Consider the following 121,896-nt stretch of genomic DNA (forward strand, 5'->3'; position numbering starts at 1 on the left):
TATCTATCTATATTCCTTTTGGTTCTGTCTCTCTGGAGAACCTTAACTAATAGTCTCATGTGTATTTTTCTTTTCTTTTTTTTTTTTGAGACAGAGTTTTGCTCTGTCACCAGGCGCCAGGCTGGAGTGCAGTGGCATGATCTTGGCTGACTGCAACCTCCGCCTCCCTATTTCAAGCAATTCTCCTGCCTCAGCCTCCCCAGTAGCTGGGACCACAGGTGCAAGCCACCACACCCAGCTAATTTTTCTATTTTTTAGTAGAGATGAGGTTTCACCATGGTCTCGATCTCTTGACCTTGTGATCCGCCCACCTTGGCCTCCCAAAGTGCTGGGATTACAGGCGTGAGCCACTGTGCCCAGCCTCACATGTATGTTTAATAAAACCAACTTTCTAGAAACATTGCATTTGTGAAAGAAGTTGTCTAGGGTTAGTGAAACTTGTCTTAGTATGATGTGGCTTGTGGTGGGCAGTCACATAGTTAGAGAATTAGAGGATGCCCTTTATAAATCTGCTACCCAAAAAGTAGGAAGTATGTTTTTTGCTTTCTTTTTCATGTTTAAAAAAGTTGATATACCCTCTGGGAGGCCGAGGCCAGTGGATTGCCTGGGCTCAGGAGTGGGAGACCAGCCTGGGCAACATGGTGAAATCCCATCTCTACTAAAAATACAAAAAATTAGACAGGCATGGTGGTGCACACCTGTAATCCCAGCACTTTGGGAGGCCAAGGCAGGTGGATCACCTGAGGTCAGGAGTTTGAGACCAGCCTGGGCAGCATGATGGAACCCCATCTCTACTAAAAATACAAAAAATTAGCCAGGTGTGGTGGTGTGTGCCTGTAATCCCAACTACTCAGGAGGCTGAGGCACAAGAATCACTTGAACCTGGGAGGTAGAGGTGGCAGTAAGCCGAGATCATGCTACTGCACCCCAGCCTGGGCAACACAGTGAGACCGTCTCCAAAAAAAAAAAAAAAAATTGGTATATAATGATTGTACATAGCTATGGGGTACATGTGATATTTTGATACATACATACACTGTGTAATGATCAAATCAGGATAACTAAGGTACCCATCTATGCATCACCTTAAATATTTGTCATTGCTTTGAGCTGGGAACAGCACAAAGTTATTTTGAAATCTATACTAAATTATTATTGTTAGTCACTATACTGTGCTATTTTATTTTTATTTTTATTTTTATTTTTGAGATGGAGTTTCACTCTTGTCACCCAGACTGGAGTGCAAATCTTGGCTCACGGCAACCTCCGCCTCCCAGGTTCAAGCAATTCTCCTGCCTCAGTGTCCTGAGTAGCAGGATTACAGGCACCTGCCACACTTGGCTAATTGTTGGATTTTTAGTATAGACAGGGTTTCACTATTTTGGCCAGGCTTATCTCAAACTCCTGACCTCAGATAATCCATCCACTTCAGCTTCCCAAAATGCTGGGATTACAGGCTTGAGCCATCAAGCTGTGCTATGTTAATCTTAGCTTTGCCTCTTAGCTGGCGGCCTGTACGCCTCCACCTTCTCCTCTTGATGTTCTTTTCTCTGTCGAATCCTTCTGGACCACCCTCTTCCTCCACCTCAAAGTGCTTGATGTTGCTCCTACTGCTGCTCAGCCTAACCCCTTCTCTCCAGTCTCCCAATATTGGCAGATATTCTGAAGTGAGGTATTTCTTTCCCCACATGGGGAAAGCTATTTCTTCTCAGTTCCTCACATGCTTCTAGTGATGACAGTTCTTTATTCAGCTTCCTCTCTATTAGGGCTTTTCTCTCCCTAGGAATTTGGCTCGGGTTTCTGAGGGCTGGACAGGAAGGCAATCTGAGTGCTGCATTATTGTCATGTCTCCATGTGCAAGCCTGGACCCAGAAAGTCTGAAGTCCTGCCTGCCTCAGCTGATCCTGCACCCCACCATCTGTTAGCCATTGTCCCTAATCACCTAGCTTCCCCTGACAAGCCTCTCACCCCACCCTGCCATCTTAACTGTTCTTATGATAATGTGAATACCTCTCACCGCACCCTACCATCTTAACTAGTCTTCCACCTTACCCCACCCGCCATTGTAACTGAACTTGTGATAATGTACACTCCTTGCCCCTACCCCCCACTACTGTTACTGATCTTACTCTGCAACACCCCTGCCCCCCAAAAAGAAAAGAAAAATTACCCCAACCTATAAAACCAATTCCTATCCTTACCCCCTTTGCCTGTCCTTTCTCGGATTCGGCCCGCTTGCACCCAAGCGAGAAATAGAATGGCCTTGTCGCCCACACAAAGCCTGTTAGGAATATCTCTTTATTAAACGTGTTTAATATTTGGTACTATTGGACTCAAATAACAATGATCACTTTGCATTCAGAACTGTCCTCCCTCTCAGATCTCAGCCTCTGTCCACAGACCAAGTCTGGCTCTCCATCCTCTCCTCTAGGGCTGAATATTTTCCCTATCAGGCACGCTGCCTGCACAGGAATGAGGGGTGAGTTTTGCTCCCCAGTGGCTTCAGGGCTAGAGCTAGGGTTCCCCAGTGGCTTCCTTAGAGGCTAGCTGACAACATCTCTCACTGTCCCTCCCCTGGTCATTGGCCCTCTAAAAGTTGTGCTCTGGTGAGGCTATCTACAGGCTACCATGACATATTTAGATTTATCTCAGTTCTCAACTTCTCAGCTTGAGTTAATGTTCTGGGGCTCTCACTCCATTTATTTGGAAATTACTGAACTTGATTATTTTTGTGTTAACATTAATTTTTAAAATTTCATATCATTAAATCTCCATTGAGTTTATTTTTCAAATTCATTTGTGTACCAAATCACAATTTAATCAGGAAACTTGTCTGACACCCTTGTGAAAACATGATTAATTTCCTCAGAACCTTGCCTGACAAAATAAATGTTTTCTGCTCTGATTTTATAATCTCTGATCTTCTGGTGTCCTTTATGGTGAAAAGGCAGTCACAAAGTTAGCAAAGGGAAAACAAGTTATTTTGTAATTGTATCTTTGTATGCACAATTTTAATTTTTCTTAAGAAATCTTTTAAACTTTTATGTACTATGATAAAATATAGGATTATGACAAAAATTTAGAACATATGGTAAAAACTATGTTAACAGAGCAAGTCATAAAAAGAGTTTAGAAAAAAATGCAAACCTGATGTGAAAAAATTTATTTAGTTTTATTTATTTATTATTTTTAATTTTTTTTTTAATGTAGATGGAGTCTCACTCTGTCGCCCAGGCTAGAGTACAGTGGTGCAATCTTGGCTCACTGCAACCTCTGCCTCTGGAGTTCAAGCGATTCTTGTACCTCAGCCTCCCGAGTAGCTGGGATTACAGGTATATGCCACCATGCCCAGCTAATTTTTTTATTTTATCAGTAGAGATGAGGTTTCAGCATGTTGGCCAGGCTGGTCTTGAACTCCTGACCTCAAGTGATCTGCCTATCTAGGCCTCCTTAAATGTTGGGATTATTAGCATGAGCTACCATGCTCTGCCAAATTTATTTAGTTTTAATTCCATCCTTCTATCCATCCATCCATGCAGTCATTCAGCTTCCACCTTACATCAGATGCTGTGCTAGGTATCAAGGATATGAAAATGATTCAGGTGTGTTGTGTGCCACAGAAGTATATATCATCTAAAGGGGGACAGAGAGGTGTCGAGAGGTGTTGTAGAAACACTGTTTGTGCCCCACATCACATTCCTTTGGCAACCTTTGACTTGGGCCGCAGCTGCAGTAGACGGGAATGGTGCACAGTGATGGCTTCCCTGAAGTTACTTGACCGCTCTGTGTGTGTGTGTGTAATTTACATTCCAGGGTTGGGGACTCTGAACCAATGAGGACAAGTGTTGGTGAATAAATGCCCCTGGTTTCCCAAGCTTCAAAGGCCAATTCTAAGAAATACTGTACATGGTTCCTTAGCAGACCCCCTGGGACTGAGCCTCACTCACCCACAGTTGTAACCCACTTAAAATTCTGCTTTTATTATCTTTCTCTTGTTACCTCTCTCATTCTCCACTCTCTTTCACTCTGGCTTCCTGAGAACATCATACAAATAAATGATTTGTACCCAAATCTCTTGTCACTTACACCCAAGTTCCTGCTTTTGGGCAGAACCCACTTCTAGGATTACTAGCACAAGAAAAAAAAAGTTGTTTCTTTTTTTTTTTTTGAGACAGGGTCTCATCACCCAGGCTGGAGTACAGTAGAGTAAACACATCTCACTGCAACCTCCACCTCTAGGGCACAAGCAATCCTCCCACCTCAGCCTCACAAGTAGCTGGGAATACAGGCCCAAACCAACATGCCCAGCTAATTTTTGAATTTTTTTTTTTATAGCAATGGGGTTTTACCATGTTGCCCAGGCTGGAAAATAATTGCTATAGATGATAAAGATATAAGCAGAGTTCTCTGATAACTAATTTTTGGGGTAAGACTTGCCAGGAAAGACCATAGGCCAATCACAGGAGCCAAAGAAAGGGAGAAATTTGAAATCGATCATTGAAAAATAAGATTCTCCAACTGATTTAACTATAGCTTAAGATGAGATATATATAGCCATGGGATGATATAGAGGAGGCTAATTTGCATACCTCCTGTTATTCGGATTGGTTATATCTGCCTGAGGCCTTCTAGGCCTTCTAGAAGAGTCAGTGACAAGTTGGAATTAATGTCCAGTCCTAGGACTAAGCAGTTTTTAGTACAAAAAATAGGAACAGGTCTATGCTTTCACTTCTGAAAACAGTTCTTAATCAGGGAGGATGCTTTTAAGTGGGAGAATGTCAAGGTGCCCAGGCTTAGCTTAGTGATAATGGTTATGATCAGGGATGAAAGAACAGTTTGCTTGTGACACAGCATGCTGGCTTTTTACTGTCTTCTAATGAAGCTTCCAAGGAAACTTGTACCAAATTACACAAGAGAAGGACTGAAAATTTAAAGGGAACATCAAAAGGAAAAGTTATGATTCATCAAAGCATTGTAAAAAACTAAAATAATAAAATAATAAAGGCCTCCCTATGGAAGACCAATTTCCTAGCAGAGCCCAATGCCTTGGCTGAGACCCCTGGAGAATATGAGGTTTGAGCAGGTCCAATGGAGGGAACCATGTCTGCTCTCAGGTCCAGATCCTAAAACCATGCCAAGTGGCAGGCAAAACCATCAAGGTTCCTGAAGCCACAAATGGAGGAAAACCAACTGTGAAACCCCAGGTACTGATCAGATAAAGGGAGATGATGCAGTGGAGGTGGGTGAGAGAACTGAAGATTATGAATATAATTATCCACATCTCTGTCACTGCTTCTCCCTAGTCATCTTATAGTTGCACATTGGGGAAACATGAGTTACAGTGATATGCTTAGTAAGCAAACAAAATTATGTCACTTCTCTAAAAACCAACAAAAACATGGAATTCTCTACTTCGGCAGAATAATAAAAGCCTACTATAGAATACAAAGACAAACAATATAAAACCGCAAATATGAGGCCTCTATTTTGCATAATAATTCTTTTTTTTTTTTTTTTTTTTTTGAGACCAAGTCTCGCTCTGTCACCAGGTGCCAGACTGGAGTGCAGCGGCGTGATCTCGGCTCACTGCAACCTCCGCCTCCCGGGTTCAAGCAATTCTCCTGCCTCAGCCTCCCGAGTAGCTGGGATTACAGGTGCGTGCCACTATGCCCAGCTAATTTTTGTATTTTTTAGTAGAGATGGGGTTTCACCATGTTGGCCAGGATGGTCTCGAGCTCTTGACCTCGTGAACCGCCTGCCTCAGCCTCCCAAAGTGCTGGGATTACAGGCATGAGCCACTGCGCCCGGCCGCTGCATAATAATTCTTAACCCTCATATTTACTTTACTTTTCCAAGTTCCCATTGTTCATATTTGTAAAATGAAGATAATGATACTTTACCTCCCAAAATTATGTTTTGTAAGAAAATACCTCTTTCATCTCCAGCATTTCGATGCCTGACATATGCCAGGTGTTCGAGAAATTTCAGCTGTCTGTACTCTCTCCTCATATAAGGCAGGGAAGATGATAGCCTTGTAAATAAACCTGAATTTTTTTTTTTTAATTCTCAGCTTTGAATTACAAAGGGAGGACCAGGAAGTAACATTTCTTTCCTTAAAGGCCTCATAATCATATTTGGGGTTATTTCTTTGGGGAGATCAGAAAGTAGGTTAGATTACCATAATTATTTTCTCTCTTGCAAGAGTCCCTTGAAGGTTTATGGCTAATAGGCAATTTAAAAATTGTAAACTGTCTTTACTTTCATGAGGACTTTTGTGAAGTTGCATAGACATTAGGTAATAGCAAGTATGATTATAAAATTTAAGGTTCATGAACAAAATACGTTTTGGTTTTCTGAAAATGTACCCAGATAAAAATTAAAGTAGTCCTCTTTCTTAGTCTTCACACACATATAAAATTGAGTATTCAAAGTAGTCACAGGACTGTAATATTTATTTAAACTTACAGTATGTTAAATATGATCACTGGTAAATGCCTCCTTAATATTTAGGTGTATACGTATACAATCACATATACACACGTGTGTAATAATGCCTTTCTAGCTTGTAAAATGAGAATAATTCCACCATGAAATTCTTATGCAGATCATTCTCGGAAAGAAAAAGAGCTTTACAGTTAGTGCCATTTTGTGAATATTTGTGTCCCTTCCAAATACATATGTTGAAACCCAATTTCCAATGCAATAGTTTTAAGAGATGGAGACTTTAAGAGGACTTTCAGGGGTGATGAGGTCATGAGGGTAAAGCTCTCATGAATGGAATTAGTCCCCTTAGAAAAGAGACCTAAGGAAGCTTATTCACCCCTTCCACCACATAAGGATGCAGCAAGCAAGTGCCATCTATGAAGCAGAGAGCAAGCCCTCACCAGATGCTAAATGGGTTAGTGCCTTGGTCTTGAACTTCCCACTCTCCAGAGCTGTGAGCAATACATTTATGCTTGTAAACTACCCAGTCTAATGTATTTTTTAAATAGCAGCCTGAATGGACCAAGAGACTTAGTTTTTGCATTTCATTGATCTATACCATTTGAAATGCTTCCATAGTGTTTCTGTGACATCATCATTTAGAATTCAGAATTTCTGTTCAGGAGTTATCATAACTGCACAATTCTGTTTGTATAGATTACCACAATGGTTGCTCTTGGCCAGGTGCAGTGTCACATACCTGCAATCCTATGCTTTGAGAGGCCTATATGGGAGCATTGCTTGAGTTTGAGAGTTCCAGACCAGCTGGGGCAACATAGAAAGATCCTATTTCTACAAAATTATTTTAAAAAAAACTAGCCAAGCATGGTGGCATGTGCCTATAGTCCTAGCTACTTGACAGGCTAAGGCGGGAGGATTACTTGGGTCCAGGAGTTTGAGGCCACAGTGAGCTGTGATTGCGCCACTGCACTCCATGCTGGGCAACAGACCAAGATCCTGTCTCTAAAAAACATAAATAAATAAAATGGTTGCTCTTAATTATATCTTTAAGCTTAATCTGATCAAAGGTTTTAAGCGGCAATCTCTTTTATGAGCTAAGACACAATTATTTATTGAATACCTAACATGAGTAGGATGATGATATGGTTTGAATTTATGTCTCTGCCCAAATCTCTTGTCAAATTGTCATCCCTAATGTTGGAGGAGGCCGGGATGGAGGTAATTGGATCATGGGGGCTTCCTTCCCCCTTTCTATTTCTTGTGATTATAGTGAGTTCTCAAGAGTCCTGGTTGTTTAAAAGTGTGTGGTACCTCCCCCTTCTCGTTCTTCCTCCTGCTCCAGCCATGTAGGTCGTGCCTGCTTCCCTTTCACCTTCCACCATGATTGTAAGTTTCCTGAGGCCTCCCCAATCATAAGCCAATGAAATCTCTTTTCTTTATAAGTTATCCAGTCTCAGGTAGTTCTTTATACCAATGCAAGAACAGACGAATACAGATGCTGTGCTAAAAAAATGAAATGTCTTCCTGCCTTCAGAAGCTCATATAATAGAGACAGAGAGACAGATACATTCATTCATTCATTCACAAATATTTATGGAGAGCTCACTGTAATCAATGGCATGTAGTGATAACTATATATTCATAGGAGATGGGTCTAATATGAATTCTATAACAAATTGTTTTATATACTATACGTACAGGGGAGACAAATTTGGATTATGGATATCTAGTAAGAATATCTATAGGATGTATCATTTGAAATTGGCCGTGAAGCATTGGCGGGACTTTGACACGTGGAAATTGAGTGACAGAAGGACATTCTTGGTAGAGGGAACTATGTGCATGTATAGGTAAACTGAGACTCAAAAATACATTTATTTTTGTTATGTCTATTGTGTTCCTGTGATATAGCATACTTTAATACAATGAATCATAAAAGAATGCCACTATGATGTAATTATCTGGGGGATACTCAGACCTTCAGTCTCTTGAACAACATATAATCACATGGGAAAGGGTGGGTTACTGTAGACAGGTGGTTGGACTGGGTTTGGCTTAGGCAGTGAGCTTGGAAGACAGCCAGCTGGATGACGGGTGGTGGTGTGAATCTGTATCTTCGACTCAACTCATTGAGTTGAAGATAACCTATGAGTATACCAAAGCACCTGCAGAGAAAGGAGAGCACCTCATCTCTTGCTACCTTTTCTCCTGACGTCTTTCCCACAGTGAACGTGAGATGGTAAAAGTGCTTCTGTCTTGTGCTCTCTCACATATGTGCTTGTGCTCATGCTTTTTGCCCCAATGGGTGTGCTCTTTTGTCCTGTCCATGCTTCATGCTGATAGCCTTGTCATCAGGCCTTCAAGCCCGAGTCAAATCCTTCCTTTTCTCTGAAGCTTCCACCGCCCTCTCCAGCTACAACCACCCCTCTTCCCTCTGAATGCCTACTGCCTTTGCTCTTCTTAAATGGCCTTTTTTCCCTACATTTATAGTTAACTTTTTTGAGTTATTCTTTAATTAATTTATTGAGTTCTTAATTGTTTCTTAATCATAATAGTTGCCATTTATTGGGCATCCTCTAATCTAAGTCTCATAATTCTAGGAGGGGCTATTGTTATCCCTATTTGATACATTCATTCATTCAACAGTTTTGAGCCCCTATTCTTATGTCTTAGCCATTGAGGAAATCTCTGTGATCAAAACTGACAAAAATTCTTGTCCTCAAGGAGCTTATAGTCTACTGGGAGCAGAGTATATCAAATGGTGGAAGGCCTTTTTAGAGAAAAATACAGCAGGGAAGGAGGAAGTGCTTTAGAGTAGAGGATTAACATTTTTTTAAAGGGAAGTTAGGAAGGGCCTTACTCAGAAAGTAACAATTGAGCAAAGACTTGCAGGAGATGAATGAAGGTGTGAGCCACGCTGTGGGAGGAGGGAACTGCACCCAGGCAAAGGAAATAGAAGGAAAAAGCTCTGTGGTGGGAGCATGCCTGGGAGACATGTGAAACGGTGAGGAGGCCAGGGGGCCTGAAACAAAATAATGCAATGGAGAGAATTAGGAAATAAAGTTAGAGCGACAATAGGGTTGGAATCCACAAGGCCTTGCAAGGCCCAAGCCTTTACCCTGATACAGCTGGGAAACTATTAGAGGGCTTTGAGTGGATGAGGGCCATGTGCTAACTTAGATTTTAAAAGAATCAGTTTGGCACTGTGTGGAGAATAAATTGTAGGAGGACAAGGGTGGAGGCAGGGAGCCTAGTTAAGAGACTATGGTAGCCATCCAGGTGAGAGATATTGATGGTTTGAATTAGCGTGGTAATGAAGGAGGTGAGAGGCACCTGAGGATTAGGGAGGATGAGCAATTTGCCTGAAGAATTGCACAACCCAGAACACAGAAGATCAGGAATCTGAACACAGGCTGGCCTTCCTGCAAAGGCCCTGGTGCTTCTTTGAGCTTGTATAATTTCACCAACATGGTTAGAAGATAGGGAAGGGACTGAATGCAGGGTTGGCACTTGCTCGACCCTGAGAGTGAGTGTCTCCTTAAAATGTGTGCCCTAGAAGCCTCTGTGGCCTCACCCTCATCCTGGTCCCAGGACTAAGCCTTTATATTTCAGGTGTCTTGGTCAAGGTCAGAACCCTACTCCAGGGACGTTCTACAGCAGTTTGTGAATTGACTGGGAGGCAGGAATGGAATTGCCATTGGGACCCAAGTGCATATGCTGTGATAATGTGGGAGAACTGAGGGAGTCCCATAGAGACAGATAGACTGCCTTGATCCCTTGAGGAAGGCCACACTACTTGACTTTGTGCTGTTGGCATAGCTCTGCAATCTTTAACTCCAAAATACTCTTAGTTCAGTCTGGTTCATTCAACAAATAAACAAATTATAATTCTTTTATCTGTCACTGTGATAAGTACTGGGAATAATAAAAGCCAACAATCTTAATAAAATAAAACATAATCTGTCCTTGAGGAATTCTCACTTTTGAGCCATGACCACAAGAAATAAATTTTAAGTGTGGCACGCATGTACATACAACCGAAACAAAGGTTTTGTGCAACTTCTGTTTATAGTGTGCCACATGCTTGGATATTTTCTGTTCTCTTTTAAAATGTGCTGGTCATAACCTTCTAAACTGACTTTGTGACTCACTAGTGGGTTGCACTACAAGACCTAAAATTTGAAGAAAAAAAAAAAGGAGAAGGGGAAGCAGATACATAAATAAATGGACGTAGAGAGCCAGTAGGAGAAAGGTAAGGCTGAAAGCATAGGCTGAGGCCATGTGAGGAAGGACGCTGAGTGATATGATACTGAATTTAGTGTTTCTCCTATAGCTGACAAGGAGACCATAAAGGTTTTTAGGTGAAGGAGTACTTAATAAAAACTTTCAAGAAGATAGCATTTGCAATGATGGAAGAATCATTCAAATAGTATTTTAGTAATGGAAGCAAAGATGTTAAGCCTCAGATGGAAGCTGTGGCATTTATTCATTCATCCACTAATTGATTCACATTTGTCAGCACCGTGTCAGATGCTGGAGTGACAAAGTTGAAAAACATACAAACCTTGCCTTCAAGGTGTTATGGCCAATTGGAAGATGTGTGATGCAGACATCAATTATAAGACAGAGTAATACATATTCTGAGAGTATTGCAGAATTTGGTGAAGAGTGGAAAATCTGCTTTTTCCCTTTATTAATAGTAAACTTTGACTCCAAAGTCAAATATAGATGGTTTGTATATTCCTTTTAAAAAAAGATTACTGTCTCCATGCTATTTACATAGCTAGTTAAAAGTTGGGCATAACTGAGAGTCTTCAACTCAGGACAAGTCAAATGACATTCACTTTCTTTTCATCAACACCTGTTTGCATTTTTCCCTGGGTTCTGCTGCTTGGAAGTCTCCTGGCACACCAGGAAACTGGGTGTGTCCCTTTTCTTTCTTCTTCTATTTTCCACACCCTAGCGGTGTGGACAGGTGGTCCCTGACTTGCAATGGTTTGATTTATGATTTTTTGACTTTACAATGGGTTTACTGGGGTATTAAATACAGTTTCACCTTATGATGGGGATTATCAGGATATAGCCCTATTGTAAATCAAGAAGCATCTGTATTAGATTTTCTATCTGCTGTAACAAATTACTACCAATTTTGCATCTTAATACAAACATTTGTTTTTCTTTTTTTATTTAACAAAATTGTCTGTACAACAAAGAAATTTATTTTTGTTTTTTTGCTACTAGAAATCAATATTTATTTATTTTTACAATTCTGTAGATCTGAAGTCCAGCATGAATGTCACCAGTCTAAAATCAAAGTGTCAGCAAGGCTGGGTTCCTTTCTGGAGGCTTGAGGGAAAAATCAATTTCCTTGTACATCAATCATTGCTAGAATTTAGTTCCTTGAGTCTATGAGACTGAAATCTCCATTTCCTTGTTGGCCATCAGCTGAGGGTTCTTTCCAGCTTCTCGAAGCCACTCATATGCCCTAGTTCATGAACCCCTTCCTCAATCTTCAAAGTCAGCAACTCTTCTGCCTTCCTCTTCCACTTTTAAGGACTTGTGATTACATTGTGCCTACTTGAATAATCCAGGATAATCCCCTCCTCTCAAGGTTCTTAACCTTAATTACACCTGCAAAGTCTCTTTTGCCATGTAAAGGAACATATTTACAGGTTCTAGGGATTACACCATGGATATCTTTGGGGGAGGGGGGATTATCTGGCCTACCTCACAATGCCTTCATCTCCTCTGATATCTCCTGAAAACGTAGCCAGTAATAGAACAGCGGCCCAAATAGGCTCATGTTGGGGCGTGGAGGGTATCAGAAGACACAGCAGCAAATCTGGAGACTAGACCCACTGCAAGAGATGATGGATTTCAGTTCTAACCCATCAGTGAACCCAGAATCCAGTGAATCTTTTGAGGTAAGAAACATAAATATCTAACTTGGCATTTATAAGTTAGCCAGTTTAGAAAACAAGGAATTCAGACTCTAGACCCTGCTCAGCAGGTTCACCAATTACATGTGTCAGACTGAGGAGAAGCAGCATGATAATGGTGTGAGGCATATTCTGAGAAAAAAAGAAATAGGGTTAGGGAGGAGTGAGCCACTGTCCCAGAATAATAGAAGGTTAGAACTGTCCAAAGAATTTGAGATATCATTTAGCCACGTTCTAGGCCTTTTAGGAAGTTTTCTGGAGCAGGCCCTACCCTTATATCTGGTTTACTGTTTTATCCACAACATCACTGTTGTAGTGGCTCAAGAAATACTTGAATGATGTACTAGAGTAGAAACTCTGGTTAGAAAGGTGAGTTGATATGATCAAGATCAAACCACTGGTTTGCAGGAGAGCTGGGCCTAGACTGGTTTTGATTCTTTGTTCTACCAGATTTAGGGGGCAGCTTCCAGAAAATGAACTCCTGCACAAAAGGAGGCCTCTTGTATACTTTCTACCTTGCACATCGCATGTCTTCCTTCTATATGAAATTATTACTAACCAAATCTATCAATTTAGTGTCTAAAACATGAGTCAAGAGATCTGAGTTCTGTTCCCCATTTCCCCATTCACTTCCTTGGTGTCTGAGGCAAATTACTTAACCGGTCCAAACTCCAGTTTCTTCAATCATGAGAGAGGCTGAGGTTCCTTCTCAGCACTCATATCCTATAATTCTAAATTTCATGCAGGCTAATGAATTAATAAGCTCCCTGCTATGGTTTGGGTACGGCTTTGGACCTGCAAAGTGTTATGTTGAAATCTGAGTCCCAGTGCTGGAGGTGGGGCCCCGTGGGAGTTGTTTGGGCCATATGGGCGGATTCCTCACAAATGGCTTTGTGCTATTCTCCTGAGAGTGAGTTCTCACCCTTGAGGACAGGTTGTTGAAAAAAGCCTAGCATCGTTTTCTCTCTTTCTGTACTCCCATACCCACTCTTGCATGCTAGCCATGTGATCTCTGCACGAAGGATCCCCTTTGCCTTCTGCCATGAGTGGAAGCAGCATAAGACCCTCGTCCGAAGCTGACAGCCTGAAGAACCATGAGTCAAATAAACCTTGTTTCTTCATACATTATCCAGCCTCCGGTATTCCCTTATAGCAACATAAACCAATTAAGACCCTCACCCATGGACTATATGTCTGCATATCCTCCTATCAGTGTTTCCAAAGTGTGGTCAGCTACTATCAAAATCACCTGAGGTCAGCCGAGCGCAATGGCTCATGCAGCACTTTGAAAGGCAGAGGCAGGCTGGGGCACTTGAGGTCAGGAGTTTGAGCCAGCCCAGCCCACATAGTGAAATACTTTCTCTACTAAAAATACAAAAATCAGCCAGGTGTGGTGGTGCGTGCTGATAATCTCAACTACTCGGGAGGCTGAGGCAGGAGAATTGCTTAAACCTGGGAGGTGTAGTTTGCAGTGAGCCAAGATTGTGCCACTGAGTTTTAGCTTGCGTGACAGAGTAAGACTTTGTCTCAAAAAAAAAAAAAAAATCACCTGAAATCCTTTACATATGCTGATTTTTCAGTTAAGAATAGTGAATTAGATGTATGATTTCCATTAGACCATGCTTCCCTTTTCACTCTATAGGCATGCTACACACGAAAAGTGATATTTATGTGGCATAAAAGGGGAAGAAACCTTAAGACTGTCTCTCTGCCAATGCACATCTTGCTGAGAAACGCTGCCATAAGTACTGAGTGAGAAAAACAGCTGCAGAAAAATATGTATGTGGTCTATTTTTCAGACAATGCCAAAGCTCAGTATTAGAGTGTATGTATATCTGCATGCATATGTATTATGTTTTATACAACTACATGTTATTTTATGTAAGTGGAGATATACACTATTATAAGAATATTTAAAGAAATGTACTAGGTTGTTAATGTAGGGGAAGAGGAAATACAAGGAATACAAAAAATTTTTAAGTGAAAAATTCAACATGTATGTCATGGCTCCATTTATACATTTATGTAAAATAATGTATAGAGAAGTAAAAAATAAGAAAAGCAGATCCAGAGCCCCTATCTTGGATGCCTTCCAGCAGAATCTTAGGAATGGGAGGTATGGAGAGGTGGGCATCTTTAATAGGTATTCCAAATGATTCTATAATAGTAAAGTTCGTAAACCTTTGCGTTAGGTGCAAATACCATCAGCTGTAAACAGAATATAGCTGGAAATTTCCATTCTGCAACGCAGGCTCAGCTGATCCTCATTGTCTTGGAACATAGTAGAAGCATACTAAATAGTGCTGATTATTTTGAGTCATTTGGAGGACAGGTGGAGGGAGGGAGTGAGGGCAAACGTGGTGAGAGAAGCAGATGAGCTGGGCAAGGATACACTCGCTCTGGAGAAAGGTGACAAAGCATGTAAGAACATACTGAGCCTCCTTGCCACTTTCGACGTTCAACCAATATTTGTTAGGCACTAAATATACATGCAGGACATTTTTTTGTATCTTGTTTCATTTAATTCTTAAATAAGCCTTTACAGACTCACAGAGGTGAAGAGTGTAGCACAGGTAGTATCAGAATTGGTATTCGAACCTGACACATACACTGAGCACTAAGTTAAACCTAGGCACTGGGCAGCAGCTGAAGATGCGATGGTGAGTACAACAGACTGCTTGCTCTTTTTTCATATCTAGAATCTTACAACTCTGCTGTGATCATCCTTGTCTGTTGTCACTTAGTAGTTGACATCTTCGTTGATTACCTGGAAGCAGCTGCTTGACGTCTATCCCAACCTGGATCCCGTCGAAGGGAGATTAGAGCAAATGTCCTTTTTGTCCATCATCTCTAGCTAGTGTTTCACAGTGGGGGGAAGTATCGTTTCCTAGGTGACTGTGCATAGTGCAAACTCCCCAAAGGCCAAAGACTACTCAATCTAGATCCTTCCAACTCTCAGGTACCCACCAAGTCAAAAGAATTCTGGCTCCCTGTAGCTTGATCTAAGTGCTTTTCTGTTAGGGGAGAAGGAAGAGGAAAGTGAGGAAAGCAATGCTCTCTGAATAAGTTTCGGGGGTGGGGGTGCAAAGAATGGTACAAATGAATTTCTTACACATCTTTTGATAATCTCATTCTTGGTGTTGGAAAAGATTAGGGAAAATCCAAAAGTGTCTATTTTGTGCCCAAATGCATTAACTCGAAGGCCTTGATCTCTGGGTCTTGCCATTCCTCTCCCCACTATTTCTGAAGAAGTAGCCATTTTGCAGATTCCGGAGGATGGGAGCTGGGGCCGGTCCCTGGTACTGAATCTCATCTCCTTCACAAGGCTCCTTGGATCAAGTTGGGACCGGCAGCGCCAAGGCTGTTCTCCGTGATTTAGCAGCAACCTAGAGTCGAGGAGACCGGAAGACTGGAGGCAGGGATTCTCAGGTGGGGTCAGAGGTGAGCAAAAATCCTTAGGAGAGGCCGCGTCCCCGCCCCAGGGATGTGATCTGCGGAAGGAGGTGCAGAAGCCTCTTCTGTCCCCGTGCCCCATAGTCTAATGGCCTCGCGGTGCGGGGCCCGCGACTGGGGCCGCCTCCCCAGACCTGGCAGGTGTACGTCCTTCTCACAAAATGCCACCACTTCCCTAAGTCACGCTGGGCCCCGGGGAACTGATTTTAAACCGGTGTTCAGAAGCCCGAGCCCGGCCGGACGTAGCTGGCCTCCGGACGAGAGCGGAGGGGAAGTGTCGCGTACTCCCCGAGAATCCCGCGGGCCTGGGAGTGTCGGACGCTCCTCCTCCGCTCTCAGTTCCCGGCTTCTCCGCCCCCGCTCCCCTACTCGGTCGCAGCCAAAGTCCGGAGCGTGGGGGTCCAGATCCGGAGGAACGGGACTGCAAACGCGAGCGGCGCCGCGGCCGGGAGCCCGTCGCACCGGGCATGCTCAGTGGCGCGGCCGGCTGGGTGGCCCGCGAGCTGCACCCGGATCTGCTCGGCGGCGGCGGCGGCGGCGGCGGCGACGTGAGCGCGCAGGGGGGCGGCGGCCTCGCCTCGTCTCTCTCTCTGCGCCTGGGTCGGGTGGGTGACGCCGAGCGCCAGAGAGATGTCGGATTTCGACAGTAACCCGTTTGCCGACCCGGATCTCAACAATCCCTTCAAGGTGAGCTTCGGCCCCAGCGTCTCCTGCCGCCGCGACGCGTCGTTGTCTGTGAAAACGGACGAGTTCCTTCGCGTCCACTGCACCTGCCCCTCGGCTCCCCTTAGCAGCCCAGAGAGGGGCGCGGGGCCGCCGTACCCCATTTGGGGTCGCGCGCCGACCCCCGCGTCACTCGTTTGGGTTTTGGGGTTTGGGGTGGAACCTCCTCAGCTCGTGCCCGGCTGTCCTTCCCCACGTCCCCGACTGTTGGGGGTCGTGCCCGCAGCTGGGACTGGGCCCGCGCGCCCGGAGGGGTCCTGGCCCGCCTCTCAGGAGCGGGGAGAGTGAGAGCCGAGGGCAGGTGGAGTCGCCCCTTGTCAGGCAAGTGTGGCTGGCAGGGCCCAGAGGCGGCGGAGGGGGGGCCCGGCCTGGAGTGGGGTTGTCATGGGTACCCGAGGTGGCGGCGGCGGAGAGCTGCGTGGGGGTATTGGCAGAGGTGTGGAGGAGGAGAGAGGTGAGGGCGCCGAGTATGCTGCAATTAAAAAAAAAGGTTGTGTTTTTATTTTTTAAACTTGTGTTGCACCCAAATACCACCAGTGGCGCTGCCATCCCCCCTCTCCCTGTAAGGCTGAGGTTGAGGGTATTGATACCAAAGCAAAAGTTAAAAATAAATAAACATATCTGGAAAACAATAGTGCACGTGGACAACCTCTTCCCTCCCCAACTGCTTCTAGCAAGGTAAACGATGGGATATTTTCCAAGCTCCTGGTGCGTCACCGGTTCTCTGGGCTATACGAGGATACCATTTCCCACTTGAGCTGCTTTTCTTCTTGGAGTCGACCTTATCAACCCCAGCTTCGGAAAGGCTTGGCACAGAATCCCGCAAAGGAAGGTGGCTGAGATGTTCATCGTCTGCGTTTAAATGAATGCAACATCTAAATAACTCTCTCTTTAAAAGTATTCTGGATTTCCTAATAAGAGTAACTGTTAGCACGTGTAATTTGTTCCCAACTGTTAGTTGAAGTTACTTCTCAATCTCCCTTGGCCGTGTGCAATAGTTACTTTAATTTGCAGTCCCGTAAAATGAAACAGTAACTCTAATTTGTGATCACACAAGTGTCACTTCTGGCTTGTTGAGTTTACATCTTTTTTACTCCTGGTAAAAAAGATTCTTATCTCTCATTAAGAATCCTGGAAGAGGAAAAATATTTCTCTTCTAATTATTCCTGATAATTCCAAGGAGGATTATTTTAATGAAATTATCCTGATTGACAACTCGACTCACTTTGTAGCAGTGTGGAGTTAGACTCAGAGACTCTTTCATTGTCCCTGTTGTCACTTAAGAAAATTCAGTAAATTCAGTACAACTGGCCTGTACCTTTCAGTGACATGGTTGCATTTTAAGACTTTTCTCGTTTTCCTGGCAGTTTTGCTTCAATTTGTATTGGACTTGCTTCCATGTTGTGGAAAATCGGGTTATTCTTAAATCGTAGACTTTCTTAACAGACCTTTCATAAGTTGTTAAATGGGTGTTACTTTAAAATATTTTGAAGATAAAACATCAAGAACCTTTTAGCCTTTCCTAATTCAGATAATTCATTGGTGCGGTTTATTCAGCATCTGACGATTTGGCTGTGTATTTTCTACTTGGTCATTCCATTTCATGGTTCATTTCATATTAACTGGCTCTCTTGTTAGGGCGAGACATTGTCTTCATCTTAGACCAGACTGTCCTTTTGTGATATCTCATATTGCCATGACACTTTCCTCTTCTGACATTCATAAGGTTGCCATAGTAACTGTAAACCCAAGAGTTGTTTTAAATACTCATTCATTGTGGCATAACATTATAAATCCTTTTTGTCTATATAAGTGGATGTACTCAAAGGACAACGAGTATTCAAGTTTGTAAAATGCTTCAGGGACAGGTCATTTAGGTCTAAAGAAGACTTGATCTTACACACATTCCTGCTTAGGATCTGTCTCTGTTTTTGGTGACTGTTAATAGCACTGTCAGTGTATCCAACCCTTTATTTTTCCATTTATGTTCCCCTGCCCCCCTAGTACAGTTTTATATCTATATTTTGTTTTCTTTTTACTTTTGCTTATATTTACGTAAAAGTCATTTTTGAAATAACATTTGATACTCCGCTTAAACCTGAAATGTTCCCAGACTCATTTGTGTTACTTTATGATCATTTTTTAAAAATCTGTTTTTATTTTCAGTAATTGAAGATAAAGCTCTTATTTTCAAGTATATGCTATTTTGCATTTGGTAACTGTGCTAATTTCTTTTTCATTAAATCCTATTTGGTTTCCATTGCCTTTTTCATTTTTTAGAATTTCTTTTCCTTCACTTTTATGTTAAGAATACTTTTGCAAGTGTCTCAATTTGAGCCATGTCATGGAAGTAGTTTGGTCTATTCTCCTTATGTAATATAACCATAGTGGTTTACTTGATTTTATTGGTTGTTGTAAGGTTATTTGCTGAATTCAATTCATTTTTGTTATTGTTGAGCCCTTGCTTTATATTCTAGTGGTTTTGCTAGGCTCAGTGAATGGTTTTATGAAATTTGAATGGTTTTCATTGCACATCAAGAAACTTGAAATAACTGGAAATCTGTAGTGATCCAAAAGAAAATAGATGATTAGTTATATAGAAGTTTCTGAGGATCCACTCTTGAGCTGTTAAAATGCGGTTTTAAAGCTAGAGAGAGAAAAATGTTTTCTGTATAGTCAACATGTATTTATTGAATAATTGTTGTATTCCTTTATTTTTTTCTGTTGAGTTTATTCATTCAACAAATAGTGAAGAAATATTTCTGTCCTTGAATATTAGTCTACTAGTGAGACAAATATGCTTGGAAAATGAAATAAAAGGGGAGAGTTTAATAACCAGCAGAGGTCAGCAATATAGGCTCTTACAAGTTAGTATAAGAGCGTATGGTTAAGTACCAGAACAAGTGCAGTTCGTTCACAGGAGGGAGAAATTAGTAAGTGGTGAGAAAATCTTCATGCTTTCTAATATACTTTTACATATTAACATGATAATTGATTGAATTAGATAGTTCATTATGGAAATAAAATTTAAATTAATGTGATTTTTAAAATATAAGGAGAATTAGAGTTTCACAACTGGGAAAGCAAATTCTTAAAATATATTCAGTCAGGTCTTGTAGATTAAAAAAACAAAGCCCACAGAGGATACTTGCTCATTGTCTTATGCGCGTGTGTCAGTAGTATAGAATTGGCATTAGAACTTAGGTTTCCTGATTTCTAGTCCATTGCTGGTGACACTATATGCACTCGCTGGTTACATTTTTGATACCAAAATTCTTGTTTTGTATTTGGAGGTTAGAGTTGAGGCTTTTGTGGAGAGGCAGCAGAGGATAGGATTAAAATGTTTTGGCTCAAAAATTTGAAAAGCTCTGGGCTTGATCCTCGCTTTGTCACTAACTGGTTTTGAGACCTTGGAAATTTACTTAACCTCTTTAAGACTCAGTTTACTATTCTGTAAAATAGGATAATAGTACATTCTCTGTAGGATTGTAAATAGGATTAGTTGAACATACATTTAGCATATAGTAAGAGCTCAATGTATGTTGGTTTTAATTAGGTACTAATATTTAGTATTAATAGTAATTTAAGAAATTCTGTTTAATCTCTGTATGATTAGCTATGAATTTAGTAAAATTTATGTTACTTTTGGATCTTCTGGAGTGCTGGTAGTAGCTGTTTGGCTGATCATAGTCAAGGAATCAAAGCTAAAAATAATTAAGTGCTTTGCCCTACGTCAACCTGCTAGACTAGACAAGGTTGTCTGAATTCTGGTGCTTTTTCACAACACGTAGTTCCTCCCTAATAAAATAACTCCATGTTAAAATTGAGTGCAGTGTCTATTTTGTTTTGGCCTCAAAAATTAATTTTAGTCTATTGAAATTTTTTTTTAGAAATGGTCTAAAATTTAGTATTCTCACTTACGTTATCTTTTAAGTTACAGTAATCTAGTGGCATTCGAAGAGTTGAAGTTGAAAATTGAAAGTGACCCATAATTCAAGTATGTTATCCATTTGTCTTAGCCTGTTTGGGCTGCTATAACAAAATGTAGTACCTTACAGTGGGTAATTTATAAACAACAGAAATTTATTGCCCAGACTTCTGGAGGCTAGGAATTCCAGGATCAAGGTGCCGGCAGATTCAGTGTATGGTGAAGGCCTCTTTCTCATTGATGGCATCTTCTTTGTGTCCTCATAAGGCAGAGGGGGATGGCAACTCTCTGGGACCCTTTTCTTTTCTTTCTTTTTGTGTTTTTTTGAGCTGTAGACACTCTGTTGCCTAGGCTTGAGTGTGGTGGCATGATCTCGGCTCACCGCAACATCCACCTCTCGAGTTCGAGTGATTCTCCTGCCTCAGCCTCCCGAGTAGCTGAGACTACAGACACCCACCACCATGCCCAGCTAATTTTTGTTATTTTTAGTAGAGACAGGGTTTCACTATGTTGGCCAGGCTGGTCTTGAACTCTTGGCCTCAAGTGATTGGCTTGCCTCAGCCTCTCAGAGTGCTGGGATTACAGGTGTGTGCCACCATGCCTGGCCTCTGGGGCCTCTTTTTTTTTTTTTTTTTTTTTTTTTTTTTCTATAGGGATATTAACTCCTTTCTTAAGAGCAGAACCCTGCTGACATAATCACCTCCCAAAGGCTCCACCTTCTAATCCCATCATGTTGATGATTAGGTTTCAGCATGTGATTTTTAAGGGAACACAAACATTCAGACCTTAGTACCTTAGTTTACATTTTATCAAGAATGTTATCCATTTTATTTCATTTACATTGACAGTGATACTTACAAGTTAATTTCACTTCTCCCTTATCTGTTTAAAATTTTGAGGCCAGGCATGATGACTCACCCTTTTAATCCCAGTACTTTGGGAGGCCAAGGCAGGAGGATTGCTTGAGCCCAGGAGTTGGAGACCAGCCTGTGAGACTCTGATCCCTACTAAAATTTAACAGCTAGCTGTGTATGGTGGTGCACACCTGTAGTCTAAGCTACTTGGGAGGCTGAGGCAGGAGGATGACAGAGGGAGACTCTGTCTCAAAAAAAAAAAACCCAAAAACAAAAAAAGATAGATACAAAATTTTGAGTTTGGAGATTGGATAGCACTAGGAAAGGATTCTGAGGATTTTCTTTGTGATCGTCACACTTTGAAAACTTTTATCTTTTAACATTAATCTGGAACATAGTGGTTGTAGTTTGTGGGCCTGTGTTATTTTACATTCCTATCAACTGCATAAATTCCTGCTTGTTTTTCCTCATGTTAATTTTTTTAAAAAGCACACATTGAGCTGCTGTTACATTTTGTCAACTTAAGATGCCATCCTTTGTAAGATGCACCACCATTATCTTATTTATCACTCTCTCACTTATCTGTTGCTATGTAACAATCCTAAAATATAGTGGCTTAAAATAACAGTTATTTGCTTACTATTCTGTTATTTGAGCTAGACTTAGCTGGGCAGGTTTTTTCTTTTGTTTAACGTTCTTTCTGGAGTCACTCAGGTGGCTTCAGTCTCTTGGTTTATGGTTTCAGATGTTGTTAGTTAAGTGCTTGCTGGCTACCTGGAGATGTCAGTAGGTACAGCAGTTGGTTCTCTTTCATGTAGCCTCTCTACTAATAATAAGTGGGCTTTGTGCATAGTAGCAGCAGTGCTCCCAGAGGGCAAGAGCTGAAGCTACAAGGTTTCTTGAGTCATAAGTCACTTCTGCTATATTCTGTGGGTCAAAATAAGGCACAAGTTTAGCCTAGATTTTAAAAGGAGTGGTGAGCAATAGGCCCCACTTCTTGACTGGAGGCAGACCTATGAACTGAAGATACACCCAACATAAAATGGCAGTCATAGGATAATTTCAGTGGACACTCTCAGTCAAATAGGGACAGAGTGGGAGGCATGTAGCAGTTGCTGATCCATAGCAATTCTGAAATCTAGCCAGGCACTTTGGGGACAATGAGTGTTCCTTGATTAGGGACACATACCCAGTTCTGCTACCTGGTATTGGTTCCTTCTCCTGTTATTTTCTTCTGCTTTTGTCTACACCCTCTGAGAGGTCCTTTATTTGTTTTTCCTGTAAGAATAAGCCCTGTTGCAGCTGAGTAGCATTTTTGGCCTGCTTCTTGCCCATTGAAAATTGGGAGCCCAGACGTTTCTATTGATTTTGAAGTGTTTCTTTAGTCCAGGCTGGCACAACTCTCTTAACAGTTTCTTTTTAGTCTTACCAGAGTTCAAACCATGCCTTAAAAACCACGTTTGTCATTCTTTTTGAGACAGTCTTCATTTAGGGTGAAGTGTCAGTTGCTATGGTCAATATTCTTAAGCTATTTAGAAAACATTTTGTCTAGGTTGAGTATCTCATATGGCCAGTGCATGCTTTCAGGGAGGTACAGTGGAAGGCTGCTGCTGTAGGAGGCTGCTGTGCCATGTGACATAACTAGGATTTGAACACAGTTTTGTTTTGGCCCTGTAGCTATAACTCGATATGAGATGATGGTGATTCTGAAAATTTTGAAAGTAAACTGTTCTTGTGTTGATATTACCAAAACAAATTTTTTTGGAATACAGTTAATATTTAATAGTGCTAAATGCAGATCCAGATAATTTATTGGTTATTTCCTTAGCATGAACCACCAGTGTGATATAGTTGCCAAAAATATATATATTGGCTTAATGAAATTAGTGATCAGTTCTTAAAAATTAATAATCCTGCAGTATTCTGTTCTAGTCTAATTGCTGGGTATTGTTCTTAATTGTAAGTGCATATTTAAAGAGTGGTTGGAAAATACTAGGATATGCCTAAAGAGGACAATCAGAATGGTCATGGGACTGGAATCAAGTTCTAGGAAAAACAATTTAAGTTCAAATTAGGATTTAGTCTGTAGAGGGCTAAAGGGAAATAGGAGGGCTCCCATTAGATACTTACAGGGTTCTTGGTTATGTGAATAAACTTATTTGTTGCTTCAGAAAAAGAATCTAATGTTAATTGTCAAAATTTACATAAAGGTAAATTTTGTCCAAACAGATTTTTAAAAATCTGCTAGCATGGCCTGACAATGCTTTTCTGGTAGGGCACTCTCCAGCATTTGCAGGAAATTCAAACAGAAGTTGGATAACCTATAGAGATGCTAAAATAGTGATTTTTGTCTAAAGTTTTTTCTCTACTTTGAAACTCTTTATTGTTCCATTTCTGTACCTGTATGGACCACATTGTGAATGCATGCAGACATACCTCAGAGATATTGCAGGTTTGGTTCCAGATCACCTTAATAAAATGAATATTGCAATAAAGCAAGTCATGTGAATTTTTTGTTTCCCATAGCATGCAAAAGTTATGTTTACAGTATATCATAGTGTATTAAGGGGGCAACAACATGTCTAAAAAATGTACATACCTTAATTTAACAATACTTTAATGCTAAAAAATGCTAACGATCGTTAGAACTTTCAGTGACTCATAATCTTTTTGATTGTGGAGGGTCTTTCCTCATTGTTGATGGTTGCTCACTGATCAGCGTGGTGGTTGCTGAAGGTTGGGGTAGCTGTGGCAGTTTCTTAAAATAAGACAGTGATGGAGTTTGCCACGTCAGTGGGCTCTTCCTTTCATGGAAGATTTATCTCTAGCATGCTGTGCTGTTTGATAACATTTTACTCACAGTAGAACTTCTTTCAAAATTGAAGTCAGTCCTGTCAGACCCTGCCTCTGCTTTATCAACTAATTTTATGTACTGTTCTCAATAGTTTGCTGTAATTTCAACAATATTCACAAGCGTCTTCATCAAGAGTAGATTTCATCTCAAGAAAACACTTTCTTTGCTCATCCATAAGAAGCGACTCCGTATCTGCTTAATTTTAATCATGAGATTGCAGCAACTTAGTCACATCTTCAGGCTCTACTTCTAGTTCTCTCAGTGTTTTACCATATCCACAGTTACTTCCAACACTGAAATCCTGAGCCCTTCTAAGTCATCTCTAGTGTTAGCATCAACTTCTTTCAAACTCCTGTTAATGTTGACATTTTGACCTTCTCCCGTGAATCATGAATGTTCTTAATGACATCTAGAATAGTGAATCCTTTCCAGAAGGTATTCGATTGACTTTTTCCAGATCCATAAGAGGAATCACTGTCTATGGCAGTCATAGCCTTATGAAATTTATTTCTAAAAGACTAATACTTGAAAGTTGAAATGACTCCTTGATTCATGGGTTGCAGAATAGATGTTATGTTAGCATGCCTGAAAACAATGTTAATCTCTTGGGTGGTCAGGTGCACTGTCATTGAGCAGTAATATTTTGAAAGGAATCTTTTTTTCTGAGCAGTAGGTTTCAACAGTGGGCTTAAAATATTCAGTATTTCATGCTGTAAACGGATGTGTTTTCATCCAAATTTTGTAGTTCCATTTCTAGAGCACAGGCAAAGTAGATTTAACGTAATTCTTAAGGGCCCTAGGATTTTTGGAGTGGTACATGAATACATTGGCTTCAACTTAAAGTCACTAGCTGCATTTTCCCCTAACAAAGGAGTCCACCTGTCCTTGGAAGCCAGACATCAACATCTTCCCTCTAGCTCTGAAAGTCCTAGATGGCATCTTCCAATATAAGACTGTTTAATCTCCTTTTGAAAATCAGTTGTTTAGGCTGGGCGTGATGGCTCACGCCTGTAATCCCAGCACTTTTGGAGGTCCAGGCAGGTGGTTTACCTGAGGTCAAGAGTTTGAGACCAGCCTGGCCAACATGGTGAAACCCCCTCTCTAGTAAAAAAAAAATTAGCTCTGTGTGGTGGCATGTGCCTGTAGTCCCAGCTCCTCTGGAAGCTGTACAGGAGAATTGCTTGAACCAGCAAGGTGGAGGCTGCAGTGAGCCAAGATTGTGCCACTGCACCTTGCACTTGTATGTTATGGAGGCAGCTTCTTTACTTAATCCTCGTAACCAACCTCTGCTGGCTTCCAACTCTTCTGCTGCTTCCTCACCTCTCTGAGCTTTCATAGAGTTGAAGAGAGTTAGGACCTTGGTCTTGATTAGGTCTGGATTAGGCTTTGGTTTAAGGGAATGTTGTGGTTCATCTTCTATCCAGACTGCTGAAACTTGCTTCATATCTGCAAGAAGGCTGTTTCGTTTTCTTATCACTTGTGTATTCACTGGAGTAGCACTTTTAATTTCCTTCAAGAACTTTTCTTTTGCGTTCACAACTCTTTGGCCCAAAGAAGCCTAGCTTTGGCCTATTTTGGCTTTCACCTTGTCTTCCTTACTGAACTTAATCGTTTCTACATTTTGATTTTAAAGTGAGAGATGCATGACTTTTCCTTTCACACGAACACTTAGAGGCCATTGTAGGGTTATTAATTGGCCTAGTTTCAACATTGTTATGTCTCAGGAAATAGGGATACCTAAAGAGAGGGACAGAGATGGGAACAGCTGGTTGGCGGAATAGTCAGGACACGCACAAACTTTTTTTTTTTTTTCTTTTTGAGACAGAGTCTTGCTCTGTTTCTCAGGCTGGAGTGCAGTGGAGTGATCTCAGCTCCCTGCAACCTCTGCCTCCCAGGTTCACTTGATTTTCCTGCCTTAGCCTCCCGAGTAGCTGGGACTATAGGTGTGTACCACCATGCCTGGCTAACTTTTGTATTTTTAGTAGAGATGGAGTTTCACCATGTTGGCCAGGCTGGTCTCGAACTCCTGACCTCAGGTGATCCGCCTACTTCGGCCTCCCAAAGTGTTGGGATTACAGGCATGAGCCCTTGTGCCTGGCCAGGACATTTATCAAGTAATTTATAGTCTATGGGCATGGTTTGTGGCACCCCAAGGGAATTACAATAGTAACATCCAGTATCACTAATCACAGTTCACCATAGCAGACATAATGATAATGAAAAAGTTTGAAATATTGCGAGTATTACCATAACGTGACACTAGAGACTGAAGTGAGCACGTGCTCTTGGGAAGATGGTGCTGCAAGACTTGCTTGATGCAGGATTGCCACAACCTTTACTTATTTTTTTTTAAAGGCAATATCTGTGAAGTACAATGAAACTAGGTATCCCTGTATTTTCTCTGTTCTAATATATCTATTATATTGGATATTGGAATTGAGTGTGATCATCTCAGCTAGAGGATGCATTGTGTTCAGAGACCAGCTGTGCTCTGAGCCTCAGCTTCTCCTGAGGGAGCAGCCCTCATTGGTAGCTTTACACATATGTGATCATGGCCTCTATGGTGTGGCTCTTGCAACCCTCGCCTCAGCTGACTGATCTTAACAAAGGTACGTGTCCAAAGCAGTGGAGTAGCAGTAATCCCACCAGGGCTTTTTGAAGGCCATTTTCAAGAATTCCTGTCCCTCTTTAGAACTGTTTTTTAACTAGAAGGGATGTGCCATGTCATGAAGAATTTCAGTCTCTGTGAAACCTGGCATTCTTCTTTCTGTACATATCTTTAAAATATTCTCCTGCTCCCAGCATTGGGGGTGACCTGAGTGATTCTGTCTCTTTCAACCAGAATTGCTAAACAGTAAGTGTAAAGTAACATTTTCTTGCCAAAACTATGATAGAGTTAAGCCTGTATTTAGACCTACAGTTTTGGGTGGTATAGTGGAGTAATACACTTGCAAATATTGTAAGATGTTTTTAAATCACAAGGGAGAATTTCCCTACTTTCAATAGGTGTGGGATATAGGTGACATGGAGTTTGGTTGGATTTAACTTTGTAACAAGTCTCCTTAACCACTTACATTTTAGTTCACTTGTTCATACCGAGGCAGTTTGTAATGTCCTACAGCTTCTGACTTCACATGTGTAGACTAGTGTTGAAGCCCCTGTTCTCTTTTCTGTGCAGAAGCCTTGCAGATCTATACTCAGGGAGCAATCCAGTAATCCCCTTCTCCTTGGCATTTAGCTTAGGGTGCTTTTCAGAATTAGTAATGTTGCTTTATCAGTTGCTGGACACTTAAGTTGCTTCTGTTTTTTTTGGCTATATGGATAATGTGTTCATAACCATTCCTGTGCAAGTGTTTTGTTTGAACACATGTTTTAAATTCTTTTGGGGATATATACCTGCAAGTGGAATTGCTTAGTCATATGGTAACTCTGTTTAATCATGGAAGAACTTGCAGACCCTTTTCCAAAGTGGCTGCACCATTTTATATTCCTGCTAGCAGTGTACAAGTATGTAGATTTCGCTACATCTTTGCTAATACTTGTTATTACCTGTTTTTTATTCTAGCCATTCTAGTGGGGGTGAAGTGGTATCTTGTGGTTTTGATTTGCATGCACTCTGCTGATAACTGGTGATGTTGAGGATCTTTTCATTTACTTATTGGCATTTGCATATTTTCTTTGATGTCTGTTCAGATCCTTTGCCTATTTTTAGATTGGGTTATTTGTCTTTTTTATTATTCAGTTATAAGAGTTTTTATATATTCTGGATACAAGTCCTTTATCAGGTATGTGATTTGTGACATTTTTTTCCCCATTTTCTGGGTTGTCTTTTTACTTTGTTGGTAACATCTTTTGAAGCACAAAAGCTTTTAATTTTGTTAAGTCCAAATTACCTATTTCTTGTTGTTTGTGTTTTAGTGTCATATCTAAGAATCCTTTGCCACATCTGAGGTAAAGAAGGTTTATCCCTGTGTTTTCTTCAAAGAGTTTTATAGTTTTAGCTTTTGCATTTAGGTCTATGATTCATTTTGAGTTAATTTTTGTATTTGGTATGAGATAAGGTCAACTTTATTGTTTTGCATGTGGTTATAATGGTTGTTCCAGCACCATTTGTTGAAAAGATTGTTCATTCCCTATTGAATGATCTTGGCACGCTTGTCAAAAATCTCAGTATTCTTAATATATGTTCTTGAAAGGGAGATGATGTATTTTATTTGAAGAAGCCCTCATATTTTATGCAAAAATGGCTTGCAAATACCTGGTGACTGTTTTCAGAGTATATATTAACTTGCCCAGCTTCTAAAATTGCCAGAGCTACTGTTGCAACTGCTTCTAAGTGTTCGAATACTTTAATGCTTAAAAACAAGTTTAATAGCAGATTTTATACTTGGCTTTAGAATGTAATTATGAACACATTGTCAGCATTACCAACTCGATACTTTTCCTTTTTATAAAAGAAACAAAAAACAAAGAAAACCAGCTTCCTTAAAGAAATACTTCCATTTATTTTACAGAATACAGATGAATTACATGATACATTTTTGCATTATAAGCAGAAATATTGGAACTCCTTAAACTCATAAAGCAAAGGATAAATGTATATTACAAAGTGTTATGCATTTTGAGTATTGCTGAAATCAGAAAGTAAGGATTTGTGATAGTTATAATTGATAATTATAACTTGATAATAGAAGAAAACAAAACATTTGAATGCAAATAATTTAGTATATATAGCTATTAATGATTTTTGCTTCTCAAACAGTGACAACAATGCATATTGTAGAAGCATTCTATACATAGCAAATACTGTAAGTTCCCACTTTCTTCAAGAGAAATAAGCAGTGGCTATGTTATATACATGCTAGTGGCAGCCATTTGATCTGTGGAAATCCTCTAATGGTGGTTAGAATTCTCATATGATAATTTGGAATACATAGAAAGCAGTGTCAAGTGAAAGTGGCAGGTAACAGGAAAAGAGCAACAGGAGTATTGGCCAGTCATGGCCAGGAGTTGGTGTACAGAGTGTGATTTTACCACCATTTGGCACGTTTTCTTATAAATGAATTCTAAATGGTGGTTAAGCTTACAAGACCAGTGCTTAGAATCATAGTATGTAGCACGAAACCCAAGCATTTGCTACAGTAATGTATCCAAAGTGGGGGAAGGTTCATTTGTGAGATCAGGGATTCATCCCCTGCTAGCCTCCTATGACTTTGAAAGTAATCGTAACCTTAAAAACTATTAGCTCAGATATAATAAAAGAACATTAGATGTCTTTTTCAAAAATCTCCAACCAAGTGCACAACTCTCCAACATTTATGTGAAACCTCTACATCACAAGGTGATTTGTCATAACAGTAAAAGAAGTTCTTACTGTTATCCTCACTTCAAGTCATGATATATAATAGCTTCTAAAATCCCTGAGCTTGGTAAGGCAACTAGTAATTTGCATGTCTTATTTTTGTTTCTGTTTATGTTAATACCAAAAAGTCTGAAAGTTAATAAAAAATTAGTCTGCTTAGAAAATACAGGCAGGCTGGGCGCGGTGGCTCACGCCTGTAATCCCAGCACTTTGGGAGGCTGAGGCAGGCAGATCATGAGCCCAAGAGATCAAGACCATCCTGGCCAACATGGTGAAATCCCGTTTCTACTAAAAAAATACAAAAATTAGCTGGGCATGGTGGCGTGTGCCTGTAGTTCCAGCTACTTGGGAGGCTGAGGCAGGAGAATTGCTTGAACCTGGGAGGCGGAGGTTGCAGTGAGCCAAGATCTCGCCATTGCACTTCAGCCTTGGTACCTGGCAACAGAGCGATACTCTGTCTCAAAAAAAAAAGAAAATACAGGCAACTTTGGGGTAAAATAAATAATAATTACATGTTGCAACAAAAGATAATCTTGCATTATTATTTATTTTCTTTATCTGTTATTTAAAAAGATTCCCATCTTTATTCTGATTCAAAAGAAGAACTACTGGAACTATTACTATAAGAAACAACAACTAAATACTCAAGGTAGAAAAATTAATTTGCCTGTGGTCACCTAGCTAGGAGGTAGAGAAGCAAACCTTGAGCAGTGTGGTTCCAGAACCCACCTTACCTACTCTCCTCTGCTAGTGGAATACAAACCTCTGCAAAGTTCATTTACTCCTTCCTCTAATCTCTCTAACACCAGGCTAAGAACAGAAATGTTTGCCTGCAATATGCATAGTTTATAGAACTTTTTCTTATGAACTCAACTCTAAAGTGCTGCTTAAGTTCCCTTGAGATTCAGCTATAAACATTTCCATTAAAATATGTTTAAATTAAATAGGAAAAGCTTGTATTACTACATTCAAGCTTTGGAAATACATTCATTTGCATTTTTGCAATATGCTGCTTACCTTAGGCTTGCTACATCCAATATAAAACCACAAGACCGACTAACTCAACCTAAAACAAGCATCCATAGCTGTAGGAAAGTTGCCACATGAGGATAAAATTACACCTTTATTTTTAAAATATTTCTTAAGGATTTTCTATCAATCTAAGACACGTTTATATTGTCTGAATGTTGAGTTCTTTGCCCTACTGATTGCTTTAAGAAGTAATTTGATTTCTTGCCGCTGCTGTGTCTTTAGGCATATTATCTTTGTTGACTATAGTTCAGTCAAAGCATGTTTTCATGTAGTTCATATAGCTCAGATAAGGTGCTACAAAATAGAATGTGAAATTGGGACCAGCAGGACCTTCCTGGCATCTGATAGCATTTGCCATCTAATTCTTTTGCCAGTGGACCATCTAATTTCTGTTGTTTTTGTTAGATGACTAATGTGACTTTGAGTGGACCTAATGGTGTAATTTGAAAGACAAGCAAAACGTATTCTCAGTCTTTATCAACCATTGTATTTAAAATGCAGAGTTCCGGGTGCGGTGGCGCACACCTGTAATCCCAGCACTTTGGGAGGCTGAGGAGGGTGGATCACGAGGTCAAAAGATCAAGACCATCATGGCCAAGATGGTGAAACCTGTCTCTTAAAAAAAATTAAAGAAAAAAAGGCTTTGCCAGTTTAATAGGTCTTTATGATTATTTAAAAGTATATATAATTATTGTGACTGCATTAGAGATTAAAGAGGACCAAACTCAGTTGTCTCCAAGAGATTGTTACCATTGAAGATGGAATAAAAGTAGGTTATTTAGCAACATATATGGAATTCCCAAAAATGAGATACTGTGATAGTCACTCGGGATACAAGATAAAGAGAAGTTTTTGATGTCAAAGAATCCACACCAGTTGGGATATACAGTGTGTGGTAAATGCTTTGATGCTAAATAAACAAGAATAGCATGTTCTTCATATTGCAGAAACAAAACTTCCTGAGAAGATGAGGCCCGAGAAGTCTTGCCTCAGTTCCCCTAAATGCAAAATCTGAGGCAGAAGGCATATGTGTTGTTATACTTTACTTCTCTCATTTTATAGGTAGGGAAATTTGGACACAGGTTAATTTTTCTGAGTTTACTCAGGAATGACAGGACTTGGACTAAAATTGTTTCATAGAATTTCTTTAATAGGGTTAAGATAATGTTGTGAGAAATAATTTCTCATAGCAATTGCTTAAAAGTGCTGCTGGCAATATAAAATAAAACAAGGAAAGGACCAGACCTCTCAGTGTCATTTTGGCTGTAGGCTAAGAAACTAGAATTTCTTGTTTTCTATATTATTTAGGTTCATTACATATGTCATTAATTATCTGTAGGAAATTTTTACCAAATTATATTCACAAATTATATTTTGTTTCCAAAGAATTCTTTCTCTAGACTCTAGAGTGTACTAGATAATGAAATTATCTTTTGAGGGGGAGGTGCATATGTTAGTGTGGACAGACAGTACAACTTAAAGTGATTTGTTTTACTTCCAAGTTGCACTGTCTTTCAGATGCTTACTTAGGAGGTAAATTGGCTTGGGTGTGATTGCTTTAGTTATGTTTCTAATTTACTAAGGACCGATTTGGGTCTATAAAAAATAAGGAAGTCTCTTTTAGATTTGAGTAAGACTGATAAGACCCTTTCCATGATGTAAAGTTTTCAAAATCATGATGTATTGAATAATTCCTAGTGATTATTAAGCACATATCATGGTTATAAAAGTTTCACTAAATACATTGTTGTCTTAGAGTTTTGTTGAGAGATTTTTAATAGCTTCTCTTAGTTCCTTTTTTAAAAAAATGGGACATTTAGAAATTGTAGTACCGTCCTAGGTGAGGGAATTTTTTTTTTTAGTATTAAATACATATGATTATAGTAACGGAGAATTATAGAGTAGGAGAAAAATTTAACTCACTGAGGAGAGGGCCTTTCAGCTTGGGGCCTTTCCTGTTTAATCAAGTGGTCTAGTATAGTGTATAATCTTGATTGAACTAAGCAGAGTTATTGAAGAGTATTTTAATTATGTTTTATGGAGCAGCACAGTATTTATTAATTCATTCTTTTTCTTCTGAGGAAATTAGTTTTGAACATAAATTTATTTTTTTTATTGCATTTTCTTCCAACAACTTGGTCTTTGGATTTAGATTTGGATTTGAATCCTGACCATGTCACTTACTAGCTATATGACTTTGGGCAAATTACTAAAACATCTCTGAGTCAATATTCTCAGCAGTGAAAGAAAGGATATAGAATCCAAGTCATAAAGCTCTTCTGAGGATTACATGAGATAATTAAGAGTCTGGTATCATGCTAACCTAGATGAATTTTCTTTCTCTCTTTGTATCTATAGCCTTCAGTTTCTCATTGGCTTCCTTGATAGAACTGTAAATGTACATTTTCTTATAAATGTTTAATACATTCAAAATATTACCATCATATCTCATAAAATGTGATGGAAGTAATGGTGAAAGTCTGCTACTATGTTATATAAAAATACTGGACTGGAAAGATTCTAATCATGTCTCTTGTCATCCTTTGTAATTTTGAAAAACTTAAGTCTAGTTTGTCATCTTTCTTTTTGCTAACATAATTGAATTTGTCCAAATGGATGAAAGTGACATTATTCAGTGAGCCACTCGAATAAATTATAGTGCTTGGATCGGTACTGTCCAATAGAAATATAGTTTCTACCACATATGCAATTTAAAATTTTCTAGTAGCTGTATTAGAAAAACAAGAAAAGCCAAGTGAATTTAATTATAATACGTTTTATTTTATTCCATATAAACAATCTTGTTTCAACACCTAATCAATGTAAAAATTAGAGATATTTTACATTGTTTTGCTAAATCTTTGAAATTGAAAATCTAATGTTTTTATATACTTTTAGCACATCTCAATTGGACTAGTTACATTTTAAGAGCTATATCTGGCTAGTGGCTACATATTTACAGGTAGCACAGGTGTATAGCACGTTATAAAATGCATTACTACACCAGTAGATGGCTTTTGCATGCTGTAGGATGTGTGTGATAAAATAATGTCATTTATTATTGCTAATCTAAAGTTTGTCTCCAGTCCTTAGCAGTCACTTAATGGTGAGAATTTACCTGTCATTGCAATCTGTTCAATAAATGATTTCACCAGTTTTTTTTGTCCATTCCCAAATACTTAAAAAATTTTCAGAGGCCTCAAATATATCCACTGTCACCTTCATTATATCTGTAGGAATGACATGAGAAGGTTTGTATTTTGAAAAGCTAATTCTGGCTCATTATGAAGAATGGATTGGGTTGGGGTCAGAGGGTAGGGAGGGAGATCAGTAAGGAGGTCATTGCTGTTTACACATGAGAAATACTGGCAGATTGATCTCTAGGATGGAGGAGGAATTTTTTTGTTTGTTTTGCTTGTATGCATTTTAAAGATAATTGAGACTTGAAATGTGAGGTATCTTGTTGAGAAGAAGCAGTTGAACATATGAGAGAAAAGGATAATTGATAGGGTGATCCTAAGAAAAGGTTGGAAGAGATGAAGCTTAGATATGAAGATGATTTTTCCCCCTACCTTCAGGGAATGGCTTCTTCCTTGCTTTTTCTTCCCTCTTCTTTTTTACTTCCCTTTTCCTTTTTTTCCTCCTTAACCTCTAGATGATGTGGGAGGTAAGGAAAAAAAAAAAAAAAAGGCCGAGGCCCTTCTGACGATCTGCAAGACATTGTGAAAACTTCTGTAACACAAAGTCATCCCTCACCAGTTAGAATAACAGTAACCACATTTATTGGCTCTGTTTTTGCTTTGGTGACTCATTGGCAACTCTGGTAATTGCTGTTCCCCTCAGATGCTTTACGTGCTGCTCTCTGCTCCCTTTTCTGGCCACCTTCCTGTAACTTAGCTTCTTTTTGTTGCTCTTTCTACCATGGCTGTTGTCAGCTTTCTACTGCTGCTATTATAGTTCCCAATTTTATGTCTCATATTCAGGCTCCTCAAAAATGGGGTAGAATTGGATTGGTTAGCAATTAGCTAGTATAGAGTTGCTTCTGTTGGGGCTTGCCAGATTTCCTCATGTCCAATTCTAAAGACAGTTACCTTTGGCACGAAGCCAATTTCTTATTCTTTCATATATAACCAAGTTAATAAGGTCACGCGACACAAAGATTGGTCAAAGAACTGCTTTTGGTTGCTTTTATTAGACTGTGTTTTAAGGAAACACAGGTGGGTGTTTTTTGTCCTGTTTGTTACCCGAGATGTGCTATACTTTTTATAATTCTCAGCTGTAGGTGGAGAGCTTTTTTGCTTAATCCTTAACTTATATTTGGTGGTAATGATGACAGCAGCCTCACCTGTCACTTATTTGAGTATTTCCCATGTGTAGGAACTATATTAAGCACTTTACATGTAGTAACTCATGAATTATATGTAACTTCATGAATATGAAGAGACTTGTTTAAAGTTTATATATTCTTGGTAATGGAACTGGAATTTGAATACAGGCAACCAGCAATCCATAGCATAACATTTCTGAACTATGGTTGACTAGAGTGATTATCAAATTTCCTCTTAATTTTAAAGATGAGAAAATGGAAAGAGAGTTTATGTGACTTGCCTAAGGTCACAGAGTTGGTTGTTGCCAGGCACTCAGTTTCTGATTCCTAGACTAGTGCTTTTTTCTACTACGGAACAAGTACCCAAGACATAGAAAGTCTTGCATACTAATCATGAAACCCAAACCTGTGTTAGCATATATCATTGTAAGTGGATACATAATGTATAGCTGTACAATAATCATCTATGTAGATTTTTGTGTTATTAGACTACTATCTAGCTTAAAAATGACATATGTACAGAGAAAAATAAACAGGAGACTAAGCTTGAATAGTCACATGAGTTGATTGAGTCAGTCTCCTTATTTCCAGCAGGTGAAAGCACTGTCTGTCTTTCAGGCTGAATCTTTCAGGTTATGTGTGGCAGTGATTAAGAAATATCCAATTCAGTGCATGGTGTAGGAGAGCATTTGAAATACAGTGAAGGTTCATTGCTCTGGAGGATTTGGTAAAGAAACTTAGATTAAAGATATAAACTAATTTTGCTAGATGTAAATTTCTCTTGTTTGGAAAAACATTTGTGTTCATATCCATCTTGATTTTCAGTGAAATATGGAGTAAATATTGTGAAGTAACACTGTGAAGTTAAGTGGCATTACTAAAGGATTGACAGAATAGCCTTGGCTAAACTAATAATGTAAAGATACAATTCTATTGTCTATGCATAGTCAGATCCACATGATATTTAAATTAAACTCTGAAGAATGTCTTTACTTGCTACTTAAAAGTTAATAAACCACAGAAGCCTAGTATGATCCTCTAAGTCAACAAAATAAGACTATCTGAGAATCTTTTCCTTATTAGGAAATATACGTTCTCAGGCATCATCCCAGACCTACTGAATCTGAAGCAAGGTACATTCACAGTGACGCTCAGCAATTTGGATTTAACGAGCCCTCTAGGTGACCCCAATGTGGCTTAAGTTTGAGAACCGCAGCCAAAGAAACCAAATTATCAGTTTAAACGATTTCATTTTGATTATGTTGGAGGAGAAGAACATTTTCCTGTCCCAGTTTTGGAATTATTAATATTAGGAATTGGAAAGTCCTAGTTTCATATTTTGTCTCAGACATGCACTAATTGACCTTAAGGAAGTTCCTGATCTTGTTTAAGGCCACAGCTTCTATCTCTGAAAAACGGTACCATACAATCAACCAGGAAAGATCATAGCAAGGATTGGAAATATAAGTAAATGGCTGAATACTTAGTAGGCATTAAAATATCATTTATCATTACTTAATTCTTTTTCCGTTTTGTTGTCTTCTCCCAGTTTAGAGGCTATGGCTTCCTCAACACTAGAGTTGCTAAAGCTAATTTGAAACATTAATTATGTGATAATTCAGGGTATCAGTTCTTTACCTTCCTAAATCTAGTCTCGTTCTTGGTATATTGTGTACATACTCTAATGCTTTGTCATCTAATACTGCATTAGGAGAGTGAACTCAGTTCAGTTGAGAAAATGATTTTATCAAATTGCCTGTTAACTTCTAGCCTGGATTAAATTTCTAGAATCTAGAAGCAAACAAGTGCACTTTAGTCACTGTAGCTGAAAGTAGAAAATTTGAAGAATGATTTTATTCTGCGTCTCTTTGGAACTAAGTTATACCTTATTTATTTATTGGCTTTTAGCATACTCAACATAATTGGATGTGTGTATTTGTAAACTGAGAGTTGGACTCATACTTCTGTGGCACTGAGAGAATGACATTGATAGCATGAATGTTGGCTAAGCAAGATTCATCTTTCTGACCCTACATTCTATCTCCCTCCGTTTTTCTTTTTGAATTAATTTTTTTCTGTAATTATGAAAACATTTTCATGGTTCCAAAGTAAAGGCTATAAAATGATATATAGTTAAGTCTAGCTTCGAAGTCTGTCCTCTCTTTACTGTTCCTTTCCTTTTCCAATAGAGAATCACTTTTATTAGTTTTTGAATTATTCTTTCTTTTTAAAAACATAAGCACACATTCTTTTTTTTTTTTTTTTTTTTTGTAGAGATGGGATTTCTCCATGTTGGTCAGAGTGGTCTCAAACTCCCAACCTCAGGTGATCCGCCCACCTCAGCCTCCCAAAGTGCTGGGATTACAGGCATGAGCCACCATGCCCAGCCCAACACACATTCATTTTTATCTTCTTTTTTGCACCAAAGTTTAACATTTGTTTACACTCTTCTGCACGTTGCTTTTTTCACTCAGCCCATAGCATCTGTATATCTCCTTATACCATTTTACAACTGCGTGATACTCAGCTGCATAGTACTTTATCATGTAGATTATCATAGCTTATTCAGTCATCTTCTATTTTTAGACATTTAGGTTGCTTCCAGTCTATTAATTAGTGTGGTGCTTCCGTAACGTTACAAGTAGAATTTTGCCGATATTTCTTTGGAGTAGATTCCTAGAAGTGAGACTGGGTCAAAGGATAAATGCAGATGTTATTTTGCTAGGTATTGCCAACCTGCCCTCCATAAAGGTTGTAACAGTTTTTATTTTTACTAGCAATGCATGAGAATCCCTGCTTCCTTACAGCTGTGTCAATAGAGTATGTCAGACTTTTAGATTTTTTGCTAATTTTATAGGTGAGAAATGATAACATCAATGTAGTTTTAATTCGTGTTTCTCTTATGAAATAAAAATCTTCTTATTAATATTTACACTTTTTGAACTAACCTTATGTTTATGCTCATTTTTTTTCAAGAAGTATTTTTTAGTTACTAGTGCCGCTATTATCTTGAACTCTTCGGGTATTTTTCCATAGGGATGGTAATAATATTGATTGAAGAAACAGAATATCCACAGGCATGTATGATTAAGAAAAAAAAAAAGATCGCTGATCACAGACCACCACAACAGATATAATAAAAATATTTGAAGGCCACGTGCTATGGCTCATGTTTGTAACCCACCACTTTGGGAGGCTGAGGCGGGTGGATCGCTTGAGGCCAGGAATTTGAGACTAGCCTGGCCAACATGGTGAAACCCCGTCTCTATTAAAAATGTAAAAATTAGCCAGGCGTGGTGGTGTGTGCTTGTAATCCCAGCTACTTGAGAGGCTGAGGTGGAAGAATTGCTTGAACCTGGGAGGTGGAGGTTGCGGTGAGCTGAGATCATGCCACTGCACTCCAGCAGCTTGGGCAACAATGAGACTGTGTCTCAAAAAAAAAAATCTGTTTCTTGGGGCTGCGCGCGGTGGCTTATGCCTGTAATCCCAGCACTTTGGGAGGCCGAGGAGGGTGGATCACGAGGTCAAGAGATCGAGACCATTCTGGTCAACATGGTGAAACCCTGTCTCTACTAAAAATACAAAATATTAGCTGGGCATGGTGGTGCGTGCCTGTAATCCCAGCTACTCAGGCTGAGGCAGGAGAATTGCCTGAACCCAGGAGGCAAAGGTTGCAGTGAGCCGAGATTGCGCCATTGCACTCCAGCCTGGGTAACAAGAGCGAAACTCTGTCTCAAAAAAAAAAAAAAAAAAAAAAATCTGTTTCTTGTTTCTAAGAGTTCACAGTCCAATTTGGAGGAAAAAAAAAAAGACTTTCACGAAGATTATCATCATTCAGGGAAGTAGATATTGATGGCGCTCTCACAAGTGCTGTGGGAGCATTGAACCTGGAGTGGAGAGACTTGTGTATGGGGAAGGTATCAGAAAGATCATTACTTAGCAATGAGGTAATATTTGAACTGAGCCTATAAGGAAGAGGAAGAGATTGCTAGGCTGACCCTGCTGGGAAAACTATTCCAAGTGGAGGAAGCAATGCAAAGGTGGAGTATGACTGATGTTTGAGGACTCACTGGTTTCCTGGATGCTGATGAGGGTAGGCATTGAGACCATCTGGATTTGATGAAGGTGCTTGTTGACCCTAAACCCATTTCTAAATTAGGTTAACTTTAGCAATGCCGAGTTGAAAATTTTGATTAAAATGTCATGTTTCTATTTTCTCAGTTTTCTCCCTGACCACGTGCCTTCTCTCTCTATAATCTTTTTGCTCCTTACGCTTTTGGGTAAACTTTGAAGGGGAACCCTGGAGAAGTAAGTGGAGTGATTTCATTCCCTCTTTCCCGTTTTACTGTTGAGCAAGCCTAAAGCCTTTATTTTTTGTCTGTGTCATACTTTTAATTTATCCTTACCACTTGCTTTATGTCAAATTTTAGGCTCCTTATTCAGTAGCTTGTTTAATTTGGTTAAGGGAGAAAGATCTCTCTCATATGAATTTTTGAGGCTGGAAAGATAAGGCAGGCTAGATGGCTAGAAGCCTTGTATCTCATATTGAGGAATTTGTGTTTCATTTTATAGTTTGTATAGAGCCTCTAAAAATCTGAAATGGATGAGAGACAGAGGAAAAAGGTTGGAGGAAGGGAATGGCAACATTAGCTTTCCATTTTTGAGAGGCAATGAATGACTGTTGAGGAAGGTGATTTGGAGAAGGTACAGTATAGACTAGAGAGCAGAGGTCCCCAGACTACCAGAAGCAGTATCACCTGAGAACCTGTTAGAAATACAGGTTTTCAGGCCCCACCCTAGACATGCTGAATGAGAAATTCTTGGGGTTGGGTGCAGCACTCTGTGTCTTATTTGATCTTGATGCACGCTAAAGTTTGAGACTAGAAATTCAAAGGTTAGACTACCTGACTATTTGGAAAATGCTTTTCATGTGAATTTTTATGTAGTTGACTTTTGTTGATGTTCATTATGTTGATATGTTCATTATAAATACTTTTCACATGAATTACATAGTTGATTTTGTTGAGATGTTATATATATATACTTTTTGCACACACATACACATACACTAGGATTTTGTGATTCAGATTTTTTAAAATTTCAGTAGGTTTTGGGGAATAGGTGGTGTTTGGGTACATGAATAATTTCTCACTGGTGATTTCGGTGCACCTGTCACCTGAGCAGTGTACACTGCACCCAATGTGTAGTCTTTTGTCCCTCACCCCACTCCCACTCTTCTCCCGAGTCCCCAAAGTTCATTGTATCATTCTTATGCCTTTGTGTCCTTTTAACTTAGCTTCCACTTGTGAGAACATACAATGTTTGGTTTTCCTTTCCTCAGTTACTTCACTTAGAATAATGTCTCCAGTTTCATCCACATTGCTGCAAATGCCACTATTTCATTCCTTTTCATGCCTGAGTAGTATTCCATGGTATATAAATGCACTCATTGATTGATAATGCATTTAAGCTGGATCCATATTTTTGCAAATGTGAATTGTGCTGCTATAAACATGCGTGTGCAAATATCTTTTTCGTGTAATGACTTCTTTTCCTTTGGGTCTATACCCATGAGTGGGATTGCTAGATCAAATGATAGATGTGCTTTTGATTCTTTAAGAAATTTTCACACCATTTTCCATAGTGTTTGTACTAGTTTGCATTCCCACCAACAGTGTCAAAGTGTTCCCTTTTTACCACATCCACACAAACATCTATTATTTTTTGATTATGGCCATTTTTGCAGGAGTAAGTTGGTATCATATTGTGTTTTTGCTTTGCATTGCCCTGATAGTGATATTGAGCATTTTTTTCATATTTTTGTGGGCCATTTCTACATCATCTTTTGAGAATTGTCTGTTCATGTCCTTAACCCCCTTTTTGTTTTTTTCTTGCTGATTTGTTTGAGTTCCTTGTAGACTATGGGTATTAGTCCTTTGTCAGATGTATAGATTGTGAAAATTTTTTCCCACTCTGTGGGTTGTCTGTTTACTCTGCTGATTATTTCTTTTGCAGTGCACAAGCTTTTTAGTTTAGTTAAGTCCCATCTATTATCCTTTTTTGTTGCTGTGTTTGCTTTTGGGTTCTTGGTTATGAAGTCTTTGCCTCAGCCAATGTCAAGAAATATTTTTCCAGTGTTACCTTCTAGAATTTTTATGGTTTCAGGTCTTGGATTTAGGCCTTTGATCCACCTTGAGTCGATTTTTGTATAAGGTAAGAGATGAGGATCCCGTTTCATTCTTTTACATGTGACTTGCCAGTTATTCCGGCACTATTTGTTGAATAGGGTGTCCTTTCCCCACTTGTTTTTGTTTTTGTTTGCTTTGTCGAAGATCAGCTGATTTTAAGTATTTGGGTTTATTTTTGGATACTCTATTCTGTTTCGTTGGTCTGTATGCCTGTTTTTATACCAGTACCATGCTCTTTTGGTGACTATGGCCTTATAGTATAGTTTGAAGTCCAGTAATGTAATGCCTCCAGATTTGTCCTTCTTGCTTAGTCTTGCTTTGGCTATGTGGGCTCTTTTTTGGTTCAATATGAATTTCAGGATTGTTTTTCTAGTTCTGTGAAGAATGATGGTGGTATTTTGATGTGAATTGCATTGAATTTGTTGATTGCTTTTGGCAGTATGGTCATTTTTACAATATTGATTCTACCCATCCATGAGCATGGGCTATGTTTTCATTTGTGTCATCTATGATTTCTTTCCGTGGTGTTTTGTACTTTTCCTGTAGAGGTCTTTCATCTCATTAGGTATATTCCTAAGGTTTTTATTTTTTTGTGGCTATTGTTAAAGGGGTGGAGTTCTTGATTTGGTTCTCAGATTGGTCACTGTTGGTGTATAGCAGGGCTGCTGATTTGTGTACATTAATGTTGTACACAAATGTTTCAGTTTCCTGAAACTTTTCCTAAATTCATTTATCAGTTTTACCAGTTCTAGGAGCTTTTTGGATGAATCTTCTAGGTATATAATCATGTCATCAGCAAACAGCAACAGTTTGACTTCCTCTTTACCAGTTTGGATGCCCTTTATTTCTTTTTCTTGTCTAATTGCTCTGGCTAGGACTTCCAGTACTGTGTAGAATAGAAGTGGTGAAAGTGGGCATCCTTGTCTTGTTCCAGTTCTTAAGGGGAATGCTTTCAGCATTTCCCCATTCAGTATAATGTGAGTTTGTCATAGATGGCTTTTATTATTTTATTATTTTAAGGCATGTCCCTTTTATGCCTATTTTGCTGGATTTTGTCAAATGCTTTTTCTCCGTCTATTGAGATGATCATGTGATTCTTGTTTTTAATTTCTGTTTATGTGGTGTATCACATTTATTGTTTTGTGGATGTTAAACCATGCCTGCATCCTTCTTATGAAACCGCTTGATCATGGTGCATTATCTTTTTGATATGCTATTGGATTTGGTTAGTTTGTATTTGGTTGAGGAGTTTTTGTATCTGTGTTCATCAGGGTATTGGACTGTAGTTTTCTTTTTTTGTTATGTCTTTTACTGGTTTTGATATTAGAGTGATACTGGCTTCATATAATAATTGTAGGGGGATTCCCTCTTTCTCTGTCTTTTGGAATAGTGTCAATAGCATTGATACCAATTCTTCTTTGAATGTCTGATAGAATTCAGCTGTGAATCCATCTGGCCATGGACTTGTTTTTGTTGGTAACTTTTTGATTACAGTTTCAATCTTGCTGCTTGTTACTGGTCTGTTCAGAGTTTGTATTTCTTCCTGGCTTAATCTAGAAGGGTTGTATATTTCCAGGAACCTATCCATCTCTTCTAGGCTTTCTAGTTTATTTGTCTAATGGTGTTCATAGTAGCCTTGAACGATCTTTTGTATCTCTGTGGTATTGATGATGATATCTGTTTCATATCTAATTGTACTTATTTGAGACTTCTGTCTTTTTTTTTTTTGGTTATTCTTGATAATGGTCTGTCAATTTTATTTGTCTCTTCAAAGAACCAGCTTTTTGTTTAATTTATCTTTTGTGTTTGTTCGTTTCTATTTCATTTATTTCTGCTCTGATCTTCGTTATTTATTTTCTTCTTCTGGGTTTGGGTTTGGTTTGTTCTTTTTCTTTTTCTTTTTTTAAAATATGGAACGCTTCACAAATTTGCGTGTCATCCTTGTGCAGGGGCCATGCTAATCTTCTCTGTATTGTTCCAATTTTACTATATGTGCTGCCGAAACGAGCACGGTTTGTTCTTGTTTCTCTAGTTCCTTGAAGTGTGACCTTAGATTGTCTATTTGTGCTGTTACAGACTTTTTGAGTAAGCATTTAATGCTATAAACTTTCCTCTTAGCACCACTTTTGCTGTTTCCCAGAGGTTTTGATAGGTTGTGTCACTATTGTTCAGTTCAAAGAATTTTTAAATTTTCATCTTGATTTTAGTGTTGACTCAATTGTCATTCGGGAGCAGGTTATTTAATTTCCATGTATTTGCATGGTTTTGAGGGTTCCCTTTGGAGTTTCAATTCTATTCCACTGTGGTCAGAAAGAGTACTTGATATAATTTTGATTTTCTTATATTTGTTGAGACTTGTTTTGTGGTCTGTGTTATGGTCTATCTTGGGGAATGTTCCATGTGCTAATGAAGAGAATGTATATTCTGCAGTTGTTGGGTAGAATATTCTGTCAATATCTGTTAAGTCCAGTTGTCCTAGGGCATAGTTTAAGTTCATTGTTTCTTTGTTGACTTTTTGTCTTGATGATATATCTAGTGCTGTCAGGAGAGTATGGAAGTCTCCCAGTATTACTATGTTGCTGTCTGTCTCATTTCTTAGGTCTTGTAGTGTTTTATAAATTTGGAAGCTCCAGTGTTAGGTGCATATGTATTTAGGATTTTGATATTTTCCTGTTGGACTATTCCTTTTATCATTGTATAATGTCCCTCTTTATCTTTTTAACTGCTGTTGCTTTTAAGTTTGTTTTGTCTGATATAAAAATAGCTACTCTTGCTTGCTTTTGTTGTCCATTTGCATGGAATATCTTTTTCCAGTCCTTAAGTTTATGTGATTATTTATGTGTCAGGCGAGTCTCTTGAAGACAGCAGATAGTTGGTGAATTCTGCCATTCTGTATCTTTTTTTTTTTTTTTTTTTTTTGAGATGTCTTGCTCTGTCACCAGATTGGAGTGCAGTGGCATGATCTCGGCTCACTGCAACCTCCGCCTCCCAGGTTCAAGCGATTCTCCTGCCTCAGCCTCCCGAGTAGCTGGCACTACAGGTGCCCGCCACCATGTCCAGCTAATTACTTATATTTTAGTAGAGACGGGGTTATACCGTGTCAGCCAGGTTGGTCTCAATCTCCTGACCTCGTGATTCACCCACCTGGGCCTCCCAAAGTGCTGGGATTACAGGCATGAGCTACCACCCGCCCGGCCCCATTCTGTATCGTTTAAGTAGAGCATTTAAGCCATTTACAATTAACATTAGTGTTGAGATGTGAGGTACTGTTCTGTTCATCATGCTATTTATTGCTCAAATACCTTTTTCTTCTTTTTTTTTCCATTATGTTGTTTTATAGGGTCTGTGAGATTTATGCTTTAAGGAGATTCTATTTTGGTATATTTTGAGGATTTTTTCAAGATTTAGAGCTCCTTTTCATAGTTCTTGTAGTGCTGGCTTCATAGTGGCAAATTCTCTCAGCATTTGTCTGAAAAAGACTATCTTTCCTTCATTTATGAAGCTTAGTTTTGCTGGATTCAGAATTCTTGGCTGATAATTGTTTTATTTAAGGAGGTTAAAGTTAGGACCTCAGTCTCTTCTAGCTTGTAGGATTTCTGCTGAGAAATCTGCTGTTAATCTGATAGGGTTTTCTTTATAAATTACCTGATGCTTTTGCCTCACAGCTCTTTAGATTATTTTCTTTGTCTTGAATTTAGATAACCTGATGACTGTGTGCCTAGGTGATAATCTTATGATGAATTTCTCAGGTGTTCTTTGAGCTTCTTGTGTTTTGATGTCTAGATCTCTAGCAAGGCCAAGGAAGTTTTTCTCAGTTATTCCCTCAAATATGTTTTCCAAACTTTTAGACTTCTCTTCTTTCTTGAGAACACCAATTATTCTTAGGTTTGATTGTTAAACATAATCCCAAACTTCTTGGAGGCTTTTTTCATTTTTTAAAATTCTTTTTTCTTTGTCTGTGTTGGATTGGGTTAATACAAAAGCCTTGTCTTTGAGCTCTGAAATTCTTTCTTCTTGTTCGATTCTATTGCTGAGACTTTCCAGTACATTTTGCATTTCTCTAAGTGTGTTCTTGATTTCCAGAAGTCATGATTGTTTTTTATTTATGCTGTTTTACTGGAAATTTTCCCATTCATATCCTGTATCTTTTTTTTTTTTTTTTTTAATTTCTTTAAGTTGGACTTTACCTTTCTCTGGTGCCTCCTTGATTGGTTTAAAAGTTGACCTTCTGAATTCTTTTTCTGACAGTTGAGAGGTTTTGTCTTGGTTTGGATCCATTGCTGGTGAGCTAGTATGATCTTTTTGGGGTGTTAAAAAACCTTGTTTTGTCATATTGTTGGAATTGTTTTTTTGGTTCCTTCCCATGTGGGTAGACTGTATCAGAGGGAAGATCTGGAACTCAAGGACCGCTGTTCAGTTTCTTTTGTCTGATGAGGTGCTCCCTTGATGTGGTGCTCTCCTCCTTCCTATAGGGATAGGGCTTCCTGAGAGCTAAACTGCAGTGATTGATATTTCTCTTCTGGATCTAGCCACCCAGTAGAGCTCCTGGGCTTTGGGCTGGTACTGGGGACTGTCTGCAAAGAGTCCAGTGATGTGATCTGTCTTCAGGTCTCAGCCATGGATACTGGCACTTGCTCCCATGGAGGTAGCAGGGGAGTGAAGTGGACTCTGTGAGAGTCCTTGGCTGTATTTTTTTTTTGAGATGGAGTCTCACACTGTCACTTGGGCTGGAGTGCAGTGGCATGATCTCGGCTCACTGCAACCTCCATCTCCTGGGTTCAAGCGATTCTCCTGTCTCAGCCTCCCAAATAGCTGGGATTACAGGCACCTACCACCACACCCAGCTACTTTTTTGTATTTTTAGTAGAGACAGGTTTTCACTATGTTGGCCAGGCTGGTCTCAAACTCCTGACCTCATGATCGACCTGCCTCAGCCTCTCAAAGTGCTGGGATTATAGGCGTGAGCTGGGTAGGTTGTATTTTTAAGTATGCAGGTTTCGTGTTGGTTGGCCTCCAGCCAGGAGGTGGCACTTTCAAGAGTGCATTAGCTGCTGTAGTAGAAGGAAGATCAGGTGGTGGGTGGGACCATGGAGATCCTATGAGATTATGTCCTTTGTCTTCAGAATTCCTTGGCTGTCCCAGGAACCTACAGCAGCAATCTACCTTCTTCAGAGGGTCTGTGGATTCTCTTGGCTTTTCTGGTATCTTCCTCCATTGTTTTTGGAGCAAGAGTTCACGATGTAGATCTCCATATGCTGCTCTGTTCATCGAGTGGGAACTGCAAGTTAGTACTGCCTCCTGTCTGCCATTTTCCCTCTCCCTGTGTGATTTTGTCATTTTTATGAAAGCTTAATATTAAAAGATTTGAAAAGTTGGAATGGTGTCGTCATGTACTATGCTTGGAAAAGGGAAGATAGTCTACGATCATGTGGTGAAATAAACTAGTAGAGATACTGGAGTAGAATAAAACAAGATGTATTTAATATTGAATTCTATAGATGATGTTGGCTATATATGACATTAGTATGTAATGCTTTGAGCTTCTTGTATTTAGCTGTCTGTGCAGTGTGAAATGCAATATGAAATCTGCAGTGGGAATAATTGAAGATGTTATAAAAAAGTGGAACATGAAATCTTTATGGAGGCCAAAGGAAATGATGGTGGGTTTACCTGAGATTTGTTAAGATGCTCTTGTGTAGTCAGTTCAACACAGCTATTAAGAGGTGGTCTACTTTTTATCTTGATGTAATAGCTTGCAGCTGATTTGAATCTAGCCCAGTTTTTGTTTTCCTTTGAGAATGTGAGGGTTGTATGGGTTTAAACATCACCATTGTTGAAATGAGACTGAGTAAATCTGATAGTCATCTTTTATTTTTCTCTGTTAGCTTTGCTGGGTGACCATAAGTGTAGATAAAGCAAATGGTATGTAAATATCAAAATTATTTTTTAATAAATAATCTTTTTTTTTCTCCTTTGAATTTTATTCTAGGATCCATCAGTTACACAAGTGACCAGAAATGTTCCACCAGGACTTGATGAATATAATCCATTTTCGGATTCTAGAACAGTAAGATGATTCTTACTTTTAAATGTTTAAATTGAAATTCAATAGGAATTATATTTCAACTATGATTTCTTTTTTAGTGGATTGGTTAAACTTATATAAAGCAAATTGTTAATGTTTTTAGTATTCAGCAAGCTTGGATTTTTCTAATATGTAGAAATATTAGTAGTAATTGAAGATTACCATGATGATCCTAGTGAAATACTTCAAATTTTCCTTCATGTTTTACAAATTAAATCACAAAATCTCTCTAAAATGTAAACTTTTCTACATTACTTGAAATGCTAGGAATTAGAGAAATGTTTCTTGGTATACATGTTAATATACCTGATATATACCTGATATATACATATATATACCTGATAATGTGGGATAATTTTTTAATGTGGAAACCGTATACAACTATACCATAAATATTTGTATGATTGTCCTTTGAATTAGATTATTCTGAATGTAGCCTTCTGTTCTGGCAGAGTAGAACCTGTGGAACTTTACCCAGTCTAGGAAAGCATCTTTTTCCCCTCAAAATTGTTATTTTTCCTTTTTCTTTTTAAAATTTATTTATTACAGAGACAGGGTCTCCTATGTTCCCCAAGCTGGTCTTGAGCTCCTGGCTTCCAGCCATCCTCCCACCTCAGCCTTCCAAAGTGCTGCAACTACAGACATGAGCTATGGCACCTGGCCTCAAAATTCAGTCTTGATTTATAAAATGTACAAGTATGAAAAAAAATCCTCATAGAACAATGGTTTGCTACTCTAGATGTATATTTAGAAGCATTTGGGAGACTTTATTATACTACTCCTTATGGCCCTAATCTCTTAGAGTTAGGACAATTTTTCTTTTAAAGTTCTTTTGCTGATTTTATTGTGACCTGGATTTGAAACCATTGAGGTAGATTCTGTTGAGAATTATCCCCAGAATTTTTGTGGCAAATAATTTCATCTCCTGTATTTGGGTCCCCCTCCAATACTTTGTTACATTTCCCTGTGCATCTCTTCTATTTGGCTGTTCCTGAGTTAAGCTGCTAGTAGTAAGTAAACTGTTTCCTTGAGTTCTGAGAGTCCTTCTAGAAAATTATCAAACCTGAGGAGAGGGTCATGGAAACCCCCAGTTTATAGCAAGTTAGTCGGTACAGGCAGCAATCTGTGACTTTTGACTGGTGACTTGGGACTTGTGACTGGTGTCTGAAATGAGCCCTTAACCTGTGGGATCTGTGATAGTCCAGGTAGGTAATGTTGGAATTGAACTGAATTGTAGGACATCTAGATGGTATTCAAAGACTTGGAGAATTGGTTGGTGTAGGGGGTAAAAAACCCCACACATTTAGTGTCAATAGTATTGTTGGTAAAAACAGTCTAAAAGTAAAAGCATTAAAATAAGAATGAACTTTTAAATTTCTCTTTATTTCAAAGCCCTCATTTAACAGCCTTTGCTTCTATGTAGCAAATTAATCCCAGGTTGGGATCACTAAAGTGTGCTCCTTGAGCATCTAAGTTACAGGTTGACACATGTGAAATGGTCAGTAAGTTGACCAGTTTTGATAATATAAAAATGGTGGTTTCATATGATTGAACCTAAATAAATTAGTGCTATGGATATGTAGTACAGTTTGGTAGTAGTTGTTGAAGGGAAAAAAGAAGAGCTAGCAAATTATATTCCACTATATGTAGTTCTTTTAACTTGATTTCTAGGGGGTGGAGATGGGAACAAGACCATTTTTAAAGTTTGCTGATAAAGAATGAAAAGAGATTTTTATATAAATGTTTGGAAAACTGTACTCGCAAGAAATGTGTTTAGCCTTTTTATATAGTAGCAGCTCTAGATTACTCTTATCAGTTGTGGTATTCTTCATCAAGCTGTCTACTTCATGCCATGCACTTTGCCTGTATTATGTTATCCAATTCTCATAACATTCAAAATTGATATTTAAAATCTCCATTTTACTAATAAAGAATGTGAGACACATATCATCCAGCTAATAGGCAGAACTGGCTTATTAAGTCATGTGTTATCTGTAAAGTTTTTGCATTTTTCATTTTGCTAGTGCTGTCTTTGGAGATAGATGCCTAAGAAATAGAAAATATAGTCCTGGTCTTTGAAAGATTTCTCACCTAATTGGTATTTTAAAAATTACACAGACACAAAGAAAATATATCCAGAACAAATAAAACATAAAACATAAACCATGATTCCAAATGTTGAGACTTTATAGTTACAGAAAGATTTTCTGAAAGTGAATGGTCTTGAGCAGGGAGCTAGGCAATAATGAGAAGCCAATTTCCAATGAAACACTTCCCTTAGATTTAATCGACAGTGATAGAGTGTCAGAACCAGGAAAATTGTTATGAGAATTTGGTGCATTTTTTTCTGCACTTTTAACATGATGGAAAACACCATTGAAATATTAAATATTCCACTGTTTCTTACATGATGTGATTCCAGAAATTTGTCCATTTTTGTGGCTGTGATTATTTTCCAGAGAGATTAGGTGTACTTAATTGATTTAAGTGGTACTTTAGACCTTGGTCCTATTTTATTTAATTGGTGGTATTCACATCTTTATCATAGGACAGTGTTTGTGAAAATGAAGGTTTTGATTGTTGTATCAGGGTATGATGAGCTACTTGAGGTCAAGAAAGAAAATCTAGCAGAATGCCTGAGTGTATAATCTTGCTAAGATTTTGAAAGTTCCTGTCCTTTTTTATTAAAACTGTTTTCTTTTGTACTTCATTTTTCTGTTTGAAAGGAAACCTTAAAGTATTTAAGAATGTCTATGGAAATTTTGAGTAATTATATACATATATATATTTAGAGATAGGGTCTCACTCTGTTGCCCAGGTTGAAGTGCAGTGGCACAGTCATTGCTCCTTGTAGCCCCAAACTTTTGGGCTGAAACAATCCTCCTGCCTCAGCTTTTCAAGTAGCTAGGACTACAAATATATTCTACCACATGTGGCTAATTATTTTTTGTAGAGACGAGGTCTTGGTAAGTTGCCCAGGCTGGTCTCAGACTCCTGGCCTCAAGTGATCCTCCTACCTTGGCTGCCCAAAGTGTTGGAATTATAGGTGTGAGTTGGTTTGAATAATTTTATAATTTATATATTCACTATTTTACACATTCAAAGAAAGGAGTTGTGATAAGACACTTTATAATATAGACTAAGTCATTCTATTGACAGTGTCATGAAAGCCTCTTGAGCACTTGAAATATGGCTAATCTAAATTGAGGTGTAATATAAAAATGTAAGATAGTCTTGAGTTATGAAATAATTTTTTTGTTTGAATTCAAAATGTGTTTTTGCATTTTTTTCTTTTTGAGACGGAGTGTTGCTCAGTCGCTGGGTTAGAGGGCATTGGTGTAATCTCGGCTCACTGCAACCTCTGCCTCCCAGATTCAAGCGATTCTCCTGCCTCAGCCTCCCGAGTAACTGGGACTACAGGCGCGTGTCACTGTGCCCAGCTAATTTTTGTATTTTTTAGTAGTGACCGGGTTTTACCACATTGGCCAGGATGGTCTTGATCTCTTGACCTCATGATCCTCCCACCTTGGCCTCCCAAAGTGCTGGGATTATAGGCGTGAGCCGCTGTACCTGGCCCAAAATACATTTTTCTACTGAAATTATGTTGTGCACGGTAGGTAGGTTTTCTGGCCTACCCTCTAAAAATCTAATGCCTAAATAACTAGAGAAATTATCCTTAAGAATTGATGTGTATTTATAGGGAAGGTTTTTCTTTTCAGTTAAGTAACAGTTGACAATGCCTATTGCAGCTTGATTCTTACTAGTTTCAGCCACTGGTGAGGGCATTTGTGGCTTTAGACAGAATTTCTTTTGGTGAGTATTGAAGGTAAGGGATAAGGACACGTGTGTGGGAGAAGTGCAGCGCTGCTGACAAATCCTTAGAGACATTTCCTGGGGCCTAGTTTACTGTCATGTTTATTTTCTTTAGGGATTGTCTGCCTGGTTCCTTTTCTGTTTTGCTGGTTGATCCCATATACGATTTCTCTCACATATAGCAGAGAGAAGAACCACAAGAGAAAATTCCAGGTACTGACCATGAGGAGATATGCCCAGGTAGTCATCTCTGACCATAAAGGCTCATGGATAATTGGTTTATGTAAGGAAGTACTGCCTCTAACATAATTCAGGACATGAAGTAGACTGAGTCTAAAGAGGAATTGCATTTTAACCTAGGCCCTACCACTAAGCAGTTGGTAACTTTAGGCAAACCATATAACCTCTTTGGAAATATTATATATATATATATATATATATGTGTGTGTGTGTGTGTGTGTGTGTGTGTATATACATATATATATAAAATGAAGGCAGGGAGGAAAATGTTGAGTTAAATAATTTTTTTTTTTTTTATAGATACAAGTTCTTGCTTTGTTGCCCAGGCTGGTCTCAAACTCCTGGGCTCAAGCAATCCTCCTGCCTTGTCCTCCCAAAGTGTTGTGATTACAGGCATGAACCACCATACCTAGCTGAGTTAAGTAATTTTGTATTAGTAGCTCTTGAAAATTAAGACTAAAGCATTTAGCTCCAGGGACTGACTGGATATAATTATATATGGTAGTTTACTCATCTTTAATACTGCAAGAGCATTCTGTGTACTTTAACACCTGTCTTATTTTCTCTTGCTGTGTACTTCTTTTTTCTCTTTTTCTTTCCCTTCTGCTTCTTACTGTTTTGTCATTCTTGGAGCTCATTATCTGTCCCTTCCAACACCTCTTTGTTTCCCGTCTCATTTAATGATACTGTTGACTTATATTCCAGTATCATTGGCTAGAAATACCCGAGTTGTCTTTGGCTCAAACAGCTTCTTTTCCTACATCTAATCAGTTGCCACATCCTGTCACTTATACCTGCAGGAGATATTACCTATCTGTTCTTTTCATTCTTTCTTATCTGTCCTAATTCAGGCACTCATGTGAAATAATAGAACGACCTATCTAGTTATCTACTTCCAGCCTCTCTCTTCAGATTGCTTTTTGTATGTGACTAGACTTCTTTTTCTAACACAGAGGTCAGATTAGGTCATCTACCTTCCTTAGAAATGATTATGTATTGCCTACTGAGTAGTTTGACATGTGAGGCCATCCGCATGCCTTTTTGTTTTTATTTTTTTCGCAGGCAATTTTTTTACCTGTCAGAACAATTGAGCAGAAAGTACAGAGGGTACCAGTTTATTTTCTCCAGACTGTCTTTTTACCCTTATCTTCTAATGTGCCATTTGCTCCAGCCAAAGTCTAATTAACTCATGAACTCCCGACTCTATTGAGACCATCTCCCCATTGTATGGAGTCAAAAGAGACTGTGGATGATCATAAGGTGTGGCTTCTCTGGGTATGTTCATCCCCTTCAATGGGTCCAGATGAATATTTCACACTGGGTATATTCATTTTCTGTTGCTGTGTAACAAATTACCATAAACTTAGCTGTGGGTCAGGAGTTCAGACACAGCATTACTTACTGGGTCCTTTGCTCAGGGTCTTACAGAGCTGTAATCAAGGTGTTGTCTTGGCTGCATTCTCATCTAGAGGTTTAATTGGGGAAGAATCTGCTTCCAGTCTCATGTAGATTGTTGTTAAAATCCTGGTGGTTGTATGACTGAGGGTCCTAGCTTTTTGCTGGCTATCAGCTGGAGGCCACCTTTGGTTATAGATGCTGTCCCCAGAGGCTATAAAGTTTCTTGTCACATGGGCTTCTCCAACATGGCCACCTACTTTGGCAAGCCTTCGAAGAATCTTACTCTAGTCTGCTAAGAGGGAGTCTCATATAATGCAACCTAATCAAAGGTGTGACATTCCATCACTTTTACCATATTCTCTTGGTTAGAAGCATGTCACAGGTCCTGTATGCACTCAAGGGAAGGGCATTATTACAAAGATGTGAACATCAGGAGATAAGAATCATTAGGGTATACTTTAGAGTCTACATGCCACACTGGGAATAAGATATGGTATATTAGGATTAAGAGTGTGTTTCCATCTGTCTCTTTATCCTGATTTAAAAGGGTCAAAGTAGAACCCCCAGAATACCTATCCCTCCCTATCCTTGACACGTAGAGGATTTTTAGTGCAACAAAACTACTCTATCTGATACCATAATAATGGATGCATGTCATTTGTCCAAACCCATAGAAGGTACAACACCAAGAGTGAACCTTAATGTAAACTACAGATTTTGGGTGATGATGATGATATGTCAGTAAAGGTTCATAAGTTGTTACAAATGTCCACTCTGGTGGGAGATATTGATAATGGGGGAGGCTATGCATGTGTTGGGGCAGGGATATATGGAAAATCTCTGTACCTTCTTTTCCATCTTGCTGTTAAACCTAAAACTCCATTAGAAAAATAAAGTTAAAAAAAAAAGTTAGTGAGAAGTTTGTAATTCCAACACTTTGGGAAGCCTAGGTGGGTGTATCATTTGAGGTCAGGAGTACGAGACCAGCCTGGCCAACATGGCAAAACCCCAGTTCAGTTTTTGACATGTTGGATTTGCAATTTCTCAGGCATCCAGGTAGACATGTTTAGTAAGTAGTTGATTGTGTGAATCTGGTGTTCAGCAGAGAGGTTTGGGCTAGAGATGTGCATGTGGAAATCATCAGCCCTTAGATGGTATTTAAAGGTATAAGACTGGTTTTAATCATCAATTGAGTGAACATGTATAGCAGAGAAGCAAAACCTAACTCCTGGTGCACTTGAATATTGGAGGTGGAAGGGCAGGGGAAGAAAAGAAACAAGCAAAGGTGACTGAGAATAAACAACTTAGTGTTCTGAAAGCCAAGTGAAGAAAATGTTTCAAGAATGAGATAGTGATGAACTGTCAGTGCTGATGACAGAACAAATAAGACAGAAAATTTATCATTGAATTTAACAATGTAGCAGTCATTAGCTACCTTGAATAGTATAGTTTTGGTTGAGTATTAGGAGCAAATGCCTTACTAAAGTATCTTTAAGAAGAAAGAACTGGGAAAAAAGCAAGTGGACAACTCTTTAATGGGAGTTTTGCAGCAGTGGAGAGCAGAGAGGTTTTTTTAGGGAAGAAGATGAGAGAAATGGGGGCTGGAAAGGGAAATGAGGTTAAGATAAAACCTTAGACATGCAGATCAGTGGAATAGAACTGACAGCCCAGAAATAAACACTTGCATTTATGATCAACTGATTTTTGACAAGAGTGTCAAGATAATCCAATGGGAAAGAATAATCTTTTCAGGAAATGGTGCTGGAATAACTGGATGTCCACATACAATAGAATGAAGTTGGACTCCTGCCTCATCCCATACATAAAAATTAACTCAAAAACTCTTAGAAGAAAACATAGGAGTAAATCTTCATGACCTTTAGTTAGGCCATGGTTTCTTAGATGTGACACTAAAAATACAAACAACAAAAGAGAAAACAGGCATTTTGGACTTCAGAATTTAAAACTTTTTGTCCAAGAGCACTATCAAGAAAGTGAAAAGACATCTCACAGAATGGGACAATGTTTGCAGATCACATATTTGATAAGGGACATGTATCCAGAATATATATTAAAGTCTTACAATTCAGTATGAAAAAGACAACCAGGCTGGGTGTGGTGGCTCACGTTTGTAATCTCAGCACTTTGGGAAGCCAAGGTGGGTGGATCATTTGAGGTCAGGAGTTCGAGACCAGCCTGGCCAACATGGCAAAACCCCATCTCTACCAAAAATATGCAGATTAACCAGGTGTGGTAAGGACATGTCCCTGAGTTCCAGCTACTCAGGAGGCTGAAGCAGGAGAGAATTCACTTCAACCAGGGAGAGGGCGGATGCAGTGAGCCTATATGGCGCCACTGCACTCCATCCTGGGAGACAGAGGGAGACTTTGTCTCCAAAAAAAAAAGACAACCCAGTTTATAATGGGCAGACATTTTGAATAGATGTTTCTGCTAAGAAGATAAATGGCCAATAAGCACGTGAAAAAATGTTCAACATTGCTAGCTGTCAATATGCAAATGAAAACCACAAGGAGGATACCACTTTCATATCCACTAGGATGTCTATAATCAAAGAATCAGGCAATAGCAAGTATTGGCAAGGATGTGAGAGTTGGAACCTTCACACACTGCTGATGGGAATGTAAAGTGGTGCAGCTGCTTTGGAAAACAGTTCGCTCTTCAACATTTGTTAAACACAGAGTTACCATATGACCCTGTAATTCCACTCTCAGTTGTATATTCAAGAGAAGTGAAAACATACGTCCACATAAAAACCGGTACACAAATGTTCATAGCAGCCAAAAATTGGAAATAACCTATGTTCCCATCAACTGATGAATGGATAAATAAAACTTACAGTATAAAAATAAATGAAGTAGTTACTATAACGTAGTTGAACCTTGAAAACGTTATGCCTTCACCATTATCAACATCTTCCACCAGAGTAGACATTTGTTACAATTGATGAATCTGTATTGACACATCATAATCACCCAAAGTTTGTAGTTTATACTGGGGTTCATTTCTTTTTTTTGAGACAGAGTCTCACTGTTGCCCAGGCTTCAGTGCAGTGGCATGAATGTAGCTTACTGTAACCACAAACTCCTGGGCTCAAGCAATCCTCCTGCCTTGGCCTTGCAGAATGCTAGGATTACAAGTGTATGTCACTGTGCCTGGCCCAGGGTTCACTTTTTGTTTTTCTTTTGAGACAGAGCCTCCCAAGCTGGAGTGCAGTCGTGCAAACTTGGCTCACTGCAACATCCATCTCCTGGGTTCAAGTGATTCTCCTGCCTCAGCTTCCTGAATAGCTGGGATTATAGGTTTGCACTACCACACCCGCCTACTTTTTTGTATTTTTAGTAGAGACAGGGTTTTACCAGGTTGGCAGGCTGATCCGCCTGCCTCGACCTCCCAAAATGTTGAGATTACAGGTGTGAGTCACCGCGCCTGACCCCAGGGTTTACTCTTACGTTGTACATGCTGTGGGTTTGGACAGTGTGTAAAGACATATCCATCGTTATAACATCATACAGAGTAGTGTCATTGCCTTAAAAATCCTCTGTGCTATACTTATTCATTCCCCTGCCCCTTTACAGACTCTGGCAACCACTGATCTTTTTACTATCCATAGTTTTCTTTTTCAGTGTCATATAGTTGGAATCATACATTATATAGCCTTTCATATTGGCTTCTTTCACTTAGTAGTATGCATAATAACATTCCTCCGTGTCTTTTCATGGCTTATTAGCTCATTTCATTTTAGTGCTGAATAATATACCATTGTCTGGATGTACCACAGCTTATTTAGCCATCCACAAACTCGAGGACATCTTGATTACTACCAAATTTTGGCAGTGATGAATAAAACTGCTATAAATAACTGTATGTGGGTTTTTTGTATGGATGTAAGTTTTCAGTTCCTTTGGATAAATACCAAGGAATAGAATTACTGGACCATATGGTAACAGTATGTTTAGCTTTGTAAGAAACTGCCAAACTTTCAGTTTGTACTATTTTGTACTCCAGCAATGAATGAGAGTTTCTGTTGCTCTGCATCCTCTCCAACATTTGGTATTATCGATGTTTTGGATTTTGGCCATTTTCATTGGTGTGTAGTGGTATGTCATTGTTTTAGTTTGCATTTCCCTGATGACATATGATGTGGAGCATATTTTTTTTTTATATGCTCACTTGCCATCTTTGTATCTTCTTTTGGTGAAGTGTCTGTTAAGGTCTTTTGTCCATTTCTTGATTGGTTCGTTATTGTTGAATTTTATGTAGTCTTGTATATTTTGGATAACAGTTCTTTATTAGATGAAAATATTTTCTCCCACTCTGATTTGTGTTCTCATTCTCTTGACATTGTCTTTCGCATAGCATTAATTTTAAGGAAGTGCAGCTTTTCAATTATTTGTTTCAGGGATCATGCCATTGTTCTGTCTAAAAAGACATCACCATATCCAAGGTCAATTAAGTTTTCTCCTGTGTTGTCTTCTAGGATTTTTATTGTTTTGCATTTTATATTTAGGTCTGTGATCCATTGATTAAATTTATTTATTTATTTTAGTGACAGGGTTTTGCTATGTTGCTCAGGTTGGTCTTAAACTATTAAGCTCAAGGAATTCTTCTGCCTTGGCTTCCCTAGTAGCTGGGACTATAGGCATGTGTGTGGCTTCTGTGATCCATTTTGAATTAACTTTGCTGTAGCACCATTTGTTGAAAAGACTGTCTTTGTTACATTGTACTGCCTTTGCTCCTTTCAAAGATCAGTTGACTGTAGTTATGTGGGTCTATTTTTGGGCTCTCTATTCTGTCCTGTTGGTCTGTTTTTCTAATCTTTTGTCAATATCATACTGTCTGGGTTACTGTTAGTTTATAGTAAATGAACTCTAGTAGTGTCAATCTTCCAACTTTATTCTTCTCTTTCAATATTGTGTTGGCTGTTTTGTTTTGTTTTTTGCCTTTCCATATAAACTTCAACATTAGTTTGTCAAAATCCACAAAATAACTTGCTGGAATTTTGATTGATATTGCATTAAATCTATAGATCAAGTTGGGAAAACCTGACATCTTAACAGTATTGAGTCTTCCTGTCCATGATCATGGAATATCTCTTTGTTTTTCTTTGATTCCTTTTATCAGTTTTGTTGTGTTTCACATATAGGATGTGTACATATTTCATTAGATTTATGCCTGTTTTACTTTGGGGGGTGTTGATGTAAATAGTATGGGTTTAATTTGAAATTATACTTGTTCATTGCTGTTACATATGAAAGTGATTGGCTTTTGTATATCAACTTTGTATTCTGCCACCTTAGTATAATTTATTAGTTCTAGGAGGTTTTGCTCAGTACCTTTGAATTTTCCACATGGATGATCTTGTTATCTGTGAACAAAGACATTCTTATTTCTTTCTTCTGAGTCTTCATACCTTTTTTTTGTGGGGTGTTATTACATTAGTTAGGACTTCAGGTACAGTGTTGAAAAGCAGTGGTGAGTGGGGATATCCTTGCTTTGTTCCTGATCTTAGCTGGAAAGCTGCTGGTTTCTCACAATTAAGTATGATGGTAGTGTTGGGCTTTTTGTAGGTGTTCTTTATCAAATTGAGGAAGTTCCCCTCTATTCTTAGTTTGCTGAGAGTTTTTATTATGAATGGGCGTTGGATTTTGTGAAATGCTTTTTTCTGTATCTACTGATATGGCCATGTGATTTTTCTTTTTTAGCCTTCTTCAGTGAGTTTTCACAGATTGCATTTTCCAAGGCATTGGTCCATTTCTTGTAGGTTGTCAAATAAGTGGGCATTGAGTTTTTCATAGTATGTCTTGGTTATTATTTTAATGTCTTTGGGACCTATAATGATATCCCTTCCTTCATTTCCGATATTAGTAATTTGTGTCCTCCCTTTTGTTCCCTGTTAGGGAGCCTAGCTAGAGGCTTATTGAGTTTATCGATCTTTTGAAAGATAGGTTTTCACTTTGTTGATTTTTCTCTATTGATTTCCTGTTTTTAATTTCATTGATTTCTGCTCTTAATGTCTTTTATTCTCTTGTTTTTCTAGTTTCCTAATATGGAAACTTGGAGTATTGATTTTAGATCTTTCTTATCTAATATATGCACTCAATGCTATGCATTTTCCTTTAAGCCCTGCTTTCACTGCATTCCACAAATTTTGATAAGATGTACATTTTTTCCATTTAGCTCAAAATATTTTAAAATTTCTCTTGAGATTTCTTCTTTGACTCATGTTATTTAGAAATGTCTTGTTTAATCTCCACACATTTTGGGATTTTTCAGTTTTCTTTGTGTTATTGATTTCTCATTTAATTCCTTTGTGGTTTGAGAGCAGACACTATTTCAATTTTTTTAATTTGTTAAGGTGTGTTTTATGTTACAGAATGTTTCTGTCTTGGTGAATGTTCCATGTGAACTTGAGAAGAATGTGTTTCTGCTGTTGGATTAAGTGGTTGATAGGTGTTAATTATATCCAATCAATGCATGGTATTGCTGAATTCAGCTGTATCCTTAATGATTTTTTGCCTGCTAGATCTGCCCATTTCTGATTTGAGGGGTGTTAGAGTCTCCAACTATAATAGTAGTTTAATCTGTTTCTTCTTGCAGTTCCATTAGTTTTGCCTCTTGTAGTTTGATGCTGTGCCATTAGGTGCAAATGCATTAAGGATCGCTATGTCATTTTGGAGAATTGACCCATGTCTTATTATGAAATGCCCTTCTTTATCTCTAATAACTTTCTTTGCTTTGAGTCTGCTTTTTCTGAAATTTTTTTATTAGTGTTAGCAGGGTACATTTTTCTGTTTACTTCTAATTTATATGTTTATTTACGTTTAAATAGACAACATGTAGTTGGGTCTTGTTTTTTGATCATCTCATAATCTGTCTTCTAATTAGTACCTTGAGACCATTGATGTTCAAAGTGATTATTGGTTTAGTTAGATTAATATCTACTATATTGTTTGCTGTTTTCTGTTTGTTGCCCTTGTTCTTTTTGTCTCCTACTCTTGGTGGTTTGTTTTGTTTTGAGGCAGTGTGTCACTCTTTTGCCCAGGCTGGAATGCAGTGGCTTGATCGTGGCTCACTGCAACCTCCACCTCCCAGGTTCAAGCAATTCTCCTGCTTCAGCCTCCTGAGTAGCTGGGATTATAGGCACCTGCCATCACACCTGGCTAATTTTTGTATTTTTGGTAGAGGTAGGGTTTCACCATGTTGGCCATGCTAGTCTCAAACTCCTGGCCTCAAATGGTCTGCCCGCCTTGGCCTCCCAAATTTCTGGGATTACAGGCATGAGCCACTGTGCCCAGTTCTCTTGGTGAGTTTAATAGAATATTTTATATGATTATAATTTATCTCCTTTCTTAGCACATCAGTTAGTGGTTGCCCTAGAGTTTGCAGTATACATTTATAACAAATCCAAACCTATATACAAATAACTATACTGTTTCACAGGTAGCGTGAGTACCTTATAATAACAAAGTAATCTGATTCCTCCCTCCCATCTTTGTATCATGACTGTCATTCATTTCACTGATATATAAGCATATACAAAAATATATATATATATATGCACACACAAGATATTTGCAGAAGGACCCATAATTGAATACATTGTTGCTATTATTGTTTTGAACCAACTGTTTTCTGTTAGACCATTTGAGAATAAGAAAAATAAGACATGGTGTCTCATGCTTGTAATCTGCTTTGAGAGGCCAAGGTGGGAGGATTGCTTGAGGCCAGGGATTCAAAACCAGCCTAGGCAATGTGGTGAGATCCCATCGAAATCCTGTCTCTACAAAAAAAAAAATGCAAAAATTAGCCAGGCATCAGTCTGGCGTGGTGGCTCATACCTGTAGTCCCAGCACTTTGGGGTGTTAAGGCAGGCAAATCACTTGAGATCAGGAGTTTGAGACCATCCTGACCAACATGATGACACCATCTCTACCAAAAATACAAAATTAGACGGATGTGGTGACGTACACCTGTAGTCCCAGCTACGTAGAGACTGAGGCAGGAGAATTGCTGAACTCGGGAGGCAGAGGCTGCAGTGAGCCAAGATTGTGCCTAGGGGACAGAATGAGACTCTGTTTTAAAAAAAAAAAAATGAGGTGTGTTGGTGCATGCCTGTTGTCTTAGCTACTCATTCAGGAGGCAGAGGTAGAAGGATTGCTGGAGCTCAGGAGTTTGAGGCTACAGTTTGCTATGATCATGCTGCTGTGCTCCAACCAGAGTGACAGAGTGAGACCCTGTCTCAAAATAAAAATAAAAAGTTTTAAACTTCATCTGTTTCTTGTATGTAGCTCATGCTTTCTTTATGTGGATCCAAGTTTCTGACCTATATTCTCCTTGTTTCTACAGAACTTAAAATATATATATTTAAAACTGTTTAATAATTCACTGCAGCCTTGGCCTCCCAAGGATGGGACTACAGATATGTGCCACCATGCTGATTTTGTTTTTCTAGAGATGGGGTCTCACAGTATTGCCCAGGCTGGTCTCAAACTCCTGGGCTTAAACAATCCTCTTGCCTCAGCCTCCCAAAGTGCTGGGATTACAGGTGTGAGCCACTGTGCCCAGTCTTATAGTTTTTTTTGATAGTCTGACATGAGGTACTCAGTAAAAGGAATTGCTGTAATTAAGTCTTTAGTTGTGTGGTGCTAAGGTGTTGAGAAGTGCTCTGTAGTCTTGTGATTTGGTCTCAATCTTTTATTGAGTCTGTGAACTTCACAAATGTTTCGAAGTTGTTTTCTTCTTTCTTAGGTGGGACAGAATGGCTAGAGTGGGCTGGAGTTGAGTATTTCCCCTCCTCTGGTTGAGTTAGGCTCTGATAAGCCCCAACAGGTTAGGCACTGGTTAAATAGTTTCTCCTGAGGGCAGGCCTTGTTAAGAAGAACAGAGTGCTCTGGTGTTTTTCAAAAGGGTTCTTCCCTTCCCGCTCACCAAACTTGTTAGAAGAAGGGGATTTTTCCCCCCCATGTACTATGGTTGAGTTTCTGGAGATAAAACCAAAGTGGGAAAATTTGAGGGGACTCACCATGTGAATGGGTTCCTGTAGATTTTAATTGTTTGTGCTGTCTTTGCTGAGCCTCCAGCAATTTCTTCTTCTTTTTTTTTTTTTTGAGATGGAGTTTCGCTCTTGTTGCCCAGGCTGGAGTGCAGTGGCACGATCTCGGCTCACCGCAACCTCTGCCTCTTGGGTTCAAGTGATTCTCCTGCCTCAGCCTCTTAAGTAGCTGGGAATACAGGCATGTGCTACCACGCCTGGCTAGTTTTTTGTGTTTTTAATAGAGTTGGGGTTTCTCCATGTTGGTCAGGCTGGTCTCCTTGGACTCTGCCTCCCAAAGTGCTGGGATTACAGGCATGAGCCGCCGTGCCCAGCCTGCCTCCAGCAATTTCTTAATTACACTTAAGGTTTTTCTATCCAGGTAGTGGTTCTCACAGTGGTTTCTGCTAGAGAGCTTTTGTTCTGGTAAGTTGTTGCTCCCTGGATTTACCTGTTTCTTCAGTCGTGAGGCAGCGTTTGCCCTGTATCTTCACATCTCTTAACGATCCAGAATGAGTTACCGATTTTTTAGTTTGTTCATCTTTTAACGTTTTGAGTGTGGTGGTAAATTCCGAACTCCTTATATGTGACACTGGAAACTGAAAGTCCCCTTTACTTGCTTTAATTTATTTTTTCAGAGTAAAAACCATGAGTCTTTAAAATAGCATTTAATCTTATAACTGATATTCTTTTTTTTCATCTTGTCACACCCTCTCCCTGTATATTCCTGTCTAGCACACTGATTCCTCACATATTCCATGCATTCTCCTGACTTTGTATTGGTTGTTACCTCTGCTTAAAATGGTCTTCCCTCAGATGGATAATCTGCAAGGCTTACTTTCTCACCTCCTTAAAGTCTTTGTTCAAACATTGACTTCTCTAATCACCTTTTTAAATTTATCCCCAGTCAGCCTGTATTCGTGACCTCTTCACTCTGGTCTTTTTGTTGTTGTCTTGTAAAATTGATTGCCTTTTAAGATGCTTTAGAATTTACTTCTTTAATATGTGTATTGTTTATCTTCTGTTGCTAGAATGTAGCTTTATGGGATTAGGGGTGTTTGCCTATTTTGTTCAATAATATATTCCACTTCCTGTATACCTTTGTGGCCCATTGTAGTTGACCAATGAATGTTTGATGAATGTATGAATTCATGTATATGGTCACATTTGTTCCTTTATGTTCCTTTATCTATTTGGAAACTCCCAGACTGGTACATTTCTTCTTTTCTATTACACACTTCCTTCCCCAATTATTCTAATCTTTAAAAGCCTTATTTTAAAGTGATTTGTCTAGTAAAATTATGTCTCTTTGTCCTGATTCTGAGATTAGTATGTATAACTTTCAGCACTCTTAATAACAAGGGAATCTAGGTTAAGCATAGCCACAGTCATCTCTGCTGAGTCAGAGGCTGTTAGTGAGTGAAAGTTGCAAAAAGTTTCAGGATTCTTCTGGCAGTTTAAATGAAAGAAATACAACAGTGTTTTATAGAAGCTGTAAACTTTGTTGCCTTAGAGGGGAGTTCACAAATTTTAAGGTGTCTGAATCACCATGGGGAGTTTGTTAAAAATGGTAGCTTGTTTAAAGTACAAATTCTTTCTCCTTCATCCCTGAGGTTCAGAATCAATAGGTTCATAGTAGGGCCCAGAGTTTGCATTTCAGTAAGTACGTGGGGTTTCTGATACTGGATGTCCATGAATATAAATTATGTAACATTTCTTTTGATCTTGCATATGCTTAGAATATTTTTTTGGGCTCAGAGATGGAAGAGAAACAGCTGGAGAAAGCAAGAAGAAATTTTCTGGACTAGGTGTTTAGAATGTGGAAGAAAACCTGGAAGGAGAAAATATATTTGCTTATGCATAACAAAGGCAACTCATGAACTTCCTGTGCCTTGAAGAGACCTTGAGTAGTCAGTTATTTAAAGTGAATCACCCTTGGAATTTCCAGTGCAGAGAGCTCACTATATTATAGAACAGTCCATCCACTATTATATAATCATGATTATTAGAATGCTTTTAATCCTCTTGGGCCAATATATTTTTCTGTAATTTTTATCTGTTGGTCCTAGCTGTGCTAAAGCCACACAGAAGAGGCAAATGTAGTAAGGTAATTTGTATTAAAATATAAAAGAATCATAACCCTTAATTTTCTAAGAGATATTTTAACATGTAGTCTTTTCCCAGTTTGTGAAATTTCATCCATCCATGGGATGAGGATATACAGCCTTGCTTGGCCAGACTTTGTTTTTGATTCTGCCTCTGGGGTCAGTTCTCTGATTCTCTTCCTGGTCTATTCCAGTTTTGTTCTTTGTCTCCATCTCTGCACTCTCTGCTTTTCTCAGTACTTCAGGTTTTTCTCAGGTGCAGCCAAAGTAGTAGCAGACACAGTTCTAGGTTTGTCAGGAGAAGAGCTCATCTTACTGTAGTACATTTGGTTGCAGTGGAGTGTTTTCTTTTTCCCTGCCAGTAGATTGGCTTTCCTTCTGTGTTTGTTTGGAGTTTTTGCCAATGTAAAATGAAGATGATATACTATGGAGTGTCCAGTGAGAGAGAGAGGTCTTCTTTTTTGCATCTTAGATTTTTCTTCTGCTATCATGTTGTTGTTGTTGTTATTCCTAAAGTAGAAGTTCTTTTAGAGAGGGTCTATTTCTAGTAATTTTTTCAGTATTTATTGTTTCATCTTGGTTCTCAGACAGCTACTCTGATTGGATTTAGAGTTCTACATTAACAATTACTTTTTCTCAGCCATTTAGCACATTATCCTTGAGTTACCATTGTTGCTGTTGAGAGGCCAGCTTAGTCTTAGGGTCTTAGGTGAAAGGATACAACATGGTTTATAGGTGACATTCATTTGTGTGGGAATTATCTTTTCTTTTTTTTTCTTGCAGTTTTTAAAGTTTGCTCTTTCACTGTGATGTATCTGAGTGTTATTTATTTTTTAAAATTTGGTTTGTGTTTTAGAGTTTTGAATCTGAGAATTAGTGTCTTCATATTCTGTTTTTGAACATTGACTCTCATTCATCTTCTCTGTTTTTTTCCTCTGGACCTCTTAGTTGTATGTTAGACCTTCTCAATCATCATGTCTTGTACTTTCTCGTATTTTCCGTTTTTTTCGATCTCTGTGCTGTGTCACACAGAAAATTGTAGTTATATTTAGATTGACTTCCTTCATTATTTTATCTGCGTATAGTTTGCTGTTCAACTTTTTTATTAAATTTATAACAAAATCATTATTACAGTTTTTGTTTCTAGAAGTTCCATGTATATAATTTAAGAAGCTGTTTGGCCAATTCTGATGGTCTCTTCTTAGTCAAACTTTTATTACCGTCTTATTTCTTTATTAAACACACCTATTTTGTATCTGATAATTCAGATATATTCAGGTCTTATTTTGTAGTTTGCTTTTTCTGTGAACCCTTGTAGCTTGTTTCTGCATACATTTAAATCATAAGCCAAAGTTACTTGGAACTTTATCTGTGTTAATTTCCTGAAGACTGGTGTATTAGTTCCTACTCTCCTAATAAAGACATACCCGAGACTGGGTAATTTATAAAGAAAAAGAGGTTTAATGGATTTACAGTTCCACATGGCTGAGGTGACCTTACAGTCATGGTGGAAGGTGAAGAACGAGCAAAGGCATGTGTAGCATGGCGGCAGGCAAGAGAGCCATGTGTAGGGGAACTCCCCTTTATAAAACCATCAGATGTTGTGTGATTTATTCACTCTCATGAGAACAATATAGGAAAGAGCCATGCCCATGATTCGATTACCTCCCACCAGGCCCCTCCCATGACATGCGGCAATTATGGGAGCTACAGTTCAAGATGAAATTTGGGTGGGGACATAGCCAAACCATATCACTTGGTTTTAATGTTTGTTCCTCTACTTTTGCCAGATGTCTGAGGTCACTACCAGCTCTGAGAGCCTTTTCAATGAAAATTGGAGGTTGGATTATCTTGCCTATGTGGGTAGTATGAATTTTGACCTGAGATCTGCAAGTTGGTAGGTTTTTTTTTTGAGACAGGGTTTTGCTCTGTTGCCCAGGCTGGAGTGTAGTGGTGTGATCTTGGCTCATTGCAGCCTCCGCTTTCTGGGCTCAAGCTATCCTCCTGCCTCAGCCTCCCAAGTAGCTGGGACTCCATGCATATGCCACCCACACTTGGTTAATTTTAAAATTTTTTTGTAAAGCCGAAGTCTCACTGTATTGCCCAGGCTGTCTCAAACTCCTGGCCTTGAGTTATCCTTCTACCTCAGCCTCCCAAAGTGCTGAGATTACAGGTGTGAGCAGCCATGCCTGGCCATTGGTAGGTTTATGATTAGGAATTCTCAGGGAAGATTTCCCATTTTTCTGCCTTTTACATCCAGAATTAAGGACAAGACATGGAGATATTCCCATCTTTTTTGTTGTTGTTCTGTGAAACTGCGTTTTTCTTACTCATCCACTGAAACGGTTGCTTTTTAGAGACTCCTGGCTTTCTACAGGGATCTTGGTCAGTCCCTTACCTTGTACCAGCTCCAAAGCTTTGTATAGTTTACTAGTGCAAGATGGATCACTAGCAATTTGGTGAATGGCATGGCATCAAGACTTTTCTTTCTTTGGCTTTAGTAGTTTCTGATTTCTTGCCTCCCAGGATTTCTTGTTGCCTTAGCTGTGTAGTTACAATATTATTTAAATAAAATTTGGTTCAATATTTTAGGTGTTATGTACTAGAGGGGATCTCTACATATGGGTGATCTGCTGTATTGTAAGAAATGAGTCTTGAGTGGCTTGTTATAGATAGAGAGAGACAGAGACACACATATATATATAGAGAGATACACACACACATACACTTGCTTATCTGTGCCAAAGCAAAAAGTTGGAAATGAACTAGGAACCATCATCATAATAGGTATTTAGTAGTGATGAAAAGAGGTCATCCTCTAGAACTCTACTTGGCTTGAGATGGCTAATCCAGTATGTTGTGGCTGAAGAAAATACTGGGTCTTTAACATCTACAGATGTGAAGAATTATCAGGATAATAACTACAGATTTATATCAGTGCCGTTAGAGATTTGTAGTTCTCCAACATTTCTCTTCATTGCTCTACCACAAGCAACTATGACCTTAAATATATCAAATTAGTAGCTCTAACTCTACCTTCCTCCTTATCTACTAATTTATTCTATTTAATACTTTGTGTTATTTAAAGTAATACAGCATTTATAGCAAGGTTTCAGCTGGGTGCATTCTTGGCTAATTTATTCTGTGTTTTTCCTGAAGCATGCTGCTGCCAGGTTGATTTTGCCAGGCATTTTATTAATATCTGGTCATTGTATTATTGTTGGTGCTTATTAAACCAAGATGACAGGACTTTAGGGTCATGCTTTTTCTCTTTTTGCTAAGCGAAGTTCTTTGTTACTGATTCAGATAGCAATTCTAAATGCTATGTGAACTACAATATATGTAAGAATTATTATCTCACTTAAGGTACCAGGAGCTCTTTTTCTCTTTCTTATTTTTTTTCAACTTTTTAAGTTTTGGCGTACATGTGCAGGATGTGCAGGTTTGTTACATTGGCAAACGTGTGCCATGGTGGTTTGTTGCACAGATCAACCCGTCACCTAGGTATTAAACCCAGCATCCACTAACTATTCTTCCTGATGCTCTCCCTTCGCCCCATCCTCACCCCCACCACCGGACAGGCCCCAGTGTGTGTTATTCCCCACCATGTGTCCATCCGTCCTCATTGTTCACCTTCTCCTTATGAGTGAGACCATGCGGTGTTTGGTTTTCTGTTCCTACATTGGTTTGCTGAGGATGCTGGCTTCCATCTCCATCTGTGTCCCTGTGAAGGACATGATCTCATTCCTTTTTATGGCTGCATGGTATTCCATGGTATATATGTACCACATTTTCTTTATCCAGTCTATCATTGATTGGCATTTAGGTTGATTCCATGTCTTTGCTATTGTGAATAGTGTCAAAATAAACATACATGTGTATGTGTCTTTGTAGTAGAATGATGTTCCTTTGGGTATATACCCAGTAATAGGATTGCTGGATCAAATGGTGTTTTTGCCTCTAGATCTTTGAGGAATCACCACACTGTCTTCCACAGTAGTTGAACTATTTTACACTCCCACCAACAGTATAAAAGCATTCCTTTTTCTCCACAGCCTCCCCAGCATCTGTTGTTTTCTGACTTTTTAATAGTCGCCATTCTGGTTGGTATGAGATGGTATCTCATTGTGGTTTTGATTTGCATTTTTTTAATGATCAGTGGTGTTGAGCTTTTTTTCACATGTTGGCCCTATGAACGTCTTCTTTTGCGAAGTGTCTGTTCATGTCTTTTGACCACTTTTTAATGGTGTTGTTTTTTCTTGTAAATTAGTTTAAGTTCCTTGTAGACTTTGGATATTAGACTTTTGTCAGATGGATGGATTGTACAATTTTTCTCCCATTCTGTAGGTTTTCTGTTCACTCTGCTGTTAGTTTCTTTTGCTGTGCAGAAGCTCTTTAGTTTAATTAGATCTAATTTATTAATTTTGGCTTTTGGCATTTTTGTCATGAAATCTTTGCCCATGCCTATATCCTGAATGGTATTGCCTAGGTTTTCTATGGTTTTTATAGTTTTGGGTTTTACATTTAAAGGACCATTGGAGAAGTTAGGATTGATTAGCTTTAGTTTTTCTGCCCATTAATATGAGATGTTGGGTACGGGGGAAAAAGCAGTTGGAAAAGAGAGTTTGTAATTATTTTAGTGACAAAAGATTATAATGGAGACTTAAAAAATACAAGAAAACGCTCTTAATTGCACTACCCAGAAATAATGCCTATTAACATTTTGATATATTTTCATCTTATTTTTTTATATGAAATTGGGGTTATATTATATATACAGCTTTGTTTTATAACTTATTTTCATCACTTATTTGTCCAAGCTTCCCCATCTTATTACATATTCTTTTAGAACTTTTTTTTTTCTTTTTTGAGACAGAGTCTTGCTTTGTCACCAGGCACCAGGCCGGAGTGCAGTGGCACGATCTCAGTTCACTGCAACCTCCGCCTCCTGGATTCAAGCATTTTTCCTGCCTCAGTCTCCTGAGTAGCTGGGACTACAGGTACGCACCACCATGCCCAGCTAATTTTTTTTTTTTTTTGTATTTTAGTAGAGACAAGGTTTCACTGTGTTGGCTAGAATGGTCTCGATCTCTTGACCTCGTGATCTGCCCGCCTCAGCCTCCCAAAGTGCTGGGATTACAGGCATGAGCCATGGCGCCTGGACCTTTAGAACTTTTAAATAGCTGTATTATATATTCTACAGATGTATCAGTTTATCTGTTTCCCTGTTGTGTTGGATATTTGGGGTTATTTGTAACCCTTTGCTTTTGTAAATAAAGCTGTAGTGAGCATTCTTGGCATACATACATTTGAAAATATCTTGGATTATTTCCATAGGATATTTTTAAAGACCAGATATTCATAGTACGTGGGGTATAAATACTTCTATGGCTCTTGAAATATAATGCCAAATTGTGCTCCAGGATTGCTACATGTGCTAGTATTTTATAATCTCACTTTTCAGTGTGTGAGAATATCCATTTTACCACATCTTTTTCAAAATGTGGTGGTAATCCTATGATAATAATTATTTATTTTAAAAATAATTAGGTAAAATTTGCATTTCTTTGATTACTAGTGAGGTTGAAATTTTTTATATGTTTATTTTTGTTTCGTATTTTGTAAACTGTCAAGGGTTTTTTAAAATGCAGTTTTTTTCAGTAACGTGTTTATTTTGTATTGATTTGTACCTAGTGAAATATATTAACTAATTGTTGTATATGTTGCTTATTATTTAGATTTTGTCATCTAATCTTATGAATGCTGTATATCATCAAAGTTCTAAATTTTATGTAGTCAAATATATTACTTTTTTATTATGATTTCTCTCCCCAAATCTTCTCTGAATGTTTAGAATGACTTTTCTTAACGCCAAGATTAGATAATGCCCTCTAGTCCATAGAATGTATTTTAGTGTCTTTATAGTTGTTTTTTGTCTTTTTTTCATTCAATTTTTAATCCATTTGGAATTTTATTTAGATACATGGATTTTGTTTTTTCCTCTCCCAATTTAAATAATTCTCCCAACTGCATTTATTGACGATTCTGTTTCCACTGACTTTCTTGGTCAGTGCTTTAATTTTCATATGTACCACCATTGTTGTTATTAAATTTTAATGTAATTAAATTTGTCAATCTTTTGTGGTTTGTGTGTTTTCTAGTCTTAATCTGACAGATGCTTATTGAGCATCTACTATGCTTCAGGCACTATTTTGGGTACTTGGGATAGATCATAAACAAAATATGTAAGATTTCTAGAGTTCACATGCTAGAAGCTCAAGAAATACTCATTAAAAAATTCCATGAATTTTTTCCTGGAAGTTTTTAAGTTTTGCTTTTTCAGTTTTAGGTCATTAATCTACCTAGAATTCATTTTTGTATGTGATGTGAAGTAAGAAATCTAGTTTGTTTTTTTTCCCTGTATGAGTAACCAGTTATTCAAGTACCATTTATTGATTAACACATTATTTCTTCACTGTTTTGTAGTGACACCTCTGTTGGGTATAAAGTTTCTTCATTTGTGTGGGTTTGTTTCTGTGTCTGTTTTGTTTATAGGTACATTTCTCTGTCTTTGCATCTGTATTACACTCTTAATTACTGTGGTCCCATAATAAGCCTTGATATCACAGGTCTTCCTGCTTTATTTATCTTCAAAATTGTTTGACCTATTTTTAGTTCTTTCCTTTTTTTTTTTTGAGATGAAGTCTCACTCTGTAGCCCAAGTTGGAGTGCAGTGGCTTGGTCTTGGCTCACTGCAACTTCTGCCTCCTGGGCTCAAGCGATTCTCGTGCCTCCACCTCCTGAGTACCTGGGATTACAGGCGCCTGCCACCACACCTGGCTAATTTTTGTATTTTTAGTAGAGACGGGATTATGTTGGCCAGGCTGGTCTCCAACTCCTGACCTCAGGTGATCCACCCACCTTGGAAAGTGCTGAGATTATAGGTGTGCGCCAACGCGCCCAGCCTCTATTTTTTTACATATGGTATCCTGGAGGAGAGTGTTTGTAGTGTAGTGTTAAAAGTAGCAACCCAGTTGTAGAGTTGAAAAATGAATGAGTTGGAGAAAATGGAGATGGAGAAATTTCAGCAGCTCTTTGCCACACACTTGACTATGAGAGGCAGGGGATGAAGAGAGACAGAATTTTGGATTTTATTGGTATTATACATTTTGAAATAAGTTAAAGTTGGATCTTTGTGTTACATAGTTTGTCCTTCTGTTAATCATTCTAGCCTCCAGGCAGCGTGAAGATGCCTAATGTACCCAATACACAACCAGCAATAATGAAACCAACAGAGGAACATCCAGCTTATACACAGATTGCAAAGGTTAGTTCATGTTAATTGTATATCGATAACGTTTGCTTTCAGAATAAAATAATTCTTTATATGGTTACATTTCTGTTGCTTAATTTTTAAGTCACTTTGAAGTCTGGATTTGCTGTCTTGTCATTCTTCAAATACTCGTTTCTCTTTACCAGCTTAGAACATTTGCTTTATTCCATTATTAGGAATTACTGAATTTGTGTATTATCTTGGTCTACAATTGTATAGTGAAATTTTTATTGCCTTTGGTCTCACTTTTTAATGCAGACTACCATTAAGGTAAAAGTGATGGAATAATAGATGTTATTGGGAGAGTGTTATAATGATAAAGTAACAGACAGTGTTAGGAAGTAGAAGTTGGCAAAAATCTGAGAAAAAAGGAGATTAATAAGATGCCTGATAACATGTAAGGGCAAATTGAGTCATAATTTCTTAATCACAACCTTTCACCTCATTCTCCTATAACATTTAAGATATTATAAAATATTCTTGCATTGACAGCCTTACATATCATTTAATTTGATTTATAGGAGACAATTCAGTTGCCCTTTCATCTGTTGTCTGTTTTCCTCAACTGTTCCCATTGCCTTTGTTCTTCACTGATTTAGGCATAGAGGTCATCTTAATTTCATTTTCCAGATCACCTGAGGTTTCTGACTACTTTTACTAAGAGCAGTTTTTCCTGTCCTAATGGAACCAACATTCCCACTGAGGCTTTTCTTTTCTTTTTTTTTGAGGCGTGATCTTGGCTCATTGCAGCCTCCACCTCCTGGGTTCAAGCAATTCTCCTACCTCAGCCTCCCAAGTAGCTGGGACTACAGGCTCCCGCCACCATGCCCGGCTAATTTTTTTATTTTTTAGTAGAGACGGAGTTTCACCACGTTGGCCAGGATGGTCTCGATCTCCAGACTTCATGATCTGCCCACCTTGGTTTCCCAAAGTGCTGGAATTACAGGTGTGAACCAGCACGCCTGGCCCCCACTGAAGGTTTTTAGTGGTTGAAAGACCAAATGTACCAAATATCCCCATAATAGTTTCTGTTAACTATGATCTTCAGTAAATTCCTATACCTTGGAAGCACTTTTGAATTAGGTTTCTCTCATAGTAGAGAAGGAGTTAATATATAAATGTTAAAATATTTTATATTTCTGACACTATTTACTTACTGATATTTTTTATTTAGGAACATGCTTTGGCCCAAGCTGAACTTCTTAAGCGCCAGGAAGAACTAGAAAGAAAAGCCGCAGAATTAGATCGTCGGGAACGAGAAATGCAAAACCTCAGTCAACATGGTAGTATCCAAATAAATTTAAAACAAAAATAACTTTTAAATACTTTACATTATATACTAGCTCCTAGGTCATTTGACTTGTGGATAAACCCTGTGCTGTTTTCGTGTTCTAATCAGGAGATCAGACACAGCAGATTGCCTGCTTGAAACGCTGTAGCCTTCTGATCTTGGCTGATTTGCATAGTCTTTTGTTGATAGAGTAGAACAGTGTTAGCCTCATCACAAAGAAAGTGAATGTGAATATGATAATTTTGGCTTATTCTAAGGCCAGGAGCCTTTGATTCTGCACTTAGGCCCTCCTTGGTTCTATTGAACCTTTCTGAGTACATTTGCATGTTACCCTACATTTGACTCTTACCTGATTTATTCAGGTCAGTTTCAGATTATCTGCTCCAGTCCTCACAAGTATTTTGTCAAATCATGTTAGAAAAATTGGAAACCTAAAGTATTCATATGATGCCAAAGAAGTAAGTGGTGAATTGTTTGCAGTGAATTCTATTCAGTTTCTGCCTGCCAAAGATCGCTTCAAAGGAGTCTCTTAGTGAAAGCTAGCAGTCTCTGGGTAAGAAGAAATGAAAGAGCTAGATAACTCATTGTTAGGATGTCTGGGATAGTGATGCAGTGCAAAGCTAGAACAATAACAATATATGGAACTACTATTTCTTTTTATCTTAGAATGTGTAAGTGTAGGGCCTGGTGAGGACACATTTATCCTGGGTCATTTTCTTAGAGGTAGCATCTACAGAAGGAGAAACTAAAAGTTTAACTGGGACCAATGTTTCTGAAGTACCTGTAACTAAAATCTGTTTAATTTCTTTAGCACTGGCAAATACAGACTATTTCTATGAGAGATGTTTTAGTAAAGGCAGTAACAAAGAGTAGGAAATCAACAATTAGACTGCTGTATGTTAGTACATTTTAGTATTTTCCCCCTCTTAACTCATATTTAAATCCTCAATACAATCCTGTGAAGGGTGGTACAGTTTTTATATTTATTTTACAAATGTGGAAACTAAGGCTTAGAGGAGAGAGTAAGTGCCCAAGGCAACTTTGCCAATAAGTGGCTAGCCACTTCTGGTTCCAGAGCCTCTCTTCTTTACAACTGTTCACTGCTTCTTCTCAAATAGTATGAGATTTGTATGGGAAATGAACTGTATGAAATTTGAGTAGTATGATAAATGGAACAGAGGAGACTCATTGGGGAGAATCAGAAATAGGTCATTGTTCTTTCTACTATAAAAATTATCCTGGTCTGGAAAAAGTACATAAAATTGAATTTTTAAAAATTGTGGGATATAACATCTAAAGTTAGGAAATGGCCTTAGGTGCTGTTTTTACCTCCTGTTTTTTTATGTTTTGACTTCTTTAATTTTTATTTCCCCCACCATTTTTCAAGTCTTACTTTTAATCTGATTTCTTTATATTGACATATTTTTTTCCCCTTCACAGTTAGAATTTGCTTTTCTCTGAGTTTTTAAAAAGGTTGTATGTTTCCTCAGCATCCTTATCATGACTGTTTCATGTTTTCTTTGTTTTAGGGTTTTTGTACATGTATCTTTTGGGTATTTTTTTCCCCCCAATTTTGATTATTCTAAATTTGATTCTTTGGTATTGATTTAATCTTGGACTTAACAGAAAACTTGAAAAAATTAGAAGCTGGTCTCTCTCCACCTGGATTAGGAATTATAACAGAATTATATTTAAAGATTTAAGATGCTAAGGAGAAAATTGAAGTTTAAAAACTGGATGGCCTTTTCATGCCAGCCAGACTCTTGGGAGTGTGAAATAAATCTGTTTTAGGGCAGAAGCACTGGATATGTGCTTTCTTTATATTTCTTGTTTTTTCTATACATAAATGATTCCTGCTAAACATGATACGGTATGGCATGGGAAAATTATTTTACCATCTAATGTACTGTAAGGTGATGATATTCTGAGAAAATTTTAAAAAAAATCTAAAGCTTGTCTTTCAAAGTTCTAGGAATACAAAGCTACAGTATTACAGTTTTTCTAAACTTTTATTAAAATAATAGCGTTTTTCTTTATTATGAAACCAAAAATAAGAATATCACATATTTGTTATAAATAACCTCTTCTTTTTTTACAAAAAATTTACAGGTAGAAAAAATAATTGGCCACCTCTTCCTAGCAATTTTCCTGTGGGACCTTGTTTCTATCAGGATTTTTCTGTAGACATTCCTGTAGAATTCCAAAAGACAGTAAAGCTTATGTACTACTTGTGGATGTGTGAGTATACAACAATTTATATCTTTGCTTAGAATTTATATTTTTGTTGTCAAAATTCATATTTTCATTTCAAAGATAGTATAATAAACCAGTGTGCTTGTTCTATACATAGAGCTTAATAATCATGATTTCAGAGTGAAACATATCATATTTAGTTACTTCAGAATTGTACTATAGGTGACAGTGTAAGTCCTTGGCTAAGAAAAACCTCTCTATTGAGAACTGACATTCTTTTGAGGAGAAGACAACTTCTCTGTCACATGGGTAAAATTTTCTAAGATTCTTTTTCCTTGAAAGATGATATCTTCTAGGCATGATTTGCTTGGAAAAAATTATGCATACTAATTTTTTGCAGAGGAAGACCATTTAAAAGAATTCTGTTAAAGTAGGTGTTAGAGCTATTTTTAAAAAGAGGCATAAACTTATTGTATAAACTAAGTGTTCTTTTTATACCTTTGAGTAGAGTTTACTTGTTTTCAATTGCAATACTTTTGTAATTGAAAGTAATACAGGACATTTTATTGAATGGAACATTAGGATATACATTTGGGGCTGTGATGCTCACATCACTTTGAGTATAATTACAGCTCATGGAATGTTGAAAAAATATCAAGCTGTTAACAGTTTTGCTGTGTGTGCACAGACCTCCTACTTACTCTGTTTCATTTTTATTTCTAACAGTAGTCTCAGCCTTATTTGATATCATGTCAGAAGAGGAGGTAGCTGTTGAGGGTTCTCAAATGCGCAACATCTGGGTTAGTGGGTAATTTGTGGGATACATTCTTGATGGAGGAAATTTGCGTGTTTTTACTTTATGATTAATGAGACTACCTCCCCCTTCCTTAATGGATGAGATAACTTTCCTCAAAATCTTTTAGGAGCATTCTTCATGTATGTCAAGTGCTTTTGGAATATGAGAAATGATTCCTAATGGATAGTCTACTTTTAACTCTTTTAGTTTTTTTTTTTTTTTTTAAGATATTCTTGATCTAGTATCTTTTGCTGAATCATCAGTGTCAGTAGTATATATTTTTAATATTAAATGTCTGATTCCATATATGTACATGCAAACGTTAATCAATATAATATATGCATTTATATTTTATATATGTATGTATTTTTTAAATGGGCAGAAATTGGCCTAGCATTTAATTAATTTATTTATTTTGAGACAGATCTTGCTCTGTCACTTAGGCTGGAGTGCAGTGGGGTGACCTTGGCTCACTGCAACCTCCATCTCCCGGGTTCAAGTGATTATCGTGCCTCAGCCTCCTGAGTAGCTGGGACTACAGGCATCTGCCATTGTGCCTGCCTAGTTTTTGTATTTTTAGTAGAGACAGGGTCTCAAACTCCTTGCCTCAAGTGATGCACCCGCCTTGGCCTCCCAAAGCGCTGGGATTACAGGCATGAGCCACCATACCCAGCGGGCCTAGCATTTTAGATGTGTTTTTTGACATAGTGAAAAAATATAAATATATATTTTTTGAGATGGGGTCTTGCTATGTTGCCTGGGCTGGACTCAAACTCCTGACTCAAGGGATACTCCTACCCCAGTCTCCTGAGTAGCTAGAACTAGGAAAATATTTTTTGGTGGAGGAACTAGGTGTTAGAATAAAATTATACAAGGAATTTAGTAAATATAGATTAAAAGGGAAGGATGGTTAATTTTAACTAAATGATTATTAACTATCAATGCTGATTATTTCAGAATAGATCTGTTTTGTCTTAGAAATATATCACTTTCTGAATCTCTCAGAAATAACGTAGTTGATTGTAGTTTTCTCTAGCCCTGTTCAGTAGGCATATCTGTCAACTGTATTCAGAAGGCCCATGATTCCAGTTAGGGTTATGTTTTAAAGAAGCATTACCTGGAACAAAGTAATTATTACTATTACCAGCTTAGTAATGTGCCTACATTTTATAGAATATAGCCTGTTTAAATAAATTATTTAATAAATTATTAAAATGTAAATTATCTCTTCATTCGGGTTCTTTCTTCTTTGTAGATGGTAGAAATTACTTTTAGGACATATTAACCTGTTGTTGATTTGGGGGTTGACTAATGCTTTCACACTCAGCCTCAAGGAGAGCTAATATTTACTGAGGATTTACTTTTTGTGGTCAGGCACAGTGCTAACCACTTTATATTATCTTATTATATTAAATCTTAGCCACACTGTGAAGGAAGTACTATATTATTTGGTTTTATAGATAGGAAAACTAAAACTTAGAGAATTTGAGTAACTTTTCAACATTAAATAAGTAAGGAAGGAGGTGTGTATAGAGTCTAGATTTCCAACTTCTACCATCTACAAAGAAGAAAGAACCCAAATGAAGAGATAATTTACATTTTAGGCTGAATGTGAAGAAGATATTCTTTCAAAAGTACTTTATCTGAAGCAAATAATTTAAACTATAAATGAAATGAAGGAGGTAGAAATATTATGAAATGAATCTCAGCCTCTTTGAGTGTACTCTTGAATTAAAAAGGAAAAAATAAAAATAAGCCAGCTACATTAAAGACCATGAGTGAAGATATTACACTGTTATAAAGTAATTTATGTTAGGTGTCTATATTATAATTCAGAACTTATTAAGAATATTATAATAATGGTTGCAAATTTAGATCATCTAATACCAGATTTGAACGCTTAGTGAAGAAAACTGAAATTTTATATGAAGGAGAGTTGTTCAACTTTTAAATCACGTAAAAAAATGGCCCAAAGATTTCTTTATGTTCTGCCTACTCTTGGAGTCTCTAGCATTGATGCATCACTCACTTAAATTGGATTGAAATTAGCAGTATGGAATCATATTTTACACTTACCTTACCTTTCTATATGTTTTTTGAACTCTGCATAAGTGGACAGACTATTCAGTAATTAGTCTTGGACATCTTAGTCTTCATTGGGATATAAGTAAATGATTTATTGATCATGTTTCATAGAAAACATTTAGAAAAAATGTTGTTACACAAAATTAGATTGCTATTTTCAACTATCCTTGGAAGAATTTTCATGAACTTTAAAGCATAAGTATACATATATTTTGTCTTTCTTTCAGTGGATTAATAAATAACCTAATTTGAAAATTGAAATTTAAGGTAGAGTGTTGTTAACGTCTAAAACTTTTTAAGACAGCCGGATGCTATGTAATGGTGCAGAGTAATAATTTCCTGTTTCACAATCTTTTCAATTCTGTTTTTAAGATCTTAATACAACTACCCTCATTTTAAGGCCAAAGGTTTTGAGTAAATGTATTATGAGCAAGCATTCCTGAGAGTTAAAAATCCTAATGGGACTAGAGTAATGAGTAAGAGTGTCTCTTTTGTGATAGAATTGAATGAAATTTTAAAGTTGAAAGAGCTCTTTATTTCTATGGCTGAAAAATTGAAGCTTACAGAGGTTAACTGGCAGGCTTAATATTAGACGATTACAATCTAAGTAAAGTAACTTCATCTGGAGCTCTTTTTTTTTTTTTTTTTTTTTTTTTAACTCTAGAGTTTGTTTACTTATCTAGTGGTTAGGTAAGAGCAAATTTAGGCATCCCAAAATGTGTGTTTATATTTCTGTTTCATTATTAATTTATTTGATTTGTAAAGAGATCTTAAAGTTTGCGATTTAAAAAACTAGATCCAATTTGTTTTTCCCACTTGTTAATTTTAAGTAGTTTGTTAGCATATTTTCATTTATTTGATAATTTACATTTAACATTCTTTTAGCTTATGTAAGAATTTACTTACTATAATAAATTCAGCCTATGAATAAATTTTTTAAAAATCCTTTGAAACACTTATTAATTACATTGGGTCAAAGTAGTTCTTTAGGATCATGGTATAGTTAGATGTTACTCAGATTGTTTGTTTTTGGTCTATCAGGGAAAGCAATTATTAACAGCATATGATGAGTTTGTCAATATCTATTTGTGTTAACCAAAAGAAAAGCCTGCCACAGTAGCTAAAATGCATCATGTTGTGTGGGGGAATGAGGAATCTAATCTAAATCTAATCCTCTACCAAAACACATTATTTTCCCCCCAGGATTTTATAAATGGACAACTCTATGAAGATGAATGAATAATCCTTATACATTGACTCTATAGTCACTGGAAATTGCTACTGTGTTAGTTTTTTTAGTCCGGGTTTTAGTATGCAGTCCCATTCTGTAAAAATATAGTTTTCCTCCTAAGTCCTGGGTCTTTTTTTCCTGGCAGGCATTGCTTTGCTTCTTGGGCTTCAGGTCAAGAGACATCACTGAATGTTTCCTTTTTGGGAAGAAACCCTTAAGGTAGTGCTTCTCTGGTTTAGCTATGTAATTGCCCATGAGGAGGAGAGGGCCAACAGAATTTTTGCCGAACACTACATGTATTAAGACTCGCTTTCCTGTGTATATTCTGTTGTCAAATCAAATATGTAAGATACAGCAATGTTTTGAAAAATATAAATGGAAACATGGGGTAGAATGCATTTGCTTTTAGAAAGTATCTTTTTATTTATAATTTTTTGTTGGATGAATTCATAATTTGAATGTAAACATTTCTTTTTCTATTTTGTTTTCTGATCCACAGTCCATGCAGTAACACTGTTTCTAAATATCTTCGGATGCTTGGCTTGGTTTTGTGTTGATTCTACAAGAGCGGTTGATTTTGGATTGAGTATCCTGTGGTTCTTGCTTTTTACTCCTTGTTCATTTGTCTGTTGGTACAGACCACTTTATGGAGCTTTCAGGTAAAATGTGTGTACTTTACACTCTTTAAAACTTGTGAAGTAAATAATTCATAGTACATGTTACAGAGAAAATTGGCGCATTTTCATTAAAACATTCTTGTTGTATAACATACCTTCAGGAAAGTTGAATATAGCATGCCTGTGTATTCATTGAATTTTGTAAATCATAAAATTCCATTTTTTCTCCCATTTGACAAAAAGACCAAACATGAAAATTAATGATGGAAAAATAAAAACAGTCTTAGAAGTTAATGTTTGTAAAATGTTCTCTTCCATATGTTATGTTTTAAGGAAGATTTTGCTCTTTGCCCCCACCTTCAAAATCCCAATTGGTGCTTACAGTAATAATTTTTAAATGAACCTAGGTAAGGTAAATACACATGCAGTATTTAAAATGAGCCACTTTCACCTAGCAACTTGGTAATTATTTTCTTTATAAGTTCATTTTAGTTTTTTTTTTAAAGACAGCAACATTTTAACAACTATGCTACTGGGTTAAGTATAATGCTTTACATAGTATATTTTAATCAATGGTTAGGGTTAGTGTTTCCTAAGTGCATGTTCTGTGGGATATTAATAGGTGCTGGGGGAAAAAAAAGAGTTCATAAGCTTAGTAAATTTGAGAACAGCTGGATAATAAAGTTAAGCAAGTTTCTTCATTTCAGGATTTCTTACACTCTTAAGTACCTTGTGTGATTTGTGCTTTATGACTTGACCATGAAACCATTATTTTTCTGTGGAGTACGTTGTTGAACTATTGCTTTAAGAAGTATTGGGAAATACTGATTGAAATGATAGTCCTGTATGGGTTCATATATGTAATAGTTTTTTAACTTGTTTTTATTTGCATAAAGTCACTTGTAAATAACGAACCATTTCAATTCTCATGAATAAGGGTAACATTACTAGGATATATGCATGTGTTGTGAAAAGTATATATTAGGGAAATTAGAGGGCCACATTTAAGTGTTCAATATGTTTTTCCATTGCAACCTAAAATCTCTTTAGTTAACCAGAATGAGAGAAAGAGAGAGAGAGAGAGAGACTCACACACACACACACACACACACACACACACACACCCACCCACACCCCTGGAGAGTGGAGAGATGGGTTGGAGAGGAGTGAAAGGGACGTGTTTACTCCTTGCATGATCTGAGTTATCGCTGTTCTTTTCTTCATTATCTAAGTGTGGCTCACAAGGCTTTACTATTTTTTATTTTTGACATCTAATCTCTGCCTCTCCATTACATTCCCAATATGTTATCTATCTGTGATGATGCTGGCTGGTAGGAGTGGGTATATCTTTATGAAACATTTTAAAGAATGATCTGAGACTAGGGATTTTAGATTTTAAACCATCTGTGATTTATGTAGCCAAAATAAATGACTAAAAGCCAGCTTTCTGCCTTTTATTACCTAAAGTCACTTGGTATCTTTTTTTTTTTTTTCATGTTGGCAGTTGAAATAAAAATGCTCTGTGGAACTTTTTTACTTCTATCATTATCCCTAGGCTGAGTTCTTAGTTGCATCTCAGTCTTTTAGAATATATACAAATATATTAATAATCTAGTTTTCACTGTGCAGAGAGTAGAACTGAGAGGAATCCTTTTTGTTGTTGTTGTTGTTGTTGAGATGGAGTTTCGCTCTTGTTGCCCAGGCTGGAGTGCAGTGGTTTGATCTCGGCTCACTGTAACCTCCGCCTCCTGGGTTCGAGCTATTTTCCTGCCTCAGCCTCTTGAGTAACTGGGATCACAGGCATGTGCCATAGTGCCTGGCTAATTTTGTATTTTTTGTAGAGACAGGGTTTAACCATGTTGGTCAGGCTGATCTTGAACTCCTGGCCTCAGGTGATTTGCCCACTTCAGCTTACTAAAGTGCTGGGATTATAGGCGTGAGCCACTGCACCCAGCCCCAAGATGAATACTTTTTATGGGGAAAGTTGAATTAAAGTATTTATAATCATTAATATACCTTCCTGTTGTATATCTTTGGCATTTCCTTATATTGATATATTTACAGGACTTTGTTATCCATAAGGTAGTCTCATTGTAAAAATCTGAAGGAAGATTATATAGCGAAGTTTCAAATGTATGTGTTTTTTAAAGTTAAGTTTATTAGGTATCAGAATTAAACATGAAGTTGTCATTTTGTTATTTATGTAGTTTACAAAGATTGTAACTTGGGGCTGGGTGGGTGGCTCATGCCTGTAATCCCAGCACTTTGGGAAATAGAGGCAGGTGGATCACTTGAGGTCAGGCATTCAAGACCAGCCTGGCTAACATGGCAAAACCCCATCTCTACTAAAAATAGAAAACAATAGCTGGGTGTGGTGGCATGTGCCTGTAATCCCAGCTTGAGGCAGGAGAACTTGGGAGATGGAGGTTGCAGTGAGCCAAGATGGCACCACTGCACTCCAGCATGGGCGACAGAGTAAGACTCTGTCACAAAAAAACTTGGTCCTGAATTTTGTACTTCAGCAAATCACAAGGCATTATGCAAATACTTCAAAATATTAGGTAATTAATAACAAGGCAGCATTATTGTTGAATGTTGTTGAGTAACTATTAGAAACAGACTGAGAAAGAGTATTTGCATAATGCTTAATGATCCTGACTTCCCCACTTAAAAAGCAGTGTGGTTCTTGGCACATGCAGTAAATTCAGAGCCTCAGTTTGTTAGGTATAAATGAGGAATATTTGTAGAGTTGAAAGGAGGATTAGACATAATGTATGCATTATAGATGGTGAATAAGTGGTAGCTGTAATTAATTTTTAACTGTTTTTGGACCCTCTTGGATTTTATCATTTACATTTTATGATCTATAAGTGAACTGTGATTTGTTATACATTATATTTTGCAGAGCCATTATTTGTAGCTTTGAAGACAATTTTCAAAATAGTACTTTCTCCCTCTTTTTGATTATGATATATCTAATGCATACCAAAGGATACCTGAAACACAAGTTAGAAGACATAATAATGAGTCATCTATGAACTTCGATCCCACTGCCCAATTTAAGAAATGGAGCATTATTAATACTGCTGAAGCGCTGTTGTGTTTCCATTTCCCTGCTCCATAGGTAACCAATAGGTTGAATTTAGATAATTTTTGCTCATTCTCTAGCTATAATTTTAGTTTTATCATATATGTTTGTACCCCAAAACCTTTTTTTTAGCTTGTAGAGAATACTTTTTTTTTTTTTTTTTGAGACTGAGTTTCACTCTTGTTACCCAGGCTGGAGTGCAATGGCACGATCTCGGCTCACCGCAACCTCCGCCTCCTGGGTTCAGGCAATTCTCCTACCTCAGCCTCCTGAGTAGCTGGGATACAGGCATGCCCCACCATGCCCAGCTAATTTTTTGTATTTTTAGTAGAGACGGGGTTTCACCATGTTGACCAGGATGGTCTCGATCTCTTGACCTCGTGATCCACCCGCCTCAGCCTCCCAAAGTGCTGGGATTACAGGAGTGAGCCACTACGCCTGGCCCGAGAATACTTTTAAAAGTATTTTAATTTTATAAAAGTGACACATCTTTGTATACAGGTTATTTTCTATACATTTTTAAGTAGCCATACAAAGATTTTTTTGGTAAAATAATGTCTCCTCTTTTAATCTTTTCTGCCAACAGTTCTTGCCCCTGACTTACTCATGAGTTTACCTTTGTATTTTAAATAATGATCACATACTGCCATTCCTTGATTTTGTTTAAATAGCCTTATTAGGATATATTATACATGCTATAAAATTCAGTCACTCTAATGGGAAAATTCAATTTTTTTTTTTTTAATTTTACTTTAAGTTCTGGGATACATGTGTCGAACATGCGGGTCTGTTCCATAGGTGTACATGTGCCATGGTGGTTTGCTGTACCTATCAATCTGTCATCTAGATTTTAAGCCCCACATGTATTAGGTATTTGTCTTAATACTCTCCCTCCCCTTGCCCCCCAGTCCCTGACAGGCCTCGGTGTGTGATGTTCCCGTTCCTGTGTCTATTTGTTCTTGTTGTTCAACTCTCACTTCTGAGTGAGCACATGCGGTGTTTGGTTTTCTGTTCTTGCATTAGTTTGCTAAGGATGATGGTTTCCAGCTTCATCCACGTCCCCAGCAAAGGACCTGAACTCATTCGTTTTTCTGGCTGCATAGTACTACTCCATGGTGTATATGTGCCACATTTTCTTTATCCAGTCTATCATTCGTGGGCATTTGGTTGGTTCCAAGTCTTTGCCTTTGTAAGTAGTGCTGCAACAAACGAATGTGTGCATGTGTCTTTATAGCAGAATGATTTATAATCCTTTGGGTATATATTCAGCAATGAGATTGCTGGGTCAAATGGTATTTCTGGTTCTAGATCCTTGAGAAATCGCCACACTGTTTTCCGCAATGGTTGAACTAATTTACACTCCCACCAATAGTGTAAAAGTTGTTTCCTGACTTTTTAGTAATCACCATTCTAACTAGTATAAGATGTTATCTCATTGTGTTTTTGATTTGCACTTCTCTAATGACTAGGGATGATGAGCTTTTTTTCATATATTTGTTGGCTGCATAAATGTCTTCTTTTGAGAAGTGTCTGTTCATATTCTTCACCCAATTCAATTATTTTGAAGTAAATTCATAGAGTTGTGCAATCATTCACAATCGGTTTTAGAATTTTTCCATCCCTCCCAAAATTTCCCTGGATCTATTTGCACGCAATCCTTATTCCTTCCCCCTAGCTCCAGGAAACCACTGATCTATTGCCTGTGTCTAAAAATTTCTTCTTTCCGACCATTTCATGTAAATGGAATCATAGAACATGTAGTCTTTTGCTATTTTCTTTTACTTAAAATAATATTTTTGAGGTTTATTTGGGATGCAAAATGTGTTAGTAATTCATTTATTTTTAATTGTTAAATAGTATTCCATTGTATTGCTATATCACGTTTTATTTATGCATTCACCAGTTATTGGATCTTTGACTCTTTTCAGTTTTTGACTTTTTGGATAATACCATGAATATGCATGTGTCTTAGTTCATTTATGTTGCTCTGAAGGAACATCTGAAGTTGGGTAATTTATAAAGAAAAGTGGTTTATTTGGCTCATGGTTCTGCAGAGTGTACAAGAATTACGGTGCCAGCATTTGCTTCTAGTGAGGACCTCAGATTGCTTCTCCTCATGGTGGAAAGCAGACTGGAGCGGATGTGAGCAGAGATCACATGGCAAGAAAGAAGAAGCCAGATGGGGGAGAGTTGCCAGGCTCTTTTTAATAGCCAGCTCTTTTGGAAACGAATAGAGAACTTACTCCTTATCGTGAGGACTGCACTAGGCCATTCATGAGGGACTTACCCTTATAACACAGACACCTCCTGCTAGGTACCACCTCCAACATTAGGGATCAGATTTCAGTGTGAGGTTTAGAGGGGCTCGGACATCCAAACTATAACAGCATGAACAAATTGGTCTATGGACATACATTCATTTCTCTCGATTATATTTTTAAGAGTTACCATAACAGTATTCCTAGGAGTAGCCTTACTTGGATGAATTTTTTTTTAAACATGTCTAAATTTTTAAGAAACTGCCAAACTGTTGTCGAAAGTGGCTGTGCCATTTCACATTCCCATCAGTAACATCTGAGGGTTCTAGTTTCTTTACATCTTCATAACATTTACCTTTTGTCTTTTGATTATTGCCATTTTAGTGGGTATGTAGTAGTATCTTGTTGTGACTTTAATTTGCATTTCCCTAGTTACTGATGAAGTTTGAGCACCGTTTTATTTGCTTATTAGACACGTGTGTCTTTTTTGGTGAAATGTTTGTTCAAGTTTATTGTCTATTTTAAAAATTTGGTCGTTGACTTCTTACTATTAAGTTTATTAAAAAAATTTGATGTAAGAATTCTGTATTGGAGATACAAGTTTTTTTGTTTGATTTTTAACAATTTGCAGATATTTTATCCCAGTGTGTGGTTTCTTAGTGGGGCCTTAAGCAGCACAAAAACATTCAATTTTAAGAGTCCAATTTATCAGTTTTTTGGGTCTTGTTAGTATCATGTCTGAGATCCTTTTGCATAACCCAAGACCATAAAGATTTTCTCTTGTATTTTCTTCTAGAAGTTTGAGGTTTATCTCTTGTGTTTAGGTGTGTAATACATTTTGAGTTAATTTTTGTTTAGTATGTACAAGGGTTGTCTTTATTGTGTGTAAGGGTCTAAATGCATCTTTTTGCTGTGGATATCCAAATATTCCTACACAATTTGTTAAAAAGACTATATTTTGTAAGTTGTCTTTTTGTACTTTTGTTGAAAAATCACTTGTCCATAAATGGATAGGTCTATTTTTGGACTTTTCCTGTTGAATTGTTTGGACACTTTTCTTGCAAATCCATTGACCAGTGATGTAAGGATTTATTTTTGGATTCATTTCTGATCTATTGAACTATAGGCCCATCTTTATACCAATATGCCCTTCCTGACTAATGTTGCTTTATGGTGAGTCAGTCTTTTTGACTTTCTTCTTTTTCAGAATTGTTTTGGCTATTCAGAGTCCTTTACATTTCATGTAAATTTTGGACTCAGCCTGTTTCTACAAAAAAAAAAAAAAAATTCTGTGATTTTGATAGGGATTGAGTTAAAGTTGTAAGCTAGTCTGGGGAGAATTGATACCTTAACAGTATTGATTTTGTGAATATCGATTTCTCACCATTTATTTAGATTTTTATAATTTCTGTCAGTCATGTTCTTCAGTTTTAATTGCACGAATCTTATACTCCTGTTGTTAAATTTGTTACTAAGTATTTTATATTATTTTAGGTGGAATTATTTTTTTAATTTTCTCTTTGGATTGTTTGTTTCTAGTAGTTAGAAATAAAGTTGTCTTTTGTATATTGATCTTATATCATTCTACCATGCTAACCTCCTTCACTAATTTTAGTAGTTTGTGTGTGTGCATGTGCTGGTGCACATGCATGCTTATAGTCCTTGGGATTCCATATATATTATGATAATGTCATCTGCAAATAAAAATGTTTGATTATTCCTTCCAAAGTAGTTATCTTTAATCAGTCTACCTTCCTTCTTTCTTCCTTTTGCTTTATTAAATCGACTACAGCTTCTAGAATAGTGAGAATAAAAGTAGAAAGAATGACATCCATGCCTTGTTCCCAATTTTAAGGGAGAGCATTCACCATTAAGTATGATGTTGACTGTAGATGTAGATTTTTTTGTGGATGCCCTTTGTTTGTCTGAGGAACCTATCTTCTGTTTCCAGTTTGTTGAGAGTTGTTTTTTCTTTTTTTTTAAATCATGAATGGTGTTGGATTTTTCCAGATGCTTTTCTGTTGCCATGATCTGTGGACATAATCTTATGATCTTTGTCCCCTTAAATTCTGTTAATATGGTGAGTTACTGGCATATATTCCACTTGGTCATGTGAGTCCCTTCTGGGAGTTGCAGTGAGGGTGCCGATTTTCATGATGTGCCCTACCTTGGTTGAAATACCTTGCTGAGAGAGTTGTGGGAAATGAGAGCAGTTCTAGGCAAGAATGCCACAGACGGATGCTATTCTTACCAGAGTTCAGTAGTTTTCATGAGTAAATGTTTCTCAGTTTGTCGTGTTGCATGCCTTTGGTCAGAATACCAAATGGTTGTTTTTGAGTTTGATTTATATTTATCGTATTTTGAGAAGTGGATTTGTTGACTTCCTCATTCTGTCATGCTGAAAGTGAATTTCCATTTCTTGATTTTTAAGTTTTAGTTGTCTTCTACTAATTCGCTGCTATGGAGAATAAAGCTTCAGCTTTTCTAAAGCTTGTGTTGCCCCTTTCCCCCACAGTCCTTCTGTTATATGTAACAATGATTTTAGGATAGATTAGTATTTGGAGTTATTTATTACTATGTAAATAGTATTTGCAGCTGCACTTAATAGTGTATTGTGATTATATTTTATTTTTCATACAGCTATATTGCTACAGTAAATAATTGCCTTATTTTGTTCTGTTGCTTCTTTTTACACACATACAGACTCCTTCCTTCCCTCCTGATTCTATTTTTTCTGGCAAAATTGAAAATATGTTCATCTTTTCTGTTTATATAACCAGAAAAAGATTTTATTTTTTCCAAAGCAGTCTCAAACTCTTCATGAGGAAAGGTCCTATACCTGTAAGAAGAACCTAGTGCTTATCAGATTCTCTTAAATGTATATATAAATATATACTGCTTTAGAGTCTACTAATCATGTTCAGTACTTTGTATTATTTAATCTGTACAATCTTTGGAGCAAGTCATTAGGAATTGAGGTTTTAACCCACTTCTTCAGACTAGAAGCTTAGGGTGTCGTGTTCCGTTTTACTTTATTATATTTATGTTATCGTTTAGTTTGCAGTGAATCCAGGTACATCAGTGATTTGCACACAATAAGTTAACTTACTTTAGAATATTTACTAACAATGTTTATTTCTTGACTAACTGTTTAACCAATGTAGTTAGTATTTGTTACAGAGTTCTGTGCCCACTGAGTGTTGAGAATGTGGAAAAGATAAATAACTTGTTAACTTTGTATGCATCTTATTTCATAACAGTTTTCTAAGTATGATCTAAGGACTCTTGGGGCCATCCTTTCAGAGAGCTTAAGTTCCTCCTTTTTCTAGCAGTATATCTGTATGAAGCAGATTTCTTCATTTTCAACCAAAACAACATATAACAGGTTGAGTGCAGATACAGATACAAGAAACCATATAGATAAAACCATGCTAGGATTTTTAAAACTCTGAAACCAACACTCCTGCACACACTTGAAAGAACACATAAACTGTTATTGGGTAAAATGTTCTAAAATGTTTCAAAATGTTCAAAATGCTTTTGTACTTTTTTTTGAGCATTTTGTAAAATGTTAAAATGCTTTTGCAGACCCATCTATAGGTTGCCAACCAAAAAATCCTACTTTATATATAAAGTTGACAGTGTATACACATTGACAGTCTCTCTTAATTACTGGGCTTATACCATTTATGTTTAATATAATTACTGATCTGCTTGGATTAAAATCTGTCATTTTACCATCTATTTTCTGTTTATTCCAACTATTCTTTGTTTCTTTTCCTTTCTTTTTGCCTTCTTTTGGATCAGTTGAGTATCTTTTAATGACCGTCTTCTCCCCTGTTTCTTCATCATTTATCTCTTAAAGACATTTTTTAGTGATGCCTTAGTTTTTATAATGTATGTCTCTAATCATACTCTGTATTCAAATATCATTCTGCTTCATATGTACTATAAGGACCTCTCAACAGGGTACTCTCAGTTCCCCCTTCCCAACCTTTATACAATTATAAAATGTATTTTATTTTTATATATGCTAGAAACACTGTACACTGGCTTTTTAAAAAATTTAATTTTGGTAGGCACATAGTAGGTGTGTATATTTGTGGGATATATGAGATATTTTGATACAGGCATGTATTACATAATAATTACATTATGGAAAATGGGATATCCATCCCTTCAAGCATTTATCCTGTGTGTTACAAGCAGTTTAGTTATATTCTTTATTTTCAAATCTACAGTTCTTTTGACTGTAATCACCCTGTTTCGCTATCAAATACTAAGTGATTCATTCTTTGTAATAATTTTTTTGTACCCATTAACCATTGCTACCTTGCCAGTGCCCTGGCTTCCTCCTACTACCCTTCCCGGCCTCTGGTCACCATCCTTCTTCTCTTTCCATGTGTCACTACTTTTGCTTTAGACAGTCAGTTGTCTCTAGAAAAATTAAAAATAAGGAAAAATGAATTTTACATTGGCCTTTATTAATACCATTTCAACACTTTTCATTTGTGTATGTGGCTGTGTATGCGGAGATCCTTGTTTCTGTATAATATCATAATCTTTTTGCCAGAAAATTTTTCTTTAATATTTTTGGTAGCACAGGTCTGCTAACAATCAATTCTCTGAATTTTGTCTGAAAAAGACTTTATTTTTTATTCATTTTTGAAATATATTATCAATAAGTATAATATGGATTCACAGGTGTTTTTATTGTTTTTACTTTCTTTCGTACTTTAAACACATCATTTTCATATATTCTGGCTTGCAAAGTTTCTGACTAGAAGTCTGCTATAATTCTTACCCTTGTTCTTCTGTATGTAGTGTGTCTTGTTTCCTCTAGCTGCCTTCAAGAGTTTTTCTTTATTTCTTGTTTTGGGCTATTCGAATATGATGTGTTAAAGTACATGTGTGTGTGAGATGTGTGTGACATATATGTGTGTGTTTCTGTGTTTATCCCTAGTGTTGTCTAATATTCTTGGATCTGTGGTTTGGAGTCTTCATTAATTTTGGAAAATTCTTAGTCATTCATTTTCTCTTTACATATTTCTTTTGTAACTTTATCATCTCTTTCTGTAATTTCTATTACATACATGTCATACTTTTTGATATTGCCTTACATCTCTTAGATGTTCTATTCTTTTTTATTTCCATTCTTAATTACTTTTGCATTTTAGTATGTATATTTCTATTTTCAAGTTCACAGATTCTCTCCCTCCCTCAGTTTTGCTGAGGATATTGATGAGCTTCTCAAGTACTCTTCATCTCTGTTATGATGTTTTTCATTTCTACCATATCCATCTGGTAATTTCCTATATCTTATATATATGCTAAGATGCCCCATCTCCTCATGCATGTTGGCCACCTTTTATTTTTTTTTTTGAGATGGGGTCTCACTCTCGCCAGGCTGCAGTGCAGTGGGGCAATCTCAGCTTACTGCAGCCTCCGCCTCCCGGGTTCAAGCGCTTCTCCTGCCTCAGCCTCCCGAGTAGCTGGGACTACAGGTGCTCACCACCATGCCCGGCTAATTTTGTAATTTTAGTAGAGACAGGGTTTCACCATTTCGGTCAGGCTGGTCTTGAGCTCCTGACCTCGTGATCCACCCACATTGGCCTCCCAAAGTTCTGGGGTTATAGGCATGAGCCACTGCGCCTGGCCTTCTTGTTTCTTTTTATGCCTCATAATTTCTTGTTAAAAACTAGACATCTTTTAAAGACAATAGAGACAGAGATAAATAGGTTTTGTGCCTTAAGTGGGAAGTAACATGGGATATCAAAGCCCATCCTCCTCAGGACACAGCTAAAGACTCACTGCACATGGCTTTTCTGTTGTGCTAGGCTTTTAGTGTATGGGTGGTGTGGTGGTGGTGGGGGGGGCAAGTGTCAGGCAATTCAGTCAGAAATTGATCTAGGTTTGGGTTTTTGCTTGCCGTGACTGCTCTCAGTACCTCACAGACTTCGGATGCCTTTGGTGTTACCTTATGTTTAGGGTGAGGCCTGCTTTTCCAGAAGCTTTTTCTTAGTGTTTGCTCCATTAGCTACAGGTTTCTTTTTTATGCCTGCCCCTCAGAGAGGGCTTCTCTTCACACACTCTTCCCCCAGGAGTAGACTGCTGTTACTTGTTACTTTATTTTTATTTTTTATTTTTTTTTGAGACGGAGTTTTGCTCTTGTTACCCAGGCTAGAGTGCAATGGCAATGGCGCGATCTCGGCTCACCGCAACCTCCGCCTCCTGGGTTCAGGCAATTCTCCCGCCTCAGCCTCCTGAGTAGCTGGGATTACAGGCACGCGCCACTATGCCCAGCTAATTTTTTGTATTTTTAGTAGAGACGGGGTTTCACCATGTTGACCGGGATGGTCTTGATCTCTTGACCTCGTGATCCACCCGCCTCGGCCTCCCAAAGTGCTGGGATTACAGGCGTGAGCCACCGCGCCCGGCCCTTTGTTACTTTATATTTGCAGAATGGTGGGGATGTCGGGGAGTTAGGGGAGTAGGATATTCTTGTTCTGTCATGCTGTGTCTCTGGAATGGAGAGATTGGCCCTTCTCAGTGATCCTGCCTCACCACCATCTCTAAAGTCTCTCTAATAGATACATTCCTGTCCCACCTCCAGGGTTAGAGGACTTTTTTTCCTGGGCCCTATCCCCAGCTGCAGCAGGTCTTTAGCTCTGCCCTGAGGAAGATGGGCTTTGCTGTCCCATTTTACCTCCCACTTAAGGCTTTTGTTTGGAAGAGATAAAGGGGAATGTTGGTAGTTGCTGTTTGCCTCCCCGATACCTGTACTCTAAATGAGGCCAACCTCCTGTCTTCCTTCTCAGCACCTGGTGAGATCTGTGGAGAAGAGCCTCTGAGTAGGTGATGATACCCATGTAGTGTTGCTCCTGGGGGTTCTGTATTCTCTCTCTAACCAACCTTTAGTCTTAAGAGCAATTCATCACAAGCTTTAGCTGAATTCTTTCTTGCTTGTCTGTTACAAGTAAACAAGTGCTAGTGTTTTATCTCTCTTTGAGTTATTTTTCGGGTTGTTTGCCCTTCGATGGGCGTAAGTACAGCTGTGATTTTGCAGATTAACGTTTGTTGTTGTGAGAGTTAGGAACAGGTCTTTGCTATTGTAAACAGTGCTGCAATGAACATACATGTGCATGTGTCTTTATAATAGAACAATTTATAATTCTTTGGGTATATACCCAGTAATGGGATTACTGGGTCAAATGGAATTTCTATTTCTAGGTCCTTGAGGAATCGCCACACTGTCTTCCACAGTGGTTGAACTAGTTTATACTCCCACCACAGTGTAAAAGTGTTCCTATTTCTCCACATCCAGCATCTGTTGTCTCCAGATTTTTTAATGATCACTGACGTGAGATGGTATCTCAATGTAGTTTTGATTTGCATTTCTCTAATGACCAGTGATGATGAGTGTTTTTTCATACGTTTGTTGGCCTCATATATGTCTTCTTTTGTAAATTGTCTGTTCATATCCTTTGCCTGCTTTTGAATGGGCTTGTTTGTTTTTTTCTTGTAAATCTGTTTTAGTTCTTTGTAGATTTTGGATATCAGCCCTTTGTCAGATGGGTAGCTTGCAAAAATTTTTCCTATTTTGTTGGTTGCCAATTCACTCTAATGATTGTTTCTTTGCTGAGCAGAAGCTGTGCAGTTTTTGATTAGGTCCCATTTGTCTATTATGGCTTTTGTTGCCAATGCTTTTGGTGTTTTAGTCATGAAGTTGTTTCCTATGCCTATGTCCTGAATGGTTTTGCCTAGGTTTTCTTCTAGGGTTTTTATGGTGTTAGGTCTTATGTTTAAGTCTTTAATCCAGAGGTAATTTTAGTGTATGGTGTCAGGAAGGGGTCCAGTTTCTGCTTTCTGCACACTGCTAGCCAGTTTTCCCAACACCATTTATTAAACAGGGTCTCCTTTCCCCATTGCTTGTTTTTGTCAGGTTTGTCAAAGATCAGATGGTTGTAGATGTGTAGCGTTGCCTCCAAGGCCTCTGTTCTGTTCCATTGGTCTATATCTCTGTTTTGGTACCAGTACCATGCTGTTTTGATTATTGTAGCCTTGTACTATAGTTTGAAATCAGGTAGTGTGATGCCTCCAGCTTTGTTCTTTTTGCTTAGAATTGACTTGTCTATGCAGGCTCTCTTTGGGTTCCATATGAAGTTTAAGGTGGTTTTTTCCAGTTCTGTGAAGAAGGTCATTGGTAGCTTGATGGGGATAGCGTTGAATCTGTAAATTACTTTGGACAGTATGGCCATTTTCACAATACTGATTCTTCCTAACCACGAACCTGGAATGTTTCTCCATCTGTTTCTGTCCTTTTTTATTTTGTTGAGCAGTGGTTTGTAGTTCTCCTTGAAGAAGTCCTTTACATTGTTTGTTAGTTTTATTCCTAGGTATTTTATTATCTTTGTAGCAATTGTGAATGGCAGTTTGTTCTTAATTTGGCTCTCTTTAAGTCTGTTATTGGTGTATAGGAATGCTTGTGATTTTTGCACATTGATTTTGTATCCTGAGATTTTACTGAAGTTGCTTATCAGTTTCAGGAGATTTTGGGCTGAGATGATGGGGTCTTCTAAATATACAGTCATGCCGTCTGCAAATAGAGACAATTTGACTTCCTCCTTTCCTAATTGAATACCCTTTATTTCTTTTTCTTGCCTGATTGCTCTGGCTACAACTTCCAATACTATACTGAAGAGAGGGCATCCTTGTCTAGTGCCAGATTTCAAAGGGAATGCTTCCCGTTTTTGCCCATTCAATATGATATTGGCTGTGGGTTTGTCGTAAATAGCTTTTATTATTTTGAGATACATTCCGTCAATACTTAGTTTATTGAGAGCTTTTAGCATAAAGCACTGTTGATTTTTGTTAAAGGCCTTCTCTGCATCTATTGAGTTAATGTGGTTTTTGTCTTTTGTTCTGTTTATGTGGTGAATTATGTTTATAGACTTGCGTATATTGAACCAGCCTTGCATCCCTGGGATGAAGCCTACTTGATCGTGATGGATAAGCTTTTTGATGTGCTGTTGCAATTGGTTCACCAGTATTTTATTGAGGATTTTTGCATCTGTGTTCATCATGGACATTGACCTGAAGTTTTCTTTTCTTGTTGAGTCTCTGCCGGGTTTTGGTATCAGGGTGATGTTGGTCTCATAAAATGATTTCGAAAGGATTCCCTCTTTTTGGGTTATTTGGAGTAGTTTCAGAAGGAGTGGTACCAGCTCCTCTTTGTATGTCTGGTAGAATTCGGCTGTGAGCCCATCTGGACCTGGGCTTTTTTTGATGGGTAGGCTATTAATTGCTGCCTCAACTTCAGCTCTTGTTATTGGTCTGTTCAAGTTTTGACTTCTTCCTGGTTTAGGCTTGGGGAGGATGCAAGTGTCCAGGAATTTATCCATTTCTTCCAGGTTTACTAGTTTATGTGCATAGAATTATTTGTAGTAATCTCTGATGGTGGTTTGTATTTCTGTGGAATCTGTGGTGATATCCCCTTTATCGTTTTTTATTGCATCTATTTGATTATTCTCTGTTTTCTTTTTTATTAATCTGGTGAGCAGGCTGTCTGTTTTGTTGTCCTTTTCAAAAAACCAGCTCCTGGATTTATTGATTTTTTTTTTTTTGAAGGGTGTTTTGTATCTCTGTCTCCTTCAGTTCTGCGCTGATCTTAGTTATTTCTTGTCTTCTGCTAGTTTTTTAGTTTTTTTGATCCTACTCTAGCTCTTTCAATTTTGACGATAGGTTGTTGATTTTAGATCTTTCCTTGTTTCTAATGTGGGCATTTATTGCTATATATTTTCCTCTAGACACTGCTTTAAATGTGTCCCAGAGATTCTGGTACGTTGTGTCTTCGTTCTCGTTGGTTTCGAAGAACATCTTTATTTTTGCCTTCATTTCATTGTTTATCCAGTCAATATTCAAGAGCTAGTTGTTCAGTTTCCATAAAACTGTGTGATTCTGAGTTAGTTTCTGAATTCTGAGTTCTAACTTGATTGCACTGTGGTCTGAGAGACTGTTTGTTATGATTTCCGTTCTTCTGCATTTGCTGAGGAGTGATTTACTTCCAGTTATGTGGTCAGTTTTAGAGTAGGTGTGATGTGGTGCTGAGAAGAATGTATAGTTTGTGGATTTGGGGTGGAGAGTTCTGTAAATGTCTGTTAGGTTTGCTTGGTCCAGGTCTGAGTTTGAGTCCTGGATATCTTGTTAATTTTCTGTCTCGTTGATGTGTCTAATATTGACAATGGGGTGTTAAAGTCTCCCACTATTATTGTGTGGGAGTCTAAGTCTCTTTGTAAGTCATTAAGAACTTGCTTTATATATCTGGGTGCTCCTGTATTGGGTGTGTATATATTTAGGATCGTTAGTTCTTCTTGTTGCATTGATCCTTTACCATTATGTAATGTCCTTCTTTGTCTCTTTTGATCTTTGTTGGTTTAAAGTCTATTTTATCAGAGACGAGAATTGTGACTCCTGCTTTTTTTTTGCTCTCCATTTGCTTGGTAAATCAAGCAAATCCTCCATCCCTTTATTTTGAGCCTTTGTGTATCCTTGCATGTGAGATGGGTTTCCTGGATACAGCACACTGATGAGTTTTGGCTTTTTATCCAATTTGCCAGTCTGTGTCTTTTGATTGGGGCATTTAGCCCATTTACATTTAGGGTTGATATTGTTATGTGTGAATTTGATCCTGCCATTTTGATGCTAGCTGGATGTTTTGCCCGTTAGTTGATGCAGTTTCTTTGCTGTGTTGATGCTCTTTACCATTTGGTATGTTTTTGGAGTGGCTGGTACTGGTTGTTCCTTTCTATGTTTAGTGCTTCTTTCAGGAGCTCTTGTAAAGCAGGCCTGGTGGTGATGAAATCTGAGTAATTGCTTGTTCGTAAAGGATTTTATTTCTCCTTCACTTATGAAGTTTATTTAGCTGGATATGAAATTCTAGGTTGAAAGTTCTTTTCTTTATGGATGTGTGGAGACTTGCCGTGCTGTCTGAAACAGCCACGATGGAGTCCTGTGGCGCTCCTCCACCCGGGAATCTCCTGGTGTGTTGGCAATAAAAATCCATCTGGAAATGCAGCGACCACTCACCCTCCATGCTCTCGCTGGGAGCTGCAATCCAGAGCTGCTCCTATTCGGCCATCTTGGATCCCCTTCTCCAATTTTTGTATTTTTAATAGAGATGGGTTTCTACATGTTGGCCAGGCTGGTCTTGAATGCCTCACCTCTGGTGGTCTGTCCTCCTTGGCCTCCGAAAGTCCTGGGATTACAGGCGTGAGTCACTGCCCCTGGCCCAGTTTTCTGTCTTATAAGAGCATAGCCTGTGTAATAGTTTGAAAACAGTCCATTTGTGACCTAGGATCTAATCAGTGTTAACTTTCGTTTTGCTTTAAATTAGCTTTATTGTTCAAAGGTGATTTGAAAATTATTAGCTACTGGCTCATTTTGTCTATTTATGCTTTCTACATTGAATAGCAACTCGAATGTGAGATTTTAGTTGTTATAATCTCCTCTTATATAAGAAACTACATTGAGCATTTGGGGTTAATTTTCATTAGCTAGTAGTAGTATTTTATTCCTTGATAATTAAATTTCTTGGAGAAGATGGAGTTGATATAGTATCTTAGAGGTAGTTTTATCACATGGTTAAGAATTTTAGCTTTATAGATGCACAGGTAAGTCTCTATATATTTGGATTATTTAACCTCTGTCAATCTGTTTGCTCATCAGTAAAATAGAGTCAGTATTAGTGTGCCTCATGGGAGTGTTGTAAGGATCGAATAGACAGTACATGTGTTTGACATGGTCCTTGGGAAATAATGTTCAACAAATGTTAGCTGTTATTAAGTCAGTTAAGTATAGAGGATTTGGAGTTTGCACCAACGTTGTGGTCTAGGTTTGATATTGTTCAGGTTTAAAACTTCATTTAATGTGAGCTTTTTCATTGTCCCCTCTGCTTTTGACAGAACATAAGTGGGAAGAAGAGAGTGCAGAGTCTCTTTCATTCCAGTCCTGTGCTTTTTTAGCCAGACTTGTCTACTGAGTTTTTTTTTTTTATTCTTCAAGATAGGATCTCACACTGTCACCCAGGCTGGAATGCAGTAGCACAACCATTGTTCATTGCTGCTTTATTTTCCGGGCTCAAATGATCCTCTGGCTTTAACCTTCCACATAGCCAGGAGTACAGGCTTAATTAATTAATTAATTAATTAATTTTTGAGACAGAGTCTTTCTCTGTCCCCCACGCTGGAGTGCAGTGGCACAATCTTGGCTTACTGCAACCTCTGCCTCCTGGGTTTAAGTGATTCTTCTGCCTCAGCCTCCCAACTAGCTGGGACTGCACGTGCATGCCACCACACTTGACTAGTTTTTTTTATTTTTAGTAGAGACAGGGTTTCACCATGTTAGCCAGGATGGTCTCAATCTGATCTCGCTATTGCCTGCATTGTCCTCCCAAAATGCTGGGATTATAGGTGTAAGCCACCGTAACTGGTCCCATTTTAAAATTTTTAACTGTATTGCCCAGGCTGGTCTTGAACTGCTCAGCTCAAGCAGTCCTCCCACCTTGGCCTCCCAAAGTGCTAACATTGCAAGCATCAACCACTGTGCCCAGTTCTTAATAGTTTTTAAGAGATAGACTCTTATAAATTTAAAATCTTTTAATCTTCTCCCAAAAGACTACACATATGAAAATTTTTTTGTACTGTTGTGGTGAGGGACAGTTCATGGTGTTGCCTTTTGAAGCCTACTTATAGACTCCCTGTTCTGGAGAAATCATTTCAGCATAAAGTTGCTAAAGAGGGAAGGTGAGGCTAGTTTAGACAGTCTTGGAGCCCCCAAACAAGACAAGAAAGCAGCTGTATTTGTTATGTTCCTGTATTAGTCCATTTTCGTATTGCTAGGAAGAAATGCTCAAGACTGTGTAGTTTATAAAGAAAAAGATGTTTAATGGACTCAGTTCCACATGGCTGGGAAGGCCTCACAATCATGGCAGAAGGTGAAGAGGGAGCAAAGGCACGTCTTACATGCAAGCAAGAGAGCATGTGCAGGGGAACTGCTCTTTATTAAACCATCAGATCTTGTAAGGCTTAATCACTTTCATGAGGACTGCACAGGAGAACCTGCCCCTGTGATTCAATTATCTGCCACTGAGTCCCTCCCATGACACGTGGGGGTTATGGGAGCTTCAATTCAAGATCAGATTTGAGTGGGGTCACAGCCAAATCATATCAGTATCTTTTTATTCTAAGGCATGTACACCATCAATACTTTCTTGTATTACTTGATTCTAGTAGTTGTGATTGTTAGCAACCATGTTCTAGAAATTTTCAGTATCTTAACAACCTAATGCCACTCGTGTGAGCAGGATATTACTTCTGTGAGCAAAACAATTTATTTTTATACAGTATTATATGAGTATAATAGGTATATCAACAAGTAATGTTTATCAGTTACTTTGTATGTGCCTGTGCATTCCTAGCTAAGCACTTTACCTGCATTATTTTATTTATATAAAAGCATGTTCCACTGTTACCCCCATTTTGCAAATGGAAAATCTCTGGCTTAATATTTTACCCAAAGCTACACAACTTTAATTGGGGGAATCTGGATTCAAACCCAAATCTGTCTTTAAATTCATGTTCTTTTATCCACTATGTTGAGTTGCCAGAGTTAAAGATGTTAGTGCTGTACTTCAGTTAACTTGTGTCCCCACGTCTTCTCTTAGCCCTTTGAAATAATGAAATACTTTGTCTTTTCCTCTTCCCCGAAATAGTAGTTGTAACTAATACCTCTGGTATTGATTTGGCATGTGAAATAAACTTCATAACATCAAATAAGCTTATTTTCTGAGATTTTTTGTAAGTTAGGGAAGAACTTTTCTATAAAAATTGTGCTTCAGCTTGGCTATAGAAGATGTTAAACCAAAAACCATTTGCTTATTTGAAATTCAGTTTTCCATTAGGCTTTGATCTGAAAGAGTCAGGATGGCAAGTAGTAGAGAGCTTTTATTTATATATTCTGATGAGGAAATACATTACTTAGGTGTATTTATTATGAATAAATATCCATGATACCATAAATACTTTATCATAAACTGAGGCAGATTACAATTTAAGCCACATAGCTTAAATCAATGGATAGTGTTTTTAAAAAAATCTATATATCTCTTCTTTGTTTGGTTTAAAATGGCTATGTTCAAGCTGATTTAAACAGTGTGATTTCTAATTTCTTCCTGCATGCGAGACCCACTGCCTTTGGTTCTGAATGCCAATAGAAGTTCTTCTTCCCCTGATGATGTTTTTCCTTTTTTTTTTTTTTTCCTGGACCTTTTCTGATTCTGGTAGAGGTACAGCACTTCTGGGGGTCTTCTGGCTCTTCCAGAGCTCCTCAGCTTCAGCTGGCCCTTCCCTCAAGCATCTGAAAGGAACTTGATACTCACGTGATGATTGTATTGCTTCAGTTTGTTTTGAATTTGACTGATTTTGTATTGGCAGTAATATGGACAGCTCAGGCAAAGGAAGATTTGTACTCCCTTGGAGATGAGAGTCTAGGTAGTTAAGTAAGTGCTGGGATACGGAGTTTATGTCTTAGAGAACTTTGAAGTGTTTTAAAATAATAATTTATATTAATGGTCAGTGTACAATGAATTTTATTGTCCCCTTATTCAGAAATAGAAAAGTTGGTAAAACAAAATAAAATCTATTGAGAATGATATTTAACCTGCTTAATATCTTTTATTTAGCTTTAATTGTTTAAAATAAAACTAGACAAAAGTAGACTTTGAGGTTTTCATTTGATTAGTTTTGTACACTGTATTTGTGCGTACTAATTGTACATACAAAAAAAGAAGGTGTACTAGTTTTAACAAAACTCCATTTGTATTTGAAAGCAATGTTTTAGAAATAGTTTTTGAGTAGGACTTCTTAATTTTTAAAACATATTCAGTATCTTCTAATAGATTTCTTAAGTAGAAATTATAATTAGGCAGTTTCAGCATCTAGAATGTCTGTGAATTTGTAACCGAGGTAATGGACATAACTGTTGTGAAGCCTGTAGACATTATTTGGCCACTTTTTAGAGCACATACTTTCTATATTTATAATTTAGAACATTTCAACAGTCTGCTTTCTTGGCACACAAAATAGAAGTAACAGCTCTGGGTGAAAAATGAGAATATTAAGTTTTATTCTTCATTCTCTGCCAGAGGGAGAGGGAAATAGAAATATACTTTAGAAGTGTCTGTTTCAAAATAGTAAAAAAAAAACAAAAAACCTGTTTATTAAAGTAATGTTTTGCATGTGAGCCTGGAGAGATGAGTCATACATAGGATTTTTATTTGGTATTAATAAAAATAGCATTTTATATTGTAGATTTTGTTCTTGGCTATTTTTCATTAATAAGTTTTCTCACTTTTATGGTCATTAACACCAGCTTTGGTGTAATAGAGTACTGACACGATTACTATAAGATGTGGAACCATTTAATTTAAATCTGGCTGATACAGAAAACATTATTAATGAGCCATTAAAATTTGCTCTTTTGTACCTTGGGGAAATGGCTGATTCTAGAGCAGGGGTCCCCAACCCCTGGGCCACAGGCTTGTACTGGTCCCTGGCTTGTTAGGAACTGGGCCACTCAGCAGGAGGTGAGCAGCTGCTAGCGAGCATTACCATCTGAGCCCTGCCTCCTGTCAGATCAGCAGTGGCATTAGATTCTCATAGGAGCACAAACCCTATTGTGAATCGTGTGTGCAAGGGATCTAGGTTGCATGCTCCTTATTATGAGAATCTAATCCCTGATGATCTGAGATGGAACGGTTTCATTTGGAAACCATCTCACCCCACCATACATAGAAAAATTGTCTTCCACAAAACAGGTCCCTGGTGCCAAAAATGTTGGGGACTGCTGCTTTACTGTATTCATGTTAACTCATTGCTATGTTTGTACACTAGTTGTAGAAATGTAAAAACCTTAAAATAGTTACAACAATTTTGAAAAAGAACAATAAAGTTGATGGACTAACACTACCTAATTTGAAAACTTACTAGAAAACTTCAGTAATCAAAATAGTGTGATATTGACAAAAAGGTAGACAAATAGAAGAGTGAGAGAGAATGATAAGCCCAGAAATAAACCCACCCATAGACAGACAACTAATTTTGAGAAAGGTGCAAAAGGAATGCAATGCAGAAAGGACAATCTTTTTAAGAAATGATGCTAGAACAATTGGATAGCCACATGCAAAAAAGAACTTGAATTCATACTTGATATGATATTTTTAAAAACTCAATTTTAAAAAATTAACTCAAAATTAACTCAAAAATATTTTTAAAAATTAACTCAAAAAATTATTTCAGTTTTAAATGTAAAACTGAAAATACAAAACTAGAAGAACACAGGGAAAAAAAATCTTTACGTCCTTGGCTTTGGCAGATTTCTCAGAAACAATAAAATAAAGATCTATAAAAGAACAAGTGAATACACTGGACTTAATAAAAAGGCAAAATACCTCTTCAGAAGAAACTTTTTTCTTTTGCTGCTGCTGCTGCCTTTTTTTTTTTTTTTTTATAAAGTTGGATGTCTTGCTGTGTTGTCCAGGCTGGTGTAAAACTCCTGGCCTCGAGTAATCCCTTTGCCTCTGGGTCTGAATAACTGAGACTACAGGTGTTAACCATTATGCCTGCTCCCAAAAAAAAACACTCTTAAGAGAATGAAAAGACAAGCAATGACTGGGAGAAAATCTTTGTCAAACATTTATCTGAAAGAGGACTTGAATTTCCGGAATACACTTTTAAAAACTCTCACAACTCAACAGTAAGGGAAAAAGCAATCTAATTACAACATCAGAAAAAGATTTTAATTAGTTCATGAAAGAACTATATATGATAAAGCACATAAAAAGATGCTCAACAACATTACTTATTAGGAAGATGCAAATTAAAACCATATAAGATATCACTGTATAGCTATTAGAATAGCTAGAATTAAAAAGATGGTAACAGGTGTTACTGAGATGTGGAGGAGTTGGAATATTCCAGCTCATGTACTGCTAGGTGGGAATGAAAAATAGAACAGCCTGTTTGTAAAACAGTTTGGTAGTTTCTTAAAAAGTTAAACGTATCCCTGTGATATGTTCCAGCCTTCCCACTTGTAGGTATTTACCTAAGAGAAAAAGGAAACATATGTTCATGGGAAGACTTGTATATGACTATTAATAATAGCTTTATTAATAACTGATAATAACTTAATAAAAAACTAGAAACCTAAGTATCTATCAACAGTGAATGAATAAACTATGGTATATTTACACAATGGAATACTACTCAGCAATGAAAAGGAATGAACTTTTGATATGTGCCACAAAACTGGGTATATCTCAGAATAGTTGTGCTAAGTAAAAGAAGCCAGACAAGAAAAAAAAATACTGTGTAATATGTGATCCCATTTATATAACACTCTAAAATAGTCAAACTATGGTAACAGAAAAGCAGGGGGCATGGTAGGGCTACCAAGGGGCTCAAGGAAACTTTGTGGATATGTTCACCATAATGATTGGGGAATCAGGTATATAAATATGTCAAAAATTATTAAAGCAATATTTTAAATTTTTGCAATTTGTTGTATGTTCATTATATGTCTAATTCTATGATGCTATTTAATGAAGAAAACAAGGTTTTTGGTGAAGATGGATTGTGATGCAGTTGGAAATTGAAAGGACAAAGTGAGATTAGAACAATGATATCTAGTGTTAGCATGACGAGTTCACGTAAGTTATTACATCGTTACTAACTTGAGGCCTCAGTTGGTTGCCACTTTTTTTTGTTTGTACTTTTAAGATTTGAATGTCATTCTGCATGTAAATGTAAAGATAATGAGAAAAATGACATCTTTCTTTCTACCCTTTTTTCTTTCTTTTTTTATTTAAGGAGTGACAGTTCATTCAGATTCTTTGTATTCTTCTTCGTCTATATTTGTCAGTTTGCTGTACATGTACTTCAGGCTGCAGGATTTCAAAATTGGGGCAATTGGTAAGTTATTTACTAGTTTTCAGCTTTAACCTAATATTGTAATATAATTTTTGGCTTCCTAACATAGTTAACACAGAAAAATTGGATTAGCAAAAATAAATAAAAGCAAAAATTGTTTTAAAGACGCAATTTGAAAATGTCATAAGGCATAAACTTTGGACAGATGAGTCTCTGAAGATTATGTTCCCATCTTTAAAAACAGCACATTTTATCTAGTATAAACAAAATGTGTATGTAGGGGCACTAAGAGGAAAACTGCAGAAGAGACTGAGGGGATCGGGGGGGCAGGGGTGGAGACCAAGGAATGTGGAAGGGATAGGAAAGAACTTTAGGGATTTTAAGGAAAAGGATACCAATTATGTATAAAGCCCTATTTCAGGTGTACAAACATACATTTTTATATACAAATATACACGGGCACTTGTCTCTGAAAGGTAGAATCACTGCACACACATATATACATATATTTTTAAACAATAGAATCATTCTCATCATGGCTCATTCAATGGGGGACCCTCAGAAATGGAGACTGTCTGGACCCAGGCTGCGAGGTAATAGCAGATTTAGATATCTCTTTACACTCTGTTGCAAACATTCCTTGAGTGAAATAGTGGGGCGGAAGAGTACACATCTCTAAAATTATCTGTCCCCCTCGGCTTTCTTTTATACTGACTTGCATTCAGCTGTATTCTTACATGCCAGAAGCATATGTGATGCAACTTTGTTGCACTGTGTACATAAACCAAAATTGAAATTAGCATTTAATTAGAGTGTGCTGAGGACTTAAATTTAGTATGCTGGTACTGAAGTGGAGTAGTGATTGGCAGTCAGACAATGAATGCTTGGCAGTTCTGCAGAGCTCCTAATAGGCATAAATACATGGAGAGAATTTACATAGATATTTTAAATCAGTTCTCAGAAAAAGTAGTTTTCATTATTATTTTAAATAGTGTCTAGTTTTTGGTATTTTAGGAAAAGGAAATATTTTAAATGTTTAATTAAAAATACACTGTTTACTTTAACAGCACAAGGTTTTTTTTTATTCTTGTGAAATTGAAGTAATTTCTTTTGCTTTAAAGCACAGGCATAGGGAAAATGCTAAAACTGAGCCTAACAGCATGTATGTGTCTAAATAATGTAAAAAGAGTCTGCTAATGAGGGTACAGACAGAATTGACCTGTTTTAAGATAGACCTTCACGTAATTCAGATTTTTTAGATTAAACATTTTATTTTTAGGTAATCTTAGATTCACATACTATCTTAAGAGATAATGCAAAGAGATCTCAGGTACCCTTTATCTAGTTTCTCCCAATGGTGGTGATCTTGCAGAACTATAGTAAAATATAAAAACCAAGATCTTGACATTGATAGTAAAGATAGGGAACATTTTCATCACCAGAGGATTCCTCTTGTTGCTTTTTCATAGCCACACTCAAAACTCTCCTTTTCCTACTCCTTAACCCCTGGCAACCCCTAATGTGTTCTTCCTTTCTGTTGTTTTGTCATTTCAAGAAGGTTATAGGGCTGGAATCATAGTCTACAACCTTTGGCTTTTTTCCCTCAGTGTTATTTTCTGGAGATTCATCCAGGTTGTTATGTGTATCTGTAGTTTATTCCGATTGATTGATTGAGACAGAGTCTCGCCCTGTTGTCCAGGCTGGAGTGCAGTGGCATGATCTCAGCTCACTGCGTCTGCCTCCTGGGTTCAAATGATTCTCGTACCTCAGCCTCCCGAGTAGCTGAGATTAAGGGGCCTGCCATCCAGCGCAGTTAATCTTTCTGTTTTTAGTAGAGATGGGGTTTTGCCATGTTGCCTAGGCAGGTCTTAAACTTGTGGCCTCCTGTGATCTGCCCGCCTTGGCCTCCCAGAGTGCTGGGATTACAGGTGTGAGCTACCGTGCCCAGCCTTCTTTTTATTTTTGAGTAGTATTCTATGATACGGATGTGTCACAGGTTATTTAATTGTTCACCAGTTGAAGGATATCTGTATTGTGTCCAGTTTTGGACCATTACAAATAAAGCTGCCATGAAATTTGTGAATAGATTTTTGTGTGAACATAATTTTCATTTCTCTGGGATAAATGTCCAAGAATGTAATTAGTAGATTATATGGATGTTGCATGTTTAGTTTTTTAAAGAAACAAACTGTTTTCTAGAATGGCTGTATTATTTTACACTCCCACCAACAGTTATGAGCGATTTAATCTCTACTTCCTCACCAGCATTTGGTGGTCATTACTTTTTATTTTAGCCATCTTAATAGGTGTGTAGTGATATCTCATTGTGGTTTTGAACATCTTTCCAGGTGCTTGTCATCTTTATATCCTCTTGGTAAAATGTCTCTTCCTATCTTTTATCCATTTTCTTAATAATTTTTATGTACCGTTGAGCTTTGAAAGCTCTGTGTATTCTAGATGTGAATCCTTTGTTGGATAAATTGTTTACAAATATTTTCTTCCATAATTCAGCAGAATTTAAAATAAACATTTAAAAAATGTAGTAATAAACTCGTAAGCTTAAAAAGTGTTCAGCTTGAAAAACATACAGTCTGGAATTAAACACTTGAGCATCTGGAGTTTGGTTTGCTTTTGAAATCAGACTATGCCATTTATAAGCTGTGTGACTTTGGGCAAGTTACTGAATGTCATAAGTTCCTCATTTGTAAAATAGGGATTTAAAACAGCGTCTATCCTATTGGGTGGGTTGTGAGAATTAAATGTGCTAGTACACATAAAGAACTTGAACATTGCCTAGTTGATAAGTGTTGAGTATGTGTTAGATATGCTATTTTTATAAAGTGTACATTAACTTTTGTCTAATTCACTTTTTATTACTCTGTAGTGGTTGGATTTCATCCCTTACTGGTCTCAACAAAAGTATTCCTGTTGGAATCATGATGATAATCATAGCAGCACTTTTCACAGCATCAGCAGTCATCTCACTAGTTATGTTTAAAAAAGTAAGTGAAATTTTATATCTGTAAATTTTTATAGTGAACCTGATGTATAGTTTTCATTTTCCCATTTTGCTGTAGTTTGGTGTAACTCGAAGCCATTTTATTGTTCTTGTACAAGTTTGCTCTTTGAGGATTACTTTTTACAATTAAAAGTTATGCATAGGTACATTTTAGGAAATTGCATCACATTTTAAACTTCTATAAAAAGGGAGTATTTTTAAATCATTTTAACTGAAGGCTTTCATGAGTTAAAGAGTCAAGCTCATTTTTAAAATTTGGATTTTTGAAAATACTCTGAATTTCTTTTTTTGGATACGAAGCATATTAGCCTGATTAAGAAACAGAAGTAAAACTATTAGGTGGTGTGTATATTTTATGCATCTATATCTTTTAACTTTTTAGCTTTAGTTTTTTTGTTGTTTTTTAAAAAAATTTTATGATAAATTCGGAGAGAATATGTACAAGTTTGTTACATGGTTATATTGCATAATGCCAGAGTTTGGGCTTCTATTGAACCCATCACCCAGTAGTGAACACAGTGCCCAATAGATAGTATTTCGAGCTTTGCTTTTCTCCCTCCCTCCCTTATGGAGTCCTCAGTGTCTGTTGTTTCCATCTTTATCTCTTTGTGAACCCTTCATTTAGCTCCCACTTCTAAGTGAGAACATGCAGTATTTGATTTTCTCTTTGTGTGTTAATTCACTTAGGATAGTGGTGTCCAGCTGCATCTATGTTGCTACAAAGGACATAATTTCATTTTTTAGTTGGTATAGTATTTCATGGTGTTTATCACATTTTCTTTATTCAGTCTGCTATTGATGGACACTTAGGTTGATTCTATGACTTTGCTATTGTGAATAGTGGTGCAATAAGCATATGAGTGCAGGTGTCTTTTTGATAAAACGATTTCTTTTCCTTTGGTTAGATACCCAGTAGGGGTTTGCTAGGTTGAATGAAAGTTCTATTTTTATTTCTTTGAGAAATTTCCATACTGTTTTCCATAGAAGTTGAACAAATTTACATTCCCATCAATAGTATATAAGCATTCCATTTTCTCTGCATCCTTGCCAACATCTGTTATTTTTTGACTTTTTAATAATAGCTATTTTGACTGGTGATATGGTAATTATTGTGGTTTTGATTTGCATTTCTCTGATTAGTGATGTTGAGTGTTTTTATGTTTGTTGGCTGCTTGTATGTCTTTCAAGAAGTGTCTGTTGATGTCCTTTGCTCGCTTTTAGTGGGTTTTTTCTTGTTGATTTAAGTTCTTTATAAATTCTAGATATTAGTCCTTTGTCAAATGCATAGTTTGCACATATTTTCTCTCATTCTGTAGATTGTTTACTCTGTTTATTGTGTCTTTCTTTCTTTCTTTTTTTTAAAGAAAGTCTCATTCTATTGCCCAGGCTGGAGTGCAGTGGCCAGTCTCTGCTCACTGCAGTCAATCTCTGCCTCCTTGGTTCACACAATTCTCCTGCCTTGGCCTCTTGATTAGCTAGGATTATAGGCATGCATGACCATGCCTGGCTGATTTTTGTATTTTTAGTAGAGATGGGGTTTAAACATGTTGGCCAGGCTGGCCTCGTACTCCAGACCTCAAATGATCAGTCCACCTTGTCCTCACAAAGTGCTGGAACTGCAGGTGTGAGCCACTGTGCCCAGCCTGTTTAGTGTTTCTTTTGCTGTGCAGAAGCTCTTTAAGTTTGTCAATTTTTGTTTGTGTTGCATTTGCTACTGAGATCTTAGTAGTAAATTATTTTTTCTAGGTCAGTGTCTAGAATAGTATTTCCTAGATTTTTTTCTAGGATTTTTGTAATTTGAGGTTTTACATTTAAGTCTTCAATCATCTTGAGTTAATTTTTGCATATGGTGAGAAGTAGGGGTCCAATTTTATTCTTTTGCATGTGGCTAGCCAGTTTATTCAGCACCATTTATTGAATAGGGTGTCCTTTCCCCATTATTTATTATTGTCAGCTTTGTTAAAGATTAGTTGGTTGTAGGTGTGCGGTATTATTTCTGGGTTCTCTGTTCCATTGGTCTATTTTTGTATTGGAACCATGCTGTTTGGTTACTGTAGTCTTTTTTCTTTTTTGAGACAGAGTCTTGCTCTGACACCCAGGCTGGAGTGCAGTGGCACAATCTTGGCTCACTGCACCCTCTGCCTCCCCAGGTTCAAACAGTTCTCGTGCCTCAGACGGCCAGGCAGCTGGGACTACAAGTGCGAGTCACCATGCCTGGCTAATTTTTATATTTTTAGTAGAGACAGGATTTCACCATGTTGGCCAGGCTGGTCTCTAACTCCTGGCCACAAGTAATCTGTCCGTCTCGGTCTCCCAAAGTGCTGGGTTTACAGGTGTGAGTCACTGCGCCTGGCCACTGTAGTCTTTCACTTATAGTTTGAAGTCAGTCAGTATGATGCCTCTAGCTTTGTTATTTTTGCTTAGGATTGCTTTAGCTGTTCAGGCTCTTTTTGGTTCCATATGAATTTTAGAATTGTTTTTTCTACTTCTGTGAAAAATGATGTTGGTAATTTGATAGGAATTGTGTTGAATCTGTATATTACTTTGGGCAGTATGGTCATTGTAACAATATTGATTTTTCTAATCCATGAACATGGAGTTTTCCATTTCTTTGCATCGTGAATGATTTCTCTCATCAGGGATTTGCAGTTCTTACGGAGTTCTTTCACCTCCTTAGTTAAATGTATTCTAGATATTTGTAGGGGGCGGGTGTGTGTGTGTCTATTGTAAATGGGATTGAGTTCCTGATTTGGTTCTCAGCTTGAATGTTATTGGTGTGTAGAAATGCCACTGAGTTTTGTATGTTGAGGTTGTATCTTGAAACTTTTTGTTTTTTGAGACAGAATCTTACTCTGTTACCCAGGCTGGAGTGCAGTGGTGTGGTCTTGGCCCACTGCACCCTCTGCCTCCTGGGTTCAAGCAGTTTTCATGTCTCAGCCTCCTGAGTATCTGGGATTACAGGCATGGCATGTGGCTAATTTTTCTTGTATTTTTAGTAGAGGTGATTTCACCGTGTTGGCCAGTCTGGTCTGTCACTCCTGACCTCAAGTGATCCACCTGCCTTGGCCTCCCAAAGTGTTGGGATTACAGGTGTGAGCCACCATACCTGGCCTGTATCTTGAAACTTTACTGAAGTCATTTTTCTGGTCTTAGGAGTCATTTGGAGGAATCACTAGGATATGCAACTGCCCCGTTGTTTTAGGTATACTTCTTCCGGTAGAATTCCCATGTCTATTTTCACAGCCTTAAAAACAAACTCATTACATGGAGGAAGGCAAATTAGTATTGTTATTTCTTTATTTAAAGTTTTACTGTGTCTTGGCTATATATAATTTTGATACATGTGTTCAGACATGATATCGAGACCCTGGGAATAACACCTATGTTTTAAATGATAGAGACTTTTTGGTACGTCTCACTTTAAAGAAAATAAGTTCTTATAATTTTTTTTAACTATTCTTTTACTTGAGAATATGTATGAGGAATGCCTACAAATAATTATACCTTGTATTTAAAACCACTTTGTACTCTTTTAGTACTTTACCCAGACATTTGCCTTTTATCCTTCTCAAAACCCTGTGAAGGTTAGGCTGTGCCGTTTCTTCCATATTTTGTGGCATATTTTCTCTATTTGAAATTTTTAACTTTTTTTCTGCACCAAACACACATACCATTGACACTCAGCTTTCTAATGTTACTATCCCTTCTCCAGTTTTTCTCCTTCTTAACCTCTATAGCTTTCTATACTATGGGTGACTCCTCTGTTAAGACTTTGCAATGATGTTCTAATTCTCCTGCCTCTTTGGCTATTCTTTCTCCTCCATTTCTTTATCCAGTTCATAAATTAAGGTCTTAGATGTACTTGGCTCTTTGTGCTATACGCTCATTTTCTTTGGGAATTTCATCTTCCCTTATTTTTTCAGTTTCTTCTCTACCTAGGTGACCTAGAATGTTGGAATTGAAAAAGATAATGTTTTGCATAAACCTTTAGTTATATCTTCACTTGTTCATTTTCTGATTTTATCTCACTGGAGCTGTTTTTCTTTAAAAAAAAAAAGACACTTACTGAATACCTACTATGAATGAGATGGCACTAAGCACTTCTGTGATTCCATTAAACATTTTGTCAGCGCTGTGACTGCTTCTGTCAGTGCTTCTGTTACTTTTTAAGTCACTTTCTTAGATACCTTTTTAGTATCTTTTCCATCTTTCTTCTTCCATTTCCCACCTCAGCTAATTCAGAATTTTTTTTAACAGGTTACTTACACTCCCTTATTCTTCTCACAGTCCATTTTATATATTAACCTTAATGTATAATAATTACTATATTAACCTTAAAAAAACCCCAAACAAATCGACACTGCAGATTTTTGATGTGGATCTGAGATTGGGAATGGGATTGTGGTGACAGCAAGAAGAAGGGCTACATTCAGAAATACCAGCATTGCTAAGGTTGTAAAAACACACTACATGCCACAAAGCCAGCAAATGGGCCTTAATAACCTGTTGATGAAATCAGCTTTTTTGTGCTCAGCCATGTTCTGGTCCCTATGCAGAACACTTTACCAGTATTATGCCATTTCATCCTCTTAAGGAATCCCAGATTGAGATTATAGTGGTGGTGGGAAGAAGGGCTAGTGGTGATATCTCACAGCTCCATGATTCACACTTTATATTCTAGTCAAACTGTACTGCCTGATTTCTTCAAACACATCATGTACATTCCTTGGTCCCAGATTTTGTTTATATGATTTTTTGAGGGGTTTTTGAAAAGGAATTCTTTATTCTCATGTAGTCAAATCCATCATAACTTCATCTTATGGTTGTATATATTGTTTAGGTAATCTTTTTTTTTTTAACTTATTTATTGTACTTTAAGTTCTGGGGTACTTGTGTGGATCGTGCAGGTTTGTTACATAGGTATACATGTGCCATGGTGGTGGTTTGCTGCATCCATCGCCCCATCATCTACATTAGGTATTTCTCCTAATGTGTCCCTCCCCAATCCCCTCACCCCCTACTATTCCTTCCCTAGTCCTCCACCCTCCAGGCCCCGGTGTGTGATGTTCCCCTCTCTGTGTCCGTATGTTCTCATTGTTCAACACTCACTTATGAGTGAGAACATGCATTGTTTTGTTTTCTATTCTTGTTTCAGTTTGCTAAGAATGATGGTGTCTAGTTTCACCCGTAGGACATGAACTCATCCTTTCTTATGGCTGTATAATATTTCATGATGTATATGTGCCACATTTTCTTTATCCAGTCTATCATTGATGGGCATTTGGGTTGGTTCCAAGTCTTTGCTATTGTGAACAGTGCTGTAATAAACATATGTATTCATGTGTCTTTAAAATAGAATGATTTATACTCCTTTGGGTATATACCCAGTAATGGGATTGCTGGGTCATATGGAATTTCTGTTTGTAGATCCTTGAGGAATCGCCACACTGTCTTCCACAATGTTTGAATTAATTTACATATATGATGTTTTTTAATCTGTGGATTAATTGGTCTTCTCTGCTAATTGCAGACCTACCAGTGTTCTTTCAAGACCCAACTCTGATCTTGCTGTGTTCTCCCAGAATCTTTTTTGTTGCCTTGTGCCTTAGGGACTGTGTTATTCTCTATTTTCTTGGGGGAGCTTACTGTCTGTATTGTTCACTGTGGGACCTGGGCATAGCCAGTTTATATGCCTTATGTTGCATGTATTCTGGGTACCCAGCTGTTAGCCCCCACAGTGTAAACAAGTGTTTTAGCATTGGAATTAGATGAGAAGAGCAAAAGTTTTGCTTTAAGCATACAACTCAGGTTGAAATTTTGGCACCTTCACTTACAGCTGTGTGACCTGAAATAGGCTTCTGTAACCACTCAGGTTTAATGTCATCTGTACTCCAAGCTGTGTGAGAGTGGAGACCTGTTCTGTATGCTTTCAGGTTGTATTCCTCACATCTGGAACAGTGATATGCAGTGATTGGCATGTGATAGGTACTCAGATATTTGTTGAATGAAAGAAGGAATGGGAAGAGTAACTACTTTCATAGGGTTGGTGTGAAAATTAAATGAAACAGTGAATGTAAACTGCGTAGAACAGGGCCTTCTCACTTAACAATAGTTTTCCTTTCTGATCTTGACCCCTTTATCATTTTATATTCAGGGTCTGCTTGAGTGTCTACTTTTGTTTAGTAAGTGCCTTTATCAGTCAGCATTCTATCAGAAACAGAAAGAATGAAGAGGTTAATTGCAGGGAATTGGCTTACACAGCTGTGAGGGCTGGTGGGGTGAATCTGATATCAGAGGGCAGGCCAGAACTCTCAAGCAGAAGCGGAAGCTCCAGTCCACAAGTGGGATTTTTTCTTCCTCAGAGGAACTCCAGTTCTGTTGTTAAGGCCTTTCATTTGGATGAGGCATACCCAGATAACCTAAAATACTCTTCTTAAAGCCAACTGATGGTAGATGCTGATTACATCTACAAAATACCTTCACAACAACACCTAGATTAGTGTTTGATTGAATAAGTGGAGACTATGGCCTAGCCAAATTGACACATAACACTGACCATCACACCATTCTTCGGAGAATTCCTTTATTATTTCACATGTATCATTGAGGGTGTTTTATAAAACTAGAAATATAATAAACTTAGAGTATAGTAGAGGGTTTTGTGGTGTATGGCAACTTTCACTCTTTGTTAAACAGCTGTTACTGAGCATATAGTACGTGCCAGGCACTGGCCTGCGTGAACTCAGAGAGCTCACCTGTTTTTGGGGAAGAGAAACAAATTGGTGGGCCCCACAATTCAGTGATTTAATGGCCATCATAGAGTTAAGTATAGGGAGCAGAGCTTTCATGTTTTAATAGCAGGCATTTCTCTTGCTGTGATAGAAATTGAGATCGAATTTTAAAAACCTAATTTTTCTTTTTATTCGCACTTGATCAAAACTGGCAGTTTAATGGCAAAAAATCCTTTGCAAGGATGTAGCAGTATTTATAACCACTAGGGGTCAGACTTTTCAAGAATAATTAATGCTTTCTAACTAATCTGTGCACAGTTTTGACTCTAGAATTGTTGGGTTTTATTAAGCTGTTCTCTTAAGGTAATTGTGTTCTGTGCTGTGTATTTATCTTAATTGAAATGAATAGGATTTTGGTAATTTCGTTGGCATTGTGTTGTGTTGCATAACTGAAGTAGCTCATCATTGGTGCTGGAGTACACAGTATGAGACTGCTGTTTGTTTCCCCTACGGTGTTGTTTTACACTACACATTTCAAATATTGAAAGAATATATGTCCCCTATACATCTACATGGATAAGGGTCTAGTTCAGTCCTTATCTTTCACAAGCAGGTTTCTTATTTTCTCTCAGATTATTTCCAAATGGTGTTTTTCAAAAGGTCCTCTTTCTATTAGAACTATTAGAAAGAATTGAATAATGGTTTTGGCCTAAAAGGGGGAGATATTATAAATGTGTCAAATAACAGTAAATGAATGCATCACAGGAGACTGTGGATAAGGGAAATCCAAAATGTTTCCCTTCTGTTAATTGGTATAAGAGCTAGAATGACTTAATATGGAAGTAATTAATAGATAATACATCATTTGTATTCCTTTGGGACCTGGTTTTGAATGATTATCATTTCCATGAAATTTGTTGATGTTTACATTAAGTAGTTTTTAGTAGTGAATTTTTTGCATTTTGAAAAAATTTTAGAAAAGTTATTTTGCTTCTTAAGTTTTCTAAAGTGTTTCAAATTTTGTTTATTTACTACAATATCTGTTCTGCAGATACTCATTTTTGTGGGATCCTAGAATTGGGTACATGATCCAGAATACTGTGATTAAGTCTCACTGACTAAGCTGGTGTTTTATGGTAAATGCTTTGTGAGGATGCCCTATCATATATAAAGTGATAGTCTTCTTAGGTGAAAAGTGATTCATATAGTTGTCTCTTCTGTATGCAGGGGATTGGTTTCAGAACCCACCCATCTTATATCAAATCCATGCATACTCAAGCCCTGGAGTTCGCCCTGCAGAACCCATGTATACAAAACGCCTTTTGTATACTTGGGTTTTGCATCCCATTAATACTGTATTTTCTATCTGAGTTGGTTGAAAAACGTAACTGGACCTGCCCAGTTCAAGGATTATCATTGATACTTTCTTTGAAAGCATTGCTATTCTTCACCTCTCCCCCTTGTCTCTCCCCCTTTTGTAACTTTATTTACAACCTAGGATAGAAAACTGATTAATTCTACTGTACTATTTTTCTATAGTCACAAATAGGCATGCTACTTCTCTCTCAGAACCATTCAGCACTGTCATCTTTGCTGATTAGGAATCAATTCTGGATGGTTCACATTGTCTATTAAAATACTCATCCAGTTACTTGTCACCTTCGTCCAAGGGGCACAGAGTAGATAGAGTAATACTTTTGAATTCCTAGAAAAAAAGGCACTCCTGAGCAGATTGTTTATATCCTGTCCTCAGTTGATACCCTTAGTATATTCACCTAAAAACTTTACTCCCAATTTTTATTTTGTTATCTTTTTCAATAAGTACTAAGATAGCTACTTAATAGATCCCAAATCTAGGTTACTATAACTAAATTATTATTATCTTAGGCATCTTCAAATTTGGTAGATTTGGTAGATAGATGAGTATTTATAATGCTTTACATATGATACTTTCATCTAAGTCATCTTTATATGCATATTTTTCTCAGCTTTATTGAACTATAATTAACATATAATTCATCCAATTAAAATATACAGTTCAGACCACGTACGGTGATTCATATATGTCATTCTAGCACTTTAGGAGGCTTTGGGAGGCTGAGGCAAGAAAATCACTTGAGGCCAGAAGTTCGAGACCAGCCTGGGCAAAGACCACCCCCTAACCCCTTATAAGACATTAAAAGAAAAACAAAAACTTTAGCCAGTCATGGTGATGTGAGTTTATTGTCCTAGCTGTTGGGGAGACTGAGGTGGGAGGATCACTTGAGCCCAGGAGTTTGAGGCTGCAGTCAGCTGTGATTGCATACCACTATATTCTAGTCTGGGCTACTGAGTGAGACCCTGTGTCTAAAAAATACAAAATAATTTTTTAAAAAACCTAAAGTATATAATTTAATGGCTTTTGGTATATTGCATTTTTTAAATTGTGGCAAAATATGTATAACATAACATAAACTTTGTCATTTTAATTATATTTAAGTGTATAATTCATTGGCATCAATTACATTAACAATGTTGTAATGTACTACTACTATTCCATCACTACTATTTCCAGAACTTTTTATCACCCCAAAGAGAAACACTAATCTTTAAGCAATAATTTTATTCCTCCCAACTCTCAGCCTCTGGCAACTTTTAATCTGCTATGAATTGTCTATTTTAGATATTTCATGTAAATGGAATTATATAATATTTTCCTTCTGTACTTGGCTTATTTCACTTACCATAATGTTTTCAAGGTTCATCCAACAAGGATATGTATCAGAAATGCTTTCCTTTTTAAGACTGAATAATATTCCATTGTATCGGTATACCACATTGTGTTTATCTGTTGATGGGCACTTGATATTTTCCCACCTTTTGGCTATTTTGAATAGTGCTGCTGTGAACATTAGGTGTACAGGTATCTTTTTGAATCTTTGCTTTCACTTCTCTTGTGTATGTATATACCCAGGAGTGGAATTGCTATGTAGTCTTATGGTAATTCTATGTTTAGGTTTTCGAGGAGCCTCCAAACTCTTTTCTGCAAGGACTATACCATTTTACATTCTCATCAGCACTTTCTCTACATCCTTGCTAACACTTGTGGTTTTCCATTTTTCTCATTCAAGCCATCCTAGCAGGTGTGAAGTAGTATGTCTACTTTTAAAACATGTAACCTCTGAGGTGACTGCAAACTAAGTATTTTACTTTGTAACACAAGTATAGTCTCCTTAAGCCATACTGCACTTACTTAGTACCTTAAAAAATTATTAATGAGGACAATTTTGGAACATTTAATTCCTAACAGGTAGACAAATAATTATTCAGTGGCTTCTACTGCAGATTACTAAGCTGTGTCTTTTAGGGGATATAACAATGAGTAGAATAAGTTCTTGCCCTTAGGCAAGTAAAAGCATGTGGGATATAATATAGCACGGACATAAACCCTATAAAAGAAGAAGTACAACATACATGCCCCTCAAAATCTCAAAATGTACAAAGGATTGGTGGTACTCTCATTAGGGAGAGCCATAGGTAGTTCAGGAACGAAAGAGCAGACAGAGCATTATTTGAGATAGTCCTTAAAGGGTAAGTGAGATTTCAACATGGTGAGACTAGAGTGGCAATTCAAGGGGTTACAGAAGGGATGTGTTGACCATCTGTGGCCAGGAGGTTCAAAGAGGGTTTCCAGAAATTTCAGACTGAAAAAAATTAGACTTAGAGGTCCAGACTTTTTTAAAAACTTAAAAAAAAATTTAAAAAATATATTTTAAAACCCTATTTGTTTTTATTTTCCCAGCTTTTATAAAAGTTGAAATAATTTTGGCATGACAGGGATCTTAAAAAAGCACAGTTTCTTGAAATGGTATTCTATGCGTTTTAATAAGACATATGTTTGGGTTATTTAAAGTGCCATTATTCTTTACTTCCCATACTATACAGTTTTTCTGTGTCATACACCACCACAGCATGTACTATCTCTGAAGCTGCATTAAGGAGTCAGGACTCCTTTTTGGAACTGCATCTGTATTTCAACTGTGACACTTCTCAGATACTTAAAATTTAATTTACTTTGTTAGTGTAACTCATGTATATACATCCTGATTTGATCTTCAGGAAAACTCTGAGGACCAGATAGGGTAACAAATAATTCTTGTTTTATGGGAAGCAGACCTGAAGTTTTGAGTGGTGGCCAGCCAGGTGGAAAGTAGTGGAATTAATCGATACCAAATTTAGTGCCTTTTCTGTGATTTTCCTAGAACTAAATATTATTTTAGGAGTCATGCAGTTCTCATAAGTAGAAAAGATAGTATTTAAGTTGTTCAATTTTTTTCAAGTGCTCTAGGCTATTCTGCATTTATTCAATTTTCCACTAGGTAATATACAATCAGGTTACCTACGCTGAGATTTCCTGCAGTGACAGTACATATAAAAAAAGGCTGTGCAACTTAGTGATAATTGTGCTCCATTTAAGCAAACCATGAACTGGTGCATTTTTTTTTTTTTAGATAAATTGGATTTTATCAAAATTAAAATCTTTTAAAAAATACTTTAAGTTCTGGGATTACATGTGCAGAACATGCAGGTTTGTTACATGGGTATCCATGTGCCATGTTGGTTTGCTGCATCCATCAACCCATCATCTACATTAGGTATTTCTCCTAATGCTATCACTGCCTTTGTCCCTCATCCCCAAGTTGTTTAATTTTTTAAGAAAATTTTAGTACTTAGTGTCAAAACCTTGTCCCTGATATCAGGAGTGTGAATTATCAATAGATCCCAATCTGAAACCCTAGAGGGAAGTAATATGCTTTTAAAGATGTTGATCCTTATGATTAGCCTATCATCTTTCATGGGGCCCTGAAATCAGCAGTTCAACCTTTTCACATGGATATAATGGAATTAGTACAGTATTTGAGCATTGTGCACTGTATCTATATGTGGTCTTTTCCCTCTAGGTGGCTCTCTGGGTCTATATAGATACAAACTATTGAGAAATGTGTGCTATTCCTACCTTTATTTTGCTTCTATGTTCTGTGGGACTGTGAATTACATTTTAGTAAACTGTGAAGCCCATGAACACATAATATCAGCCACTCAATACAAGTTTGAAAAAGGAAATAATAAAGCAAATAAGAATTCACATTTATTTATTACATGCTTACAAACGTGGGGGATGAGGGAAGAGACAGATAAGTGATTTTGTAATTGCATTGCTCTGATTGGGTCTAGTAAGTGAAGAAGGTTGATAAGATTTCTGTAATACACTTCATTTTCTAGGATCCAATCATTTGTATTCACTGAGATAAGTGTCTAGAACACAGGAGTAGTAATTTATCTGTATCTTTAATTTTCCATAGAAAACTTGATTTTCAAAGGGAATAAAAATAATTACTTTTATACTTGCAATAATGCTAAGGTACTAGAGGAAAGGAATATTTGGGTTTACCAGTATACGTTCTTGTCAGTGCTCTTTTTCTTCCTGACCATTTGACACTTTGATCTGTAGTAATATGGCGTTTGCTTTTACCACTATATCAGAAGCACTTGGGCTGTTATTTTTATCTTGTACCCTGATAGTTTTTCATGCGTAAAGATTTCTTGATAGCTTTTCTGATAGCTTTTCATGTGTTAACATGCTTCTCTTGGCATCAGTCAGAAGTATCTGGTTCTTTCTTTCCCAGTCATTCCTCCTTCTTGTGGATGCCTCTTAAATAGTGTCTTTTTATTTCAGTTTTTATTTTAGATTCAGGGGATACAAGTGCAGGTTTGTTACAAGGGTATATTATGTGATGCTGAGGTCTGGGGTATAGTTGAGCCTGTCATCCAGGTAGTGAGCATAGTACCCAATAGGTGGTTTTTCAGTCCTTCTCCCCCTCCTATCCCCTATCTTGTGAGTCCCCAGTGTCTATTGTTGTAGTCTTTATGTCCATGTGTACCCAGTGTTTAACTCCCACTTATAAGTGAGAACATATGATATTTGGTTTTCTGTTTCTGCATTAATTAGGTTATGTACTTGATTTTATTATCTTTCTACTCTGGGTTCTCCATGGACAATTTCATAAATGCCAAGTTTCAGCTACCATTTATATGTTGTTTTAGTCCCTTTGGGCTGCTATAACAAAAATACCATAGATTGGGTGGCTTAAAATGGAAGGTTGTCGGAGAGCTCTCTGGAGTCTCTCTCTCTTTTTAAAAAAAGAAAAAAAAAACGTTTTTAGAGACGAGGTCCCGGTATATTGCCCAGGTTGGAGTACAAGGCTATTTACAGAGGCAGTCACAGTTTACTGCAGCCTCAGACTCCTGCCCTCAAGTGACTAGGACCATAGGTGTGTGCCACACACTGGGCCTTGGGGTCTCTTATAAGGGCATTTATTCTGTTAATGAAGGCTTCACCTTCATGGCAAAATCACCCCTGCAAAGGCCCTCCTGCTAATACCATCGTATTGTGGTTGGGATTTTAACATAATTTTGGGGGGAACACAAACATTTGGTCCATAACATATGCCATTGGTTTTGAAGTCCATGTCTTTAGCCCATTCCTGTCCTGAGCTTTAAACCAAATCTTCACCTGCCTGCTGTGGCAGGCCTAGAGTAGGTTGTCAGTTGACTTGGAATGAATGGACAGATTTTTAGAACTTACCATCTCCCTTCTCCCCAAACCAGCTTATCCTCTCTTCTCTGTCTTCTTGAAACTACTCCCAAAATACAAGTTTGCTTTGAGAGTCTTTGACTCACTCTCCTTTTTCTCACTCCACCGTTGCCAGTTCCTATCCAGGTTTGGAAAAAAGGACTAACTAGGGTGCATTGGCCCCTTCCCTAAGCCTGCTTTGATTGCATTTCAGTCAAGCTTCTGATTTAGATCCAGTCACAGTGCAGTATAATTACCAGTTCACTTATCTTTCTCTTCCCCACTCTGCAAAGTTTGTGGGCATATAATTAAGAAATGCTTGTTATTTTCTTCTTCAAATTTGTGTTAAAGTAAGTGGCTGATGTTATGTATTGATGGACTCATAGTTTAATTATGCAGATTAAGACATACACTGATAGAAAATTTTTGAACCCTATTCCTGAAAATAAATCCAATAATTGAGTGATGAATCAGTATGGAAAAACAATTCCCAGAAGTGTTTCTTTGTGCATTCTTTAGGACTTGACCATACACAAAATGTTAAATTGTATGTGCATAGCTGCAGTATGTTGAAGGACGTAAGTGGTGCTTGGTAGATTAAATGATAAAATGATTTCATTTGATTATAACAGGGCCTGTGGTGTATATGTAGTCAAAATAGAAATAGATAAGGTATTGTTCTGTCTGAATAGTCTGGGATAATAAATTAATGTATTAAATTGTTTCTTGTTATTATGTTTAAACCATTCCATTGTAATGCTGTAATAATTTCACGTGACTAATTGGGTGTCGAGGAAAATACAACTGTTTGCAGTAAGCTAAGAAGTTCTTTATTTTTGGTTTGAATTACATAATTATCTCTTATGCTTGGAGAAGAAAAGAAAAACCTGTATTAAAAAATGTTTAAATGCAATATTGTGTGCCAGTGTGGTAGCCAATGTTCTTGATCTTAGGAATCATGACTGTAATCTAGTCCTTTTATGTTTGATCGATGTTGAGATTAAGAGCTGCTGGATATGAATGTGTAGGTTGCTACTTACCTTCTTCCACTTTTTTGTGCCTCTGTAGGTACATGGACTATATCGCACAACAGGTGCTAGCTTTGAGAAGGCCCAACAAGAGTTTGCAACAGGTGTGATGTCCAACAAAACTGTCCAGACCGCAGCTGCGAATGCAGCTTCAACTGCAGCAACTAGTGCAGCTCAGAATGCTTTCAAGGGTAACCAGATTTAAGAATCTTCAAACAATACACTGTTACCTTTTGACTGTACTTTTTTCTCCAGTTACTATATTCTACAAATATTTTTATGTTCAAAACACACAGTACAGACAGCATGGATATTTCCTGTTCACTTGTGCATGGGCTAAAACCAGGAAAACTTCCTTGTCTTATTACTTTACCTAATAGTTTCTTAATATTTCAGTGCCCCTTGCAGAAAAAAATATGACCTGCTAAATAAATATTCTCCATATTTTTTGGGGGATGACATTCAGTGAATTATTTCAGTGGTGACCCACTGAAATTAATAATGGTACTTATGATTAAAATGCATTTAATACTAACTGCAGTAGTTCTTTCAAGAATCTTTAGAGATAAGGATTGCACATTGGAAAAGTAAAGCTATGTTTTATTCCTTTTTCCTATTTATATTGAAAGAAATAGGCCAGCAGACTTAGGGATTTTAAATTGGCTTGCTTTTTAGCTGTTTCAGTCACCAGTGAAGAGCCTATTTGCATTTTGTAGTAGATAATGTAAAATTTATCATCTTTTTCTTTTCTTTTCTTTTGGAGTAGTTGATATTTTGATAACAATCTCTGATTTGCATGGGTACCACATTTCTGATATTAAAAGAATTAGTATTTTGGCTTCTGTACTGCTATGGTTGTAGGATTCAGGGGTTAATGGAACCACAGATGTGATTCTCTGTAAGACTTTCTTTTAAATAAAAAGTTTGGGGGTGCAATATAAGAATTTAATATGATATGCAGTGCATTATCCAAAAGAGAAGGTAGTTAATGCAATAGAATGTAGCGGTAATAATTCCTTTTTTTAAACAAAAATATTCAGTATTCATATAGTAACATTTTGCTATATGAAAAACTTTGGTATATTCTGTGGTTACAACTAAGATTGTGTCTGGCAGTTCTTTTTTGGGGATATGTGTGTGTGTGTGATTTTTAACAGAGGTATTGAAGGCTAGCCTAACCCTTGTCTAAAAAGAATGTACAGTATTTAAGGGATTTTTCTTTTAGATTTTCATCTCCAGTCTCATTAAAAACAAAAAGACCCTGGCATTTTTTAATATGCTTGAATCCCTAAATGCACCTGTTTGAGACAAACTGAATACATCTGAAATTTCCAGCGATAGAAAAAAAAAATTTAACTTGCACCAAGCAAGAAAATTATAAATACAGTTAAATGCATTAAGATAATCATGTTAAAATTGTTGCTGTGCAGCACAGAACTTCATTCTTACAGTATTCTTGGGTTAAACTTTGAATCAATTTTAATACTGATTAAATGACTCAAAGACATTTGTAAGTCATGCTACTGTGCTTTGAAAGCCTTTAGCTAATTTAAGATTGCAGAATGATAGGTAGTGATTATTCAATTAGATTTTAAGTAAGGATTGTGATATTAGAGGCTGGAAATTCATATTTTAAAAAAAATCAGATAGGCATAAATAGTTAAGTCACTTTCATTCTCCCCAAATCTGGAGTTACAGAAGAAGTTTTATGCTAGAGGTGGGATGCCAAGTTCTCACTATCCATGAAGCAGCGCTGCATGTTACTAGGTAACGTAGATCCATCCAGATGGTGTTTACATTTGATTTATTTGGGACCTTATTGACATTAGCTATAC

At 37.5% G+C, this 121,896-nt stretch overlaps 1 protein-coding gene, 1 non-coding gene and 1 pseudogene across 2 annotated transcripts; 1 reads left to right on the forward strand and 2 right to left on the reverse strand.

Annotated features, from left to right (window-relative positions):
* LOC105723842 (hsc70-interacting protein-like) overlaps nucleotides 1–1,690 on the reverse strand; it is a 3,902-nt pseudogene extending 2,212 nt beyond the window's left edge.
* A 14,699-nt stretch (nucleotides 1,691–16,389) lies between these two features.
* Nucleotides 16,390–121,325, forward strand: SCAMP1 (secretory carrier membrane protein 1). Its single transcript, XM_064376069.1, has 10 exons — nucleotides 16,390–16,523; nucleotides 47,094–47,171; nucleotides 62,604–62,606; nucleotides 71,029–71,124; nucleotides 72,305–72,413; nucleotides 74,531–74,659; nucleotides 79,226–79,385; nucleotides 102,611–102,712; nucleotides 105,555–105,672; nucleotides 120,102–121,325. The coding sequence occupies exons 1-10, from the start codon at nucleotides 16,467–16,469 to the stop codon at nucleotides 120,264–120,266; spliced, it is 1,017 nt and encodes a 338-aa protein (XP_064232139.1). The 5' UTR covers nucleotides 16,390–16,466; the 3' UTR covers nucleotides 120,267–121,325.
* LOC135274923 (U6 spliceosomal RNA) lies at nucleotides 43,009–43,115 on the reverse strand. Its single transcript, XR_010342667.1, has one exon. It is a non-coding gene; the product is annotated as a U6 spliceosomal RNA (small nuclear RNA).
* Nucleotides 121,326–121,896: the final 571 nt, after the last annotated feature.

This window comes from Aotus nancymaae, unplaced genomic scaffold, assembly GCF_030222135.1.
Source record: "Aotus nancymaae isolate 86718 unplaced genomic scaffold, 86718_ANA_hifiasm-v0.15.2.pri h1tg000014l, whole genome shotgun sequence".
NCBI lineage: Eukaryota > Metazoa > Chordata > Mammalia > Primates > Aotidae > Aotus > Aotus nancymaae.

Bases quoted from the DNA above. Each gene is read 5' to 3' on its own strand.
- SCAMP1 (XM_064376069.1), top strand. From the start codon at position 16,467: ATGTCGGATTTCGACAGTAACCCGTTTGCCGACCCGGATCTCAACAAT. The intron at 16,524-47,093 runs GTGAGCTTCGGC...ATTTTATTCTAG, and splicing joins ATCTCAACAATCCCTTCAAG to GATCCATCAGTTACACAAGT. The intron at 74,660-79,225 runs GTGAGTATACAA...TCTGATCCACAG, and splicing joins TATGTACTACTTGTGGATGT to TCCATGCAGTAACACTGTTT.